The following is a 121896-nucleotide window of genomic DNA, read 5'->3' as shown; positions in this document are numbered from 1 at the left end:
TATGATGACTGTTTTGGTATTGTTCCTTTTGATTTAATTGTTGATAATTGAGAAGTGAAAATATCATGAAAAATAGGAATGTTGGGGCCCAGTCTACTACCTAATGTTTGGGCTGCCTTTTAGAAAATAGGGTTTAATAAAAGGGGTTTATAAGTCACCAGACACAAAACATCACCTCTTCAACACTTCACTAACAGAAGCTGATTCTGTGCCCATTACACACTAATTTCCAAAATGAAGCTCTTCTGGGGTGAGAAGGAGTCCTGCTTAGGATTTCCTTCCTCTTTCCATGGCAAAACTCTGACAGACTTACTAACTGAAGTCTGACCTTGCTGATCAGTTACTGAAAATTGACCGTCTCCATTTTGGGGACCCTGTATAACAATCTTTTTAAAGCTACTTTTGACCAGTTTCGGATGAACCTGTTCCATATCTACCAGAGGGAGGTCATTGTTCCATAGGTTGTGAGAATGAGGGGGAGTTGATGTACATCGGGTGAAGGTGCCCAGCCCAGAACTTGGTCCTGCCATTCCATGAATGGATGGAAACCTTGCCAGATTCCTCCAATTTCAGGGATCAAAATTCATCTAGGTTCATAAGGAATACCGTGAATGTGCATGTACTACCTCTATAGCCACATGCTTCCTTGAGATATTTGGTAGAGAACACAGTATACGAAGCCGCCAGGCTGCCTTGCCAACAAGTCATAGGTCTTCAGGTTTGAGCCATTTTGCTCTCTCTTCTCAAGGGACAGAAAGAGACGTTTGAAAGTTTCACAACTCATCAAACACTCAGCACCCAGTCGCTCAGTGTAATTTCTTTTAAAAAATCAAAATGGATAAGAAACTTCTTCATATTATAGAATCTAGGAAATGTGCACTAGGTATCAGAAAATAATCTCGAAAACTGAGCAAACATGATGCCACAAACTTCTAGTATTGGGTATCCAGAGAGTAATTTCATGTGGCAGTCATTTTGCTGGTGACTGAGTGAAAGGCAAAACTAAATGCTTTGTACCTCAAGCAGATCACCTTATAAACAGAATAAATCAAACAGAGTTACCATGAAATAATCTTATTTGTTCTCAATACTATAGTGGGGAGGGGCTCTTGGGTGGCTCAGTCAGTCTGACTTCAGCTCAGGTCATGATCTCACAGCTCGTGGGTGCATTGGACCCTGCGTTGAGCTCTGGGCTGGCAGCTCACAGCCTGGAAACCTGTTTTGGATTCTGTCTCCATCTCTCTCTGCCCCTCCTCCGCTTGCACTCTCACTCTCACTCTCACAAATAAACATTAAAAACATTTTTTAATAAGTAAAAAAAAAAAAAATATAGCCGTGTGGCCTGTGGACCACTGGGGAGCCCTGAGACCTGTCCGGAGCATCTGCGGGTTCCCACCCTTTCCAACCTGGTATCCCTGAGGCCAGACCTTTTTCATGTACTTCCACCAAAACAACACTGCACAGTGGACTGAATGCAGAAGCGCCTAAGAGAATCCAGCAATAAGCTAGGTAATAAAGAGACTTTCAAAAATGTAAAAACACTGCCACTCTTCTCACAAATTTTGATTTTGGAATTTTTTTATAAAATTATATTTTGACAGGTAATGGGGTTTACTATAAAATCTATTAATATTTTTTAAGTTGCTCAGTTTTTATTTCAAGTACAGCATATATCAACAGATATGACCCACATAAACACAAGCTCTTTGGGGTTCTCAATCATCTTTAGGGTGTAAAGGGGGTGCTGAGACCAAACTGTTCCATACACAACTCTAAGCACTCTTCTCACCATGAAATGGCAGAGTGTGCCTGGGGCACTTACTTAAAGAACACAGCTGCAAGATGTATAGTTAAGAAAACTTAAATGGAAAAGAAATGCAGGGCTTGACAGCCCAGGAAGCAGTTATTTAAAGTAATGACATTTACTTTAAAGAATAACAAACAAAACCCATGTTTGCCCATCAGGACTTTCAAATCCCTCCCAAATCCCTGGGAAGCTAACCATCTGAATTGGCTGCACGCTGATTCCCTTACCCATTGGGGTGAGCAAGGGCGGTGTGAAGGGGCGCCAGGAGATACTCATGACGTCTGCAAGGAACAACGCATTATTAGCAAGGCTGCCACACGCGAGAATTAAGGGCATAATGAGTAAGAGTTAAAAAAAAACTTCATGGATAGATTTTTTTTTTTTTTTTAGTCTTTATATCTGATTGTTTCTCTGGATATAAGAATAGCAAGATCTTAGTCAACAAAACTGCAAGAAGTCAATAGAAAAATTGAGATCTTCTACTGCTTCTAAAAGCTGAGAACATTCTAATGAGGGTTATTTGTGCGGCAAATCCGATACCAAGCGCTCACTTTCACAGTTCTCTCCCTCCCATCTGCACTAATGTGGTAAGAAGTCAGTCAATACATTCACAAAATAGCTCACTTACAATCTCCTTGTCTAAGAACAAAGTGGAACTAAACTCAGGCAGAAAAATCCTCAGAAAACAACTTAGCAGAAGTCTCTAAGGCTTTCTTAACTACACACTGCTTTTAGGAATACACCAGGAAGATGAACTTTTGGGTTTGTTGTATAAATGGCATGCATGCCAAGTGTCTAGCAGTGACTGGCACACAGAAGGTCTTGTCATGTAGGCGCATTTACATGAAATAAAAATGGGTGGCAGAGAAATATTTAGTGTACTTGTGTCAGTGCCGGTAGATCTCACTCGTTATTTATCTAATGCTTCCAGATTTAAGTTCATTTCAGAAAAAATGTATCAGGGCCCAGAGAAGTCAGGCAGGTTGATCAAGGTGTCACACAGGTAGTGCATGGTTGAAATGGGATTAGATCTGCTTCCAAGTCCATGCTTTCCACAACGCTATGCTGTCTCCCGGGAGAGTTCAAACAACAAAGCCAGTTCATTTCAGAAATCTATTTACCGTAAGGTGTGCTCTGTGCTTAGGACAGTTAGCTTCATTTTACTAACGTGCTTCAAAAATATTTGAGAGAAAAAGCATTACCCCTTCCCTCCAAATAGAACTCTAGACCCCAACTTATTGACGACCCCACAACCAGCAGCATTATGGTTATCATTCAGGCAATTTGTTATAGACACCAGAGGAAACATCCCAAGTACCATACAAGCACGCTGTGTCCATGTGTGGTTCCTGAAGACTGTATTAGAGGTTGAAAAAAAATTTTCAAACGGGAAAAAGATGAAATCCGGGTTGGCGGTGGAGATTCACTTGTAAATTTTGTGAACAGTTCCTACTTTCCCCTCTCCAGCAAAAAAAAATACATTAAGCGGAAGCTCAAAAAGGTAAAGGGGTATAGGACAGGCAGAGGGAGTCCAACAGACTAAAGAAGAGTAGTTTCTTGTCAAGTCCAAATTACTTGGGGGTATTCAGACTTTTCTTTGAAGTATCATTTAGTGACCCCTTCAGTAACAAATTGTTAAACTGGATGGACCCCTAGCGAGGCAATTCTTTCATGGGCTCTGAAACAAAACACACTGGTAAGACAGCAAACTGTACGTTGAGGTGCAGTAATACGTGTGACAGGGCTCCCTTTGGTCCTCGGAGATATAGGAAGGAGGCATAGTACAGGAAATGCTTTAGAGATAAATCTTATTTTATTAGAAAAGCATCTTTAAACACAAAAGTTTGGAAACAGTATTTATTTGCTCCAAGAATCGTATGTATCTGAAAAGGCGATGCTACACCTCTCTGTTTGATGAGAACATTCATTGAAGATTATGGGTTTTAAGTATGAGTGAAGATCTCCGTGCTGCCACCAGAGCCTGGCTTGACTGCTCTGAACTAACTACACTTGAAAGCTCCTATTCTTTGAAACCAATTTAAACACATTGAATTGTTGAAAGATTAAAAACCACAGTCAGCTAATTACACTCTCTCTCATCTCTTATTCAGCAAATGAATCACTTTTCATTACCACTTAGCTGAAGTACATGAATTTCTGCCTAATTAGAAATGTTGTAGATGGAACATTAGCAAGAATGGAGCGGGTCAGGATATCTTTGCTGCTTCATTTTTAATTCCTAACAGTAGAGTCTGAGAGGAAAGAAGAGAGAAGTCATTAAATAATTTTAAATTATTTATAAAAATTACTTTGCCCAAATTATAATTATTTTTTCCCCAAACGGTCTCAAATGTCTAACAGAATGAAAGAAAAAGCAGTTCAACATTGATTTTAATGAACATTTTAATGTTATGTAGAACAGAACATTATGAATACAATGGAAACAAAGTTTTATCAATAAAAAAAAATTTCAACACAAAGTGGGGAGGTAATAATTTGATACCTATATTATAGTATTTATTTTTAAAAATATTCCCAGCTTGAGGGTGAAAACAATTAATTTTGCATTCCAAACTCTAGAATCATGATTTTCATGTGAGCTTAACGCAGAATTACAGCAGGAAAACAAAAACACTTTAATTAATTTCCTTTATTTGCCATTAAATCAATAAAATCTTTGACTGCTACAGGTCTCCTTTAATAATATATATTTAACTCCTCTCTATTGGAACCATATTGCTAATGCCATATTATATACACTCAAACCAAAACAAAACAAATATTGTATAAAATCTAAAAGCCAACATCGTTGAATTCTAACATTTATATTTAACTTAAGGTTTTAAGAATTTTTACCTTTTCAATTTTTTGAAAAGACACCAAAAAAAATAAAAATAAATATTTTTCTCTTTTGACTGTTCCTGACTGATAAATGGTGGCTACAGGGATAAACACGGAAGGAAGCCTCGCCAAGTTAACCACTGCAAATTGTAAATAATGACTGCTAAAAACAAACAAAAACTCTGGAGGGTTTTTTTTTTTTTTTTTCTTTTAAAGGAAACCATAGAGCAGTCCTGAAAAAAATATTTTTCCTAGTTCTGCAAAGGATAATTATAGCAGAAGACATGGGAAAAGTCCCACAGCTATCACCAATCGCTTAAAGAGGTTTCGTTACAATAAAAATTTGGATAGTATAATAGTAATAGCAGTGTTGCTGGAACATTAGCAAAAGTATATACATTCCAGTTACCTTTGATTTAGCCATAAGCACATATGTATGCCTTTTTTGGACAAAAATATATATTTTTATAAAAAACTGATCATCCAACTTTAATGATTTCATTTATGGACTCAAGAGTGGTAGTAAAAGGAACAGACCCAATTATGACAAGGCGATTCAGGGACAGAAAAATCAAGTTCCTCAGGAAAAGAAAAGTATAAAATTAGAGATTCAAACACATTTATTCAGCCCTATTCCAGACTTCCCACAAATCATGATGTTAAAATGGGCTCTTCGATTTATAAAGGCTTTCCAGGTCTCACTACCCCATGTGTGGTCTATTCTTACTGGGAAAAATGATTTTTACTGCCTCATCTGAAGTGCCCTTGCCTGTCCATCTGAAATACTAGATACTTCACTTTTATAAAACAGCCTTTTTTTGGTTCTTTATGTAGGTTTAAATTTTAATTAATTGATAAAAGAAAGGGGAGTTGATTAGCATTTTCCATCCCAACATCACCTATCTTCACCGCTAAAAATCCTTCATTCAATCTGCTCCTTTACAATCTCTCATTTGCTAAAGTTGGCGAAATTTGCAAAGGCATCTTGCTTGGGTTGCACAGTTCCAGAAGTCATGGCTAAGTTGGGCATGCCCATTCCCATTGTGCCTGCCAGGCCCATCCCAGCAGTTGACATCCCTATGTTCATGTTCATGCCCATCATACTCTGGTTCATCATTGGAGTATTTCCAAGAGGGGCCATTCCCATTGTGCCAGTCATCACACCAGGCATGCTCATAGGCATGGGTCCCCCCATCAAAGGGTTAGTTTGGGGCCGGACAGGAAGTATGTTTGATGGAGAACTGAGGTTCACAGCTCCAAAACTTTGAGTCATCACATTCATAGGTTGTTGCATATCTACCAGAAGAAAAGAGACAAAAGAACTTCACATTAGATTCATCAAGCAGTAGAATAAAACAATCTTCTTGACCATCAACACTTGTAACTCCTAATAAAATTCTTTTATGGTGATTTTACAAGGTAAGTCAATTAACTTGCACTATTTGCTCTAGAAAAATACTCTGTGGCTGTTAACTCTGGTTTCCCAAAGATGCAGAAACAGTTAAGAGTGGGCTGGGGGAAAACACGAGGCAGTTTGATATCATTCTGACAGAATTTAGTGTTGAATCCAACCTGACCTAACAAGTTGTCAGGAGCTGTTGTGTATCAAAAGCCTTAAAAAAGTTTATACCCTTTGACTCACTCTATTTTTAGAACATTACACTAAGGAAGAAAAACACAAGTACAAAGATTTATATAAAATCATGGAGTTATTTACAATAGCAAAAAGCCGGGAACAATAGAAATAACCAACAATAAAGAAATTCAACACTGGTATGACACATAACTATAAATATCTAAAAATCATTTTTTCTTAAAAATATTAAATACAGGAAAATGATAATTTAATGCTGAATGACAGCTGCAAGAAACAAAACAATATACATAGAGTGACTTCGAGTATTAAAAATATGGTTAGAAAAGATAGAAAATACGAATTAATAGCGATTATCCCTGGATTACGAAGGTGAGATGATTTTTGTTTCCTGGTCATATTTAATTATATTTAAAACATTTTCTACAACAAATATTTTTATTTTAGTGATCAGACTCCCAAAACTCACCATAATACATACACAATCATGTTATTATGCCAAGAGCAGGATACAAAGTAATCTGAATATGCCAGGGTGTACATCAATCATTGGGGGGGGAGGGGAATCCTAAGCGATACACAGTTGCCTTTAGTACAATCAATATCATGTATTTTTATTTCATGGCTTACACTAGTCTTGGCACAAGGGTAAAGATTACAAGTGCACAAAGAAGCAAGTTGTCTCATGGTAACTTACTCTGCTGTTGAATCATTGTATTGAGCGATGGCTGCTGGGGTTTGGAAGGCTGCATACCGGGTAGTAAATTGTCTAGGCTGATGTTCACACTGGGGTCAGACCAAGTAGAGGGCAGGGTTTTGCTGACTGACTTCTGGACCATATCTGTATTCTGATTATAGAGAGGATTAGGCTTCTGCAGCACTGTGCTAACATTTTGCAAAGGCTGGAAAATAAAAAAATGCTCTAAAAATTAAACATCTGCTCAATAAAGGTTATCAAATGGCAATTTAATCACAGTAACTCCAGATATACATGAGACTTAGTAATAAACTCTTGAAACCAAAAGAACCACAAATGTTCTAGGCTAAATTCTTCAAGCTGAATCACTAGCCTCCCCAGAATGTTCCTCTGAATCCCCAATCATGTTTGGGGTGAAAAAAAAACCCAACATATTTACACGAACAATTACCCTCCCATCACCCAAAGTCTAGAAGCCACCATCCCAGGGCCATTGCCAACTTCAGGTTAGTACAGCTTTAAGGAAATATACAAGTGGAAATTTATTCTTACAAGATAGAATTTAGGACATGATTTCTCATGTTATAAAAAGCAAAACCATCAAAGCGGCAAATTATATTGCACAAATCTTGACTGACATGTTCCTGCTCCATGTACACTTCTATTGCCTAAAGTGAGCAACACTAGCGGAACTTGATATATGTGGACCAGTTCAGGAGAAAGGAGAAATTCAGGAGAAAGAAGCAGGGATGCCTGGTAGTTACTAAGGATAACCATGAAAAGGGTAGACGAAGGGAAATGAAAAGGAACAGGAAAAATAATTTAAAATGTACCAATGCAAAGAATTACAACACAGCTGCAATTAAGACTGCAAGTAAGTAGACTGGCTTTACACTTAGACCACATGAAAGACTCTCAAAGAAATCAACTGGCTTGGGCTTATTTAGTGGTGCACCGTTCAATTTAATGGTACTGGTGTGCCCTTGATGTCCTTTTCTTAACTTGTTAAGAAAACTTCTCAACTTGTTATGCACAACAGTCACCTTTCTGCTTCTTTCTTCTCTTCCTCCATCCCAACACCCAAAGAGGAGAATCTACATATTAAAATGAGTAATTAGTATCATAAAAAATATTCAGAATTGCTCGAATCAAAAACAGCAAGCTCCTGGTATAACTCAGGCACATATATTCTAACCCTGTGTTTGTCTGAATTCCAAATTAATACTAGGTAATTTAGATTTAACTGTAAAAAAGTGAATTAAAAAATTCCCATTTAGTGGTTTTCCTGTATGAAAATGAGAGTTGAGGGGCGCCTGGGTGGCTCAGTCGGTTAAGCGTCCGACTTCAGCTCAGGTCACGATCTCGCGGTCCGCGAGTTCGAGCCCCGCGTCGGGCTCTGGGCTGATGGCTCAGAGCCTGGAGCCTGCTTCCGATTCTGTGTCTCCCTCTCTCTCTGCCCCTCCCCCATTCATGCTGTGTCTCTCTCTGTCTCAAAAATAAATAAAACGTTAAAAGAAAAAATTAAAAAAAAAAAAGAAAATGAGAGTTGAAAGAAGAGCCTATATAAAGATTACATAATGTAGAACAGGCCCAAAATAGGGAAGAGTATTCGTCATTTTAGAGACTGATTTTCTATATTAGTAACGATTGCCTATAACCACTGAGTGACACCTCTTTAAGGATCAGAGATTTTACTGAGTGAATATAGGCCACGGGTGAAGCAATAGCTCTATTCCTTCTTAAAAACAGTTTTTATTAAACTATTAAATACAAAATTATTTATTAATTCAATAAATTTTTATGAAGTGACTCCTCTGTGTAAGGCATCACGCTTCGCTTTGCATGGCCTACAAGATGGGTGAGAGGTCTTGCCCTCTAGAACCTGAATGACTATAGCAGGGGAAAAAAATGTAAGGTAAATGCAATGTGCCAAAACAACCTATGTATGGCTTATTTTTCTATTTCATGTTAGTTTATCATTACATCAGTTACGGAATCTCAGAGATGAGGAATCTGCAAGGGACACAGACAACTTACCTGTGATCTTGACATGGGCAACCCCAGGCCTACAGTATTAGTGCTCATCATGGAGAAATTCATACTCTGGGAAGATGTCATGGTTGCCTGGGATGAGCCCATAAGATCAAACAGGTCTGAAGAATTTGAGGCAGCTGGAGGCGGGCCTAAAGCTGATTGTGAGCCACTGACAAGTTCCACAGCTGGCTGTGAGGCATTGCCAAAGAGCTCACCGCTGGAGGCAACAGGACCTGATGGGGCTTGATTAAAGGCACTCCAGTCACCAAAGTCTCCATTCCCACTTGTTGCTGTAACTGAGAAAGAAAGGACAACAGGGGTAAGAAACTTTCTGAAATGCACAGAACAAATAGAACAGTCTACGAACTGAAACAAATTAGAGCCGATCTGTGTCCACCCAGATTAACATCTGCATATACCATCTCCATCTGGACATTATTTTTTCTCACGAATATTCCACAAATGTTAACAAGGTGGCAAAGGAAAAAAAATCCACATATAAAGTAAAATTCACCTCACAGCAGGTCTGGGGTGATACGTAGAAATTACAATCAGAAGTTTCTTCAACCTGAGTTTGCATATTAAATATGCTGCCAGCTCAACAAATATGAAAAGGAAAAAGAAAACTTACCTGGTAAAAGTTTTTTTGGGGAGATCGAGAATCCTCATGTGAAGAGATACTCAACAAAATTAGAGAATTCAACTCATTTCACCCATTCATTACTTGGAAAGGTTCAAAGAGAAATCATACTATGACTTACATGGTCTCAAGTAAATAAAAACTCAAATTCATGACATTAAATTTATAAAAAAATGAAAAAAAAAAAGCACAGAGAAAAGGACTCAGTAAAATTAAGAGTAGGGTTAGTAAATTTCTGCAAGAAGTTCTCACTCTTTTGGCCATGCTTCCATTGACAACATAAGGGCTATAGATAGCCACGGTATAACCCTAGCACAGCACTTGCTTCCAGTGGGACTGTTCTCTCACTCTCTCTCTTTCATCTACCTATCTAATCTAGTCTATCCATTTATTTAAAAATTTGTTAAGTTTATTTATTTTGAGATAGAGCAAACAGGGGAGGGGCAGAGAGAGAGGAAGAGAAAGAATCCCAAACAGGTTCCTTGCTATCAGAGTGGAGCCTGATGCGGGGCTCAAACTCACCAACTGTGAGATCATGACCTGAGCTGAAACCAAAAGTCAGACGCTTAACCAGCTAAGCCATCCAGGCGCCCCTCAATTTATTTATTTAAATAAAAAGCAGGGTACAGTCTTAAGAGGGGAACTCAACGCTAATATTTAAAACAAAGGGAAGGGGCGTCTGGGTGGCTTAGTCGGTTGGGAGTCTGACTTCGGCTCAGGTCATGATCTCACAATTCCTAAGCTCAAGCCCCGTGTTGGGCTCTGTCCTGACACCTCGGAGCCTGGAGCCTCTTTCGGATTCTGTGTCTCCCCCTCTCTCCCCTGCTCATGTTCTGTCTCTGTCTCTCAAAAATAAATAAACATTAAAAAAATTAAAAAAAAAAAAAGGGAAAACCCCTCAATACTACAAAGATAATTACAACAAGTTTAAGATTTAATGCATTCAATAATGTAAAAGTTGTTAAGAGGTTAACTGACAGATGGACTACAATGCTTAACAGCATGGATTTTGTACCTTACTAGCTAAGTGACCCTAGGCAAGTTACATAACCCTCTCTGTGTCTCACTTTGTAAAAAAAATCTAAGTTGTAAAGATTAAATAATATAATATACAGTAAGTGCCATTTATAGTTTGTTATTGTTACTATGGATTAATTGTGAAAACACAGGGGAGGACCAAAGGTACCGCAATCTCTTTCGTTTAGGTATGCCAGAAAAAAGTGTAAGTCACGCTTCTATAAATTCTGCAATACATCTACTATTTGGAACACAATAAATATAAAGGCAATTGATACTTAAAAATCTTTTTTAAGTAGACTATGCATGATTCTAAGTAAATAAACCTTTCCTTAAGAAAGGGACAAATAAATAAGAATTAATGGAAGTTGAAAAAGCAAAGGTGAAGAAAGAGCTACATATAAACTGTCATCTGAAAGAGAACAGTATATATTGCCAAGTTAAAAACACCGTCACTCTGTTCTCCATGTTCACTTACAACTTGGAAATACATTTTGTCTAGCCTAAAGGTAACCAGCCATTGCAATACTGTCTCTCACTATGCTAAATATCTAAAGAGAACAATAACATTAAGTCTTTAAAATTATTTTCTTCTATTACCATATTAAAATGTAAGCCCCTTCAAAAGAAAATAAGTCACTTAGAAAATCCACACTCTAACAACAATTTAATACAAGAACTGGGCTAATCTTCATTACCTCAGGGTTTTACTATAAAACATGTCTTTGATCTTCTTTACAAAAAAGAGACTGAATTAAGAGTTTTACAATTAGTTCTATATATTAAACAATTTAAACTAATTTAAGAAAGACTGCTGGATAAAGGTACTTTATGCTGATATTCTATTTGCTTGATCTATAAAACAGAGTAAGAATGGAAACTGGGGCAAAATGTGTTGCCCCATCTGAAAACTTTATCTGAGATGATTAATCATAGGAAGAAGAGATTTCTAGTAGGGCATATATTGTTCAGAAATGATTAATCATTGTTGCAACAGTTTCAGCCCCTTGCGTAATGGTGATCAGGTTATATTAATCACATGCATACAGATGAAGAGATGTATCACTTAGCAACATTAACATATTCGAATTATTTGCATAGTAGGCAAGTTTATATACATAAAAACTTTTGAGAATTACACAGACAGTCTGTAAAATTAGGGCAATGTTTATCTTCCACTTGACTTGCCTGAAGTAAGTTATTAACCCTTAGAGGGCATAACCACACTTTTGAAATGAAGTTAATTACTCCACAATTCTGGTTTCTGGGAAATACTCAGAATTTACACAAGTAGGCTATCAAAACCCCAGATGATTAAAACCTATGCATCTTTCTTCCTAAATCCTCACAAACCTCAATCAGGCATTAGTAAATATAAATTTTAATTCCATTAATCGAATGGTTACTGTACCTGAAATGAGTAAGGCTCACTCAGCTAAATTACACATTTTTCTCCCTGCCTCACTTCATGTTTAAAAGTTATAACTAAATTTTCATACTCTCTCTCAAACTTCAGACTGATTTTATACAAAAAAAACCTTATAGCCAACTCCTTTATAACTTAAAGAAGAAAGGACACTTAATGAACTTAGTCCCTTTCTATACACTTTTATAGACATTACTCTGTCCTTATAAAGAACCATGTCAAGTGATGTTCCTGATTCTAAAGTTGGGAGGCTCAGAAGCTTTTCCAAAGTTAAACAGCTACCATAGTATATGAGAGGGACAGTAAGGTAAAAAATAGTAACGAAGAAAGGGAAAAAAAGACAAGCGCTTCATTTCAATCCCTGATGTTTAAACCTACGTTGTTAGTTACAGGTAAAGATTTGATATCTGAATATACTGCAAAATGACCACTACGATAAGTCTAAGGCATTTTTAAAATTTCTAATCTGACATGAAGAGAAGTTTTGCCTGAGGTTCAATTGCTCACTATTTAAGGATGTGTCAAAATGAAGTTTATTTTTTTACAGAAATCCTCTTAATATATTTAAATCACAAAGAAATAAATTTTACTAAGATAGTCTGCCTAATCCCATCCTTGGGATCATAACATATAAGCTAAACATAAACCATAATATTCATCCCACTAAACTGAGATTATTTACACTTATTCACACTCCCCACCCAAACTGCCCCGCCCCCCAAAACTAAACAAGAGTCACTTATGAATAAGAGCAATTTTATTTAGGTGTGCCTGCCTGAGTAGTTTACAACCACATTAATCCATTTGGCACATTAAGACATTGACCCAGTAAAATACTTTTGTGAATAAATCCTTTAGGATTTAGGAATGATAAATATTACAAGGAGTAAAATACCAAAATGAAGCTGATCTGGTGGGGAAGGGAGTTATTTGGTTTTGATAACCTTTTCTGGTTTATCAAACCTATTTGGTTTTGATAACCCCTAGATTTCTGACCAAATTGTATCATACCTTGGGAGGGGAAACTGCCTGATGCAGCAGCTGAGCCAAAATCAGCAAATCCTCCAAATAAATCAGCTGATCCTCCTAGAAATTAAGCATGAAGAAAAGTTAAACTGATAAAACCACAGAACCACTGACAGCAATTTCAGGAAGCCATTTTTGCACCACACTTAAAAACTACCCAATATTAGAGGCTCCAGAGCCATTAGAAAAGCTAGTTTGTAGGTCTAGGTTTTCATGTCACCATGTTCCTTTTAAACTACCACAAACTCTTTTTTTTTTTTTTTTTTTTTTTTTTTTTTTTTTTTTTTTTCATTTTTTTTTAATTTTTTAATATATGAAATTTACTGTCAAATTGGTTTCCATACAACACCCAGTGCTCATCCCAAAAGGTGCCCTCCTCAATACCCATCACCCACCCTGCCCTCCCTCCCACCCCCCATCAACCCTCAGTTTGTTCTCAGCTTTTAACAGTCTCTAATGCTTTGGCTCTTTCCCACTCTAACCTCTTTTTTTTTTTTTTTTTTTTCCTTCCCCTCCCCCATGGGTTTCTGTTATGTTTCTCAGGATCCACATAAGAGTGAAACCATATGGTATCTGTCTTTCTCTGTATGGCTTATTTCACTTAGCATCACACTCTCCAGTTCCATCCATGTTGCTACAAAAGGCCATATTTCATTTTTTCTCATTGCCACGTAGTATTCCATTGTGTATATAAACCACAATTTCTTTATCCATTCATCAGTTGATGGACATTTAGGCTCTTTCCATAATTTGGCTATTGTTGAGAGTGCCGCTATAAACATTGGGGTACAGGTGCCCCTATGCATCAGTACTCCTGTATCCCTTGGATAAATTCCTAGCAGTGCTATTGCTGGGTCATAGGGTAGGTCTATTTTTAATTTTCTGAGGAACCTCCACACTGCTTTCCAGAGCGGCTGCACCAATTTGCATTCCCACCAACAGTGCAAGAGGGTTCCTGTTTCTCCACATCCTCTCCAGCATCTATAGTCTCCTGATTTCTTCATTTTGGCCACTCTGACTGGCGTGAGGTGGTATCTGAGTGTGGTTTTGATTTGTATTTCCCTGATAAGGAGCGACGTTGAACATCTTTTCATGTGCCTGTTGGCCATCCGGATGTCTTCTTTAGAGAAGTGTCTATTCATGTTTTCTGCCCATTTCTTCACTGGGTTATTTGTTTTTCGGGTGTGGATAAACTACCACAAACTCTTACATTCCTCAGTTCTTTACCTTGTAAGTAACTGACACCACATTTGTGATTAAAGTTATCCCTCACTTACATTGCCTGAACATAGTGTGGACCTGTGGTTTATCCAGTCAATTATGCTCTTTGTAAGAATCTTCAGTGGATGCTAAAACCTGGGTAAAATTTTGCTAGGGAATAAGATACATAATCGCTAAACATCACCCCACAGACTACTCGGTAAATACAAAGGAATGAAACTACTTTTACAATGGACAAACTGAATGGATATCATCCTAAACAACTGATTAAATTTAATGTCACTAGTAATCAGATAAAATAGTATTCATGGGCTCTCTAATGCAAGGAACTCAAAAGGAGATCATCACCTGTGTTAAGAATTCCCACCAAAAATATTTAACCTGAATCTAATCATAAGGAATGAATCAGACAAATTACAAAGTGAGTGACATTTTGCAAAACAACTCTCCAGATTCTTCAGAAAATGTCAACATCATAAAAGACAAAAAAGGCTGGGACTGCTAGAGATTAAAGGAGTCTAAGGAAACATGACAAGTACATGAAATGCATGATCCCTGATTGGATTATGGATTTTTAAAAAAGTGCTATCCTGAAGTGACATAATTGAGACATCAGGAAAATTTGAATATGGTCTGTATACTAGACAATACTGTTTAAATGTTAAACTTCCCAAGTATGATAACTGTATTGTAATTATTATAAAGAAGAATGTCCTTGTTGTAAGAAGTTATATGCTGAAGTATCCTGGGGGCAGAATGTCCTGGTATTTCCAATTTTCTCTCAAATGGTACACAATAAACAAATGGTATACAGCAAATTAAAAACAAAAAAAAAGATCTAGAGAGAGATAAAGAAAATGTGGCAAATTTTCTGTAGGTTTGAAATGAGATCCAAAGGCTGCAAATCAATCTCTGTGTGCATAACATCACATTCTGATAAAAATTTTTATTTGTGGGGTGCCTGAGTGGCTCAAGTCAGTTGAGCGTCTGACTTCGGCTCAGGTCATGATCTCACAGTCCCTGAGTTCGAGCCCCGCGTCTGGCTCTGTGCTGACAGCTCAGAGCCCGGAGCATGCTTCGGATTCTGTGTCTCCCTCTCTCTCTCTGCCCCTCCCCAACTCACACTCTGTCTCTGTCTCTCAAAAATGAATAAATGTTAAAAAAATTAAAAAAAATTTTTTTAAATTTGTAAACACTATGTGGTTACAAATATTTACTTTCACCTACAAATTGAACAGTAATATTACACTCAATTTTAATATGCCATTTCTGTCAATTCAGTTATCAATGGAATAGCAATAGCCAAAGGATCTAAAACCTTAAATACCTGTCCTTATTTTTCTTTGCCCTTAAAGATTTCACCTCTTAAGAGTCACAACCTTAGAAGTTTAGAGCGGCAGTTCAATTATGGTGCTTTTAGTGTTATGCGAACATTATATAGGTTACATCACAGCTGCTTAGCCTGCAGTGCTTAGAAACTAGCCAGGTGGGACTGGAACATCTGGGCTGCACTCAAATACCACCGGGGACAGCTTCCAACATCTGGTGCCATTTCTGAATTGTCTTATCGCTGCAAGACATTCTGCCCCATCTGCTACACTCAACTGGGTTAATTAAACTAGAACCATCTCCCCTTCTTAATAAATGGCCAGCAGTAATACAAGGAACAAATCAGTTTCTTATACATGTGTACCTGGTATTTCTTTTTAATGCACATTTACTGTAGGCAACTATCAGCAGGCATAAACATTTCTCATTTTTTTACCTCATTACAGATGCACATACTCACATATATCCTTACTCATCATGAACTAACTCCTACCAAGGCCAAGTTTCTCCACTCTTACCAACACTACAGCTCATCTAGCTACTTTTGCTTTATCCAAAGGATAATAATATGGTGATTTGTTTTTCTCTTCTTTGAAGATACATACATCATGATAAAATGAGGGGAGGGCATAAAAAAATCCATAAGCTATATTTTTAAACTATATAAACAAGGACATATATTAATAAAAGCTAGCAGGGAAATGAATGTTGCAAACGGCTGCTGCTTTATATTCATAAATTTGTCTTCTGTATTGTTCCTTCATGTTAAAAATATTGATCAAAGTATACTGTTAGGTAACAGAATGACAGTTAATCATATATGGTAACATTAAGGGATTTGAAAATTGGAGATTATTTTAATTTGCTTCATCTGACAGTAAATAAACATCAATATGTAATTTATTATGGTAAAACAGCTAGGGATTTTCAAATCTTTTCCAGTCTGGGCTACAAAGAAAATGCATGATGCAGAAAAAGGCATCTGAATACTACAGGATCCTAACTTCAGACTGGGTAAGATGTTTTATTTTTCTCATATCCTAATTTGATATTTCAGATAATTACCTACTTTGGTTATTCCACTGTCCTACATTCTAATATCTAAACTGAAATTATACTGTACTTATAACTTATCTATAGCAAATATTCTACCTCTTCATACTATAGGGAGTCTGATTTCAACATAACCAATTTACAAACACTGCAAGTAAAGAATGGAAACACACATAAATATTTTACAAAAGGAAGTCACCTTTTCTTGAAAAGGACTTAAAATTTTCTCTAATCTTTTCAAGTGCCACAAATTATGGTTCTACATAGGTTTTACACAATGTGACCTTCAACTCTGAAAATTATCTCAACAATTCAAAAATCTCTTTATTTCTTTTAGGAAAAGTTTCTCTCTCTAGGGAGGACTGTCCCTAACTAGATGTATGATGTTATTCATATCAATATCTTAAATTCAACACAAATTTTCTATACTGAACCATTTTCCCAGATAATTTCTATCTAAGGGAATTTAAATAAAAGAGTGCACCAAAAACTGCTGCATGTGGAAGACTGCTAAATTTCACAACAAGAGCTATTCTTCAAGATTCCCACATGAGAGCTGTCATTATAAATGAACCATTTCCATCTGCCTTTTCAGGACAGCAAGGAGGTTATTTACAATCACCAGCTGGGAACATGTATTTTCCAAAGCAATACTGTGAACAGGAAAAATATAGCTGCACTAGACAGTGCTTAAGCTACAAATGGAAATTTTCTTCAACAAAGAACTTAATCCAGATTACAATATAAAAAACAAACTTCTGCAAGAAGAATTCTAGTTAAGTACAAAATTAAAATGACAAAATGCAAAAAATTATAAATCTATGACAAAGATTAATACATATACATAAGAAGTTTAAATATAAAACAATAAGGATACATACTCCCACTCAAAGAAATGGACAAAGGAATATGAATACACAGGTTACAACTGGTCTATAAAAACATGGGAAGTTTTCAAACTCACCAAACAAATGCAAAATTAAATGAAATGTTATTTTCTCTTTAACCAAACTGGATGGTTCTGAAAGATATGATTCCACTACTATAATAGAGAAAAATTTGGACAAAAACCCCCCAAAACCTAACACTCCCCAAATAAGAAACTGATTGGTTAAATAAATTACAGTATATCCATACAGGATTAAGATATAAGGCAGTTAAAAATCTGTAAAGGAATACCAACGATCATAGGGAAACAGTCATGAGATTTCAGGTGAAAAGCAGTTCATAGGGGAAAAAGAAAAACAACAACAAAAAAAACCCTTATCCAAAAGCCTGAAAACATTTTGCCACATAATAAATGTTTAAACAAATATATTGACTGAATACATAGAAAGTATATTTAAAAAAAGAGTATTCACCCAAATTATTAATAGTTTATGTATCCAAGTCATGGCGAATCACTTGTTTTCCATCAAATTTCTAAAATGAGCATGCATTACTTTCAATTAGTGAAGAGAATGTTAAACCTTTTTATTTTTAGGAAGCTTGGCTTAAACTACAGATAACTCCCATGGAAATTCTAATACATAAATTGGTGTACTGAATATATAACAACATGGTTCATATTCAAGTGAATATCCTCAACTAATTTTTGTGATTACTAGGTACAAGGCAACAGGTTCAAATACAAATGTAATAAAAATTTTAAATTTGACATACTTCAATCTTTAAAAAAACTTTTAAACTAAAAAAAAGAATTCAAAACATACTGCAAGTCAGGTAATGTCTTTCTATTTGCACTGAGTATGGTGTATTTTCTCTTCAACCTTATTTATGAACTTACAGAATAGTACGTTAATCAAGACTTAAATTCCTTAATTAGAAAGGAACAAAGGAGACGATGCAGACTTTTAAAGAGATGATATACTAAAAAATGAAATGGGATGTTTTTGGCATTCTAGTTGGTTTATTTTCTAAATACTTTGAATTATTCATTTTTAAAAATGTTTACTTAGAAATGTACTATATGTAAAAGCCACCAAAATATCCTTTCAGTGCAGATTTTATAAGAACATCACCAGAGTGGGATATGTATCAAGACAGTCTCAAATAAATCTTGGTGAATGGGTTTCACATGCGTATTTTAAAACTTGGTAGATATTCTACAATCATTTTACCACACATGCTTTTGAAGATGTTAACAAAAAGGATGTAGTAACACATAAAAAAAAGAAAACCTGAGCATATCCTCAAAGGAGGTATTTATCTGGTGAGAGGTACAGATGCCGCCATATCTGCTTAGGTTTACAGTTCATGCCCATATTACTTGCATGATAGTAATATCGTAAGTATAGGCACATCTGGTAAACGACACCCAAATGGCATGCCGAATAGCAATGCTAATATGGTTGATTCAGTGCTCGCTTCGGCAGCACATATACTAATATGGTTGATTCTTAACTTTTTCGTGTGTAGGTACTAAAGACTTAATATCCAATATTTTTTCCACTGCTGAATTCAATTTAAAATATATTACTAAAGGGGCACTTGGGTGGTTAAGTAGGTGGCTCAGCGTCCAATTTTTGGTATAGGGCTCAGGTCATGATCTCATGGTTCATGAGATTGAGCCCTGCATCAGGCCCTGTGCTGATGGTGCAGAGCCTACTTGGGATTCTCTTTCTCCCTCTCTCCCTGCCCCTCCCCCACCTGCACACGCGCATATGCAAGCTCTCTCTCTCAAAATAAATAAACTTAAAAACAAAACAAAAATAAAATATATTATTAAAGTATTTAAATAGAGATTTGGAGTAACAAAATTTATGTGCTGATTTGGGGGAGGGTCTACACAAACTGGTTAAACATACTATTTCAAATAACTTTAAAAAAATAATTCTGATGTCAACCCACATTCAGCTTGTTTTTAGAGAATACTATGATAAAACAAACATTTAAGGCAAGAAGCCTTCCAGATTTCATTCAAGTTTTGTCTCAATTATTGTATTAATATTAATCGCTACTTCTATTTAATTAGTCAATCTACTGTTTGCACTGGAGAAGAAAAACCACTCAACAGTTTCTTGCCAAGCAAAGGAAGCATGTTGGTATTTAATAATTCTCTCTGTTCAAAGCAATCTTGGTATCACGGAGGAAAAAAGTTACATCACTTATCTGACCTTCCTAGTTAATTTTTCTCTGATTGCTTCATTAAAACTTTCCACAAATGCATGAAAAGGGGTCCTTAATATTTCATGCCAGGGAGTCCAAAATAGTTGATATTCTGTGACACTATGTCTGAATTATATGACCACATGCTAACTAACAGTTAATACTACAGTTAAAATTTTAAACATACAGAAAGATAGCACATAAATTGTTAAACCACTGATGTAGTTGTTTGTAACCTTTGGCATGACAGTTCAATAGAGTTTACAGTATAATTTTAGAAAGAGTTAGTTATAGAAAAAAGGGAATAGGAACTGAAGAAGCTCAGAAACTTGGTTGAACCAGATGCCCCATGAAGTTCACTCTGAGTCCAAGAATTTTACAATAATGAACAAGGAGAAGATAATAACAGAAGATTTTCTATTAATTACATGTCTTTAACTATCAATGAAAAGTAATTTCCATCACAGACCTCCACTCAAACACTAATGTAAATTTCAAAACAATTCATTTTTGAAAAATCACTACACATATCAAGGAACAATAGATTTACTTTGCATTGCTTATACACCAATCTTCCCATTTACGTTTTAATGTGAAATAAACTTTAAACAGATTGGGAAAGATGGTCTTTAAACAAAAGTTGTATTTCTTAAGCTGTTTTGACTTGCAGCATAGGACTTTGTTAGAACTACATAATCATTAAATGCAACCTAAAATGTCAACTCTCTTGAAAACAATATGTAGGGAATAACTCAAAATCTGGCATTTACTGAAAATCTAATCGAAGAAATCACTAATCCCAACTATAAGAAAATCTTGGTAAAGAAAGTATTCTTTTGCTACAGCCCCCTTAAAATATGTCAGGTAGGTAGTTACCTACTTTCATAGAATGCCCCTTTCCTCCAAAGCTCTCAGCATGTTTATCACTAGGTAACTATGTGTGACTCTTTGATTAATGATTACTTCCTCCACCTGACCTTCCCATGAGGGCAAGAACTTTGTTTCACTAAACATTATACCTCAAGCACTGAGACCAGTGTCTGGTTCAATAAATACTTATTGCATAACTGAACGAAAGTTGAAATGAACTACCATAGCTGATGTTGAGAGCCAGAATTAAGATTTAAGGAAAGAATAAAATGGGCAGAGCACAGTACATTTTGCTTATAGAGAAAGCAAAGGACCCCAAATACTCAGCACTAAGAAATTAAGGAGACAGATATTACTGAATTATTGGTCAAATATTTAAGCACACTTCTCTATTGTAGGCAATAAACAATTTTCCCCAAACAATGCTCAAGGCTCACTAATCTCACATTAAAAATAAATCCAATGCAAAGAATTTTATTTTTCATTCTATCATTTATATGGCATTTTGAAAAATTATTCTGAAATCGAGATTACTAAGAAGAAAGACGCCAATGTGGAAGCTTACCTGTTGACTGGCTGGTGCCATCAAACAGATCAACAAGGTCACCAGATGACTTACTGCTAGGCACTGAAGTCTGAAAACACACACAGAACTTACTAAGTTCAGAAAATAATTTATACTATTTATCCTAAATCTGCTCTCTTCATCTCTAATTCTGTAATACCTGTAATATCTTAATAAAGGTACATTTAGATTTCTGAACAAAGAGATGTGACCTTGAATCCTTATGGAGAGATAGTTATTTTTAAGTAATTCTATCCACAGCAATGTAAAATCCCTAACCTCTACACTGTTTTCACAAATTTCACTATGGAAAATATACCTTCCAGATCCCACTGAAATCTTAATGCTATATATCAGAATCATTTAAGAAGCATTAGAAAATACTTATGCCCCAGCCCATCAGAACATATTGAGTCATAACTGCCCAGGGTGGGATCTTGGCCTATACAAGTCTGACAAAGCTCGCTTGAGAATTCTAAGGCATAAGAAGGTCTGAGATCCACTAGATTAGAGACCAAGATCCTATCCAGCTTTAAAATTCTATGATTTTAGATTCAATGATTCTTTGATTACTGTTTGTATACCACACAAGTCATTCTATGTTGTTTAATATACCTTCACATCTAATTGCTTCACATTTAGTTCCCAAACTAAAATGTGGGGCTGGAGTTTATAATACTATTTTTCCTTTTCCCTATAGTCCTAAGCACCTTGATGTGTATGTCCTGTGTGTTCAATACGTATATGACAAATTAGAACAGAAACACCAGGCAATAGGGAAACACTGTAAGTTTCTAGGTATGTTAATTTGAGCCCTGAAGTACTATATGCTGGTTCAAAAGGTTTTGAGATTAAAAGAGATCCAAGCAATTGAGTAACTTTCCAAAAACTCTGGCCTCCTTGATGTTTTTTTTGTATTAAAAAAAAATCATAAAGCTTATACTATAAATATAAGATATTTATGGCAGAGTGACATGTATTTAGTCTATACTACAAATTGATATTTAAAATCCTTTAAGATACAAAAGTCTTAATTTATCATTAAAAAAGTTATACAGTTTGGATGATTTTCCCCATGTAGGCTTACATGAATTTTCCTTATAACAGCCATTATGTATCAGGTTTTAATTATAACGATCTACCACATCCTGAATATGGCCATGAGTAAGCGAACTGTCTCCACAGCAGGGGAAAGGACCACAAAACACTAAAAGAGCCATTTCCTCTTTTTAACTACAACTAAAGTTGAGTTCTAATTATGATATTTTCATCAAAACTAAAAAGATGGGTGAAATTATACAAAGAAGATATTTGGCAAAAGTTGAGTTAACTACAATTTGCAGGATACATTAGAAAAATGTCTTCCCTAGTTTTTAGCTGCTTCTGATGCAAAGCCAGGTAAACACTAGTGGGGGGGAGACAGACAAAACACTAGCTTGTGGCCAGGTATCTACTAAGTAGATTTCATTTTCTGTGGGTGAATAAAAAATAAATGAAGAAGGTAGAAGAAGGCAGTGCTGCCACTGATCAGTAGTGACCACCAGGCAAATAAGCCTCTCTTTATAGGCAACGACTCTGTATTAAATGGGACTGTCTCCTCTGTATATCTACTTGGTCCTCTTTTGTCATTTCTTACATCTTCTAAAATACTCCCATTTTCTTTAGTGAATCTTACTGTGTCTGGCAACCAGTTATGTTCTTAGAAAGGAACAAATGCGCTACATTCTGATTCACCACCCTTCCCAAATGAACCAAAAGTGTCATTTCTACTTTCACAGAAAGTGCACAATCATTCAGCAATTGGACAGGTTTTTTTCCCCAAAGAGATTTCTTTTTATTAATGACTCTGAGTAATACAGGCCAAATGATCTATAATTAATAAGACTGCCTACAAACGCCCAACCCTACTAACTCAGTAATTCTAAAAGTAATTCATAAGAATAAAACTGTGTTCAATGTGTAAACTCATGCCATTCCCACCTTCAGTGAAGACTGAGGTGTATGAGTTGAAGTATTCTGATCTGGACTTGCTTTGTCCCCTGTGTAATGTGCTGCTGCTCCAAGATCAATGGTTTTAGAAGGATTTGCTGTGCGCTTGTGTCTGGTTGTGGTGGTCTCTGTGGCCTGTGTGATATGGATATGCTTTGTCGTCACAGTCTCCTCTTCATCTTTGAATTCACCTTTGGGAGATCTGCCTCTTCTTGCTTTCTTTTCCTCATCACTGTCGCTAAAAGATATTAAAAATGAAGCAAAATAATAAGATGAGGGATTATTTTAAAATGGAGCCCTCAGTGATTTGAGCTAAAGAATTTCAAATGCAGTAACTCCAAAATTCCATACTTTGACTATTTGACAGAGATCAATAGAATATTATCTAAGCTATCTGAATAATGTTATATATGTGTTGGGGAGGGGAAATGGGAACCCACTCAATTCCCTAGGTAAGTCTAAAACACTACTAAAAAAACATATTTACATAAATGTGTACAAATAAAAAAAGCCTGAAATTATTCAAATGTTTATGCATTATAGATTTAAAGCTTAATTAAAAAATGAAATGGCAGGATTATTACCATATCAGAATCAACTGATGAGACTGCGAGCTTAAACATCTGCATCTGACAACCACTTTCTTGAAATGGATTGTGTGCAAACTACAGTCTCACTTAAATAACAATTCTGTCACTGACTCATATACTAATACAAATACATAATAAATTATTACAATTCCAATGGATACCTTTTCAACCACTATCCTAACTATATTCAAATGATTAAATTCTCATCTGTAAATGTAAAAAAGAAAAAAAGGAGGTATTGCACAGTACAACAGTGCTCTATTTTACTGTAGCATGAGGAAACAAACTTTTACGTAACTATGAAAACTGCTTTAGAGGAAAAAAGTATATTTAAAATGCTTTGAAATAATTCCTTTTTAGGCATATTCAAAATGATTTTTTTTATCTTAATAGGGCAAAAGAAAAACATACACAATAAGAAAAAAACTGGGTATTTTCATATGCCATGAATTACAAACATCAGCATTAATCTGTTCTTCAGTAATAAAGCAATTGGGTTTTTTTTTCCTAGTGCAAGCAGGACAGAGGAATTACCTAAAATATGTTCCATTATCTACATTATTAATTTTGGAGTAGATGATTTAATTTATGAATATTCTGAAATGAAACACTTAAAATTCTCCTTAAAACTATACTAATTTAACCCACACAAATCTAAAGCAATTACTACTTAAATATAAACCTATTTGGAACCTGTATAAATCAAGGATCAAGAACAACTTCCCACAGAGTACAAACGTTAACTGTATTTTTATCTATAAGCATTTTCAGGAATCTACAAGTTCTGATTAAGTGTTCAAAAGCCCCTGTCCCTTACCAATTTCTCTCAGCAACAAATGACCTACAGATTGCCACTAAAATTTCTTACCTTTCTGATGTCCAATTTGATTTCAGTGGAAGGTATATGTTAAAAATATAAAACTGACTAGCACCCAATGAAATGGAAACTTAATATCTGATCAATGTTCATGAATCCCTGAATTTAATAATGAACTAGTAAGTCTGACATTCTGGTAACATGCCAGAGAGGTCACATGCAACTTTGTCTCAAAATCTACTCTTCCCTCACAAATACTCAAAGATGTAAAGTCCCTGGTGTGCTCCTCAGTTACTATAATAAATAATACACACTATATTTTTACTCTTTTAAACCCAAATACTCTATATGAAAGATTTAGGGACTCTAGCAGATCTTGTCTTAGAGGCAACATAAAAAAAAAAAAAAGAAAAGAAAATCAAGGGAGAAGAAAGAAAAAAAAAAAAGAAAGACAAAGCAAAGAAAGAAAAACTGAGGACAGAAGGGCAAAGGAGAGAAAAGTAACAACATAAGAATGCACAGTCAGATCTCTAACCAGCCTACCTACCTGATCTCCACATCTCTTTAGGAAACAGCAACTGAATATATGGCCACTATGTTTTCTAAACCAAGCTAAAAATGTAAATACAGAGGCCACAAGAACATTAATGAGAGAAAAAAGTAGAATATCCACAGAATACTTAAATAGACACAGCTTTCCAAGTTTAGTATTTACTATTATATGCATACTCTTCAGTATAACAGAGCCAGAAATGTAGTTGTAAAATGGATATACTTAAAGTACTAAAAGTAAATTCTGGCTCTTCAAAGATCATATTCCAGAAACAGTCTTGAAAAAGAGGCATTTCAGAGATTTAATATATAAACATACCAAAGACACTACGTATTTCAAAACTGTTTCAAAATTATGCTTTTATACTTACTTCTTTTTAATGATCCCTAAATCTGAACTGGTGAGATTTTTTTTTTTAAGGGAAAAAAAAAGATGGTATTTAGTTACAGGTAATCACTTGAACAAACAGTTCCATCACAAACTTACTTAAGGCAAGTTCCATAGTCTGATTAGGCTTCAGGTTTTACTTCTAAAAAATAAAGGTAAAGTTCTTGATCTAGCCTATCTAACAGAAATACTGTAAGGCACAAATGACAAAGAACTAGTAAAAATTGCTTTACAAATGAAATGCTATATATATTACCTTTTTCACTTTTATACAGTGAAATGCAGCCCTCATTTCCCTCAAAAACAAAAAACAAAAAGTGAATGTTGAAAAGTTCCAAATATTGTTCTACATAAAACTAAATACAAATACCCTAATACAGATCTGACTCGAAAATATTTTAGCTTAAAAAATCATTTAGATTTTTTTCCTGTATACACTGGCATGGAGTCCTAATAAAATGTCACAGAGTTATATTTCAAACACTTGAACTTTTGTTTAAACTTAATATGCTTCACTATCTCTCAGCAATAACTTAGATGGCTGGGTCATCTGATGCCCAAATGCAAAATAAGCTGTGAAAGCTTTCACTGGGGAAAAAAATTTTCAATAAATAGCCTGAAGAAAAACATACAGAAAATGTGATCAACTTTAGAAATAAATGGACACAGACAACAATACAGACAGTGTATTGATACTAATTACAAACGTTTGACCTAGCATCTGAAAAACAGTTGCACAGTGCTCGCATCAGCAGCAAATGTAAAACTGAAACAATGCAGAGAAGATTATCATGGTCCCGATGCAGGAATGACATGCAAATTCACAAATCATTCCGTGTTTCTACACAGGGCATTTTTAGGGCAGTGAAACTAGGCCTGTACGGTTCAATAACGGCGGATATAATGCATTTCTGAACTACACACCACAGTGAAGCCTAACGCAAACAATAGATTTTAGTTAATAACAGTATATCAATATTGGTTTTCAACTGTTCTGATAAATGTACCACACTAATACAAGATGTTAATAACAAGAGAAATTGTGTGTGTGTGCATGTGCGTGTGCAACATGGGAGGTTAACATGGCAACCCTGTTACTTCGTGTACAATTTTTCTGTGAACCTAAAACTGCTCTAAAAACTAAAATCTTTTAAGAGAAAAAACAACAACAACAACAACTAAACTTCAGATAAACAAAAACCCAGCTACATAAATTTAGCACCCTTTCCAAGAGACCCAGGAGACAAAGTGTTACTACCTGCATCTTTCTGGAGAGTCTTCTCTATCTTTCCTCCGGAACTTGCTGATGGTGTCATCAATTGTGCTTCCAATTTTATCACTCAGTTCACCTAATTTATCACTGAATGGAAAAGCACTCTTGTTTTTATCCCACTCTTCATCCCATTTTGATTTGGGTTCAGGATCATATCTTTCACCTATATAAAGCATTAAAAGGAAAGGCAACTCTAAGGGCATTAAATTCAAAAGGTGTCTATAGTCCTTATTTCTGAAGCTTTTCCTCATAATAAAATAGTTTTCAAAGGAAAACAGAAAGCTCCCACAGTGCTGAATCAACACAATTACAGCAAGGCACAGCATGTAGTGCCAGTCATTAAGTGGCAGGAATGCAGATTCAAAAGCTTTTGTTTATGAAAACTTACACAACCTTAATGCACAGCACAGCACATCAGGAAGTTCTTAAAAGAGTAGAGGAAAACACAAAAACCAACACAGGCTATATAAGCCAAAGAGAAATGGAAATCTTTTTGTTTTTACAAAAGTCACATAAGACATTGTATTTCATTCCTGTCTCTTAATGGTTCTTCAATTATCAGAAAAAGTATTGAACAGCAATAGTCTCTTGAAAAATACCAACTCTAAGAGACACCACTCTGAATGCTACATGTCCCATATGCTGTAAATATGCTGAAAATAACTGTCGATCTTTAATGTCATACTAGAAAAATAACTCAATGGATTTCATAGCATATGAAAGCATCTTTTAATTACTGTAAAGAGAAAAGGATATTCTAACTATCTGAAAGTACACAGACAAGAATCATGAAATATGCTCACGCAGTTCAGAACAGCGATGATCTATTCAAACACCAAGTCCAAACATATGCTGGGACTGGCAAAACCTGGGGAGACTCTGTGTGAATTTGAGAATAAAAAGAATAGATCATGGCAGTAAACAAAGACCCCAAAATGTCAAGATTTGTTTTAGTCCTTGACCATAGGGACCTAACACATGGAGAAAAACTGTAAGCACCAAATAGAACCTCTCCATTTCTGTGCCCAAACACAACTAAAAAGACAAGAGTAGAAGGTACAGAAAAATCACATGAGGTCAAAAATAAGAAAACAATAAAAATTAAGACAGGCTGGAGAGAAAGGAGAAAGTGCAATGAAAAGTAACAAAATAATCAAAAGGTGCCTGAGCCTTTGTGTTGACCTTTGGTGAACAAATTCTGGTGGCAAAAAGCCCTTTGGAGATTGAACAAAACCATTTTGCAGAAATGCCTGCGAAAACTACAAAGCCAAAATTTTCTGTAAGGAGATTTCAAAATATGTCTACTAGACTTGAAAGTGACCACCAACTTAAAGAGAACATGACAAAATTTTAACCAGATGGCTTTATAAAAATGAGTAGTTTTCCAATAATGTGAATGTACATTTCAATAAAAGCATGATAAGACTCTGAAAAGACAAATTTGTAGTAAGAAGTACAGTAGACGAAACTAAACTGATTAGTGTGATGGACATCCTGCTGAATGAATACCAAAAATACTGGTTTACTGGCAAGGCACCATCTAAGGTCAGAATGAAAAGACATAAAATAGTTAACGTTGGTCAGTTAAGTCTTTGAATAATATATATAACATTAAAACTGATTTTATAAGAATGTGATGCAAATACACAGGATGTTCAACTCTCTAATGCAGATGCTGCAATTAGTTCACAGTGACTGAGTCTGAGAACTTATTCAATTTTCTAAATTTATCTAATTACATATTGTGCTGGTAAAAAGAGGGTTACAAGCAATCGGAATGAGAAAATGAGCTGCAAATAGCAATTTCTTTTCAAAAACACATTAAATTGCTCTAGCTACTTTAAAAAAGCTAAAGAATAAAATAACTACGTAGGCAAATAATCCAAAAACTTCTTACTCCCCTAAACAAATAAAAACTCCAAAACATATTTAACATTGTTTAAGAGAAACATTTTTGCTTAATTCAAGAACTGACTTTTATGTGATGCTTAGACATAAAAGAAAGAAATTTTCCTGTTAAAAGCATCCTTTAATAGTTAATTAAGTACATACAGTATTTTTTTCTTTGAGAGCAAGGAAGCAAAGAAGCAAAAGGGTGAAGATATTATTTTGTAATAATCACAAGGTAAGAAATAGAAAATCTTTACACGGTTCCAATGCAGGAGTTCTGAGATCCCAGTATAATCCAAATATAAACAACCTCAGATATGGGTTGGGGGAACTGGGGAGCCCCCATATGTAGCTAAGTACACATAACACTAGCCCGTCTGTGTATACACAAAATGACCAGGGGACGGTCAGAGCTTAGAGAAGACAGAATGAGTCCAAAGGGACATGTCTGTAACAGAGAGTTATTTTCTGTGCCTGTTTCAAGTACCTAATGATCTGTTTTAGGGAAACTATATTATTACATTAAAAATACACATGAGCGACAATGTTCTTAAATGTATTAGAAACAATAAAGTGATAGGCCTAGGTGAAAAACTGACAGTATTACCGGTCACCTTTTTTCTACGTCAAATTAATTATAGGAAGAGACTGAGGCAGGACTAACTTATAGGAAGCTTACCTATTTTTGGCCCAAAATAGAGCTAATTTAGTTTCGAACTGGGAAGATGAAGCTCTCTATCAAACTTTATATTTTTATGTTCTAAATGGTGAGGTAGAGAAATCTTTTTTTTTCTTTTAAATATTAATTCCAAGACGGGAGGGCATATACGTTTTATTCTCTGTCAACTCAAAGTTCGTAGTCACTTAATTAACAATTAATGGTTCAAATCATATAAACAGAAAAGATGACTCCTAATATCCATATTAATAGGAGCCAAAATGAGTACTTCATATACTTTAGCATTCTATTTCTAGAAAAAAAAATGGTACTTTGTTCTTTCGTATTTCAGTGATTTTTAAAATACACCCAGGAAGCTAGACTGATGCTTAGGTGTCAGTCTGTCTTTGATACTCACTGTATCTGAATCCTCCAACACTGTCTGAGGAAACCCCAACATATTTGTCTTTGTTCTTCTTTGCTTTCTTTCGCTCCTCACGAAGCCTGTCGTCATCCTGGGCAAATTCAACCAATTCTTTCACCTTCTGGCGAATATTTATACCTTGATCCTTGCCATGCTCATCTGTGAGGATGGTAAGGGAGAAACAAAACCTTAAGAATTCAGTCAATCAAGCCCTTTAACACAAAAAACAGACATGAAAATTTCAATATAAAAAACCAACTTTAATATTTAAAATTAAAAAAAAAGACAAATAATGCTACTAAATTTTGTCATTTTCTCATCAGCAAATTCTAAGTCTTGAGATTCAATTCTGGCTTGTAAGAGCAAATAAAGATGAATTAACAAGGACCACAGATATTGGTGCCATGCAAGATCAATGAAAAATCTACTAAAAAGCATTACTAATGATGACTATACGAAAAAGACTTATATCCATAAATGTTTTCTTTTCCTATAGTATTTTAACAACAACAACAAAAAAATCCACTTTACCATTTTAATGACTACAATGCACCCAAATGCTTTGGTGTCCCCAATACAAGTTTGGAAACACTAATTACCAGGATTTAGTGTAGCTGAAAAACTGAATTTTTAAAGTGCTTTCAACTGGGGTACACTACAAAATGAAATGTGGTTTATTCTGTATCCTCGTTCACATTCAAAACACACTCTGGCCCCGCTGCCTTTGCACAGTAAATATTATTTGGTGGGAGGAAAAAAAAAACCCAGCTTCAAACAGATGTGTGTGTTTTGGAGCTCTAACCTTTTCTTCCCATATGATTAAAGCTATTCCTTTATGGACACCACAGGGGACCAGTCTCCAGTGCATATTTTAATATAAACCCGAACACTCATGTTGTGTTGGTTCTGTTGTTATTAGCCAGTCTTTTCTGCAAGTTCTTGTCTTCACTAATTAATACTCTAGGGCCCCACGTCTTGGATTCTGCACTCGTCACACAACCAGCAATAGTCACATTCTAATTAGAGCGGAGAAGCTTCTAAGCTGGTTCAGGTGACTGACAACTCCAACTACTGTTTTAATTTGCTTATAAGGTTTTTCTATTGCTCACCTACAAAGTGGTAATTTTCCAGGGATCGCAAATCATAAATGTGTTCTCTGGCACTCGTAACCACACGCTCTGATCCATTCCTTATGAGGTAAGCTAGAAGCAGCAATGACTGTAAAAACACAAGGCACCAAATGATTTAACAAAATAAATTCTGGTAGAGCTTTGGTAAGTGGTTAAAAAAAATAATTCCAACATTAGCAAATAAATAATCTTTGTGGGGGTAGGGGAGAGGCAGAGAGAGTCTCTTTACCTTATACTGGACTTTAAATACATAGTATAACTTATATTATCAATTTGAAATTCCTCTTATAACCAAGCATAGTAAGTAATTATAAACTGTCCATTGGACACCATGTGTCAAAAGATTAAAAAAAATAGTTCTGATGTTAAAAAAGACCTGAATGTATGATACAAAAGAACGTTATTAAGCTTTTAGAAAGCTGGCTCGGTTTTCACTTTTCATTTGGGCAGTATGGAACTGTAAATTGTTAGAAACATCGGTTTAAACAGAGCAATTATTTGGTAATTATATGATCCCATAGTGTTTTCTGCATATAAAATTAAATTTGGAAGGATGTGACTTTTGTTTCAAAACCTTACAGCCAACAAATAAGAGAGAAAAAACAAACATTTAAGGGATTTCTTTTCGAGGTGATGAAAACATTCTGGTATTAAGTAGTGGTGACTGACGTACATCTTTGTGAATATACTAAAAACCACTGAATTAATGCATTTTGAACTTACCTTTGCTTGGAACAAACCTCACATAAAGAAATACTGACTATTTCATCACAAATATTATACAAGCTGAGGGACTGACAGTGAATGTTTTCAGAAACAACATCAAAACCACAGAAATAAATACAGGACTGCTCTTCAATCCTGAAAGCTAAAATGATGCTTTCAAAGTTCCAAATATAAATATTATATGCCATTTTGAAAGCACAGAAAAACTTACTCCGATAGCAAGAAAATACGGTGGGTTTGGAAAACAGGACTACCTTGTTTTAGAATTCTATGTTATATGATGAAATCAGAACTAAATAAAAAGAATCTGGTAAAAAAGTACATATTTGGGAATTTAAAATGTTAGAATTTTAGTATGTTTTAGAATCTCTATGTTTTAAAGTAACATTTTTGGTGCGGTGGTGTTAATACTATTATAAATTAAGCAAATTTTTATGTAGAGATGAGAAAACATACTAGACTGTGGTTTTCGTTTTAATCACTCATACACTAAATATGCATCCAACTGCAGATTCATTACTTTGATATGCACAAATATATTTTAAGAAAAATTTTAATAATATTAAAATATTTAGAAGTATTATTTATATTAATTTTAAACATTTTAGGTTCAGAATAGCTGTTTATGGTGACGAGAAAACAGAACGCAAGTAGCAAATCTACTTCTTCCATCTGTGTAAGAATATTCTATTCTGGGATTTAATGTTCTTCATAACCACTTATGTATGTATACGTTAAAATTTCAAGCATTTGTTTCCAACATGTCAAATAATAAAAACTGATACCCATACCTTATAAACTCTTCTCCAATTTTTTTTGTTGTCTTTTAACATTCGTGACCAAAGCATGTTCATAAGTTCGGGAAATTGTTCATACATAAATGTAGCCCTGAAAAAAGAATAATTTTCCTCAAGACTCTGCAATACATTAATTTTGACAGTAGATGGCATGCTTGTTCTAAGTTACTGTGCTTTGCCAAAAAGCTTAAAAATTATAAGCTTAATTCAAAACATTTAGATATGCTTCCATAAAAATATTTTTCTCATGGTCTGTGTAATATCTAGCACGTGTGTAAGCCCCACTAATTAATATCATCTTTTACAAGCCCTTTATTTACCAGCATACTGGTCGAGATGCTCATCAAAAAAAATTTTCCTAACTTTATTTCAAGTTATTTTATACACATTTGTCAAAATTCTATGATAAGCTACGTAAGTCTCTAAACTTCACTGAAAAATAGTTTTACTTTTTTGAGCTAATTTTTAAGGGGAAATGGACTGTGTGTAGAACTTCCTCCACTAATATCTGAATGATTATACAGAATTTCTGTCTGGCAGCTAAACTGTTTAAAACTGAAAGCAAATTTCATATTTCTATGTAAAGATAGTTGGATTCTTTCTGCACTGCTGAGTCAAATTATCACTTACTTGGCAATCTCTCCCATGAGTTGCCCAGAAGGTCCCCAAGGATCGTCATTCGTTGCTTCTCGAACCTTAGACTCGATCTCTGAATAATTCATAACCACATTGGTGCTGCAGAGGAAAAAAACGCACGCACACACACAAAGATTAGCATCAAAACTGAGAAACACATGAAAACTTAATAATGACACTACTGGGTGTCCTAATGAGATACCTCTACAGGGTGGGAAAGAAAACATCTTTTGTGCATAAGCTACTTCGAGAGTACTATATAGCACATTTAAGTTATATTTAAGAAAATTTTACTATTCCATTTAGCCTTCCAGAAAACAGATGAGAGACTGATTACATTAGAGCTGGCCTAAGTCCAGCAAAAAAATGGCTTTGGGTCAAATTAAAAAGGAAATTGAACACACTAGAGTCTATTATAAAACTAAGTTGTCTGTTTCCTAACCAGATCTAGTTTACATGCACCCTTGTTTCCTTACAGAATTTCTGTAAATTAATCAGCAAAATTACAGAAGAGCTAAACATTATTAATATTTCATTTTCAAGAAGCAACGACAAGCCAAAGGTAACATTAAAAATGTTTAGAATCACTATGAACGTTTAAACTGTAATCCCTTGGTCTCTTTTCACTTATTACATCATATAGGTTTTCCGTGTCACTAGTCACCATAACCCTCACTCTTGATGGCTACATAATATTCCATCAGGAGTCTGTATAACATTTAACTTTCACTTAAGACTTCAACAGTGATGAAGAACATGGGTTCTAGGAATCAGAAAGATCTGACTTCAGTTACTTTGTGACTTTTAGCAAAATTATTCTAATTATCTTAATTTTAGTTTCCTCAAATGCAAAATGGGAGTAAGAAAGAATACTATCTAAAAGGGTGGCATCTCAAATGAAATCTATTAGTAGCATAGTGCCTGACACACAGAAATTGCTCAATACCGGCCAGCTGTCATTATTATTAAGAAAGATAATAAACACCTATTAGGAGTAATAAAAATATTACTTAATATTTTTATAAGAAAGGACTTTGAAAAGAGTCCCTTAAGATAAAAGATAGCAAAATGTTTGGTTATTAAAATAGAATTTACATACTCATATGGATTTAAGAATTCAATGACATTCTGAGAAAGAAATACTGTGAAAAGTGACAAACTATAGTAGTATCCACTTGACATCTAAAATTCCAATTATTACTGAGCAATTATTGTAACAGATGCCTATGAGTACGACCATTCAAATCTTTCACTTAAAATCAAGCCTTAGAAATACAGAAAAATCAGAATTTGGTAACTATGACTTCCATACATCTCACTCTTGCTGTATGGTTTTCAGTTATCAGAAAGTTCTATTTTTTAAAGGAAGGAAGGTATGGATATAATTTGTATTCAAATCTGTTTCTCAAATATAAAGAAATACAAATTTCAAATTCATTGAAAACCTTTCTCTTCCTTTACTTAAAAAAAAAAAAAAAGACTAATAAATGGTTTGGGGTAAAATTTGAAAGGGACCATTACACATACATAACGCCAAATCACAGAATAAATTTGGCTTCTAGATTTACATCCAGAATACTGTTCTACTAAGGAAGGACAGTGAAATCCTATATCACTTTCTTTCAAATCTTGGCGAAAGCTGCCTCCTAAAGTATCAACTAGTTTGATAACATAAGTATAAATTGTTTCCCTGGGACATAGTTTCCAATGCCTCCTTTACCAACTGAGACAATTAATGAATGAATTTTCCTAAAAACCCAGTAATGATCCTCTTGACAATAATTTTATGTATAGATACAAAGGAGTAACATTTTTTCCAATTTTTTTCAACAATGGAAACAAAATAAAATCAAGGCAGTCAATGACAGATTTGCAATTTAAGATGCCACAAAATGATGGATTTCAAAATGCTTTTGTTTATCCTACTGGCTGAAGAATGCGTGGCTTAGGCAGTTATAAGTGTCAACATGCAGCTGTGGGAATGAACAATAGCAATTAGGATTATAATTCACCCAAGCATTTCATTAGCAAGAATGCACTTAAAATCTGTTTGCATTGTTTAATTTCAAGAGAACAAGATGAAAGGAGTTAATCTCTAGTCCATGCACATGAAATATTTTTACTAGAGCCTTCATAAATGCTGTAGCTTTCAGAACACTACTTTCCTTGTTCAAGCTACAAAAGCCCATGGGTCAAATGAGAAAGGTCCTGTTTCTCTAACCCTTCGCAAGATTCTTAGCTGAAGGCCTGTGTGTTTGAGTGCTGTGTGTTTACAGGAAGAGGTGGCAGACAGCCAATAATTTAAGAATCTCCTTATTTCCTTGGTTGAAAAACAATGTGAACTATATAAAATGACAACTTACCATTAAAACACACTTACAATATAGTTACAAAGTACACAAAGTACATCCACAAAATATAGCAACAATAACAAAAAATAATAAAGTTAGAACACTTCCATGAAGAGAATGGCTCTATTTTAAAGCCATTTTTCCAGTGAAACTGTTGCTTTCAGAAACTGCAAAGAACTCTGAAGATGAGATCTGCTGGCTATAAAGAATTCCAAAATAAAGTATTTTTAAGCTGCACCTAATTCAGAAACAAATGTAAACTAAAACAAAACAACACACTACTGTATAGTTTGGCCTTACTCCAGGTCATTTAAAAATAACTATTTCTAAAAAGGTAGAAATGGCATTTTGATCCTTCCTTTCCCATGTTTTCAGTTGCCCTCAATCCACACCCTACCCATAATTCCAGTGACCTTTTTTAAAAAGGAAAATAACCTCTTCCCAACCCCCACCAAAAAAAAAAAAAAAAAAGTTAAAAAGAAATTACATCCAGATGTGAAAGGAAAAAATAGCTAGTTTAATTCTTAAAACTTCCTATGATTGACAAAAATGTTTTAAGAATGGATAATTCAGACACTAGAGGGGGCTCTCTCAACAGTTTTTTAAAGCACCAAATTCAGACAAAGGTCTAGGATGTGTTCTGCAAGTAAAATTCTAGGAAATTACCATGAAATAACCAAAAAGTGAAGAATATTAAGAATCTGCTCATGTTCTGAAGATTTTACCTTAAAGCAGTATTGAACCACACTCATTATTGTTTGTTATCAGTAAGACTTCACTGCATCTACAGTCCTTTTCATGCTTTCACATTTGCCCCTCACAGCACCCTAACAGGCAGGACAGGACTAAGGGAGATCCAGTGAGAGTACTTAACCCTCGACAACCCAGCACCACTCACTCATTGGATCTTTAATGCCAAAGACTAAAAGTTACTGCCCTCAACTTCTGTACACATACTTCTGTGACTGTATTCACATGGCCAATGTTCAATTATTCAAGGGCTGACTATTCAATTTGTAAATTATTAGTGTTCACTTGGCTCTGTTCTTTATTCCTCATTTTCTGTTTATTGCACTGCTCACTACTGATAGAATACCAAATTATTTTACTTAGTAACAGTTTGGGAACAGGTTTTAGAGGCAAGATTGGTTGAAAGTGAGCTAACGTGGGACTTTTACTTATAGATGGCCAATGCTTCTTCTAATCTGCATTAAGAATAATCAGTAAAATAACTGACAAGAAAACATTTGAATAGTTCTTATTGATATATTTTCCTGCCAAAAGTTCAATATGCTTTGTTAAAACAAAACTATATACCAAGAGAAAAGGTAAAGCTTAGGTACAATTCAGTTCTAACTACCAGCAAAGGAATAAGGAAACTGAAACAGATTGATGCAGTAGAAAGTATTTTTTCCCAGCTTGTCCTTTTAATTTTACCTCCTTTAAAAAAAAAAAAGTCGTATTTTTCATGTTTTCTTCTTTTTGTTTTAAACTTACTATATAAAGCCTTCATTCACTCTGAGATCAGGAAAATATTTAGCAGTATTTTCTCTTAGACCTTTAAATTTGTATTTTATTCTATGCATGCACACATACATCCACACTTAGAGAGAGTCTTCACTAACAGGAAAACAGGCAGCAAGAGACAGAGACACAACATTCAAAGTAATGGTTTTAAATAACAGTATTTTTTTCTTTATACTTTCCTGTATTTTCCAAATTTCCTCCCATGAACTTTAACCAAGGAGAAACTTTTAAATGCCGTTAAAAATAGAAATCAAGTACAGTATCATCATTAGCAACCTTTTAACTTTCATCAGCAAATAAGCATCATGGTAGCCCATGTATGTATTATTTGTACTTCCAACATCTTGTTTTTATCAGGCTAATAAGTGCAGCAAACTAGTAACTAATGTATATGTATACATACTAAAATATGTATACCAAGTGCTATATGTGTAAAACTACAGGGATCAATTTAAGTACCTAATATTAAAATTAACATGTTTTTAAGAAACTCTTCTAGGAAAGAATAATTCTTGAACATTAAAACTTACACTAAAAACTCACCTCTTAATCTCAATGCCACAAAGATTTCAGAAGATACTTTTATGACACAGGCAAAACTATTATGCTCCCATTAATAAAGTATCAATCTTTAAATAACTTTTTAAAAATAATAAAACACCCATAAAATAAACACTGAAAAAGAAAGTTTTCTCAGGTAACAAATTCCTTCTTTTAATGCTTGTTCCTTTTTTTTTTTTTAAGCTTCTGGCCAAAACATTAGGAAAATAGTTTTAAGAATACTTGCTCTAAAAGTGTGATATAGACCATTTGATATTCAGTTTTCATCAGGGGACCTCCTTTACCACATGACCCTTATTTGCAAGCTAAACATTTTATAGGTTCAATACTCATTTTAAAACCAAGTACATGGTATTACAATCCTGTGAACAGAATCATATTTATGATCAACAACCAAGAAGTCTACCACTTCTAAATTCAACAAATACATAACTTTCATTGTCAGCAGAAAATCTGAAGCTGTACAGAAATGGTGTGGGGAGGTGGAAAAACTGATTCATCTACTTGGCTGGATATTTGCTACCCATGGGGAAAAAAAAAGTATTTTCTTGACCTGAAAGTAAAATACAAAGCAATGAAAAATGTCTTTTTAAAATTTTTTTTAAGATTTATTTATTTTTGAGAGAGGGAGAGAGACATAGCGTGAGCAGGAGAAGGGCGGAGAGACAGGGAGGGCGACACAGACTCAGAAGCAGGCTGTAGGCTCCAGGCTCTGAGCTGTTAGCACAGAGCCCAATATGGGGCTCGAATTGATGAACTGTGATATCATGACCTGAGCCGAAGTCAGACGCTTAAATGACTGAGCCACCCAGGTGTCCCGAAAAATGTCTTAACAAAAGGACTGGTTCAGTAGAATTAATATTGCTAAAGCAAATATTATCATATTTGATTATAAAGTATCTTAGTTATAAAATAGCTACAGTGCTAATATAAGGAATAAATTACAGTGTTCCCTCCACACCAGAAGAAAACTAATATAATAAATATTGGAAAGTAGAGAAAAAAACAAATACAACAAACCTACTGCTGGCCACTTTCTCTCTAGTGCTGCCATGCTGTCATTAGCAGCAGCGGCCCCTTCTACCAAACAGAAAGAAAATGAGTGAGTAGAGAGGAAAAGTATATTTAATATAATATATTTAATAGCAATATAATAGCAGTATTATAGCAATATTTAATAGAAATATAATAATATTTAATAGCAACTCCTTGGTAGAGAAATTAAATAAGCTCACTTGTATCATCACAAGACTAGTAAGCAGCTGATGTTTAAACTGCTGGGTTTTCTAATTCTAAAGCCCATATTATACCACAATGCCCTAAAATCAGAGAATTAGTAATATCATCCGACCTAAAAGAAAAAGCTTCTTAGTTAATAAATTAAGATGACATCACAAACTGTGCTACTAAAAGAAATGCTGAATTAATCTTTAAAGAAATATATTCCCAGTTATGGATATTATATTTTCTTTGGTTTTACTAAATACTAAATAATGAACTATCCAAGTGGAAAGGAGGAAACCAATGTATTCCTCCCCCTCTTAAACACAAATACTCTTAAAAGCAAGGTAAAAAAACCCATTTTGAATAAGGAAAAACTGAAATTGAAGACCTCTAAAATCTCAGGCTCTCTTATCCATTCTTCTGTAGTAACAAGACTTCAGAAGAATAACCTGGTTATTTAAAAAACATATACCCTATTTCAATCTATTTATATCATAAATATGTGGGATGCTCATGTGCATATTATTTATGACTTCACCTATTTACACAGAGGACTATGCTGGATTATGTATTTTCTGTTTTCCTCTTTACTTTTCAAGAGGGAACATTAAAATACTAAATGCTGAAACATGAGACTTTCTGCTTTTTAAAATAACCATCAAGAATTTGCACTGAAATACTATACTTCATGCTTTAGCTATCACAGTAAAAAAAAATTAACACCAAATAAATATTAAAGAACAGTTTACTGCCAGGTTTTACTGAGGCAGGAGGGGACTCCCATAGTTCTTTTTAAAGCTTCTACTTTTAGAATATTCTGGATACTCAAAGATCAAGTTAGATACTATAACCGGATACCTAAAACATTTTAAAAACAGTACAGACAGAAAAACTGCTGAAGTCCAAACACAAGCTGCCTGCTTACGACATGAAAACCACAGAAAATGTATTAACGTTCAAAAACACCAATTCAGTTGTTCATTCCCCACATATGACAAGAGAAAAGCACCTCTAGCTGATGTAACTCTAACTGAAATTCTAATTGTTTTAAGATGTAACAAAATTAAGGTGTATCTACTCTTTTCTAAGGCAAAAGCTATTCTTCCCCCATACTACTAACAAATTCTTTGATCCATTCTGATTGATGTTGGCCTTCAATTCCAGTAATAGTTTAGTCCATGGGGATGGAGAATTGGGAGTCCAAAATTTAACCACCCCTGATGTTTTCAGAAAGTATATTTTCAGTTTTTTTGCAGAGGACAATGGGGAACAAATTAAACACTGAACATATTCTGCACGTAGAAATGACTAAGAATAAACTTCTAACATTCATGAACGATTAACAGAAAACCTTTATCCTAAAAATTACAAAGACAAAAATGGTTGTACAGACTCCTGACAATCTCCCAGATTCGATCAAGACTTTAAAGTATCCTGTACTTATTATACTTCCCCAACACATGGTAAAAATAGTTAGATTCATCAAGTTTTCTTTCTTAGGTAGGAAACTTATGCATGGCAGAACACTTTTCATAATTTTTTTTTTTTATTGATTCTGTATAATTGGATTGTGTCATTAATCCAAGGTACTACCAAACCCAATGTGTTCTTCTCTAAATACCCTTTGTAAAGCTACTATTTTCTGTTAATAATAATTTTCTCAGGCTCTGCCACATTCACTACCAGTACTGGAGGTTGGCTTTCTTGATTTGTTGTTCACAAAGAAATTAAGTTACAACAGCCCCAGAGCTGTAACATAACAAAGCCGAGCTGCCCAGTGGATGCCAATGAAAGGCTTGGCTAAGTGACTTGTCCCCACAGCTGCAAATAAGATTTGGATCATAATAAAATTGTACATTATTTCCTGTTAACAAATCTAGATCTGTTTTACAAAGTCAAAACTGAACAAAAATCTACTACATTTTAGAAAGGAGGATGGTTACACAGTAGGAAATGTAATACAAAAAAATATTTAAGAACTTTTATCAGTAACTGACATTAACCGATTTATCACATATTTTCTAATCTCTAAATATACCCATTACAGATTATTAGTACTCCAAATGATATCATTATCTAAAGATTTCAAGCTTAAAACCTAGCATTCCAAATCCATATAATTTCAAATTGTGCGTTAAATAAATAGTTGGTCCCTTGCTTAAGGAAGAGTTTACCTAACATTCCAGGAAAATTTCCAGTACTGATTCAATATCAGTTTACATGAGCCCAAACTAACAACTTACATCTAAAATATCTGAGATTTCTAACAACTGATATGTTTATCACTTAAGTATAATAAAGCTGTTCTAAAATGCAACTAGCAGAGGTAATGTCTTATGAACTTTTTTCCAAAAAACAAAAAAAAACCCACAGAAAATCATTATTTTGCAATTTATGTAGAATTCAGGGTTAGGAAAGGTTACATAAAATCGGTAAGCCTTAAAGAAGTCAATACTCCAAGTTTAGTTTCTCATGGCAAACTATGTGCCAGATTAGAATGTATACATAAATTGATCACTAAATGATACAAACTTATGGAAGCAATGACTAAAATACTTTTCTATATAAAAGTTTATATGTTAAATGTTTATAGTCCAGTATAAAGTCTTCAGGGAAAGATTAGAAGCCACACATAATTATTCCAATGACTCAAAAAATTAAGGAATTGATCCAAAACAAAAAATACTTAAACCAGGATGGTAGTTGGATTTCTGCCCCTTGAAGTCTGTCATTGAATTCTTTTTTCCAAAAGTTACCGACCTCTTGATCACTATTAAGTGTGACTTAAACTGGCAATTTTTCAAGGAAAGAGTTTTAGTAATTTATGTAACAGATGTGCAAAAAAAATTACATGAATGAGATAAGCCAAGAAAAACATCCTGATGTCCACAACTAAATTATGACCTGTGGGAGGAAGAAACTATAAAATTATTTCCCCTTCCTTACAACTTCAGTGGTTAGCAATACGAAATAAAATAACCTGTTTGATAGCAACCCATTTCCAAACATTTAAAATGGGCCTGGGCTCTAGGAACTGTTCCAAACACAAGCCCACCCTAAAGGAAACTACTGCAAATTTATGTATTTTCATAATCTGCTTCATCTTTTATGGCTATTTTGTAGGAAAGCAAAGTAATATGTACATTAATTGACCAATAATTAGAGATTAATATGGCCTGAATTTTGTCGCGGACTCCTGGACAAATCAACCACTCTGTGTCTCAAGTTTCCTCATCTGAAAGACAGTTCCTATGTATAATAGAGATTAAATGAAATGGTTAAGGGTACCATTTAGCACACATGGTCATTTTTCTGCCAGTATTTATTTTTAGTTTGAAGATATTCTTTATATGGTCCCTTAGAGTAAACTAATTCTTATTACTTACATCTCATTCATTGTTGCAGAACTTTACAGTCATGGTAACTAGCAGCCTATCTGACCCAAAGCATAGATACTGAAATGAAGATCTTGAAAATGTTAAGTATATAGGCAAGGCAAAAACAACTATTATTAAGAAGTGGCCAAAGACCTGGAAATGAGTATTACTAAGAAATTATTAACACTAATAATACTAATAATATAATATTACAGTAGTAATACTATTAATGCAAGCCCTGGCAGAGAACAACTATTTTATGCTTAACAGAGTTTTTATTTTGAAGTTTACTGTTACTAATCTTGAGCTACAGTTTTATTTTACATAAAGTAGCAATTTCTTTTTTAGTGGTAACCTGACATCATCTGATCAAATAAGTAAAAAGTCCCTTTTTTTGGATTCACTAAACTCATTCACATCTACTGATGGAGTTGCACATCCCAAAGCAAAATTAAAGCAAAAACAAAGACTTTTAAGCTATTATAAGAAGGGAAATTATCTAGCATTATCAGAAACTGCAGAATTCTGAGCTTTCAAAATGCCCAAAATAAGGTCATATAATTCATTCCATGAGGTGGCTGTCTGAAGAAAGCATTTTAGAAGGGCCACAATACCTGGTTTCTATATCCTGCTTCCTTTGCAAGAGCACAAATCATTAAACGAAGAAATGTCTGGATGTTCATGGATCTTGATGGTTTATGTAGAAACCCTTCTACTTTCCCTCTAGCATAGGTGCTGCTGCTACCATGAGCTGGGTAGCAGATGACAAGCTTAAAAAAAGCTGTCCCAACCACTGGCTAGTCCCATGATGCTAAAGAGTTATTTTTTTTCCAGAGAAATTTTCTGGTGCCAATTAAGATTTGGGGAAGGGATGTTCTATGGCTGGCAAAAGAAGGTATTTGTTATGTGATTCAGGAAAGTGAGATAAGTTGTTTCTAAAACGTGGCAGCAATGGTACATGGGACAATATAGCAATCAAACAGGCAGAGGGTACACACTAGAAAATTCTTTTCCTTTCACTGCCATAGAAAAACAGCTCCCACAACACAAATCTGATGAACAGTAACTACTATCAACTATATAAAAACACATGTACATGTGGACAAAATCTAGAAGGAAAAAAAAAACGTGAAAAACTGTATGTGGACGGAGACACATTAGTTTACAATTTTATTTATATGATGAAAAAAAATCGATCACTTTTAAAGAAAAGAAAAACAGCACTTGTGTATAAAACTTCTCTTCACTTGTTAGGGCAGTGTCCCATGGCTGAGCTGATTTAATTCTGCTGAGGATCAGTTTCCACTCTCTTGGCTCAGCAGCCTCTTTATGTTATATCAGTGCCCTATCTGCAGATAAAAGCTTTCTGAAGACCCGCTTTGGATAAAGGACCAGAGGTAAGGGTGTCAAGTTGCCTTCTTCTCTTGGCTAGCTGCAAAACAGTGTTGGAGACTATTCCGTAGGAATGCTAGCCCCAACCCAATTCTATTTTCTACTTCCAGCTGATTTTTTCTTTATCCTCTATCTCTGTAATTTTTAAGATTTCCATTTTTACTTTCTTCTAAAACAGTACTCTAGTATTTTGTGAAACATGGTAAGATTTTGGAGATGTTATGTAAAACTAAGGCAATTTTATTACTACAGCACTTCTCAGAGACTATATTCTAACATGCTTTGAGAATCTCAAAGAGGGGATCATATTAAACATGGCTAAAATTTTGGTGATAACATTCCTTCTCCCTGGAGCATTTTCTAAGTGTTCCAAAAAACCCACTTTGGGGTTTTTACCCTATTTTTTAAAACTTCCCTTCATATTAGACTCACAAAAATGTCTATACCTTTCATCTTACCACTCTTGTTTTTAGTATCTGTTATTTCTTATTCTTTTTTAATGGATAGCTTTTCCTTTTAACCTTTTATGTTTTTAAATTCTTATCTGATGGCTGGTTTTAGGCCTTTTATCTTGCTTTACATCTCACTTATTTTTAACCTATTAAAAAAAAAAAACCTTGATTGATCTTTACTGTTGATTTCAGTTTCCTATCTTGTTTATTTTAAGTCTCATCAGTATTACTTTTTGGGCCCCTTTTTTCCACTGAGTTTTTAAAAACTTTTAAACTTTATTCCAACCTCTTCAAAGTTCTCTATTTTTAGCTTTAAGTTCTCAATCCTCATTTAATAATGTCTTTCCTTTTTTCTTGCACATTTTACTTATTTTACATTTTATAACACATCACTGAATGAACAGAAACAGCACAAAGAGCTCAAGAAAAGAGAGGAATTGGCTCTTCTCACAGTCCCTAACTCTCACACTTACTGCTGTTTTTCTGGCCCTCCCGATGCAGGGATAACATTTTTCACAAGGATCAATGAAACACGTATATGAGATACTCAAAATGAGATTAGCTTTATTAAGTCCCAAGGGGTGATAAAATTCTTCTTCTTCCAGATTAGAGATGCTTTTTAACAATAAAATTATTAGTTTTCATGTACTTGAGAAGGAGCAACATTCAGGCAGCTTCACGATTTCTCAGGGTGAAACATGATCTGCAGGGTACATGGTAAGGCCAGGCAGGCTGCATGCAGGTGCTGGGTGTTTGGAGTCATCTTTGGGAGCCTTTTCCCTCAGTGCCTGCTTCCCATTAATTTCCAAGACCTGTTTGTGCTGCATTAAAAATACAAAGCACTCATCTCTCTAGTCTAGGCTCCAACAATAGCCATTTAACAATGTCTCCATTTGGGGTGTGTTCTCCACTTATCCTTCAAACCGTTGACTAGATTCAGCTTCCTAATATATTTACCGTTGGCCATGTGGTCCACCACAAATTCATCACCACCTTCCCCAAGTATTTTCCTCTTTGTGTTATCAGTGGACAGTACCATCCAGAGTTACGGCTTCAACATCATAATTCATTACTTCCCTCCCCTCCTATTCAGCATTAAATCCATTTTCCTGGACTTTTCTACCTACGGTGGTTCCTAAGTGTCTCTAATATGTCCATCTACTTCTCCCTACCCACGGTGCCACTACCTCAGTGCAGGGTCACGACCATTTCCCACCCAGATTATTGCCAACAATCTTTATAACTAGTGTCTCTGCTTTTCCTCTATCTCCCACCAGACCAGAGCCAAAGTGAACTCTTGCTGAAATACAAATCCTATGTAACTGAGCCCCCGTTTTTTAAATCCAACAAAGGCTTCCGTTGGAAGCCTTCAAGATGAAGTCCAAATTCCTTAACATGACAAAAAGTCTTTCATGTGGGATATCAATTTATTCTTTCAGTCCCATCACCATCATTCTCACCTCAAGGCCTTTGCATGAATTGTTTCCTGTCTGTAAGTCCTCTACCCACTCAGCCCTGTCACTGGCCTCACTTCACCTTATCATCAGGGTTTAGTTTAAATGCCACTTCCTCCAAGAAACCTTCCTTTAACTCTGGGGATCTGCCTATATGCTCTTCATAGCACCCTGCTCTTTATCTTGAACTAAAACTAAAACTAGTGTACTATAACAGGCACATTTGTTTTCTTGTCTCCCCCTCTGGACTGAAAACATCCAAAGGACACAAGTTGTCTCTAACTTTATTTTTAATTTTTAGTTTATTTATTTTGAGAGAGAGACAGCATGAGCAGCAGAGGGGCAGAGAGGGAGAGAGAAGGGGAGGGAGAGAGGGAGAGAGGGAGAGAGGGAGGGAGGGAGGGAGGGAGGGAAAGAAATAAAGAAAGAAAGAAAGAAAGAAAGAGAGAGAGAGAAAGAAAGAAAGAAAGAAACAGACAGTATCCCAAGCAGTCTTGTGTTGTCAACACAGAGCCTGACGTGGAGCTCGATCTCACAAACTGTGAGATCATAATCTGAGCCGAAATCAAGAGTCAGACACTTAACTGACTGAGCCAGCCAGGCACCCCTGTCTCTCACTTCAAAGATCCCCAGTGCCTGTAACAGACTTGGTGATAGCAGATGTTCCATAATATTTATTAAGTAATTGAGCAAATAGGTTAAATAGCTTCTTCCCTTTGACTCAAAAAGTTCTGGTGTTCAGGACCTACCTGATCTGGCCTCAATCTACCTGCCTAGCCTTTCTTCCCACTGCTTCTGTTTTATTTCCTTTATGGGATAACAACTGAAATTTAAACACGCCCTTTCTTACCTCAGTAAGTGTTCACTCCCAGAATTATCTCCTTTCAGTAAAACTCAAACCTAGTTTTTAACAAAGATGCAAAAGTAAAGTCCTCCTGATTCCTGCCTCCTGATTCCTCCCCTTCCTATGGTAAAATAAACATTACATTTATAACTTTTATGAATTATATTGTACCCTATGTAATAGCTATGTATGAACATATCTTAATTCCCCCTTAAAACATTGTAAGTTTTTAAAAAACAAGTATAGTTGATCTTCCTTATTTGAGGATTCTGTATTTGTGAATGTGCTCACTAAAATGAGCACTACTAAAATTTTAGCATTACTAAAATTTTGTAAGACTAAAATCAATATTCACAGCACTTTCATGGTCATTTGTGAATATGTGCAGAGCAGTGAAAGATTTGACTCATCTGTTGGGCACATTCTCAGGTGAGGCCAAAAGGCGATGTTCTGCCTTTAGTTCTCATGCCATAAACAAGTGTCTGTTCCCTGGTTTATGCAGTGCCATTATTTTTCACATCTTTGTGCTTTTTTTTGGTGATATCGCTGTTTAATGATCTCTAAGCCTGGTGCTGAAGTGCTGTCTAGAGTTTCTATGTGTAAGTATGCTGTAATATGCCTTACAGAAAAAATACCTGTCAGATAAGCTTTGTAACATGTTGTTGGGCCCTGAGCTCAGTGTCACTGAAAACAGTATGTATATTGAGACATCTTCATACAGAAACAGACACAAAACATGGTTATGCACTGACTGGATGATGAAATGTGACTAGAGGCCCAGAGGAATCTAACCTGGGAACAATGGTTTGGCATTTGCTAATTCAGTTTTTGTGGTGACTCTGTAGAACCTATGCACCTCAAATAACAAGAACTGACTATAGCATATACTATGCATTTTTATTCCCCTCTTAGTACCTAACCATGAATGTCTCATATAAAATGGGTATTTAATAACTGACCAGTGAATACACAAATGAAATCTATAATCTCTTGGTAAGAGAGAGGGTGATGGAAGACAAAGACAAAAACAAAAAACAAACAAACAAACAAACAGAGATTAAGATACGAATAGAGGGGGCTAAAATAAACAATCTCTGACCAACAAATATACAAAGAGAATGACGTGAGAAATATCACTTTCTCAAAAAATTTTTAAAAAGGCCATCATGGTGGGGCACCTGGCTGTCTCAGTCAGTAGAGCTTGCGACTGGATCTCAAGAGTCGTGAGTTCAAGCCACATATTGGGTGTGGAGCCTACTTAAAAAAAAAAGACAAGAAAAGAAATGAGGCTATCCTGGAATAAAGTTTCAATCTCAGGTCTTCTGAAGGCATGGCCATAAAGACTTGTTAATTTGCTATATCCCCTAAAGTTAATTTAGTAACCCCTAGCAAAGACTTAAAATGTTAAGACATGTTGGCAGAATTCTATGTCCACAGAAACATGTGTAGAGCTAAAACATTGAAATCAAAGGCTAAAAAAATACTTCAAAAACTTTAAATCTCTTACTTATGCTCAGTGTCAACTATCGATTTAGGAGTCATAAAGGGTGACTACAGATGCTGTAGTTCTCATATAAACAGCCCTCATTTTGCATGGCGCCCTGTTAACTGAAACTGGTACATACTGGAACCATGTCTTCGCTTTGCACAATCTGTTACTAAAGAAGAGCTGTGCAAAAGAGTTAGGCCTTACCTAACTCTATGGCCCAGGCAAGGTCCTAAGCCCTTTACAAACAATTCATCTGATCTATCAACTTTATGAGGCAGTTAACATCACCATTCCCATTCACAGATAAGGAAACCGAGGCACAAAGAGGTTAAGTATCTTGCTTAATACAACTATTAAGCGGTATGCTTAGGATTTCAACACAGGTAGTATGAATCCAGAGATAAATGTGGTATGCTTACGATTTCAACCTAGGTAGTCTGAATCCACAAATGAAGTTCAGAGATTCTGATCCTAACCTCTTATGATAAAATCACAATTTTAACCACTGCCTCTTTCTACTTGTCCCCCTCTGATCCGTTATCCAACTCGGCACCAAGAGTAGCTACATAAGTGGAATCATTTCATGTTCTTGCTTATCGAAATTCCTCACCAGGTTTTTATTATACTTAAAATAAATCCAAATTCCATGCAATGGCCAAACATTCCCTGAGACTACCTTCTTCCATGTTCTTGCCACACTGTTCTCTTTCTCACCAGCTCTTTCTCCACTTTGCTTGCTCCACAGCATCTTCTCTCTGGGATACTTTCCTTTACTCTCTGTGCTATACTTTAAAATCTTTTAAGTCTTAACATAAATGCCATGTCCTCAGAAAGGTCTCCTTCTCCAATCCTACTTAACACAGTCCCTCCCATTCATCATTCTACTTCAGCCCCTTTCCTTCATAACACTTAAAAAATGTAATTATTTTATTTATTTGTTTTTATTTGTCTCTCCCCACCAAAACTTGTTTATAACTACACTTCGAGTATCTTAAAGAGTTCCAAATAATCAATAAATATTCGTGAAAAAAATAAACTAGGTCATCCTGTGGCTTCCTGCAATCCTTAGTACAACACCTCATCCTCTGTCATTTGGCCATCTCACATGAGAAGCATGCCTATAATTTCAGTCTTTTTATCAGAGATTATATAAACATTAAGAATACATTTTAATTCATTCACTAAAAGATGATTACTATCATACATTATAAAAAAAAAAAAACAAAAAACACCCCTATCTGAAAAAATGTTATCAGTCTAAAAGGAATGTGTGTATGTTATTTTCAAATTACTCCTCATAAATTCCAACATGGCCAAAGGGATACTACCTATGTTGAAATCAAACACCAATGTTGCATCTCCATTAATTTTCTCAAACTCTTCTACTCTCAATGTGCCAATTACTTGTATTTGTTTTAATTATTTAAAATTGTGTAATTTTGCTGCTTCTTCACACACACAATGTTTTTTGTAATTGTTGGAAAAATGCCACTTTCAACTATAGCCATTTTTTTCCAATTTAAGTCAAAAGGATTTCATATTCCAAATGAGTTATGTATTTGGTTTGCAGATAAAGTAAGCATAAGTCTATACTTAAGATATACATCCTAAGATTATCTACAGAAAATTAATCCTCAATACTTATTTCTACAAATGTCACACAGACATTTTACACTTGTTTGCTAAATTAAGTGCCAACATCCAGCATTCTAATTAGGATAGTGCTGCCATAATTGAGACTTAAATTACTCAGTAATCAGCAGCTAGCATAAACAATTCAAAATCCAAACAAGTTATCACAGGAGAGAAGTATATGAATTACAGGTAGATGGCTGTAACAGGGAATACCACTGGAAGAATACATTCTACGGGAGCATTTTATTGACATAATCAGATTATCTACAATATATACACTTGTAAAGCACATGCTGTGATTTTTGTCTTTTCATACTTCATTGATTTATGGAAAGCAAATTACATTGCTGTAAGTGGGAAAAGCATGGAGAGAACAGCAATTCCGTTAAAGTTTCACAATTTGAAAATAAAACCTTAATTATCCAAAAGAAAATCACCACCACACTTCAAAAAACCTCTTTGTCCCATGTGCCAACTCTTTGTACTATAGGTGTTTCTACATACTAAGAAATTCTAGCAACATCTTAATTACAACAAAAATCTCTCTATATAATCTACGATATAATCTTCATTCTAAAAATCTGCCACACCACTAAAAGTAATCAAAACCAAGGGTCCTTGGAGAAATGGCTCATTCCATGGATGAGGGAGTAAAAGTACAGAAAAAGGTTCACACATCTTTTGCCAGAAAGTGAGAAAATGCTTAAAAAAAGAAAAGTGGCAAAAGGACATAAGCCAACTTTACAAGGCTCCTGTTGACCAAATCTGTGACAATTTGAGTACTGAAATAAATAAGGACAGTAGGGATTACAAGGCACTGAATAAAATGAAAATCCACAAAGGAGGGATATACAGAGGGGGGAAAATGAGAGCTCTTCCTTACAGTAAACTGGTAATTATATATTGAAGGATGGATCGTGGGGGAAGGTGGTTGAAGAGGGAGGAGTCATCATTTGTAACTATCACATCAAGGAAGAAGCATCAGTAGATGCTAAATCGGGGGGGGGGGGGGGGGGGGGGGGGGGGATGGAGTTTGATGAGGAGAGATCTTAAAGTATCTCCCCACAGACTATTTATTAGTTGCAACGAGAAAAACAACTACATAATGGAGAAACCAGACAACACCTTTAACTGAGTGCTCAAAATTAAAAGAGCATACACACCTTGTTTTCCTCCTGAAAAGGACATGTTATTACTTAATGTAATATCCCAGCTCAGAATACATACCTGAGGAAACACCAGCTAACCTTAAATTGAGGAATATTCTATAAAATAACTGGCCTATTATGTTCAAAAATACCAATATCATGAAAGGCAAAGAAAGATTAAAGAACTCTTCGTTAAAGGAGACTTAAAGAGTCATGACAATTAAATACATGATTCTGGACAGAACTGTGCACTGGAATGAGACAACTGACACAATTAGAATATGGACTACAAAGAGATAAAATTACTGTTTCAATGTTAAGTTTTCTGAATCTAATATCCATACTATGGCCATGTGAGAGAATCATCTTTGTTCTTAGGAAATGCACACTGAACTCTGGAGGCAAAGGGGGCATGTAACCTACTTTTAAATGGATCAGGAAAGCGTGTGTGTGAGTGAGTGAGTGTGTGTGTGCATGTGCATGCGCATGCAGAGTGGAAGAGGAAGAGCGAATGTCGAGCAAATATGGCAAAATCTTAAAAACTGGTGAATGTGGGTAAACGATATACAGGTATTTTCCTTACTATTGTTAAAATTTAAATTTCAGAATAAAAGTTTATTTAAAAACCTGCCTAATTGCACAATATTGTGAATATACTAAATGCCACTGAATTCAGCATTTTAAAATGGTTAATGTTGTGTGACTCTTACCTCAATCATTTTTTTTTTTTTTTTTAATTTATCTCTCTAGGTAACATACATAACTTGGAACGAAGTCAAACTTCATGAAAATCATTGGTTGGGCTTATTTCCTTTTCATTTTGAGCTATCATTTTCTTGATTCTACAATTTGGAGATCATATATTTCAGCCTTGAACTAGGCAAGAACTAGCTTTCTCAACCCCAATCACTCTTCCATTAAAGCATCAAAGAGTTTAGATACAGAGTGTCCATTATGCTGTTAGATACAAAATGCATTAAGTTTAATTGTTAAAGTTTATCAGAGTTAAAACACATAATGAAATTGAGGCTTACCAGATCTTTTTTTTAAAAATTTTTTTTTTTAACATTTATTTATTTTTGAGACAGAGAGAGACAGAGCATGAACGGGGGAGGGTCACAGAGAGAGGGAGACACAGGATCTGAAGCAGGCTCCAGGCTCTGAGCTGTCAGCACAGAGCCCGACGCGGGGCTCGAACCCACGGACCGTGAGATCATGACCTGAGCCGAAGTTGGACGCTTAACCGACCGAGCCACCCAGGCGCCCCAAGGCTTACCAGATCTTTATAATTAATGTCATTTTATATTTAAGTTATAGTGAAGGAACAATTAGTAATAGAACTTACACAAATTTTATTCTTTAGGTAAACCAAACACCACATCTCCTGTGCTAAACCATGTTAGCATGTCAAGCAGTCTTAAATATTGATATGAGTAAAAAATCCTCACAGTGAAACATTTTACTCAACTAATAAATAGGACAAAATCACCCTCAATGAAACTCTGAGGACTGTTCTAATTCCAAAGTTTCCACGTATCACAGTAACCTATTACCATATTTAATGGCAAGTTAATAAAAGCTAGCAAAATGTTATATTTAGATACAATAGTGATAGAATATTCATGACTCTAAATAACTAGGACGCCCATTCCCACTTGCTAGAAAAACTTTTAGTCAAATATTTAGCATAAAATGTTTATTGGAAAGTTGTGGAAATACCAGTGATTACAAATTCAATTGTATATCCTGTGGTACACATTATCAATTCAGGTACAAGTTCCTCAAGTGCAATTTCTAATGAATTTTAAAAATCTAAGCTTCCAAGGTAATAAAATTTAAAAGCCTAATCTCTCAAGGTCCTTTTTTTTTTTTTTTAAAGTATGGAATATTATTCCTATTCAACAACCAAAACCACTCCTACTCTATTGAAGGAAGCTTTAGACTTGCATTGTTTTGTGTGTTAATGGTGAAACAAATCTTTCCCTATTGATGACAGTTGTTTAAGGCCTCTTACACAAGTTAGTTCGTAAATCAAAAAAATTTTTTATAAAGAAAGGACAATGTGATCTTTTTCTTGTCAGGAGCTATCATATGGTTTCACAAACAGATCAAATATCTAAGGTATTTAAAAATAAGTATAGTGTTAAGAATTTTATTTGTGTTCTAACTTTTTACAGGTATGGATAGAATAGCCACTAAAATACTTTTAATGGTAAAATTTTACTGTTAAAGGGGTTTAAAAGTTTATTAAAAAATTTCTGCCAACTTCTAAATTTCTATTAACTGGAACTAATCTAACGAATTGTTACTCTACTTAATTCTAATAGAACAGTCTTTGTTCATCTCTATCTTTTAATTTTGGGTTATCACTTTTTAAAGCTGTCTTACAATGACAAAACTAAATAAACAAAATGAAAGCAACAAACAAGAATGTATTGAGAACTCACTGGTAACATTTCCACAATACATTAACTCATTTAATTCTCTTAACAGTCCTGGAAAGTTGACCTTATCCTGTTTTATACAGCAGAAGTGGACAAAATCTCTTAATTTATCAGGTCTCCCCTTCAATACCCCTTCCACCACTCATTTAAAAATAAAATTGAGGGGCACCTGCGTGACTCAGTCGGTTAAGTGTCCAACTTCACTTCGTATCATGATCTCATGGTTCGTGGGTTTGGGCCCTGAGTCGGGCTCTGTGCTGACAACTCGGAGCCTGGAGCCTGCTTCGGATTCTAGGTTTCCCTCTCTCTCTCTGCTCCTCCCCTGCTCATTCTCTCTCAAAAATAAATAAACATTAAAAGAATTTTTTAAATAAATAAATAAAATTGAAATCCAAAGCAATCTGCTCAACTTGGGCACACTCAAGACCATTTATTTTTTCAAATATGTGGCACCCTACTTCTGCTTAAAATACCCTATTAAGATAATTTTATTAAACATATTGCCTAACTCCTTCAGGAAAAAAATCTAAAAGGAAGTACTGAAATTAGTTAACCTTAAAAAAAGAAAAAGCATAAAACTCTTCTGACAGAATGATAAACTGATGAGATATTCTGCACTGGGACAACATGTGAAAATTACATCTTTGTAGACACAAATGCTTGATATTTACAGTGTGATTACATAACTAACAGATTTTTTTTTCTATCTGATTAAGTTCAGAAACACTGCCAAATATCAAACACTAACCAAAAGTATGTAACTAAAAAATCCTATCAACAATGCTAAAACGAGAAATCCTGCACCTACCTCAACAATGATAAGTTTATAAAACTACCTCCATATGATGTCAAATACTTTGATATTTCATTTAAATTAATAGTTTTTCATTTTCATCCTTGATTGATTAAACATGGATTTATCCAAATGTACTTCCAAATCCTGAAAACTAGATTCAACTTTTCTGATATAAAGGAAATTACTTCTAGAACCTATCAAAATTTTGAGACCTTTATAATTTATTCCCCCTCAAGCTCTAAAAAAACCCAAGTATCTATACTTCAAATTATTTAATTTGGACTATTTGATTGGAATAGAAAGGGGACTTCCTTTTGCAATGGGACACCTTCTCAGAGTATTCACTGATGTCACCCTATGTTCACAACCATCTGGGTGCAGGTTCTTTCTTATCAGTGAATCTACATCATTATTTCACCTGTTTCAGATTTTGCACTTCATGTTTGATACCTTATTCAGCCTCATCTTCCTTTCAGGTAAATATGCTTTAAAAAAAAAAAAAAAAAAAACGGGGGCAGGGGGCGCCTGGGTGGCTCAGTTGGTTAAGCGTCTGACTTCGGCTCAGGTCATGATCTTGCTAGTAGGTTGGAGCCCTGCCTTGGGTTCTGTGCCGACAACTCAGAGCCTGGAGCCTGCTTCAGATTCTGTGTCTCCCTCTCTCTGCTCCTCCCCTGCTCACACACTCTCTCTCTCTCTCAAAAATAAACACTTAAAAAAAAAGTGTCTCAGGATGTATCTCTTTCATGAATTTTTGCTCAGTCCTGTTCTTTTTATTCTCTGAATTTCAAAAATATTTACATCCTGTACCCTAAATTCAGATATCATACCATCTTGTATTACTCTCTATTTCTTGTTCATGTGCTTTTCATGTGTTTTTCAAGTGCATCTGCTTGACAGAATCATACATGCCACTGGAACCATAAGGTCTGTCTCTCATAGTACCCTACAGGGCTCATGGTAGATGTTTAATGAGCACTCATTGAAGGACCTTTATGAGGTATGGCCAAGATTAGTAAGGATATCAGTAATATATTTTCAGTTACTGCATAACATTTTAATACTTAACAATCTATGCCAAAAATACAGTACTTGGATAAGTATATAATGGACTAAGAAAAATTATTTCTAAATGCTCAGTCTGAAGAAAAACTGAGAAAAGTTGGGCATAAATTACAGATTAATATGACACAGCACTAAGGGCACAGCAAAGACCAGAATCAAAAAACTATCTGAAACTTTAATAAGTTGTGGAAGCTGGTTACAGAGGACTACTAATTCTGAAGCACATAATGTTTATAAATGTCACATTTAAAAAAAAAAAAATATATATATATATATATTTTTTTTTTTTTTTTTTTTTTTTCTTTGAGACAGAGAAAGCACAAGCAGGGGAGGAGCAGAGAGAGTGGGGGAAAGAGGATCCAAAGCAGGCTCAGTCAGTGAGCCCAATGCAGGGATGAAACTCACGAACTGTGAGGTCACGACCTATGTCAAAGTTGGATGTTCAACCAACTGAGCCACCCAGGCGCCCCATAAATGTCACAAATTTTAGGATTAAGTAGTGAATACCTTCATTACAATAGCTAAAGATTTTCTCTTGCACCTACACAAACATCTGTTTGCTTTCCTTCTGTTGAGGGGCATCTAACATACAGACATTATTCAAAGTACATCAAGAGTCCAGAAAATTTTTCTTTTATGACAGGTACATATGGGGGGAAAAAAAGAATAAACACTCAATGAATTTGGTGCAGAAATTTTAAATATTATGAATATTTTTCCAAGTAATTTTTAATTAGTATAAAGTATACACTGGCAACTCACCTTTATTATAGTAAAATATTTTTTTGATAATTATGTCTTGTAAAAGTTAGCAAAAACTGTTAAATATATGTTCTGAAAGTAAACATCTATATTTAAATCTAGACTCTATTTTCTAGATGTGTTACTTTCAGCAAGTTCCTGGACTTCTCTGTGGCCTATTTGCTCATCAATAAATTGAAGATGATAACAATGTTGTCATAATTCTTATTGGCACATGGGAGATACTAAATAACTATTAGCTTTTATTAGAAATACATGGACTTAGAAGATTTCTTCAGTAATATAAATCAGCTTATCAAACTTAACATAGTCAAAGATATTTATTGAGCACCTACTATATAACATACACTGTTCTAAGAGTTAGTAATACAGCAGTAAACAAGACGAAGTCCCTGCCTTCAAGGAGTTCACATCCTAGAGGTAGCAGCAGAATACATGTAAATAAAAGAAGCAGAGGTGGAAATGAATGACTTAGGTGGATGCATGCTATTTTAAACAGAAAGTGAACAGAGAATCAGAGAGTAATGGAAGATGGGGCCAGAGGTGGCAGCAGAGAGCCAGATCGAGGAGAAGTGACTTGAAAAGCTGAGACAGATCTGATTTAGTATTTTTCAAGAATCAATCATTGCTGTGTGGAGAGCAGACTGCAGGGTTAAAATTTTTATTTGGCTTCATGAGAAATGAGCCACACTTCAAAAGCCCATTCAGTACCAAACTTCTAAATATAAGGCAAACACATCAAACTAAGGATGTTACTTAACCATTGTGGTTTAGCTGCAAATAAAAACAGTTTTAATCAACAACCCTAAGCTGAAGAACAAATATGAGAAAAATCAATAGAAAAAAATCCTCAGTATATTTATTTGCATTGTTCTTTAACGATCTTCTAAAAATACATGAAAACAAAAGTCAAAAAAACCCAGGAAACTGAATTTTCAATGCATATATTTTTGCTATTTTAAAAATTTAAGGCTATCTGAATGAGAATTTTTCAGTGAAACATTTCGAAAGCATGCATACACATTTACCACATAATGGTGAATGGTGAATTTATGTGGAAATTGAAAAAAATTATTGGTATTTGAATTATGTAGAACTTAAATACTTTCCTAAGAATTTCAAAACTAAACAAATTTGCATGTCAAAAGACATTCTAAAACAATTGGCAAACTCACTTAAATACAAAACATGCCTATTGTTACGCATTAACAAAATTACTCCAACTAATAATTCATTAGCTAAATTTATCCACAAATCATAATTAGCTATAAATTAGTTCCAACACGGGAATACATTATGTTCTTTTACCTGTGTTTAATTTTCAGGCTAAAGAACTCTGGTAAGCCAAAATAATTTCTTGCCAACTTGGGAGAATGGGCTGAATAATCGGAAAGCCCTTTCTGCAATGTGCGTTCCCCGTATATATTGCTCATCTATTGTCAGAGATGGCAAATTTGATTACTTAGAGGGTTCTTTTTCTTGATACTGTTCAGTTTCTTTAAGAATTAGGGGATGTCTGGGTGGTTCAGTCAGTTAAGTGTCCAACTCTTGGTCTCGGCTCAGGTTATGATCTTGTGGTTCAGGAGATCGAGGCCCACATCGGGCTCCATGCTGACAGCATGAAGCCTGCTTGGGATTCTCTCCCTCTCTCTCTGTCTCTTCACCCTCAATCCCTACCCCTGACCCCTGCATGCATGCTCTCTCTCAAAAAAATAAACTTAAAAAAAGAATTAACTGCCAAGTTCAAAAAATAAATTTTTTTACATTTTAGGAGAATGTTTTACATTAGTACTATCTTTAATATCTTTAGAAAATACAAAACAAACTGAACAAAGATTAGCAGATAGAAATTGCAATATGTCTCCCCAAAGACTTTATTCCTCAACATATCTTTTTAAAGAATTACTTCTACTTCTGTAACATGTTTTCAATATTAAAGTAAAAGCATTTATGACTTGGTGAAAACAACACATGGCATACACATTAGAGATATTTATATGAGTTTTCCTATATGTAGGTTAAGATGTCCATTCAGGTGAAGAGTTTTATGAAAGAGTGCTCACTGAAAATAATGATGCATGGATTAAGACACAGTCCTTACATACTTGTAAATAATCTAATCTAACAACAATATTTTCTTTATTCTTTTAAACACTATATTCCTTTGTTTTTTTCTAGGTTATAAATGATTTTCTGCATTACATAATAAGAATAGGTATTTCAAGAGTTTATGTCAGGTAATATGCTAAGTGTTTCACATGAACTTAATTCTCACAAGAACCCTGTAAAATAATTATCATCTCCATTTTCCAGACAGAAAAATTTAAGAGATACTGTTCCAATGCCCAAGACCACTGTTTCTTCATAGTAGACCTCAGATTTCGATTCAGTTCTGATCTCTGAACCAAACTGCTTCCTAGATCCATTAAATATCACCTGGAGGTATAACAGAAGAATGTGTTTTGCTAGCAAATTACTATAAAAACATATATATAAACATATGTAATTAGACCAAACAAGGAAAGCTCATGAAGTGACACCTTAAAAAAGCATAAAAGAGGGGCACCTGGGTGGCTCAGTCAGTTAAGCATCTGACTTCAGTTCAGGTCATGATCTCACAACTCGAGGGTTTGAGTGCCACATCAGGCTCTGTGCTGACAGCTCAGAGCCCGGAGTTTACTTTGGATTCTGTGTCTCCCCCTCTCTCTGCCCCTCCCCTGCTCGCACACGCTCTCTATCTCTCTCTCAAAAAACAAACAATAAAGAAAGGCATAAAAGAATAAACAGTTCATATACATTGTCCAAGAATATTAAGTAATGTCAGTTGAGGTTAAAAGGAGTTAACTTTTTGTACATAAGAGCTATTACAAATACTAAAAAAGTACTTTTTCACAGCTAGATATATCTTAATATGAAAGATAAAACAATAAAATTTCTTCAAGATTAAAATGTTATTTAAACTGCCTATACTCTTGGGTCACTTGGGTAGCTTAGTCAGTTAAACATCTGACTTCAGGTCAGGTCATGATCTCACAGTTTGTGGGTTTGAGCCCTGCGTCAGGCTCTGTGCTGACACCTTAGAGCCTGGAGCCTGCTTCAGATTCTATGTCTTTGTCTCTCTCTGACCCTCCCCTGTTTGCGCACGCTCTTTCTCTCTCAAAAATAAATAAACGTTAAAAAAAAAACTAAGAAAAAAAAGGCTGCCTTTACTCTTTATTTTTTCTTAAAAGAATTATTAAGTAAACACTAGAAATAAGTAAGAGGGGCGCCTGGGTGGCTCGGCTGAGCATCTAACTCTTGATTTCAGCTCAGGTCATGATCTCATGGTTCCTGGGATCAAGCCCCATGTCGGGGTCTGTGTTGACAGCACGGAGCCTCCTTGGGATTCTCTCTCTCCCTCTCTCTCAGCCCCTCCCTGATGGCACTTTCTCTCTTTCTAAATAAATAAACATTAAAAACTAATTTGTTTAGGGGCGCCTGGGTGGCTCAGTCAGTTAAGCGTCCTACTTCAGCTCAGGTCACGATCTCGCGGTCCGCAAGTTCGAGCCCCGCATCGGGCTCTGGGCTGATGGCTCAGAGCCTGGAGCTTGCTTCCGATTCTGTGTCTCCCTCTCTCTCTGCCCCTCCCCCGTTCATGCTCTGTCTCTCTCTGTCTCAAAAATAAACGTTAAAAAAAAAAAACTTAAAAAAAAAAAAAAACTAATTTGTTTAAAAAAAATGAAATAAGAAAATAATTTAAGAGCACACAAAAAGGTTCAACTGTGGAGCCATACTGTAAAAACTAGAAGTATTAACTAAATAAGTGGTACTTAAAATTAAATTAAAAAAAAACACACACACAAGTACTTTCAGTGGATATATCAGTAAACAAATGAAAAACTACTTGTAAACTAACACTACAGGGCACAGAAAAACATAAGAGACAACTAAGTGATTTTTAAAAGCATTTTGACAGTAGTACTAAATTGGCTAATTTAAACTACAGAAATATTGGCAGAAGATAAATTAAACTCTTCTGTCTTTGGAATTAAATTCTTAATATCTTCTTATATCCACTTACCATAAGAGAGGGCGGATAATTAATTATTTCACTAATAACAATGATCTATTATTGGTTCCCAAAAAAGTTGATAGGGGAAGACTAAAAAGCTGACAATCATGTCTGCTTTCAAATTCTAAGAAGCAAACGGAACAGAGATTTACTGGGAAGACAGGGAAAATAAGGGGGAAACCATCTGGTGACTAAAAAGCAAAACTGACAGTAAGTTCAAAATATAGTGTAATTGTAATGGCAAGTTTCTTGAAGGCAGGGTACCTGTATTGTACTTTTCAAGTTCAGAAAATACAGTACTACTCCAAAAAAAAAAAAAAAATGTATTATCTGTTGAAATAACTGAATGAAATATTTTCTTAAAAAGTAAAAGGTTCTCCTTCTGGAGTCTAGACTAGGCAACAGTAGTTTCTATAGCTCTACAAACATTTAGGGGATAAAACCGCATGTTAACACCAACAAAAATCAACTTATAAGGGAAAACGCAAGCTATGCTTAAGAAAATAAGAAAGGACTACCAATAGCAGTTGTCCACCAATAGCAGCTGGCCAGCACTATTTGAATCACTATCATAAAAAGAGTAAGGGCCACCGATGAAATAGATTTACCACTAGTACTACTCTGTGCAATGGAAGAGAAGGATTAACTGGGCTTGAATAATAAGTAGCCATTTTGATCTACCACTATCTGTCACGTTGACTACATTCCCAAAGTTTGGAGAAAAAACAGAACAGAACTGTAGCAACTTTTAATTTATACCATGTGTGGGATAACAAAATATCAAAGAATCCAACTTTATTACAAGAAGGCAGGTCACACGATGATAATGGTCAAGCTAGTCCTAGTTGGTGGGAGTGGTGCCACTTATCCCTTCCTGCCACAGCTGCCTTTCATGCAACTTGAGTACAAGTGGGAGGAAACTGGTACTCTAAGCTTTGGCTGGCCTATGACTTTATCTGCTTTTCCTCAGTTCCACAGTATTCTGCAAAACAAGCCATTTAATACTACCAGGAGGTCAACAATTGTGGAAAGTATCTCCTCACCCTCCATGTCTTCAAGCTCTCAAAAGCCAATATCTGAAATACATCGTTATACTTCGGAACTGCCACCATACTTGATCTAACTGCAGCTCTAGGGAACACATTTTGAAAGAAAACATTTTTCTTTCTCAAGTAAACCTCACTGGGTAGGGATATATGCTAAATAAAAGCCCTAGTCTTCCTGAGTCATTGGTTGCATTTATTTACTGCATAAAGCATTTAAATATAACAATTATTGATTACCACTTTAAAAAAAAAATCCTTTTTCAGCCAAAACTGTCGCTGGAGAATGACTTTCCAAAATCTATGTGCCATTATGAAATACCAGTTCCATATCTCCCCCCTGCCCACGCAATGGAAATTCATGTCTCCAAATAGCCAGTAAAGTTGAAAACAGCCTTTGTCTACCCTCATCCTCTCATTTTACTGATAAGGAATCTATCATTTGGATATTTATGTGATTCTCTGCAAAATTATACATATGGCTAGCTTAAAAGGAAGTATCAGAATCTGAACCCAGGTCTCTAAAACCCCTAACTTGTGCCCTTCCTAATACATAAGACCTCATTCTATTAATCCAAACTCTCCGAGCAGTCCTTAATCACTTCATCGTTTCTTCATTTCCAAGTTCCCTCAATACCTTATTCTTCTAATAATCAAAGCAGCCATTCTACAGATTGGTTTCTCCTCCATTATGGCATTTTAAGGTGAAGAATCTAACTGGACACTGTGCCACAGGTACTGGTTCTGTAAGATGCTTACATTTTGAGGGAAGAATTTTTTTCTCTCCTGCCAATGAAAGATGAAAATTAAATTCTAAGTATTCAGTAAAATAACCTCACATTCTAATCTTAATATCATGTGTCAGACACCCACAAAAACTTTAAAAAGTCCTTGGTGGCAGAATTCTTACATGTTCCTGAACTTGGTTCAAGTCTCCATTTTAAAATGGGTAGTAAAAAGGAAGACAGAAGTTCTTTTTCAACAACAGTTCTTCCATTAGATGACGTGATAACTACTTATGTGCCAAATTTCACCTGAACACTTGAAGATTAGTAACATGGGTGATAAAGACAAACAATAGCAAACGTACAACATCAGCAGGAACGTTGCCTTGATTTCTGTCTCCTGAAAAATGTATATAGCTTCTGCAAATTTGTGAGTACCACAAACTTAGTTCTCTAAGATAACAAGGTTTCTCTTAGATCTCTTTTGCTGCTCTCTGGCTTAGAAATAAAGAGTTTTGTAGAGACTTTTGGACTTTCAAAGCTATTTAAGCTAGTATCCCAGTCTTTACACCATATTAATAAACAACCAATGATCCAATAAGGCATGCACAGTGTCCATTGGAAAAAAATTAAAAATATAAAAAACGAATGAACCTGTATCCGGAAAAGAACCATGATTTTATCTTTAGGAAGCAAAGGGCATATAAATAGCAAAACAAACCCAAAATAAATGTCTGAGGACTTAATGATCAAATGAACAGCTGATAAAGGAAAATTATTAAAGCAAACCATTTCTCAAACATGGAGTTTCTCTTTTAATGTTTATCTCCCTCTCAATGCAGAACATCTGCTACAGTCATCCAAAGTATACTGATCTAAATATACTGTGGCAAGAGCTTTATATGTAAAGTCCTTAGTCCTTAAGCTTTACAACGTTGTAAGGCAGGTATCTATCATTATTTTCATACTGCACCTAAGAAAACTGGGGCACCTAAAGTTACTTAACTTGCCAAGGTTACAGAGCTTGAACCCAGCTCTGAAGGCTCTAAAACCCATGTCCCTTTGGTGCTCTACTGCCTTCTTGGTAGCACAGCAAATTGGAAAATATGGTCAAATTCTAAGTTCCATCTGATGATTATCCAAGCCACTATAAATTGTGTTTTTTGGTTTTTGGTGTTTTTTTTTTGTTGTTTTTTTTTTTTTTTTGGTGTCAAGAAAAACTGAAAAGTTTGCCATCAACACTTCCTGATTTTAGGTTGGGTCGGTATCACCAATGTTTCTGTCACCACACGTATTGCACAATCACTAGAAGCCAAAGGAAGAGGACTGGTTAAATTCTTAAACTTTATTTCCTGCTGGCCTAGAAGTCCTTAATGTTACGTCTGTTAAGTGTTAAGGTTTTTCTGGTGTAGTGAGACACTAAAGTTATAACTTAACTCTTATAGGAAATCATCTATGCATTAGTCATTTTACCTGTCAGGGAAGTTAAAAGCAGATCAACGGGATATAAACCCGGGTTGTTTCCTTTTTCAGGGTAAATTTCTTAATGACTTGTTAACTAAGCCCAATGGAACAAGTGACCCTCCAAAAATGAAATGTAGTGGAAAAGGAAACAGAGGAAAAGAAGAATCACAGTAAGTAATGTGGTGATCTACTTTCACTAGTGTTAGAAAAGCAAAGGATGAATCTCCTCTTGAGTAACTTCAGCCTGACCACAATGGCCACTTGTTACACCTACCACCCACTCCAACACTTCAGGTTCATTAGGAATTAAAAGAAACCTAGTAAGCAACCCGACCAGGCCTAAGTCTCTGCACCACACCCTGAGAACACAGAGGGTCAGTGCATTGCATCCCCCACCTCCAAGCCTTCCCAGCTGCCCCGGAGGCAAAACCCCACAGCCTGGGGCCAAGACAGTCCTCCAACCAGGGCAGTGACCCAGCTCTGGACAACCCCACCCCCTCCCCTGACCAAAGGGTCTGTGCCTAGAGGGATGGGGGTAGGAGCAAGGTGAGGAAGGCCTGCACAGGAGAGGAGGGGGCTAACAGGATGTTTTGAAACGAGGAAGGGTCCCTTCTCACCCTCGCGGGTCGGGACCTTCTCCGGGTCGGAGAGAGAGCCGGTCGCCGCCATGATGGGACTGGCCGAGCCGGGGGGCGTGACGCGGGCAGCCCCGGGCGCAGGGCCAGCTCCCCTTCCCCCTTCCTCCCCTCCTCTGCGTGGGCCTTGGCCACAACTGACCCCCGATACTCACGCTTTGTCCACCAGCTCCCGCACCTTCCACATGTTCAACATCGTGCCCCGCGCGGGCCGAGCCGCCGGCTCCCTCCCCTGGTCCCCACAGACCCCGGAACACTTCCGCGCCGGGGCAGATCCTGGCCGGGGTCACCGCCGCCGCCTGCCGCCTCGAACTCCCCCAGTTAGGTTCTTCTCTTGCCACAGCCGCGGCGCCGCCGGTGACACGTCGAGACGCGGGGGCAGAGGCGCTGCGTGGAGCGGAAGTGCCCGACTTTCCGCCCTCTGCGCGCGGGGCACGCCGGGACTTGTAGTTCTCCCCCGGCCTAGCGGACAGGTTAAGCTGAGAGAGTTAGTGTGATAAACTTGGTAGTATTTCTGTTAGACTCTCCGGTCCTACGCACCCTTCCCCATGCCTCTGACCTTCAAAACCAGAAACTCTGGGGTGGGGACCAGGAATCTGTGCTTTACGGAGTCCTCCGTGCTCAAGTGTCAGAAGCACTGGTATAGGATCAAGCAGCCCTCAGACACATTTTCCAAATAGTAAGTATTGTTTCTCCCTAGAAACAGTCCTGAATATGTAACAAATACCACAGCGTGCTATGATTTTGAGTCTTCGAATACCTCATTGAAAGGAATTTCTTGTGAAATAAGTCTTGTTAAAATAGTACCTGAGGGGCACCTGGGTGGCTCAGTCAGTTGAGCATCTGACTTTGGCTCAGGTCAGGACCTCACTGTTGGTGGGTTCAAGCCCCACATCAGGCTCTGTGCTGACAGCTCAGAGCCTGGACCCTGCTTTGGATTCTGTGTCTCCCTCTTTCTGCCCCTCCCCTGCTCTCTCTCTTTCTCTCTCTCTCTCTGTCTCTCTCTCTCAAAAATAAAAGATTAAAAAAAATTACTTGAGATAGGAAAGACCCCCCGCTAATATCCTCAAAGGGGGAAAACTGAGAGCTTTTCCCCAAGGTCAGGAACGCCACAGGGATGTCCACTCTCGCCACTGTTATTCAACATGGTATTGGAAGTCCTAGCCTCAGCAATCAGACAACACAAAGAAATAAAAGGCCAAAGACATGAAAAGACACTTCTCCAAAGAAGACATCCGGATGGCTAACAGACACATGAAAAAATGCTCAACATCACTCATCATCAGGGAAATGCAAATCAAACCACGAGAGACTCTTAAAGATAGAGAACAAACTGAGGGTTGATGGTGAGAGGTGAGTGAGGGATGGACTGGATGGGTGATGGGCATTAAGGAGGGCACTTGTTGTGATGAGCACTTGGTGTTGTATATGAGTGATGAATCACTGTATTCTGCTCCCGAAACCAGTATTGCAGTGTATGGTAACTAAGTAGAATTTAAATTAAAAATTAGAAAGAAAAAAAAAATAAAACCTATTGCACTCTAATTCTGTGATACAGTGGTTTTATATTTAGACAGCTACCTAATATCCTCCTTAGATACTTTATCTTCAAGCTCAGAAACTTAGTTCACACTCTATGGGAAACTAGAAAGACAACACTGTAACACATGCAAGAACTTGGCAGGTTTATATTCTTAAGCATAAGTACAAATACACACTGCACTCAGTGTTTTATTGCAATGGTTGCTGTGACTTCATTTTCTTGCTTATTCATTTTTAACAATGGTCATGTTAGAAGTGCAAAAGAAACATTAAAATTCATTTGGCCCAACTGCTTGAATTTTACAGTGCTTTTCATTCTACACGGATGTATTGAGCAGAAATCTTCTGTGTGCCAGGAGTAGGGAATACAGCTGGGAACAAGACCAACAAGGCCTCAGCTCTCTTGGATCTTACAGGTCTTTGGAGCAAATATAATAATCAAGGAAACATTTAAGATAATTGCAGATAGAAAATTGTTGAAGAAAACAGAAGATAATGTTGAAGAGAATGGTGTTAGAGGAAAGTAACAATACAGAGTATTTAGGGCCTCTTTGAGGACTCTATAATTAAGCTAAAACTTGAATGATGAAAAGGAGCTGGACATTAAAAAAAGAAAGAAAGAAAGAAAGATCTGCCAGAAAAAATACCTGGTGGAGGGAACAGATGAAGACTGATTCACAAGGGAGAAGTGAAATTGATTGCTGCTAGTTGAGAAGCTTGTTAACAATGGTCCTAAATCAAGAACCCTGAACCTCTGACCCCTAGTTCCTCAGGTCAAGTCACCTCTTCACATTGCATCCACTTAATTATTGGACGCAGCTTTGAAAAGGGTTTCAATACAGCTTTTGGGATTAAGGCCTGGGAGAAGCAAGTTGAAAGAATTGCCAGATAGAAAAAGCAGAAATCGGGACAAAGCTATCTCAAAGCTTTGTCAAGATAGGAATGCTTAAGCGGACATAAAGTGAATTGGATTGGTGGGTGGGAAGAGGCAGGGAAAGAGGAGCAGAGATAGGTAGACAAATGGTGCTTTCAGATGAGAAGTTTGTTTTCTGTTGAAAAGGCTGTCTGGTCCAAGATTCAAAGGATGGAATGTGGCCAGAGAAGATAAGAAAGAGAAACTACCTTGCATAAATAAGAGCTCAGCAAGTTAAGTTTCAACCACGCAGGTCCAGGGTACATCAGAAGAATGGGCCTGGCATAAAAACAACCACCTTCCCTGCCCTGGGCCTGTTTGCACATTCATAGCAATTTGTAGTCAGCCTTCCCAAAATTACCTAGAAGTACAATGTCATTGTCTACTTTGCTTGTTTCAACACCAAGTTTGGAAGTGTCTAGACTTACTCCAGAGTTACCACACCAGGGGCATCTAGAAAGTAACACCAAAAAACTTGCCTGTCTACCTTTGATTCTAATGGACTCAGAAGAACCAGACAAGAAGACTGTGTTCAAAAGTGGTCTCCAAAGACTAATCATTTGCATGTCAACAAAGTGTTCCATTTTTACCTTTTATCTTGCAAGTTTGTGAGCAGTTTCCATAGTAACTTCTTTGTGGCAATTTAAATGTGTCCATTGTCGAAAAGTAAATGAGAAATCGTCCCACTCACCCCTCTTCAGGAAAACATGCATTTTTCACTAAACGAGCTGACACTTTTAGTAAGGCCAAACCAGCACAAGGTTTGAAAGCAAATGTACTCAGATGTGTGAGGTGCTGTTGTAGGCCCTGACTGCTTATCTTCTGTGGTTGGCTCCCTGGTGTTTCCTTCTGAAGATTTAATTCATGGTACATAGGTGTGGCAGCCATGGGAAGGCACAGCCTAAGTCTCTCTCCAAGAGAACCAGTTGCAAGGAGTGTGGATGGCCGACAGCTTGCAGCAGCCGCTCCTCAGGAATCAACCACAGCACTGACACAAAGCCCTGCTCTCACTGGGCTACTCTCAGGCAGGGATTGAGTATGTTGGAGCCAGGCCATTTCTCCCCAGTGCAAGACTTCCCTACCGGGCAAGCATTGCCCTGGACTTCCCATCAGCCTCACCCAGATTACCTCCAAGTTTCCAGTTTCGTTGTAATCAGGCAGTCTTCCTACCCAATCTTCCTTCCTCCTCTTTCACCCTTAACAGGTGTCAGAACTTCCTTGTGGTCTGAGGCTGTCTCCACCTACTGTTGTTTCCTCTCCCCTTTCTTCTTCATAGATGTTTCCCCCAGTAAATCTCTTACACTTCTAATTCCATTTTGGCTTCTGCTTCCTGTAGTAACCAAATTGACACAACAGGCAAACAACTGTACCTTGGTTTCAGTATTTGGCCCATTGAGTCCTGTTTTTGATCACACCTGACTATTCCTCTCTAGAAGTTGAGATAGTTGGTTTCTAATCATATTGTGAGAGTTGCCATGAGAGCCATGCATATTATATATTGCACAAAACAAGGGCCACCATTTACGTGGACCACCATGAACTGCCAGAAAATTAACCACAGAGAAGAAATATAAAGAGCAGTTAAAGAGAGTAGATTCTGGACGCAGTCAAACCTAGGCTCAAACATTGCATCTGCTTGCTATTCAGTGGCTTGGTCATTTTGGATACATTAATTAAACCAGTATAAGACAGTGATTATGAACTGGACTCTGGAGCCGGATTGCCTGGGTTTGAATCTTAATTTTGCTACTTATTAGCTGTGTGACCTTGGGGAAATTATTTCACACCTCTGTGACTCAGTTTTCCCATCATAATGGGGAGTAGTAGAAACCTACCTTAAAGGCTTTTTTAGACAATCAAATAAGGTAATGTTTAAAAAGAATCTGTAACATACGTAACACACTCAGTAAATGTTAGTTAGCAGTGCTGCTGCTACTACTATTATTACTACTACTACTAGTAGTAATTGTATTAATCTGTAAAATGTATTCAATAGTCAACAGGTATTTATTAAGTTCCTACTATGTTCTAGGTACTGTGCTAGGTGGTAGATATATAACTGTAGATAAAACCAACAGAGTATGCAGCAAATAGATGTGTTAGACATAGTAAACTTAAAGCAGACTGCTGAAGAACAAATGAAATCATATATGTGACTCACTTCACACGGGTCCTACATGTAGTAAAGTGCTCACTAGATTCTACCTTACTGTTATTATCAAGCCACTTATCTTATGTGGATCTCAGCTTTTTTCCTTATAAACTGATAGGCTGTTCTATCAGAGTATCCTAAACCTAGCCATACATCAGATTTTCCTGGACATCTTTAAAAATTTCAGGTTTTTTAATCCTGCCCCATGAGTTCCTGATTCACTAGTATATTATTTTCTATACTTTCTGTCACTTGTGACAGAAACTCGAAGCTATCTTAAGCAGAACAAGGGAGTTTTTTGACACAGGAGACTGGGGAATTCAGAGATAAAATTTGCCTCAGGAACTTAGCATATACTGTCAGAACTCTCTCTGATTCTCATTTTCCTCTATTGCAGATAGGTTTCTCTTAGTTGGCAGGAACTCGGGCTACTACTTTGTGGAGAATGGGTTCTATTTTTTTCAGTTAGGCAACCAAAGAGGAAGAGACACTTTTGTCTTTTATCCAGTGAGTCTAAGAACACAGGGAAGGACTCTGACTAGCCCAGTTTGGATTATGTACCTATGGTGGGACCAATCATCTTTAGAGAGGTGTTTATTACGGAATCGGTGGCCCTAGGAGAACCACATGGAGTGGGGAAAAAGAGAGTGCTCTGAAGACACCCTGAAGAAAGCCATGCCTTGGCAGAGAAAGCAAGAGTTGTTTACAACTGTAGATCTAAAGTAGGGTGTATGAATCTGTATTTAAAAAAAAAAAAACCTCTTAAATGATTTTTCCAGGGTTTGGGATGCCCTGAGTTAGATGACGTCCTTTGTAACTCTGACACCTTTTCTCCCCTCTCTTTTTTTAGGGTCTAAATTACACAAAATTGAGTTGGGGACAGCAAAAGAAAAGAATACCATGGGCGATAATAGGAAAAAGAAGCAATGAAGAAGGAAGGAGTTAAGAGGATCGCTGCATTGTGCAGCAGGTAAGCTGGTGGCAGGGCACCCTCTTGCTAACTCTGTTCTGCTGACAGTTGGGCTCTTTTTGGCTGAAATTCCGTCTCCTTTCAGGGCTGTCAGCAGGGCTCAGGTGGGCCTACTCAGAAAGCCTGGTAGGTGCTCCAAAGGGCTAATACATTCGCAGTCCTTCTGCAAGAACATGCAGGCACTGGCAGGAGGTGAGATGTAGGTACAAGTGCTTTGGAATCATCTCCCTGCCTCCTGGGATGCTCTGTCTCCTGTCTCTGGACCATAGGCAAACTCAGAGTGGATGTGCTGCTTCTAGTGTCTAGGTCTCTGAAAACTCTATTCACAAGAAGCCAAGGTACAGTCATTGAAGCAATGAGGCAGCTTGTGACTGTGGGAACTGATCCTGCATTGTCAAGTCACATTCAGGGGTGAATGGTGCAGATGTCAGAAAGGATGTGCTGGCGGGTTTCTGAGGCAGGGTTTTTCTGGATAAGGTCAAGTGTCTTGGGAAAGTCCACAGGTGTCCAGAGTTCACACAGAGGCTCTGCTAGTCCTTGGACTTCATCAGTTCATCAAAAGAATTGTGCTCTAGGGGAAGAGCTCACTGCAGTGGACATCAAAGGAGTCTGATGGAGAGACCACTGCTTTTCAATAAGCAAAATGAATGTGACTAAAGACTGGAGGGGTGGGCAAGGGGGAGGTCTGTCAGTACAAGGCATGTTTTCTTGGTGAGAAAGAGTCAGCATTCAACATTTGTTGGGCACCTGCAATGTGCAATGGGATTAAATAGATAACTAAACCCTGTTCTTACCCACAGAACTTGAAGTCTAATGTGGAAGATAGGCATCTAAACAAAGAAAAACCACAGCAAGATATTTAAGGAGGCAGTGTAACATGGGGGAGAGGTCAGAGCCCTGGCTGTGGTATCAGCAGGACCTTGGTTCATACCATGTAGCTCTGGGACTTTGGCTAAATTACTGGACCTCTTGGGTCTTGGATCCCTTGTTGGGAAAACAGGATCGATAAGAGTCCCTGACTCATAGCACTGCTGTGAAGAATGAATGAGACGACACACTAAATTGCTTGACATATAACAAGGACCCATTAAATAACATCTGTTATCGTCCACAGATCATGGGCGATATGGCGTAGGGTGTTAGAACAGGTTCACTAAATCTTTCAAGAAGTATATATTTGGACAGTTACTCCATTGCCAAGAATTGTACTGTGAAAAACAGATACCATTCCTGTTCTCGTGAAGTTTGCAGTCTGAGGGAGGAGATGGGTGTAGAGCAAATAAGACTTCACAAATCTATCATTTCAAACAATGATGAAAGCTGTAAGAAGAAAAGAATGGGGTGCTATGGGAGAATGTGGCAATGATACTTTATTCATATTTCGTTCTCGGGAGAGGCCTTTCTGGGAAAGTGACATTTAAGGTGAAGGTAGAAAGATGATTCTGAGTTAATGAGGTAGAGAGAGGAAGAGTATTCCAGATAGAAAGAACACTCTGTGCCAAGGCCCAAGGTAGGACGCAGCTTGGTATGTTCCGGGACATGAAAGAAGGCCCAGTGAGGCTGGAGGGAGATGGGGAGAATGATCAAAGATGAGAGGGGGAGGTGAACAAGGATGAGCTTATTTGCCTGCCCAGTGCACTCTCCAGCCTGCTCTGCCTTGCCCTGTGCCTCCTAACCTCCCTCTCTGGACTCCATCACCTACCTTCTCAAGCTTCTGGCTTCTGGTTGGGCTCTGCCAGTGTTGTGAGGGCAGAGCAGAAAATGATGGAGAGCTAGGTCCTGATATTATTTTCTTCCCTTTCCTTCCTGCTTCAGTGATACGATTCTGGCAGGAGCCCAGTCCCTCTGTGGGCATTGCAGGTGTCATGGGGTGACTTGTATGTCCAGATAGGACCTGGTCTTTCAGATTTTTATTTGAAGTGCAGTAGGAAGCTACAAACATGGTATAGTTACTCTCTTGTCACATCATCCTCTTAACAGCTACAATCTGCTTCTCATCTCTTCTTAACAGGAAGGCTGTCGTCTTCACAAACAGGCTCTTCTTTGTTACTTCTTGAGCCAAGGTTGACCAATTCTTCCTTCTCAAAACATCCTGCTCTCTTAGCTTTCGCGACCCCACAGGCTTCTTGTCTTTCCTACATTTTGGGTTCATTAGAAACATTTTGTTCCTCTCCCCAGCTTGTGGATGTTGCGGGGCTCTCTAGAACTTACCTTTCTCCTTTTCTATTGCCAATGCCAGCCATAATCATCTCTTACGAACTAAATGTTTCCTAATTTGTCCCCCCATCATCTTTTCAAATCATAAATTGGACCATGTTACCACTTGCACAAAATACTTCAATGGCTTTTCATGACAGTTAGAATCCAAACTTAACCTATCAGGGGTCGATCCCTGGTCCAAACAATTGTTATCCTGGAGGAAGATGGATACGGTCACCCTCGTGTGGGTTATGACCCAAGGCCAGTTCTGAGGAAAAAGGGAGGTGGTGGTGGCCATGGGCCCTGCAGGTATCCCTAAAATCTGTCATTGGCAGTGTTGCAGTACTTTTTCTTTTAAACATTTAAAAATATAGGTATATTCCAGCCAGTGCTTCCTAAGGGTAGGTCTTCATGGTAGTGAGTGGATTATTGTAGCATCTTGGACTTTCAGTTTAGACCTGGAAGTGACTAAGGTTTGGTTCACAGTTTGTTTATAAATCCTTTCCTTGTGCTGAGGTTACTTCTACTCTCATTGTTGATATGTTTATTTGATTAGTTTCAGAACATACTCTTTTCTTTTTCTTCTTTTTAACGTGAAATATCTATTCTGGCGACGCCTTGTTATAGAAAAGGAGTGCCATGAGTTTTCTTTTGTTTTGTTTGCAAGTGGTTTCCAAGTGTGGAAGCTGCCTTTCCTGTGTGTGTGTTAGCAGTTTTCTTGAATTACCACGTGAGTTTTATGGTTTCTAGTGGGTGGTATCTAAACACAGTCCTTTTTTTTTTTTTTTTTTTTTTTGAGAGAGAGAGACAGAGTGCAAACAGGGAAGGGGCAGAGACAGAGGGAGACACAGAATCTGAAGCAGGGTCAAGGCTCTGAAGTGTCAGCCTAGAGCCCAATGAGGGGCTTGAACTCACAAGCCCTGAGATCCTGACCTGTGCTGAAGTTGGAAGCTTAACCACCTGAGCCACCCAGGTACCCCTCTAAACACAGTTCTTGTTGGGAAGGTATAACATGAGAATTTCCCCATCTTTGATGATTCACCCCGAAGAGTGGTGGGTCACTGACCTGGCCTGGGAAGCCTAAAATCTGACAGACCCAAACACCAATTGGGAGGGAAAGGAGTGGGAAAAAGCTAGCAAGCATTATTACCTTTTTAAAATACAGATTCATTCTTGGGGTGCCTGGGTGGCTCAGTCAGCTAAGCGTCCGACTTCGGCTCAGGTCATGATCTCGCGGTCTGTGAGTTCGAGCCCCGCGTCGGGCTCTGTGCTGACAGCTCAGAGCCTGGAGCCTGTTTCAGATTCTGTGTCTCCCTCTCTCTCTGACCCTCCCCCATTCATGCTCTGTCTCTCTCTGTCTCAAAAGTAAATAAACGTTTAAAAAAATTGAAAAAAAAAACATTAAAAATACAGATTCATTCTCTTTCTTCCATTTTTTTGAAATGTTTTTATTAGGTTGTTTAAATTAGAAAAGTAAAATATGTTCATACATCCTCATGTATCTATTCCTTGACCCAGCAATTCAATTCCTACGTAATTATCCAAGGGAAATGGAAATTATGTCAAAATTCTTGTGCAAGAGTGTTCATAGCAGCTTTATTCACAATAGCCAAAATCTAGAAACAATCCAAGTGTCCATCAATAGGATATGGACAAGCAAGTTGTGATGTGTCATTTGAATGGAATATGATTTAGTGATAGAAGGGAATGATCTATGAATATATACAACAGCCTGGATGAACCTCACAGACATAACAGCAAAAAGGCACAGGCAGGCACAAAAAGTTATGGCTCCATTTATATAAAATTCTAGAACAGGCAAAATTAATCGAAAGTGAAATAAATGAGAGCTATTGTTGCTTGAGGTGGAAGGAGGGGGGTGGGAACAGGAGAATTAAAGACAAAAGTTATAAACCCTCATTTCAACAAGTGAAGCAATCCAAAAATACATAAGGAAAAGTTAATCCTTTACCATTTATTTTCACCCCACTATGGTAATCCTGTTAAAAGCCTGATATGTACTTTTTCACACTCTTCCCTTGCTTACGATATAAACAATTACATGTGAATATATGCAGGTTTTGCCTTAGGATCATGCTATACACAGTGCTTGCTTTTTAAAATATCTGCTTAATAATACATTATGGATATCCTTCCAGCTCAATAAATACAGATCTAACTCGTTCTTTTAAATATTGGTATAATTCCTTAATGTGAATGCACCAAAATTTATTGAACCATTTTCCTGGTGATGGGTAGGTAGGTTGTTTCTATTTTTTGTTTTTGCCATTGTAAACAATGTTACAATAAAATGTATCTTTGTACTTCTATCTTTACATATGGTGTTTAGAAGAGAGTCTCAAAAGTGGGAACAGGGGGGCACCTGGGTGGCTCAGTCAGTTGAGCCTCTGACTCTTGATTTCAGCTCAGGTTGTGATCTCAAGGTTCCATGAATTCGAGCCCTGAATCACATTCTGAGCTGACAGTGTGGACCCTCTCTCTCTCCCTCTTTCTCTGCCCCTCTCCTCTGTGCAATCTCTCTCTCAAAATAAAATAAATAAACTTTAAAAAAAGTGGGACTAGGGAAAGATAAGTGTTCTTTTTTTTATTTAATTGGATATTGGCAGATTGTATACCAAAGAGATTATAGCAGTTCTCACTCTCAATGAGCAACATATTGAAAAGCCTATTTTGTCACATCCTCATAGCACGAGATTCTGCTGCTCCTTTGAACGTTTGCCCATTAGACTGATAAAAACATGTTGCCTTAATTTCAAAGTAGTTCTAACTGAGATAAACCTATACTTTCATACCTTGTATAAAAGTCTCTTTTAACATTTCCCCCATTTTTCAGTCCTGTTTTTCTAGGTCAGTATGGCTCACATCCCTCAAAACTGCACTTTCAAGTATATTGGAAGATAGAAGGCAGGCATGGCCAAGGGTGCTATTCCCATTGTTTGTTTCTTTTCCAAGTCAAAACACTCAGCCTAATAGGAAGAATTCTCTATTCTGTCATCCCCTGTCACAGCAGCCTGCTTATTTTCATCTTGGTATCAACAAGAATCTGTGATTGTCTATTTATTTACTTGTATTAGGCAGGGCCACAGAACTTAGAACAGAAAACAGAACTCAACTTGAAAAGGTTTAATTGAAAAGAATGAAGCAAACAGACCATTTATGGAGTCAAGATCAGGGTTAAGTGTATTAATAAGGATGTCAAAGCACTTGGAACTTGCAGTGGTGAGGAGCCATTACCATCAGTTTCAATTATTTATTGCTGTGTAGCAAATTGCCACACAATTTAGTGTCTTAAAAAAACAATCACCATTTGTTTTCTCATAGTTCTTCAATTTGCACAGGGCTTGGTGGAAATGGCTTATCCACTCTGCACTTGGTGGAGTTCTCTGGGGCAACTCAAGTGGTGCTGGGTGAGGATCCAGGGTGGGCTCACTTACATAGCCGATACCTGTGCTAGAGTGACTGGAATGGTATGGGGTGAGCTAGGCTTGGCTCTCTTTCCATGGAGTCTCTCATTTCATAATTAGCCTGAGCTGTTAATAGGTGGCTAGATCCCAAGAAAGTCAAAATGGAAGCTACCAGGCCTTTTAAGAACTTGACCAAACATCCCATTTGCTACATTCTACGGTCAAAGCAAGTTGTGAGGCAAATGCAGCTTGAAGGGAAGGTGAAATAAATACTACCTTTTAAGGGGAGGAGAGCATGTGCATATAGAGTTGAGATGAATCACTAGTAGCTGTCTTTACAGATAATCTACTACATATGCTTCAGTACAAAAAGACGAAGTGAAAAAATAGAATTTCTAATGAGATCTGGCACTGTGGAGGAAGATCTGTCCTACAGGAGATACAGTAATTGAAATATACTGCCAGAACCATGGGGCTGAGGCAGGGGGAGAAGTACAGAAGACATACCCTGATCTCTTTCTTCGTCTTTCCTGATTTCCTACCAGTACATGGCAGCCTGGTTAAGGTAATTCAGAGGTCAACCCGACCTCTCCAGAAAGCAAAGAAGGCCGGAAAAGGCCACTGAATGGACTGGGAATGGATTGGACCATTGAAGAAGAACCAGAATATTTTTTATTATCTGTTTCTTACATCAGAATTTAAAGTTCATCAAGGGAGGGGAACATCCATCCTGATCACGGCTGATTCCCTGGGGCTAGCAAGAGTCTGGCACTTCCCAGGTACTCAATAAAATGTGTTAAATTGACTTGAGTTCAGTTATCTGAGGAAGAGTCATAAACTTGATCTTCATTCTTTCTGATATTGAAGAAGAAACATCTGAAAGATGGCAAGATGGAGGTTAAATGACAAATGAGATCACCTTGATCTTAAGGCCACAGTTTTACTTTGGGGCTAGTCATGGTATGAAGCATGAATGCAAATTCCCTAGAGACTGACATGGACTGCTACTAGAATATGTTTAGAGTCATAACACCCAGTCTGATCTCCCTGGTGACTTTATGAACATTGTTCTTTTCTTGCTTGGCTCCCTGATGATAGGCTTAGGTGCCCTGAATTAAGTGATTTATTTGTTTCCTTTAATGTAGTACCACAAGAAGCCAGAAGTTACACTTTTTAAAAAAATTGACATATAACTCACATGGTATGCATCCACTCTTTTAAGGTGTGAATTCAGTGATTTTTCATAAATTCACAAGGTATGCAAACAAGCCACTATCTAATTTCAGAACATTATCATCAGTCCCTCCTCCCACCCCAAATCCACAGTCATTAGCACTCACTTACCTTCCGTCACCATCTCCTTCTAGCTCCTAACAACCACTAATGTACTTTCCTCTCTATAAATTTGCCTATTGTGGACATTTAATATACATAGAATCATACAATATGTGGCTTTCTGTGTCTGCTTCTTAAGCTACACGTGATGTTTTCAAGGTTCGTCCATTTGTAGTATATATTAGTATTTCATTCCTCCTTTAAGGCTATTATTCCATTATATGGATATACCATATTTTATTTATGCATCAGTTGATGTACATTCTTTCCACATTTTGTCTACTTTGAGTCATGTTGCTATGAACATTGGTGTACAAACTTCTGTGTGGATACGTTTCCAATTCTCTTGAGTATATAGCTAGGAGTGGAATTATGGGGTCATATGGTAATTCTATGTTTAACTTTTAGAGGAACTACCAGAATGTCTTCCAAAGTGGTTGCACCATTTTACGTTCCCAGCAGAAATGTATGAGGGGCTCAAATTTCTTCATATCCTTGTTAGCATTTGATTACAGCCATTCCAATAGGTATGTAGTGGTATCTCATTGTGGCTTTGATTTGTGTTTCCCTGATGGCTAATGATGTTGAATATCTTTTTGTGTGCTTGTATGCCATTCATGTATCTTCTTTGGGAATTGTCTATTCAAGTCATACTTGAATTAAATTGTCTTTTTATTGTTGAATTGTAACAGTTCTTTATATATTTCATTTGTATCTCTTATCAGGTAAATGATTTGCAATTATTTTCTCCTATTCTGTGATTTGTCTTTTCATTTTTTTGATAGTGCCCTTTGATGCACAAAAATTTTTTGTTTTGATGAAGTCCAATTTATCATTTTTTTCTTTGGTTACATGTGATTTTCATGTTATATTTAAGTTAATAACAATGACTAGAATTATTGCTGGCTCCTGGTTTACATGAAGAACTTTTGCCTCCTTCCATTCGAGCACTTTTGTTTCAGAGATCATTCCAGTGTCTCAAACTTGTATTCTTGATTAAAACAACACTGAACCTACCAAAGGAGGTGGCAGAGGGAGGGTGAGGGTGTAATTCCCAGTTTAACAGTTCAAGTCTGAAGGCCCGAGATCCAGGAAGGAGTGCTCATGTCCAAGGGCCCGGTAAAACAGATATCATGGCTCACAGGGAGGAAGAGTAAATCTGCTCTTTTTCCACCTTTTTATTCTATTTGAGGCCTCAGTGGATAGGATGATGCCCACCCACATTGGGGAGGGCCATCTGCTTACCCATTCACCAGTTCAAATGCTAATCTCTTTTGGAAACATCCTCACAGATACACCCAGAAATAGTGTTTTACCTGCTGTGGTGGGCCTCCTTTAGCCCAGTCAGGTTGACACATAAAATTAATTATCACAGGGATTAAATGAGTTTAAAAAGATGCCTATAGAGGGTCTCCGGGGTGGTTCAGTCAGTTAAGTGTCTGACTTTGGCTCAGGTCATGATCTCACAGTTTGTGGGTTTGAGCCCCGTGTTGGACTCTGTGCTGACAGCTCAGAGCCCGGAGCCTGCTTTGGATTCTCTGTCTCCCTCTCTCTCTGCCCCTCTCCTGCTCATGATTTGTCTTTCTCTGTCTCTGAAAAATAAATAAACATTAAAAAATTAAAAAGAAAAAGATGGCTATGGAAATATACAGGAGGAATAACTGTGAAATACTTTACAGATACAAAGAGGGCAAATGTTAGTGCTTTGGCAAGAGTTGGACTAGGTTGTCAGGAAACAAGCTTTGCTTTATGATTAATTAGCTGGGTGACTTTGCCCAATCACTTAAACTCACAAGTCTCAATTTCCTGGTCTATTGAATGTAGGTAGTCAAGCCAAATCTAACAACCTTTCTGTGTAATTGTGAGATTGAAACAATGTAGTAGGTATAAAAGTGCTTTGGAGAACTTAACTTGTTATTCTGGGCATTGGGAACAATTCACAGAGAATTGCTTGCTTTCATTCTAAAAATGACTTTGAATTGTTTATAGTACCCATTTCTCCCTTTGCTTGGGTCAGCTCCAAGTAATGTTTACCATAATGAAACATTAACATGAGATTTCTCACCGCTTAGCTGGGTGAGGGCCAGGCCCTGGTACTTGGCTCAAAGAAAGTAGTTATACAATGTTTAATAACAGCCAGGCCCTCAGGGAACTCTTAGTGAATGCTTTTGGTGCTAGGGTAAAATGTGACCAAAGACTATCAACCACAGTCTTTTATTGATCACTTAGAATGTAGAGGAAGTGTATTAAAAAAGACAACTTTATTGATATTGTGGTGGAGCTGGAAGACCTAAGCCTGTGTACCCTCACCCACTCACTGCCCATCTCTCCCAGGCATTTATGCCCAGGGGAACCCAATTTGATTGGAGGGGTCAGTGAACCAAACAAACAAAACATAGTAATCTAAAGCACTGACTCCCTTGCTGAGAAAGATGTATTTGTAAATTATGAAGTGTTTAGAGATGATGCTGTATATCCCTATGGGTTGGTTTATACTTAACTGCTTCTGACAATTAATGCCAATATTTGGAAGATACAAGTAGATACAACAGTTATTGACAGGCCAAGATAGAATAAAGATCTTTAACTGTCACCTATTGTGTCAGAGAGACACCAAAGAGGACAGGACACTTGGAGTACCAACAACTCCCCCCTCTACTACCCACCTCTGGACAAATTTCTGAGTGTTATTCTAGACTTAGTAATTGAGACTTTGAGATATTTCACCTGTGGTGAACACATCACCTGGTTGAGGAAGAGGGATGACCCTGGGGGCAAGAACAGCCCTTGTGAGGATGAGTGAAATTTTCCAGAGTAGAGAGGAAGACGGTGCTCTCATCTGAGAATACGGGGATCCAGAAACAAGGTGAGGATCTGGGAGCTTCCAGAAAGAAAGCTCTTTTTATGAAGGATTTAACCTCTTAGGTGCTTTCCCCTTTAACCACAAAAAGTCATACTTAGTATATATAGTTTTACACTATTTTCCTCATACTCTTTAATTCCCTTTTGCTTCTTTTAACCCTTCAGTGAAGTTTGATACACAGCTAATTATCAACTGTGCCTTAATTTTCTTATTGTTCAATGAAGATAATACCTACCTCATAGGTGAGGATTAAAAGAATTAGTACATGTCAATTAATGTGCTAGTTAATGTAAATTAAATTAGGACTCCTGGCAGTGCCTAGCACATAAAAGTGCTCAGTATATGTTAACTGTTGTGACTATTATTACCACACCTTGTCTTCCTCTTTCCCTTCTCAAGGCCCTTCAAACATCAAGGGAGGCCAGGGCCACTTTCATTTTTTGAGGCCACTAGTGTATTAAAAAATAAGGAAATTACAAAATGTGTTTGCAAAATATTGTGGTATGCTTTAAACATTTACATACAACAAATTAATGCTTTGCAACGCACACACAAATGTGAGCAATAAAACTGTTCTCTTCACAGGGTAATTACACAGTACATGTATTGCACATTCTGGACACTGTAGTTCAGAGGTTAGGACACAAGCCTAAATCTGCAAGGCGAGCATCAGTATCTTCCAGTCCTGCCAGCCTATCTTTCTATCTTTATAGATGACCTCATTTGGAAATAACTTTAAAGACAAATTTTAGTCCTTTCATGAATGGGAGACCAAATCAAAAGGCCCTTTCGCACCCCTCTATCCCCAGTCCTTTGGGCTTTAGGTGGATTCATAAAGGGAAGTAAGGGCCCCTCTCTCCAGACCTCCCCCCACCACCTTTGTGGAGAGAGAAGTGGCCAGAGAACAAGTAGCTTGAAAGAGCAGTGTCAAGAGGGTGATTCCAAAAAGGACAAATCACTAATGCCCACCTCAGCTCTTTTCCTGATATTCAGAGGGAGTTACAAATCTGGGGAGAGAGAGAAGGTGACATTCATAGCTTGAGTAATGCCTGGTTGTAGCCAGGCAAGCCAGGGAAGACAGGCTTCAGCTTCATGGGCTAAACCTTTTTTTTTTTTTTTTCAGTTTTTATTTTAATTCCAGTTAGTTAACATACAGTGTAATATTAGTTTCAGGTATACAATACAACAATTTAACACTTCTGTACAACAGCCAGTGCTCATCACAGCAAGAACCTTCCTTAATTCCCGTGACCGATTTAACCCATCCCCCATCCCCTCCCCTCTGATAACCATCAGTTTGTTCTCTATGGTTAAGAGTCTGTTTCTGGTGAACCTTTCATTTTTATCTGTCTTGATGGAAATCTTTCTGAAATGGAGTCTACCTCCCCACATTATTAAGAAGAGTGTAATAAAAATTAAAACAATGGAAATAAAACCTCTCCAAATGAGAAAGGTGGGTGCCATTTTGTTTGAGATACTGTGCATGTGAGTCATGTCTGAGGAGTATCATTTTGCCATGGAGGAATACCTGAAACTCACAGCAGAAAATCAGTAGTGCAGGAGTATTTTCCACATGATCTCTGTTTCCTTCATATTCTCCCTGTTGTTGTCATAGTTCAAACTATGTCACCATGGGCACAAAGGAGATATTTTATATTCATTACTGTAGAAGTGAAGAAATGTAACTACAAACATTTCTGTTAGATAAGGACTATTTTAAATACCTTTAAAAAAAAATAGCACTAATAGAGGACAAAGCAAGGTCAACTGTTAAAACAGCTTTCCTTAAGAACAAAGAAAGAGAATTCTATGGACTCAAGTGGCTGTCCCTCTCTCATTTTGTTTGGACCGGAGAGGCAGAGAAGGGTAAGTGGTAAAGGAAAAGTGCAACCAGTTGTAGCCCAAAGTCGTGGGTGTTGGTTTGTCTCAGGTCCTCACCAGCTTGTGGTTTCAGGCATCTTTGAGTCTTAAGTTCTCTATTTGTGAAATAACCCAATTTTCCTCCTGCTCCAGATATGTTATAAAGAGGAAAAACAGTTGAGATTTGTGATTTTACATACAGACAGATAATGTTTCTTTTGTGGAGTCTAGCTGACATTTTACAAAGGGTAGCTGCAATTGTTCATTAATCACATTTTACTTCCAATTACTTCCTTTAGTACATTAGTGTTACCTATTTTCATCCCAGTTGGTTTGCTCTTGCCCAGTAGGATGCCTGGTATGACCACTTATCCATTCATTCATTTATTTCTTTTCATTATGGAAAACTTCAAACATACCCCAAAATAAAGAGCATGATATAATAAAGTCCAGTGTACCTACCACTCAGATATAATCATTAGTTCATTGCCATTCTTGTTTCATTTATACTCTCTTAGCCTCCTTCTCCACTGTATTATTTTGAAATAAATCCCTGATTTCATATCACCCATTTGTAAGTATTTCAATATGTATCTTTAAAAGACAAAGATTGTTTTAAAAAAACATACCCACAATACTATTATCACACCTAAAAATAATCATAATTCCTTAATATTGTAAAAATATTCAGAATAAGTCAATGTTCAAATTTCCAAATTATCTCATAAATTCATCTTTAAAAAATTGTCATTAAAAAGTTGTTAGGATCCATATGAGGTGCATAGACAGCTTTTGTTCATAATTTCTTAAGTCTCTGGTAACCTGTAGGTAACCCCCTTCCCTCTTTCTTTCCTTTTTTTAATGTTTATTTTTAAGAGAGAGAGAGAGAGACAGAGACAGACTGCAAGCAGGGGAGGGACAGAGAGAGAGGAAGACACAGAATCTGAAGCAGGCTCTAGGCTCTGAGCTGTGAGCCCAGAGCCTGAAGCTGGGCTCAAACTCACAAATTGTGAGATCATGACCTGAGCCGAAGTTGGACGCTTGTTGGACTGAGCCCCTCTTTTTTTTTAAGTTTATTTCTTTATTTTGAGAGAGAGAGCAGGAGAAGGGCAGAGAGAGAGAGAGAGAGAGAGAGAGAGAGAGAGAGAGAGAATCCCAAGCTGGCTCTGCACTGTTAGCATGGAGCCCCACCTGCAGCTCAATCCCACAAACCATGAGATCATGACTTGAGCTGAAATCAAGAGTCGGTGGCTTAACTGACTGAGCCACCCAGGTGCTCCCCACTTTCTTTTGTTTTTGCAGTGTATTTTTTGCAGAAACACATCAGTCAATTGTCTGGAAAGTTTGGAGTTTTCCAAATTCTGGTTTTTGCTGATTGCATTTTTATTGTGTTGTATGACATATTTCTCTTCTCCCTGTGTTCTCTGTAAACTGATATTTAGTTCTGGAGACTTGATGTGATTTGGATTCTAGTTTTGGGCAAGAATATTTAATGAGTGATATTATGGGCTAACCTGTCTCCCCCAAATCCCTGTGTGGAAGTCATAATCCCCAGTACCTCAGAATGCGACTGTATTTGGATACAGGGTCTCTAAAGAGGTAATTTATTTAAAATGAGGCTATTAGGGCCAACAGGCACATGAAAAGATGCTCAACGTCACTTCTCATCAGGGAAATACAAATCAAAACCACACTCAGATACCACCTCACGCCAGTCAGAGTGGCTAAAATGAACAAATCAGGAGACTATAGATGCTGGCGAGGATGTGGAGAAACGGGAACCCTCTTGCACTGTTGGTGGGAATGCAAACTGGTGCAGCCTCTCTGGAAAACAGTGTGGAGGTTCCTCAAAAAATTAAAAATAGATCTACCCTATGACCCAGCAATAACACTGCTACAAATTTACCCAAGGGATACAGGAGTGCTGATGCATAGGGGCACCCGTACCCCAATGTTTATAGCAGCACTTTCAACAATAGCTAAATTATGGAAAGACCCTAAATGTCCATCAACTGATGAATGGATAAAGAAATTGTGGTTTATATACACAATGAAATACTACGTGGCAATGAGAAAGAATGAAATATGGCCTTTTGTAGCAACGTGGATGGAACTGGAGAGTGTTATGCTAAGTGAAATAAGTCAAACAGGGAAAAAACAGATACCATTTGTTTTCACTCCTATGTGGATCCTGAGAAACTTAACAGAAAACCATGGGGGAGGGGAAGGGAAAAAGAAAGTTAGAGAGGGAGAGAGCCAAAACATAAGAGACTCTTAAAAACTGAGAACAAACTGAGGGTTGATGGGGGGTGGGAGGGAGGGGAGGGGGGGTGATGGGTATTGAGGAGGGCACCTTTTGGGATGAGCATTGAGTGTTGTATGGAAACCAATTTGACAATAAATTTCATTAAAAATGTACACATTAAAAAAAATAATAAGGAAAAATAAAATAAAATAAAGCTATTAGGGTGGGCCCTAACCTATGACTGCTGTCCTTGTAAAAGGAGGAAATTTGGACACAGTTACAGAGGGAAGGCCATGTGAAGATATAAGAAGATGGCTATCTACAGGCCAAGATGAGAGAGGGGCTTTAGAAGAAACCAAACCTGCTGACACCGTGATTTCACCCTTCTAGCCTCTAGATCTGTTAGAAAATACATTTCTGTTTTTAAGCCAGCCAGTTTGTGGTACTTTATTGTGACAGCCTTAGAGAACTAATATAGGTGGTGTTGGGAATTTCCATTGAGAGGCATATAGTGAGAGCTTGTCTTCTTCCATGGTAATACTAGCTGCCATTGATGATTACTGCCTAGATCCATTATTTTCATTTAGGGTTGGCAAAGATGGTCATGGTCTAATTCTATTATTCTTTCTCCATTTAACTGGAATTCTTTTCTAAAGAGAAATTTTTCTCTCATCAATTATTTGGAAACTCTGAGAACAAGGATAAATGCTTGATACTCCCTCTATTCACCAGTGATGAGAATAATAAGTTCATTCCCTAGCATCTTTCAAAAATAAGAAGCTTTAAAAAAATTGTTTTTACTAATAGTTATTTATTTTTGAGAGAGACGGAGACAGAGTGCAAGTGGGGAGAAGCATAGAAGGGAGACCCATAATCTGAAGCGGGCTCCAAGCTGTCAGCACAGAGCCTGATGCAGGGCTTGAACCCTCCAACCACAAGATCATGACCTGAGCCAGGGTTGGATGGTCAACATACTGAGCCACCCAGGCGCCCCCCACCTTTTTTTTTTTTAATTTTTAAAAATGAACTCCTGGAGTTTAATACATTTGACTTATTTTAATCAGTTACTATTGTTACCATTCATTTTGACGTTCAAATTATCCCAACTTTGGCCAGGGGGAGTTTTTTCACTATGGTTTCTGAGTCATTTCGACTTCATGCTAGACTTTTTTTGTTGTTACTTCCTTGTTTTTTATTATGACAAGTTATGCAGGGTATCTTTTATATTTCCCATCCCAACCTGGATTTGGCCATTTCTTTAAGGAGATGATATTTAGAGGCCACAATCTGAAGATTGGAAGTACTCATTACTATTGGATTTATTGTTTCTAGGACTTTTCAATGGAAAGAGCTTGGAAATACTTTTTGTTTAAAGAAGAAAGACATTATGAGTTCATAATAATTCAAAGTTTATTATTACAGCATATTACTTCTTTGGTTTATATATTTGATTTTCTTTTCTCTTATTCTGAAAATCTTGGTTCCTATCAACAGTTATGTGTTGGCTTTATTCTACCATGAGTATAATAGTTTCAGAATAATCATAGCAATAGTATTGCTAACAATATGATTTTTAAAAATAGTTTAAGGAAGTATTTGCAGTTCTTTTTCTCCACCAGGGATATATGGTCAAATTACTGTGTTTTAAGTCATGTGAAATAATTTTTCAATATACTGTTAGCTTTTGTTTTATTTGTTTCTGTTTCTTTGGGAGTGCTTTTATTTTTATTTTTGTTAGTTAATCATTTGATATTTATATGGTTGAAAGTCAAATCTACAAAACAAATTATATTTGGAAGTCTAGTTTGTCTTCTATCACCTCTACCCTGTTTTGTCCCTCCTAAATAGGTAACAATGTGTTTTAAATGTATATAAGCATTATACATAGACATAGTGTCTGTGTAAGTATGTATGTATTTGAACAGGAGTTTACTAAAAGAAGTTTTCTCTGCTTTGCTTTCTTACTCATTGTTATACTTTGGAGATCACTTCATAGCATTTTCACAGCTTAGGGAACTCCACTGCAGGCACGTACTATTATTTATGCAGCCAGCTCCCTACTGGTGAACTTTTGGGTTGTTTCCATTTTTTTGCTATTCCAAATAATGCCGGTTTACACTTGGCAAAATATGCATACAATTTTTCATACTTCATAAGTGTTATTTTGGGATAGATACTTGGCAGTGGGATTTCTGGGTTAAAGAGAAAATGAAAACTTTCAATATGTTGCTAATTCACCTCTATAGAGGTTGTATCATTTTGCCTTCCCATTATCAAGGAATGAAAGAATCTGTTTCCCCCAAGTATCTGTACAGAATATGACATTAATCTTTTAGATTTTTTGCCAAATAGGCGGCAAAAGATATGAAGAGGTGAGAAATGTATCTCAGCAATTTAAAAAAAAAATTTTTAATGTTCATTTATTTTTGAGAGACAGAGAAAGACAGAGCACGAGCAGGGAAGGGGCAGAGAGAGAGGGAGACACAGAATCTAAAGCAGGCTCCAGGCTCTGAGCTGTCAGCACAGAGCCTGACGTGGGGCTCGAACTCACAAACTATGAGATCATGACCTGAGCCCCAGTCAGACGCTCAACCAACTGAGCCACCCAGGTGCCCCTCAGCATTGTTTTAATTCACATTTCTCTCACTATAAGCAAGATGGAGCATCTTTTTTGTATGTTTGAATCATTTGTATTTCCTTTTTTTTATGAAGGGAGGATTCTTTCTGGCTCCTCCCTTTCCGTAATCTCCAGTACTTTCCAGGTTCCTGGTGCTTGCCTGTTCAGTCATCAGGCCTTTAGGTACAACACTCAGTGCTGGACTCCTGCAGCTTCCCCTATGTCGGGGCCACATGGTGGGAGGACAGTGAGAGACAAAAGAAGCAACAGGTGTTCTCTCCACCTCCCTGGGACCACGGCCTCTCTGATCAGAGAGGAAGGCACTTCTCCTCACAAGGTTAGGCATCTGTAGTCCCTGGCTGCTGTTACTGTCAAACTGTTTTTTCGTTGCCACCATGGGATGACCTGGGGGCTGGTGCATGAGAGGACAGAGAACAGAACAATTCCAAGCAATTTTAACAGTCTCCTTTAGCCTTAGGAGTTCCCCTTTGTCTCCTGAGGCCAGAGCTGGAGGGCTTCTTCTGGACCTTTTTCTGTGCCCAGTGCCCAGCTCCAGATATCAAAATACCTTGAAATCAGGTTGGGACACCAGAAAAGAAGAAAAGGAAATTAACAGCTAGCTTGGTGGTGCTTTAAATTCTAGTCTTCTTCAATTTGCCTTCTGCTGTTTAAATTAAGACAGCTACCCTGGTGTCTAGCCATGTGTAGTGGGAGGGAGAGATAGAGTGGAATGTGCTTACTGCATCGCACCTGGAACTGGAACCCCTGCCTCAGGGATTCTGCACTTATTTTCTTCTCTGCTTGAAATGCTGTTCAACTAGATCTTTAATTGACCAACTCCTACTCATATTTCAGGTTTTACCACAAATGTCACCTGCTCAGAGAAGCCTGTCCTGACCACTCTGTCTCACGTAGCCTCTTCCAATCCCTGACACCCTTTGCCATGTTAATCTATTATGTCGTCTTCATAACATTTATTATGACCTGAAATTATCTTCTTTATATGTTTACCTGCTTCTTGCCTGTTTATTTCCCTACTCTGTGAATGCTTGACCTATCTTGCTAATTTCTCACCTGCCTTTAGGACACTGACATGTAGAAAGTACTCAGTAAATAGGTGTTGAATAAGGAATGCAAAGGAATTAAGCAGCATTCGGCTAAAATAATATCTGTTGGCTGATGGTCTGAGGGAGGTAATATAATCAGGCTAAGACCACAGACATGGGGCAGTGGCCATGTGGTTTAGGAGTGGCAATCAGGATTGTGAACTTCATCCTGGCTCTGCTATGGACTTGCTCTGCGATTCTGGAAAAGCTGCTTCATCCCTTTAGGCTTTTCTCATTTGAGAATTTTCTCATTTGAGAAATATTAGAATGAGATTTGTTGAATATGAAAGTCCTTCCAATTTCAGTATTTAAGGATTCTCAAACATTTACATCAAGAGCATGCCTTTAAAAGTTACATGATCCAAGAAGATCAGTTATACTGGAAGAACCCATCTCTCTGGATTGCAAAAGTGAATGAGATAATTAAGGGGAAAAAGGTCTCCTTAGGTTCTGACACCAGAATGACCTGCTTTCTTCTGGCGGTATATATCTTTATTTTAACAATGACTTTTTTCTTCTCCCATTTCATGTATAATATCTACTATGAGTATAAGGCCCGAGTCCTGTACGACAGCATCATTTTGACTTTGGGAATTTTGGGGTGTTTCGTTATCCAGATTGCTACCCCCCCCCCAACTCCCACAGCAAAGAAAGAGGGGCTTTCCTGAAAATTTTGGCATTATCAGCCTTTCTCCTCCCCATGTATTTCCCCAGCACTGACCCACTAGTTAAGTCTGGAGAATCATGTTAAGTCTAGCAGAATCATGCCTCTCCTTCCTACTGTAATAAGCGTGGACCAGAAATCCTAATTTTGGGGCCTGTAGCATACATTCTGGGTCCCTCCAGTTTGGCTTAAGTATTTTGGTTTTCTTCAAACTCCTTGGGAAATTGGTTTTGGGAGACCTCAGGCCAAACCCAAACTTGCTGAGGCCTTAGAAGTCTGTACCAGGAATGTGGTTGTATGTAAACGAAATGCTTTGCTATTTATATTTCTCTATAGTGTTGGTATATGAATAATATTGAAGTTATTTGCCACAGTGTAATGAATAGCTTTTTCAGAGAAGTCAGGAGAGAGGGCCTATGTTCTTCTGGTCTATAGTTTCCCTCACGTTTTTATCTATTTACTAGACCTTAATATTCATTCAGCTATAAAACATTTGCTATGTTCTAGATACTGTCTCACCATGTGATGAATCTACATGCAAGGAAAGCTCTTATTCTCCTTCACAAACATTTTGACCTTTGACTGCTATTCAGTTCTTCCGTCACTGCATCTCTGAATTTCTGATGATACAGTATCTGTGGTTTCTTTAACATAAAGCTAATGAAATTGTCATTCAGAGTATTTTTAAATGACCAATATAATTATCAGATAGTCTAGCTGCTAGGATCTGGGGTATAATTCAATTTTGCTATCATAAAGTTTTTAAGTAAGAAAGCTTAAGGACCATATGCACTATTTGGAGAGAGTTATCTTTCATTATTTGTGTGAGCCCACATTGGAGTCTTATTCAGAGATTCAAAAATGAAGTGCATAATCATCACACTTTGAGTTCAGATATGTTCATTAACATGTTATTTATCATACAAAACATTGGATATGATCTTATTATCCACTGCTAGAGAATTGATTAAATCATAGAAGAGAATTAAGTACAGCATTACAATTGTTTTAGAATTATAATATTGGAATGTATTTATTTACATTGTATCATTTTTTAAGTTTATGTATTTTTGAGCAAGTGTGCCTGTGCTTGTGTGAGCACTTGGAAAACAACTCAGTGTGTGCATGCACTTGAGAGCAGGGGAGGGGCAGAGAGAGAGGGAGAGAGAGAGAATCCCTTTGCTAATAGCATGGAGCCCAAGCTCCACGTGGGGTCAAACCCATGAACCATGAGATCATGAGCTGAGCCAAAATCAAGAGTCGGATGCTTAACCCACTGAGCCACCCAGGCACCTCTACAATGTATTATTAAATAAAGGAATTAGCTTACAGTAGCAGATGACCTGATTTCATTTTTTAAATTGTAATAAATATGTTAAAAATATTTTTAAAATGTTAAAAATGTAAAAAACTATGTTAAAATTATTTACATGTAAATATAGCAGTTATAAATAAATATATTTACCAATATAGCATATATACATGTGTATATGCACAGATGTATACACACACACACACACACACACACACACTCACACATACACACACACACACATCTACCAAGCTGAAGGAAAATACCAAATTTTCCGTAACTGATAATAGTCAGTGATGATGTCTCAATTATGGATGATTTATTGTATAGCATAGTGGTTAATCTATTGGACCCTGGAGCTGGTCTGCATGGGTAAAAATCCTGGATCTATGAGGCCATGTGACCTTTGGCAAGTTACATAACTTCTACATTATGTCTCAATTTCCTCCCTATAAAATGGGGATGATAAAGACTGTACCTGTCTCATGGAATTGTTTTGAGTAATAAGATTCAGAATAGTGCCTGGTACACAGTAAGCTCTATATAAGTGTCATTACAATTTTCATTTTTATCCATATTATTAGCCATGATTATGTAGTCTTCCATGCTTAGAAAACAATTTACTAAATGTTATTTTTAACCACAAATGTATTGCATTATTGATGTAATCTTTCCAGAAATGTTTCCCCCTTGTATCATAAGTGTGTCAAGTTAGTAGGAAATGACAATGAAAATAATGTGCATTAGATTTCTAGGATAAATTATTTAAAAGCTATAAATAAATTCACCTTTTTTCTGTCCATTTATTCTCAAATATAGGCAGATAATGAAGAGTTTCTCCTCCAGCAATGGTTGTCAAACTTTGGCACGCATCAGAACCACCTGGAAGTCTTGTTCAAACCCAGATTGCTGTACTCCACCCCCAGAGTTTCTGATTCAGCAAGTCTGAGATGGAGCCTGAGAATTTGCATTTCTCAGGTCTCAAGTAACGCTGATTCTGCTGATTCTCAGGACCACACTGAGAACCACTGACCTACAGCACCTCTTGCCATGATCAAGTGGAAAAACCTATGACTTGAGAATCAGCACTCTGGGGCTTTCAGTTACTACTAGTTGTATGACATTCCTCCTTTCCTCTTTTCCTTTCTTCCTTCCATAAACATTCACAGAGCACCTACCATGGGCCAGGCACTGTGATAGAAGCTGGGGATAAAAAAAAACACAACCAAAAACAAAAAAACAAAACAAAAACCTTCTGCTGTCAGTGAGTTTACAGTCTAGGGAGAATCTTAGGCAAGTTACTTAATCTAACTTAATCTAACTATTCCATAGATAAGCAACCCAAAATGTAGAGCAGTCACAAGTTTGCCTGGGCTGGAAAGTAGCTCTGAGGGACTTGAACTCAGTTCCTTGTTTCCCATTTCAGAGTCTTTCATCTATACACCATTTGGAACTAAATTTTCTCCAAAGTCCCTTCATGCTCTTTTCATAAGTGATTTTGTGATAAATATTGGTTGAATTAAAAGGTGATCACTTTTTACCTATTGTTCCAAAGCTGTGGATAATACTTTTAGATAAGCATTGGAAAATCACTGAACATTGTTGACAATGCAAGTCAGAAAATATTTATTGAGTATCTGATACATAATAGAGAATATATTAAGTGTTGGAGATTAAAACTATATGTATAATATGAATATATGAAATATACCTAAATATATTTTATAGGTAATAGGATATATATTATATATAATAAGAAATGCATTTATGTATAAAAGGATATGTATATGTGTGTGTATATATATGTGTGTGTATCTAATATATACACACATCTCCTATTTTTTAAGGAACTTAAAGTCTAGTAGGACAAATAAACAGGAAATATAATACTACAATACTGTGTGGTAAGGACAGTGACAGAGGAATGCCTTTGGTACTAGGGGACAACAGTGAGGACACAAACTCAGCCTGGGGAAAGGATTGGGGAAGGTTTTCTAGGGACCCTATGTCTCAGCTGATTTTTGTGAGATGAATGATCAAAAGGGGTGGGAAGCAGGTGATCCTACCAGAGGGACCCATATGAACCAGGCTCCAACGTGTCAAACAGCAGAGTGTGTTCAGAGTTTGAGTGTTCTCTAATAGACCTGAAATATGATGTGTGGCTGTCCATAAATCTGGAAACGTGGGCAGGAACTTTGTGAGCCACACTTGGACATGTCCTGTATGTGGTAGGAAGACTACATATCACAGAGGTTCAATGCTTGGGCTTTTAAGTCAGACCATGTGTCCTTGATCCCAGTTCTTATATGTATTAGCTAGTAATCATGGGCAATGTAATTCTTCTGAGCTTTAATTTTCACAGCTATGAAATGGGGATAATAATGCCTACTTGTATGGTTTGTTCTGAGGATGAAATATGGGGTAATGCATGTATAACTCTTGTTGTACTGTTTATTGCAAAATATGCTCCCAGTAAGTGGAACTATATGACAATAATGATGATGACAACTATCATTAGAAGGGTTTATCATAAATAGCTGCCTAGTTGTGCATCATATTGTCATTATACTGAAAAGCAAAGATCTGATGATGACTCCCAGGGAATTTACTGTCTTAGAGACGGTACTAACTTGAACAAAGAAAGCATGATCAAGTTGTGTAAGCAACTTTGCATTTCTGTGCTTATCAGTGAAGGTTTACTATTATTTACCCAAAGTGGGAGGGCAGAGAAATTACCCTGGTTTGACATCAAGCAGGCTGTCATTAATAATTATTTAACTTGGGGCACCTGGGTGGCTTAGTCAGTTGAGCATCCATCTTCAGCTCAGGTCATGATCTCATGGTTCGTGAATTCAAGCCCCTGCTGTCAGACTGTCAGATCCTCTGTCTCCCTCTCTCTACCCCTCCCCTGCTTGTGCTCTCTCAAAAATAAATAAGCATTAAAAATTATTATTTAGCTTATGCTCTGTTTTATTAATTGTGGTAAACTCAGAGACAAAGAATGAATAGGTAAATTTTCCATTCACATCTGAGGAAGGGCAGACAGACTTGAATTTTAGGTTCCCTGATCCAAAGGTGCATTGACAACCTTCTTCATTTTCCAGCCAGGAGGGCTGTGATGAAGTTCTGTCCTGGGGATTGGCAGGGATAGGGATTATAAACTTCTGTGTAGGGTGTCTGAATTCTAGGCTGCCTCTTGCTCAAAGCCCTTCAAAAATGGCAGGCCCTTGGCCAGCAGGTGGTTGTGTGGATGCTGTGCTCTTGGGAAGAGTATCTCAGCCTCTGTGGCCTGAGGACCTAGGGAGAGGAAGGATGAAGGAAGAGGCAGAGAAGCAAGTGCCAACAAATGGACAGAACAGCTCTCAGCCATGTGTGCATATTAGAGGGCTTAGTGTGATGACAGTGACCGATGGGGACTGAACTAGAGCTCTTATCTCCATTTTTCCCCATATTCTGACACAAACCAAGGCAGAGAGAGGAAGCCACAAAAATGACAGATACCAGTCTTTTCACTGACCTGATTGCATGGTGCAGGAAGGTGGATTCTGTGTAGTTTAGAAAAATAAAAACATATGACATTGCTCAAAAATGGAGTATTGAGTCACGATTTCTACTCATTAAAAATAACTTTCATACAGACTTCAATTCATTGCAAGTATTGGCAAGGATCAACTCAGATGCCAAAGAAAACTGGCATAAGAGTAGCCTTCTCCACCCTACCACCCCAACAAAACATCTCATTGTGGGGGCTATTGATTTTCTCCGTTCTCTCCTTCTCCACTTTCTGTCCCTAGTGCCCACAGTACCTATGTGCTGGGAGGAACATGTATGGGGCATTGGGTGGGTGCTTCTGGAGACGGCTGACCCTGGTTCATTGTATTTCCTATTGGTGGTCTGGATATTTTAGCAGGCACTGTATCTTTTTCTGTTAACGGCTTTAGACCGTTATCAGCCCTGCTGCTGCTGCCCTCACACATACAGTCTTGGCAAGACACTGCCAGACCACCCTCTCCACTGCCCCCATCTGCCCACCACACCCCTTTCTCCTGTAAACCTCAAAGAACTCCAAGGAAGGAGCAAGTTGCCTCCTGCTGCTCTGCCCTCCACCAGTTTGACTGGTTTTTCCTGCTACCGCACACAGCCCAGTCTTTCTGCTTCTGAGGCCTTGGTGACCCACGGAGACCTACATGGTTAGCAGCCATAGGACAAAAAACCCAGGTTTGGCAGGCAAACAGTAAAATTGGTCTTTTCAAGTGATTCTGAGAACCTGAAGAGTGACTTTGTTGTAAAGCCTGTGATTTTCCTTTCTGCTTCCAATGAGTTGGATGTTTGAACTATACTTAGTATTCAGAACTCAAAGTCCTCTTTGTGCTCATTGCTTGAGAACATATTACAAAGTGAACCCTTTCTCTCAGTAAGGGGCAGAAGGTTTTTGAAGAGCTCTGCCTCTGTCCTTCAGATTGTAATCATATTTGACATACCAACTGGCCATCATCACACCAGGTCCTTAGTACATTTCTGAGCAAGGAAGAGGGGGAAACTATTCTCCTACTCTTAAAAAGAAAGGTTGCAAAAATGACTAATTTAATTCAAGCTTTACCTGGATAGAAACTGATTACTATAGAAAATGAGGCAAGAAACTCACACGGACTGTAACACCAAGTATGTGCTGGGGACCCAGTACACATCCTCTTGTTTAATCCTCTAGCAAGGTAGCTTGGCAGGCTGTCTGGCAGCCTCTCGTTAATTACCATGGCCTCAGCTCCAGGAGAGACACACCAGAAGCTACAGGGCCTGTTGAGTTGCCCAGTGTCACATATGCCAACTTCTATTGGTTCAAGCAAATGATAAAGCCAAACCAGATGCAAGAGGTGGGGACCGAGACTCCACCTTTTGGTGGGAGTTGCTGCTGATGGGTGTGCAGTATAAGGGATGGGCAGAATTACTGAGGCCATCTTTGCAATCAACTGTCACACTGGACCTGGGGGGAGAAAAGGAGTAATGACAGCTGATGTGAACCTAACCCCAAAGATCCAATGTCAAATGAAACAACATTCACAAAATGTTTTGATCCCCTTGGCAGAAAAGTGCAGTGTACAGTGAGAGGACAGGGGCAAGTATCCATGAAACATAAACAGAGGTAGTTTCTATTATCACATGACCCACAAAATCGATTAGATAGACTTAATCAGATTTGGAGGGTAGGTTTGCAATGATTAGACAAAATATAGGCAATATTTATTTGGCATGCATGTGATTCACGGTGAGGAGCTCGGGAGAAGTCACTCTCTAGTGCAGTTGACAGTAAACTGAGGCCTGCAGGCTGCTGGCTGGGAGAGACATGCCAAGGGATGAAGATGGTGTGGGCAGAGAAAGTAAACTGGTTTCAATGGGAGCCCTAAATTGAAGGTCAAAAGGGTGGATGCATAGCAAGTGTTGATTTGCAACTGAGATTCTTCTCACATAAGCAACTCTGAGAAGCATGCTTCTGGGTAAGTAACCGCCTTCATTTATTTATCTAACAATGGTTAATGATTCTTTAAACCACACCTAGTAGACATGCTAGTTATTAGGGTCTATTGTTATTTCTCTATCTCTAAAAGCTTTCTGTTACTGACCGTTAGTGTGATAAGCAGGGCTTCATATCTCAATGAGTTTTACTTCTTAGAATGACCTTGGTGTCCCTGTTTTCTGGTGATGGATTCAGAAAGAAGTTAAGGAAACACTGTAACTGGTAGGGGAGTAGTGGAAATTTTTCTGAAGTTAACATATTGTACCTAGGGTAGAATGGCAATAGCATCAGTTTGGGATGTAGAAGATCTGGCTTTAATTTTAGCTCTTTCACCAGCTATGTAATTGTAGAGGCTTCTCTTTCTTTTAACCCCCACAATAGGTAGTTATCTATAATTTCTCTTGAACCTAACCACTATGCAGTGCATCTTTCCTGCCATGATCTAGTCCTTTATCAACTGTCTTTTGGATTTGAGGTGCCTTGGTGGCTCAGTCAGTTGAGCATCCCACTCTTGATTTCGACTCAGGTTATGATTCCAGGATCGTGGGATCGAGCCTCACCTTGTGCTGAGTGCGGAGCCTGAACAATCTCTCTCTTTCCCTCCCGCTCCCTCTCCCTCTCTCCCCCCCACCCCCCACACTTGTGTGTGCACACGCTCTCTCTCTCTCTCAAATAAAAAATAAAAAATAAAAAAGCAATGCTTTTCTAGAGTTTGTATCTGAACATCTCACTCTTCCATGGCTCTCTATTGTCTCTGTAAGCACCTGGGTTTGGAAAACAGCCCATTTTATGTTCTTTGGAGGTTTACTTCTTGCCACTGTTTTCCTTCTGTAGTAGATTGATTTTAAGAAATGGCCTAAATTCTCCCTCCCTATATCCATATGCTTTGCAAAAAGACTGCAGCTTCTCCTATCAAGAGGTGGAGTCTGGTTCCTTACCTTTTGACTCTGGGCTGTCCTTGTGAATTGCTTTGGCTTACTGAATGCACTGGAAGTGGCACTGAGTCAATTCTGAGCCTGGGCAGCAGAGGCTTAGAGTGCTTCTGCTCTTTTTTATGGAATCCTGCCACTGTTGTGTGCACAAAGCCAGCTAGCCTGCTGGGAAATGAGAGACTACTTGGAGGAGAGCCCAGTTGTGATAGCCAGGGCTATCAGAAACCAGGCTACAGCCAGCTAATGCCCACACATGCGAGAGAGAGCTATCTGCCCTATTCTCAGCTGACTGCTCATATGTGCATGAGCCCAGCTGAGGCTAGAAGAACCACTCAGCTGACCAACAGACTCATGAGCAGTAATAATGCTCTTTACTTTAAACCACTGAGTTTTGGGATGGGTTGTTACACAGCAATGACTAATTGATACACCCTTAATTCTGTCTCTCTGCACTATGGCTCCAGTCAGGATAAATTTCTTCCAGTTTTCTATATATGCCATCTTCATCTTTACTTTTGGTCTTTGGACAGGCTGGTTCTTGCTCTTCAGCATCACCCTTTACTTGGCTAAAGTCTATTCATTTTTCATGAATGCTAGACAGCTAGCAAGATTGCCCTTAACCTCATCAAGAGTAGGTTAGCTGTCGCTGCCGTGTTCTCCCATAGTTTTCTGCCCTTACCCCCTTCATGGCAGTAGTCATACTGTATTGTAATTACCTGTCTTCTCATCTGACTTCCTAGTCTCCTTTAAGTTCCTGAGGGCAGGCCTGCATCTTGTTTGAAGGAATATTGTCTAAGATTAACATAATGTCTAGTATATAGTAGGGACAAAATAGAACTCTGTCTATGAATAAATGAAGTTATTCTACTTTCCCAAGTTTCAGTTTCATCCTTTGTAAAATATGAGGGGTGGAAAGAATCAGGGACAAAAATAGGTTTTGTTTTGTATGTTGACTCTGACCCCTTGGTTGTGAACATCTGCAGTTCTATACTGAGGTGATTATGAGGCTGTGACCAGAGTTATAGGGGAGAACTTCATAATTAATTAGCTATGTCTGCCATGGTCAGGAAATAGGAAGTGACAGCAAGTCTTCCAAAGACGTGCCAATCTAGGGAAAGATGATTTATTTCTCTGATTCAGCTACTGTGAATTTGAATCTTGCTCAGCCCAGTCATATCTGCAGTATATATTGTGTTAATGAAGGGAAAACCAAATGTTAAACTGGCTTGGTGCTAAAATTAATGTCACTTGCTATGGTAGAGACTAAGTGCTCACCAATCCATTTTCTCTTTTGCCTGGGCACATACTAGACTCTGTTTCTCCAGCACTTTGCATTAAATCTGGGGCATCTGACTGGTTCTCACAAATGTGATATAAGCTGAAATGATGTAAGTTGCCTCTGGGCTGAGCTGGTTAAGCACAGAGAAGCCTTCTTTGTGCTCTCTCCTTCTTCCTTCTTGACCCATTCCAAAGAGGGAATCCACTGGAAGGATCTGGGTACCCGAGGGACTGCATCTTACATTGGACTGTGATGAGAATGAGAAATAAGCCTTTATCTCTCAAATCACTGAGATTTTGTGGGGAGAGGTGTTATCCTAATACATCTGCCTGCCTTTTTTCCTCCTCTTTGATTGTTTTTTTTTAAGCGTGCAGGCATGGAAGAGTTAGGTGCCAAACGTTAATGGCATCTATGCAAGTCAATAAAAATTACATTTGATAATTCAGGTGCTTCAGGTAACCCAAAGTAATGACTTTATAAATTGAGCTACTTTAGAAGTCTGGACTGTTCTGGTCTGCATTTATTACTGCTCTTTCTACCTTAGGTCCTTTTCCCATATAAAGTGACCCACTACAGGGACATGATAAAAGCCCCACATGGAGCACCCCTCTCCTCCTCCTCCACCCCCCTTTTTTTTTTGATATCAGTTACCCAACAGACCCTGCAGGTGAAAAAGTTTATTGCTCTTAAAGCTCAAAAGGTAATTGATTTCTCCCCTCAAACCTCCTGCCTTCCACAATGTGATTGCAAAAGTTTCCACACTCATGACAGAAACAGAAAACATAGATTTAAGATATTCATGCCTTTCTATCTGCAGCAATGTGGGGCCATGAATATGCATACGCAGCCAGACAGCATTGCCTTCTTGTTCAGGGAGACAAGACGCGTCTACAAAAAGTGGGAGAAGGTGACCTTTCCTATATATCTGCCCTACAATCTTGGGCATCTTACCTTCTAAGTTCCTGGATATCAAGCCCTTATTCTTCCCCCAGTAATTATGGTCTCCAGAGCTGCCTGCTTTTCTTGCAGTAAAATGTTTTCTCTCTAAGATACCATCAAAACTTCCTCATCCTGTGGCCCAGGTCTCACTCGGCTCTCTAATCGGCTCAATTCTTGTGAACCAGTGTGTTACTGAGTACTTAGAAAGGGAAGTGGCTTTTCTCTAATGTAATAAATGATTCCTCTCTGTAGTAGTCCACGGGATGATGTTGCCTAAACTGGAAATTTCACACTGGACATTTCAGGCCAGTAAGGACAAAAGGAAGGTCTACTGCATACCAGTACAGGGAGGTTCTTGGGCAAGCATGGCCTCCTGGCACTCCTCAGGTCATCCTTTGAAGGTAGCATTGTTATTTGCCAGTATGCAATGCTGTTCCAGTGAGCATACTGTGATGGCAGAGACCCGAGCAATGAGCTAGTGGGAGCTTTGATGTTATGGACAGCAGGAGTTTAATGTGTGCCAGGGCACATGTCAGAGGGCTAAGTAAAGGTCAATGGGTGGTATAGATTTCTGGTAAAAACAGGGCAGGAGGAGGGCACTGGGACTGGGTGGGGGTAGAGAGAGGTTTTAGAATGCAACAGGCAATAAGGAAATGCAGCAACTTGGAGGTTTTTGGTTTTTTTTTTAATCCCCTTTATGACTCATTCTTTCTTTTCTTTTTTCTTTTCTTTCATTTTTGTGGGTGCTATAGAGTGGGCCTGAAGGCTTGAATTTGCCTGTACCTTTGATTTATAGTGGAAGCCCAAACTAACACCATCACTACCACCACCACCAATAAATATAAGGTCATATTTATTGAGCCCTTACCATGTGCCAGTGGTTCATTTATTGCTCCCTACAACTCTTTGCAGTCTCAGTATCATTATCCCACATTTTTTTAAGGAAGGGAATAAGCAGAGGGAGATGGAAAGAGAGAATCTTAAGCTGACTCACAGTCCAGAGTGGAGCCAAATGCAGGGCTCAAACTCATGAGCTTGAGATCATGACCTGAGCCAAAATCAAGAGTTGGACACTTAACTGAGCCACCCAGGTGTCCCAATTATCCAACGTTTATAGATGAGGAAACTGTAGTTGAAAAATAACTTGTGTAAGGTTACAAAGCTAGTAAAATGTCAGAGACTGCACCCTGTTCTTAACCATAATACCTGACTCAGCATCCTTGAGAGGTAAAGAAGCCAGAAACTTTTGTAGGACCTAGACCTCCTGTTATCAGCCTTACCTGTCTCATGAAAGGTAGTTCAATGTTAAGATGTTCAGTCAGGAGTCAGTCTTGCCAGCAAGGATTCCACCAGCATCTTTGGCTGGCCACATTCTCTCTGGGCAAGTCTTTGCAACCAGTGTCCTTTGGCTGATTTGAGAAAGCAGGCTGCCAGCTTGCATAAGGTGAAGCCTCATCAGTGCTAGAGGAAGAGAAGCATTAAGGTGAAAGCCCTAGAGAATTTGGGGTTGTCATATCCCTTGTCAGTCAGGCAGGGTCACCCAGTGGAAGATTCCCCAGTCATTAAATGGCCCTGGAGGAAGCTAACATGCTGTCCTTGAGAGAACCATGGCGGTAACAAAAAGACGTGCAGACATAACTGTACATTTGTGAGCAGAAAATCCATCGTGACAACAGGCTGCATTTGAGTCACCAAATGGATGCGGCCACCTGGCTGGATCTTGACTGCCACAGCACGTCCGGAGAAGTCAGCCGTGGCTGCAGCCCTGGCCGCCAGTGTGAGGGAAGTGGTTCAGTAATCAGATCTTTCAAAATCAATTTAGTTCATGCTCCAAAGTCCTGACTGTAACTGACAACTTCCTCCATGGTTTCCTTAACTATCAGATAAAAATGTTAAACTGTTTTAAACCCTTTTGAGGCCAGGATTCACCTTCAAGTGGAATTTTAAGAGGCACCTGCAAAGAGATTTGACTTAATTTCAGGTCTTTCCTTTCCACTACTATGAATAATTAGCTAAGCAGTCCCAGTACCCAGAGTTTATGTACAGTGATCCATAGTGGGAAATATTAAAGAAGCCTGTGCCTAGTGGTGGTGGCGTAAAAAGATTTCTACCCACCTTCTGTGTTCTATGAAATGGGGATAACGATAATGTATTCTGCTGGGTAGATGCAGGCCAATTAGTCCAAGTTTGTAAAGCTCAGGCAGGGTCTTATTACAGCTTTACTGCTCCTGGAGAGTAGGCAGGACCTTCCTGTGACTTTGCATGTGAAACTAATTGCCCTGGAAATGTCGGGAATTTGATCTTCCATCAAATCCTCCAGCCCTTCAGATCCCTTGACAATCTTTGGCTATTTGCATCTCAAGGTTAAGGGAAGCTATTGCTTTCTGGATGGATGCTAATCAGTTGTGAAAACTTTTGATCTCCTCTTGAAAACTAAAACTCTGTTGCAATTGCCTTATTCGGAGTCTGGTGAGAATGGAGGAGAAGTGAGATAGGGTGGCTTTATTGCAATGAGTGATGTGTTTAGCAGTTTTGAGTTTTAATTCTATTTTCCTTGGGCTCTGTGGGATCCTGGAAAATCACTTAATATTTCTGAGTATTTTTCCCCTCCAAATGTGATCTGAATTTTGTCACATTTCCCCAGGGAGAAATTGGAGAAATTACATTTATGAAACTCTAGATTATCATAGTACATAGATTTATTTATTTATTTATTTAAAAAAAAATTTTTTTTAATGTTTTTTATTTATTTTTGAGACAGAGAGACAGAGCATGAACCGGGGAGGGGCAGAGAGAGAGGGAGACACAGAATAGGAAGCAGGCTCCAGGCTCTGAGCCATCAGCCCAGAGCCTGACGCGGGGCTCGAACTCAGGGACCGCGAGATCGTGACCTGAGCCGAAGTTGGACGCTTAACCGACTGAGCCACCCAGGCGCCCCTCATAGTATGTAGATTTAAAACAAAGAAACTTTGCAAATAGTTTTCTGGAGGAAAAATATATGCTTATCCATACCCGCATGAGTACTGTTTTCCTACGATGCCATTTTAGCCAGACTGCGTGCTTTTCAGACATAAAAGTTACCCAAGCAAGGCTTCTCAACAGTGGTGCTATTGGCATTTTGGACCACATCATTCTTTGTTGTGGGGGGATTGTCCTGGGTATTATAGAGTGTTCAGCAATATCCCTGGCCTCTACCTACTAGTTGCCAGTAGCACCCTGTTAAATTGATTAAACAAGGAGGCCATTAGACTGAGGTGTTTCTAAAACCTTAGCAGCCTGCATAAGCAAACCAAAACCTAAGCCTAGAAATGCCTCAAGGTTAAGAAATCAAAACCTGAGGACAACCAACCATAAATAGCCAACTAGGTTTTCCCAAATAAGGTAACAGCTCAAGCTACAGCCAATCAATCCTTGCATTTCTTGCATGTATTCTCCATAAAAGTCTTGCCACTAGAGCTTGTTGGAGGAATGCTTCTAGCCACTTATAGTTGGGTGTTACAGAATTGAATCAATTTTTGCTCGAACAAACTCTTAAAAATTTTAATATGTCTCAGTTTATCTTTTAACAACCCCCAAGTCATGACAATCAAAAATTCCTCTAGACATTGCCACGTGTCCCCTGGGATAGGATTGCTGAATTTAGCAAATAAAAATACAGGATGCCTAGTTAAATTTGAATTTCAGAGAAACAATGAATAAATTTTAGAATGTATAAGTTTAACTGGGTGTACTATATTTAATCTGGCACCTATCTGGGGGACAGACTCTCCCCCTACTTAAGAACCACTATTCTAGATAAAGATTTGCATTTATCATTGAACTCACATTATTCTCATACTTCTCTCATTCCTGCCCCCCTTTTCTTTCTTTTTCCTCTTTCTCTCTATATCTGGCCTTCAAGATAAAGGGTAAAATAAATTACATTGTAGGCCTCACCATAAACTGTTTTTAGTCTAGGCATGAGAGAAAGTAGAAACAAATTTTCATAATACTATGATAAAATGAGAGTCACAAAAAAAAAAAATAACAAAAGAAAGAAAGAAAGAAAGAAAGAACGAAAGAAAGGACGAAAGAATTTTGGCAAGCCAAAATCATGCCTCTCCAAGCAGAATCCTTGCATGACTGGCACAGGACCCAATCAGATAGGCCTTTGAGGAAAGGAAATTCTGTGTGCTGCCAAGATCTCCATGGACCCTTTGAAAGTGAAACCCAGAAGTTAACGGGAGTTTTTCCTTCTGCCATTTAGTCACCAAATACTTTTTGAGCAGTGGCAAAATCAACCAGGTGCTATATGGCATACAAATAAGAAAAGGCACAGTTTGTGCCTGGTAGAGAAGAAGCAGGTTGTCCTTCCATACAGAGATACTTGCTGATAACAGGCTCCCAAGGCCTAATTAAAATGCAGATGATACTCCCAAGGAGAAACCCATAACCACCGGCAGTGTGCGAGTTAGGGAAGCCTTTGCAGAGCAGGTAAGATGGAAGGATGGGTGGAGTTGGGGTGGGGGTAAGGGAACAAAGGTGGTTGGAGACATAAGACTGCACCTTGAGGATCAATGATTTGATGCTCAGAGCACACCAAAAATATAGTGTTCCTTTAAATTGATAGTCAGATATTTGTTCAATATTAGTGTAGAGGAGCATGCATGGAGGAAGTAGAGAGAAGGCTAGCTTTTGTCCGTCTTTATTCTTTTCTTTATTGTCCCCAAGGATTTGTTATTGCTCGACTCTGCAAAATAAAAGCTAATCAGACTACTGGTTAGAGACCATCTGTTGCTACTGAGACTGCTCTTTGAGGGGACCCTAGCTCCCCACTTCCACCACAATGTATTTGATATTTCATTCAATTCCATAGGATGTCTTGCTGAGACGAGTTCTCCACTTTCTTACAGTTGCCACTCTTTTTCAGTGCCCCTTAATAGATTCTTGATTGCCCTACTAGTCCCCTTCTTAGTCCAGCTGTAAGCCTATCAGGATATTATTGACACAAATGTGTGATCAAACCATTTGCATGTATTAGTCACTCTGTAAAAGGGTCTTCTTCACCAAATGCTCCATGAAAAGGCTTTCCCTGGTGGTAGCAGAAGAGATAGGACACAATGGTGCCAGGGAAGAAGCATTCAGCTAGGAAGCAGAAGGCTAGTTTTGAGTTCTGGCTTTGCAAGTAACTTGCTGCATGTTTTTGTGTATGTCACACCCCCACCCTGGATTTTCATTTCTTTCTCTAAAAAACAGAAGTTTGAACTAGAACCAGGGTGGCAAAACAAGTTTTATCTTAAACACCAAATCTGATTGATTGGTAGCAGCTCCCTGGGATGTTGCATAGAGAAACCTTTTTATTTTTTAAGATTTTATTTTTAAGTAATCTCTACACCCAATGTGGGGCTCCAGTTCGCAACCCCAGGATCAAGAGTCACATGCTTAAGGAGCCAGCGAGGCACCCATAGAGAAAGCTTTTTAGGCTACATCTGAGCTCTGGAAGAAAGAGTGATCAATTAGCAAGGTCTACCATGAGTGCAAAAAGGGGATGGTGGTGATGATAGTATGGGTGCTTCATTTTTAGTATTCCTTGGTTGAATAGGCTCTGAAAAATTCCAAGCAGAGTTCTCAGACAATGTGAATATTGGTTAAACATTGAGAGAGAGTATCTATATTTGGAGTTAGAATTCTGTGGATTTCCCCAAAATGATAGTTGGGTTGCTCAGTGCAGAATAGCTCTACAGTTGACCTATGGAATAACATGATTTGAATAGGATTTGAACTCTGTGGGTTCACTTTTATATAATTTTTATCTTGGATAAATATAGTGCAGTGCTGTAAATGTATTTTCTCTTCCTTATTTTCTTAATAACATTTTCTTTTCTCTAGCTTACTTTAAGAGTGCAGTATATAATATATATAAAACATATAACATAAAATATGTGAATCAACTGTTTATGTTATTGGTAAGGCTGTAGGTCAACAGTAGGCTATTAGCAGTTAAGTGTCTGGGGAGTCCAAAGTTATATGTGGATTTTTTACTGTATGGGGGGTTGTTACCTCTAACCCCCATGTTGTTCAAGGGTCAACTGTAATTCTTTGCTTCATTTGAGATGGCTTAGCATCTGACCTGCCACCAACAGAATCTGCACATCTCTGGTTTTTCTAGAAGTGGAGAATCCTTATACTAATAGAACCATACTTAAATGACTTGGTCCTTCAGCACACGTTACAATTTTTTTTATTATAAAATAAGTTGATATGACCCTAACCAAAACAAAATAAAACAAAAGCCAAGCACTATAGAACAGCAAGAAAACAAGAAAATGACAATTCCATATATAAAAAAAGAGCAAAGAATATCAACAGGCAACCCAAAGGAGAAAGATAAACCTGTTAAACATATGAAACATAAATCATTTTTAATATGCTAAGCAATGCAAAATGGAGCAGGGTACTGTTTCCCTCTATCATATTGGTAAGTAATATCCAGTGTTGACAAAGAAGCAATATAGAAAAGGAAGTAAACTACCACAACCATTTTGGAGGACAATTTGGACTTATCTATAAATACTTTAAGTGCACATATCCTTTGACCTAGCAATTTCGCTTCTAGGAATTTATCTTACAAAAAAACGCTGGTACAAAAATAGAAATACTCAAGGGCATTTATTGTAAGAATTTTGTTTTATTTTTTAAAGTTAATTAATTAGTTAATTAACTTAATTAATTGCTACACTCAAGGTGGGGCTTGAACTCACAGCTCCCAGATCAAAAGCTGCATGGTCTTCTGAGCCAGCAAGCCTCCCCAATAAGCAATTTTAAACAGCAAACACATAGAATCAACTTAAATACATATAATCAATAAAGGAATAAAGAAATAAAGCATGATATACTGTATTATATGTGTTAAATTATACTGGGTCTGCTTGGTTCAGCTAAGAATTGTTTCCCAGAGTTCCCTTCCCTGTATGATCCTATGTTAAAGCTGGCCAAAAGAGGAGCTTTGTGAGATTGGGAAGGTTTAAGTGAAGAGGGGCCATTACTCACTACCACCACCAAATCCTACTGCCAAACTAACACACACACACACACACACACACACACACACACACACACACACACACAATTTCTGTCAGTTTATATTCATGGATAAAACCCTGGAAAGCCCCACATGAAATTGTTAATGGTGGTTAATTTGGAATTGGGATTTGACAGTGATGATGAGTATGGTAAGTAGATTTTGCCTTTTAAACTTCTTTGTTGTTTATCCTTGTTATAAAGAGCAAATACAGAGGTGACTGGGTGACTCAGTCGGTTAAGCATCCACTTTGGCTCAGGTCATGATCTCATAGCTCATGAGTTTGAGCACCACATCGGGTTCTGTGCTGACGGCTCAGAGCCTGGAGCCTGCTTCGGATTCTGTGTCTCCCTCTTTCTCTGCCTTTCCCTGCTCATGCTGATTCTCTCTCAAAAATAAATAAACATTAAAAAATTTTTTTTTTTTAAAGAGCAAATACAAAGGTACATTTGAGAAAAAAGAAAAACACTTAAAAATAGTGTATTACAATTTTGGAAAATGCAAATAGAGCAAAGGAAATATGTATAAAATACATGATATCTGTACTTCAATAATAAAATATAATTTTTTAAACATTTTAGTTTATTTAAATTTCTAGTCTTTACTCATGCTTTTAAAACTGCTTTGTGAGGGGTGCCTGGGTGGCTCAGTCGGTTAAGCGTCCGACCTCAGCTCCGGTCACGATCTTGCGGTCCGTGAGTTCGAGCCCCGTGTCAGGCTCTGGGCTCATGGCTCAGAGCCTGGAGCCTGCTTCCTATTCTGTGTCTCCCTCTCTCTCTCTGCCCCTCCCCCGTTCATGCTCTGTCTCTCTCTGTCCCAAAAACAAATAAACATTAAAAAAAATGTTTAAAACTGCTTTGTGAAATATAAAAACCATAAAATAAACTGCATGTATGTAAAGTGTTCAATTTGATGAGTGTAGATGTATGTCTACACTTGTGAACCATCACCAAAATCAGTGTAATGAACACATACCTCTCAAAAGTTTCTTTATGTTTCACTATAATTCCTTCTTCTTGGGGCACCTGGGAGGCTCAGTTGGTTAAGCGTCCAACTCTTGATTTCGACTCAGTCATGGTTCCTGAGTTCAGGTCCCACCTCAAACTCTGTGCTGACAGCGTGCAGTCTGCTTGAGATTCTCTCTCTCCCTCTCTCAAAATAAATAAATAAACTTTAAAAAAATCCAAAAAAATTCCTTCTTGTCTCCCAACCATATTCTCCAACAGCTATTTATCTGCTTTTTTCTATTGTAAATTATTTTTGCATTTCTAGAATTACATATAAATGGAATCAAACATGTATATCGTGTTTTTTGTCTGATTTATTTCATTCATTGTAATTATTTTGAAGTTTATCCCTGTTGTGTGTATTAATAATCTGTTCATTTCTACTGTTGAGTTGTATTCCATTGTGTGGATTTCTGATTTCTTTATCTATTGACATATTGATGGATATTTGAGTTTTTCCAATTTGGGGCTATTACAGTTAAAGCCATTATGAACATTCACATACAAGTCTTTGTATGTATATATGCTTTCTTTTTCTTTGGGTATATACCTAGGAGAGGGATGCCTGAATGGTATGGCAGATGTATTTTTGACTTTCTTTTTTTTTTTTTTTTACATTTATTTCTTTTTTGAGAGACACAGCACAAGTTGGGGAGGGGCAGAGAGAGAAGGAGACACAGAATCCGAAGCAGGCTCCAGGCCCTGAGCTGTCAGCACAGAGCCCGACACGGGGCTCGAACTCACAAACCGTGAGATCATGAGCTGAGCCAAAGTCGGATGCTTAACCGTCTGAGCCACCCAAGCGCCCTGTGTATTTTTGACTTTTAAGAAACTGCCAACTGTTCAAAGTGGTTCTGTCATTATGCATTTTCACTAGCAGTGTATGAAATTTTCAGTTATGTGTTCATCAACCCTTGGTATAGTTCGTTTTTTTATTTAAACATTTTAAGAATTGTAATGATATCTCATTGTCGTTTAATTTGCATTCCCCTAATTACTAATAATGATCAGCACATTTTTGTGTGCCTGTTTGCCATCTGTGTGTGTGTGTGTGCGTGTGTGTGTGTGAGTGTATGTATACATTTTTTTGGTGAAATGATTGTTCAAATATTTTATTTAGGCTCTAATTGGTTTTTCTTATTAATAATCACTGAGTTGTAAGTATTCTTTATATATGTTTACAATCCTTCTCAAGGTATCTATTTTGCTGATCTTCTCTCCTAGTCTGGGGCTTGCTTGCCTTCATTTTCTTAATAGTGGTTTTTATATAGCAAAAAAATTTCATTTTGATGATGTCCAACTTATTAAATTCATGTTTTGATTTAAGACTACTCCAAAGTCTGTATGATTTCTTCTAGAAGTTTTATTGTTTGGATTCTTACATTTGGCTCTTTGATTCATTTTGAGTTATTTTTGTGTGTAGTATAATGTAAGGGTGTGGTTAATTTTGGTGTACCATTTGTTGAAAAGATTATCCTTTCTCTCATTGGACTGACTTGACATCTTTGTTATAAAGGAGTTGAACTTGTATGTGTGGATCTGTTTCTGGGCCCTCTATTTTGTTCCACCGATCTATAAGTATGTCTTTTCATCAATATCATATTTTATTGTTTGTAATAACTTTATAATAATTCCTGAAATCAGGTAGTGTGAGCTCCCTTACTTTGTTCCTTAAAAAATTATTTGGCCTATCTGCATTTTGACACAAATTTTAAAATCAGTTTGTCAATTTCTAGAATTGAATAGAAATTTAAATAATAAATTTCTTTTGCTTGGATTTTGGATTGAGATTGCACTGAAACTGTAGATGAATTTGGGAAGAGTTGACATCTTAATATTGACAGTGCATTTCATTTTGATCTGTTTTTCACATATGGAATAGTACATATTTATAAGTAAATCTATGACTTTTCAAGGGATGAAATCAGGTATTGCTTAACAGAGCAAAGTTAACTAGCCCTCAGAGACTGAACCCATGGCTTTGTCCTGAGCAATATGGAATGTTAGCAACTGTTCCTTAACTTGATTCAAATAAAATGTATTTGTTTAAGTTAAATACACATTTTTGTGTAGTAAAAAAATAAAATGTTGTTGTTTATTGACTATGATTAGCAGGATACATCTAAAAATGCCTGACCATTTGGGATGGCAAATGGTCATCCCAATAGGTGGGATATTCCTGTTATTACCTTGCCTCTCATTCCTTGTTATGGCAGAAATCATCAATCATGCCATTCTTTCTCAAAGAATGTATACATAGATACTATTTATTTATTTATTTATTAGCAGTGGTCCTGTTTATTTAATACTACTTATTACTGGTGGTCCTCAAACTCAGTTTACCTTTTCTGCAGTAAAGGGAATTCTTCCAAGGGGTTGAGTTAACTTGCAAAAGTTTTTCTAATGCTAAAGTCTGTCAACTTTTCATTCCTTACACCAGAATCTGCTAAGCCAAGGATTTTCCACTTGTTTTGCAACTCAAATTCTATGTGCATTTTTGACTCTAGCACATCCCTGCATGGGGGTCAAAGTGGACTCAGTGTAATAGAGCCTTTAAATAGTACATAATGACTTAACTTCAAGGATTTTAACATTCTTGTAGGAGCCCCTGCTCCCACCTCCTACCTTGAAGCCTAAGGCCTTGGGCCCTCTGCTGACTCTACAGTGCAGCTGAAAATGCGTCCATTGTACTTACAGCCCTGACTTCTAGTGCACTTGACTACTCTCCCAATCTGTATGTCACCTTATGAGGCCAGTTCTCCTACTACTAGTTTGCTGTTTCAGTTATTTCAGACCACTGGACTGACTCAGTGCATTATGGATACTCTTCCTCATGCTGAGCCATGGAAAACTTACTTTTTTTTTTTTTTTTTTTTGGTTGCCATGACATTTGGAGAGGTGGAAGGCAGGGTTAGAGACCTGGTAGGGAGCACATGCTTCTATTGCTGATAATAAACTTAATTGAAGCTAAAAATTGTTGGGTCTCTTTGGTTTCTCCCTTGTGACCTCTCTGTAGTAATAGATGCCAGGAATTCAGGCCAGTTTGGGAGGGCAGGGTACTTGATGGATTCCATTTGCAGGTTGTAGAGTTGAGAAGAGGTGATGATGGGTTGTCCTGGTAGAAAAGAGATGTAGATTTGGAGTTTAGGAGAAAGGTTTGCATTGGAGATTATTGATTTAGAAGGCATTTGCATATAGGTGACTGCTTAAGAGGCAATGGTAGATTGAAATCACCATTTTCTTTCAGGTGGGAATGTGCATAAAAAGAGGCCTACAGCTGGACCTTGGGGATACTCACATGTGAGAGATTGAGGAAAAATGGGGACCTGAAAGTGGAGGAAGTTGAGAAGAAATGATGGAGAGAAAACTAGCATTATTGTATTAGGTCCCTTCTTAATTTCTACTTGGCCAAAACTTTGCACCCTCAACCCTTGTAATAGCGATTGGCACATAGTCAGTGCTTAATAAACTTTTGTTAAATGACTGAATGTGTGGAATCCAAAAGAGATTTTCTAGGAGGACCCCAAGGTCAACAGTCTCCCAATGTTAAAACAAGGCTGGGATGAATGAGAAAAGGTTTCTTTGAGAAAAGGGCTTGGATTTGAGGATTAGGAAATTACTAGTGACTTTACAGTATATAGGTTATAAACTCTTATCACCTCATGCTTAGATTATTGGAACATGTAAAATGCAGATGGTTAATACTTGATTCCTTGGATTAAGGTGAGGGCTCAATGATATGACTTGTAAATGGTGTTAAGTACTTAGCCCAACCTCTCATTCACTCATTAAAATAATATTTAATGAGCGTTTACTATGGTCTAGGTGTGGTTTTAATATCTGCAGATAGAACAGTGAATAAAACAGATAAGATTTGTGTATTTATGGACTTTATAGTCAATCTGGGGTGGGGACAGGTAATAACAAAGACTTCTGAGAGTGACAGATGCTGTGCAGAACCAAAGGATGATCATCTGATAGAGAGTGACGTGATGGGTAGCCTATACAGGTAAGGCCTCTCTGAGGAACTAATAGAAGCTAAGAGCTGAATGGGAAAAAGAGCCAATATTGACTATTACTACTCCTCCCTTCTTCCTCTTTTTATTTCTGGTTCTTCCTCTTTCCACTTCAACTGTTTGTCTGCCTTACACATCGGCTCATTTCATCACATGCTCAAAACCTTTCCATGCCTCCACGAGTGACTTTGGAAGTTGTTATCTGGGCTCAGCCAGCAGAGGAAAGTGCTGCTTTCTGTATTACCAGTGGGCTGTCAGCTCCACGTGGTGCTGTAGAAAAGGCATCCTTGCCCCAGGCAAAGGCATTTACACCTTCCAGGGAGATGATTGATTAGAGACAGCAGAGGGGCAGAGGAGGTGGCAGACGCAGACACAGAGGAGGGAGTGGATAGGAAGCTAACAGGACTTAATCTATTAGAAGAGAAAAGGCCTTTGAAAAGTGAATTAATGATATTTATAGCTGCATCAGGTAAGTAGTTGGCCAGAGTTCACTGATAATGAGACCAGGATTGAATTCCTATATGGACTAGAGAGCTTCATGTGGAGAAACTATGCTATTTACTCCCTGGCTATTGAGACTTAGGCAAACACATACCTCTCTGAACCTCAGTTCCCCAGTCTAAAATGGGCACACACATCTCATCTGCCTGCCCATGTCATAAAGAACAAATGAAAATGGATAATAAAGTGCTTTTTAAAATTATAATTTTTCAATGTGATCTATTGTTATTACTGATTATGTTATTATTTTCGTGGCCTAGGTACCTTCCTTCCCTCCTTGTTCTGTAATGTATCAGCTGGCTATCTCTCATAGTGGATATTCAACCACACTGGGAATGTTCCTTATCAATCAATCAATAGCCCTTCAGTAGGCCCATTATACTGACCCTGAGTTAGGAAGATCATATATTCTCAAATGCTAGTGCTTGGGCTATTCTACCCACTCCTGGCTAAGTCTTTATCTTACTTATTTTAATATTTGTTACACTCTATTGCAGTGCCTCTAACCACTAACCGCTAGTGTGGATTTCCTGTCTCCTCATCATGAATGAGTCGTAGGCGGAGTCTTCTTTGACCTTTGTCCTTTTGCCTGATCTCTAGAGAACTGGAAATTAGGTCATTTGGTGTTTACTACCCAGTGATGACAACTATAGGGCACATGTGCCTCGCCCCCAATATCCTGCTCATCATGGATACTGCTAATTGATTATTGCCCTATCTGCTATTGATGCAGCTTACCAGCCCTACAATGGGGAACCACTGGGTACATGTGGCTACAGAGCATTTGAAATGTGCCTAGTCCAAATGGATGAATGTTGTACAAGTAAAATACATAATGATCATGGAGACACCACAAAAGAAAAAAATGTAAAATATCTCAATAATTTTATATCTGTTGCAAGTTGAAATAATATTTTGCATATATTAATTAAAATATGCTATTAAACTTACTTTTACCTATTTCTTTTCACATTGTTTTTTGATGGCTGCTAGAAAATGTAAAATTATAAATGTGGCTCACATTTGTGGCTCATGTTCTATTTCTACTGTATAATGCTGCCTTCAAATCATTATTAAGACAGTTCTTTAGGCATTCAATGACCAATAAACCAGAAATTAAAGGAGTTGTATTTTTTTGGGGAGCAGAAGAGAGGTTGACATTTCGAGTTTACATCTAGAATGAAAAAAAAAGAGCTTGAGTTTATCTAACTTAGTGGTTCCCAAACATGTCTCTGTATCAGAAAGTCCTGGGATCTGAAATTATAAAATTAGAGATTTCCAGGTTCCACTCTTGGCGATTCTGGTTAATAGGTCTGAGATGGGGCCCTGGATTGTATATTTTCTTCCTTTTCTTTTGTTTAGTTTTTATTTCATAATAATAAACTTAACTCTGCAATCCAGCTAGACTTGGAGGGGGATAAGAAAAATATGGAACCCATATTCTCTGCAGTGAGATCACAAAGATTATAGGTTATTTTGAGCAGATGAGGGTGAAGGGGTACTTTTGTGAACTACAGAAGGAATGGTCTGATGGTTAAGATAAAACACAAGTCAAATTTATTAGATTTGTTCATGGTCAGCAATGGTGATCGTCTTGCTGGTCTTGCCATTCCTGGACCCAAAGTGCTCCATTAGCTTTCACAAAAGTCATGCCCTCTTTTACCTTGCCAAAGACCACATGCTTGCCATTCATCCATTAAATATTCACAGTGCAGATAAAAAACTGGGAACTCTGTGTTGGATCCAGCATTTGCCATGGACAAGATTTGAGGACCATATGCTTCAGGATGAAATTCTCACCATTAGATTTTTCCCCGTAGAAGGACGTGCCACTAGTGCCAATAAGGCATGTGAAGTCACCATCCTGGCACAGAAATCCCAGAATAACTCTGTAATTTCTTCTCCAAATTCTTTCTTCCAGGTGCTCAGAGCATAAATGGTTTCTGCTGTCTTTAGAGCTTTGTTTGCAAACAGCTCGAAGGAGTAATGGCCCAAGGGTTCACCATGCATGACGATGTCTAAGAACACAGAGGGGATGACCATAGCTGGGTAGTGCGGGCATCTGCCAGGATTGTGTGTTTCAGTAAGCAGCCTGCGAGATTCTGATGTGCAGCCAGGTTTAAGAACCCCTGCGCTAGGACTTTTTTTACATTTCTATGAAGGGACTTTCCTGTGGTGACAAGTTGTTACTAGCAGAGCTAGGACCAGAGCACATGTTCTTCATGGATTATATTTTGTACCACAAATCCCTAAAATATTTTGTGCTACTGTGACCTAAGAGGCTTCACAGAACTCAGGATGGAATGAGGAACTCAGGCTGCATCTAAGCAGGCAGGCAAGCTCTTCTTCCTTATTTGGAGAAAGCCCAGTTTGGCTCAGCAGCCCCCTCTGTTGTCAAAAATCCCTAGCGCAACCTGACACAGCTGGCTGTGGGAAAGGGAGCAGGGAGAGGGAACACAGGAGGATGTAGCATGAAGAATAGTAGATGGGGGGATCTATTTGCAACCAGGCAGTGGTCAAAAGGAAACAACGCAGCCTAAGCCCCTTACAGCCAGAAAGGCCTGTGGAAATTGTTTACCTGACTGCCTCCTGGTCTGGAGGAGAGGAGGGAATTTGGATAAATCATTTCACTTCTCTGGGCCTCAGTTTCCACATCTGAACAAGGGGAATAATGACATGCTCTCTACCCCTCCCTCATTACAGACTATCGTAATAGTCAAATAGAATAATGGGTATGTTTTTAGCAGTCCAAAGACACGTGGCTAGTTCGAGATAGAACCAGACTTTGAACTCTGGTCTCCTGGTTGAGGCATGTCATACAATTTCAGCTAACAAAGGATAGATGTGTTCAGCTGCTTCCAGAGGGACAAAGGCAGAAAAAAACTTACAGGGGAAGTTGAGGCTGCCATCACACCTAGGTGAATTAAAGTCAGGTAGCTGCCCTTTATTTATGCATTCATTCCTTACTAATTTATTTAGCTTATATTTATTGAGGACCTCTTATAGGATTGAAACTGTGCGAGATGTGGTGATACTAAGTCAAATCAGACAGGCTTTTGTTATGTCTATGGTTCTTGCAGTGTTTCCCCAAATATTTCCTTTGTCAGAAATATGCTCAACTAGCTGTCACAGTGCACAAGTAACATGACTGGGTGAAATATAATAGCTGCCATTTATTGGGAGTTAGTTATGTGCCAGGCACAGTGCTAGGCACTTCCAGTAATAACTACCTTGGAACCCAGAAGAAGAAATAGACCTAGGGAGACTTAGCACATTTCCGTTTAGTAGGCGGTGGAGGTAGACATATTTCCACCTGTTAAACCACAATGCTATATTGTTTTGAAAAGTATTTCCTTTTGGTAATAGTGTGAGGTGGATGTAAGGCCCTAGACAAAATGCATATTTACTTGTCTATGTTCATGAAAGTGTTATTTATAGTAGTGGAAAGTTAACCTAAAATATTCAAAATAAATTTAAATAAATTATAATACAATATTTTTGAAGAGTATTTAATGATCTGGGAAAGTGTCATTCATAGATTGCTACTTCATACTAGGAAGATTTATATCGCTTTGATACTAATTTTGTAAAAACACCCACCTAACCCATAAATCCAGAAGAAAAGGATGGAAGGCAATTCACTGTTGTTTTCAATATTGTTGTTGGGCATTAGTGTTTTGGGAGAGGCTTATTTTCTTTGAACTTTTTGAGTTTCCCATATGTTCTACTTTTTTTTTTTTTGAAGTTTTCCCCCAGACATTAAAAACATTTTTTTTAATGTTTATTTATTTTTTGAGAGAGAGAGAGAGACAGAGTGAAAGCTGGGGAGGGGCAGAGAGAAAGGGAGACCCAGAATTTGAAGCATGCTCCAGGCTCTGAGCTATCAGCACAGAGCCCAACATGGGGCTCGAACTCATGAACCATGAAATCATGACCTGAGCTGAAGTCGGACACTTAACCAACTGAGTCACCCAGGCACCCCTCCCCCAGACATTTTATTATGATAGTTCTCACACATACAGAAAATATGGAAGAATTACAGTGAATACCCATATATCCACAACCTAGATTCTACAATTAACATTTTACTATATTTGTTTTATCACTGATCTATCCATTTCTCTGTTTATCCATTTTATTTTCTGATGCGTTTCAAGATACATTGTTGGCCTCTCTATACCTTTGCCCAAATACTTCATTATGCATTTTTTAAAATTAAGAATTTGTTTGGGTACTTTTTTTTTTTCTTAGGGTAGTATTTACTTGTGATGAAATGCACAGATTCTATGTACCATTCAGTGGGTTCTGAAAATACATCCACCTGACAAATCCGCAGCGAGACACAGAACATTGACATCACCTTGGAAAATTCCTTCACCTCCAGTCAATCCCTTTCCCCAAAGCAACTTCTGTTCTCGTTTTTTCCAGCATAGATTAGTTTTGCCTGTTACAGAAGTTCATGTAAATAGGTTCGTATAGTATATAGTCTTTTGTGTAAAGCTTCTTTTATTCAACGTAATGTTTTTGAGATTCAACCATGCTACTGCTTGTACCAGCGGTTTGTTGTTCTCTGTCGTGAGGGTGGTATGAATGTATCACTTTTGGTATTTCCGTTTTCCTATTGATGGACACCTAGTCCATTTTCGGTTTGGGGCTATTATAAATAAAGATGTTATGAACATTCTTATACAGTCACTTATGGACATATGTTTTTCTCTTGGATAGGTACCTGGGTGAAGTTCTGGGTCATAGAGTAGGTATATATTTAGTTTTGTAAGAAACTGCCAGGCCCATTCTCAGAGTGGTTGTATCATTTTATACTCTTGCGAACAATATAAGCAAGTTCTGGTTGCTCCATATCCTTGCCAATATTTGATGGTGTCAGTCTTTTTTTTAATTTTTTTTAAGTTTTATTCTTTCTGATGGGGGTGCAGTGGTGTCTCTTTGTGGACCACATATTTTTAAAATCAGAAAAAAAAGTTTTATAAAAAATAAAACTGAAATAATGTCAAAGAAAAGAAAGAGAAAGTACTGGAAGTAAATTTGGTAAAATTAACTTTCCTCTTTTTTGGGTGATTTGTACATGGATTTCTTTCTTGTCCTGTTTTGCTTTAATTTCCAGATTGTCAAAAATAAACATGTATTATTTTTATTATGAAAGAGAACATATCTTATTTATAAAAAAATATTACCTATGAGAGTTAATATGTTAATTGAGGTAATTCAGTGACATTTTAGTAGTCATGGCTGTGTGACAAATTAAAGCTTTAAAAAGTTTAAAATGTGACAGCTGGGTTTGTTTGATGGGCTATATTTGGGTCTTATGTGTAAATACTCTGTGAGTATGAGCAAAATGCTTCCTGTCTGGGCTTCAGTTTCTTCCTCTTTTTTATAAATGGGTTGGAATAAGTTATCAGAATAGGTTATTCTATCTCAGTTACAAAGAAAATGTGTGCAAAACTGATAAGCATTTGAGGAAGTGAGAGATAGGACATATAAGTTTTGATGGGGAACAGAGGTTTGTTCCTTAGGAATTTCAAGTTGAGAAAAAAAAGAGCCATTTGCCCTGGGACTCTTAGAAAAGGTCCAGGGCCACAGAGGGAGACTGCAGGGTATAGCGAAGAGAATGTGAACTTCAGAGTTTGATGGTCCTGAATTCAAATTCAGACACAACCCTCTTCTTGACCTTTGACCTTGGGCGAGTGCTTTAATCTCTCTCAGCTTCTGCATCCGCAAAACAAAGATCACAAAACCTTTATCCTTTTGTGTGTGTGTGTGTGTGTGTGTGTGTGTGTATTTTAAATCATAATATTTACAGACATTACCATTTACAGAAATGTCTGGGTTTGTCCTCTGCCTTGGAATGTAGTAGGCAAGTGACAAAACTTGGGGAGAAGGACTTGGAATAGAGGGAAATAAAAAGGGCCAGAGACAAATTTAGAAATCTAGATTGTGAAGGCTTAAAGGAATGCTAGAGATGATCTAATCCAAAGCCTCATTTTGCAGAGGAGAAAAATAAGGTCTCGCATTGATCTCCCATGGACATGGTGGCAGGGCCAGTATGGGAACGCAAGGCATTTTATTTTCCGCGTATATCATGAGGCTTCGGCCAGCTTTACAATTTGACTCTAGCGTGGTGTCAGTCAGATGAAGTGGAATTTTCCTTGCACATTCCACGAGGACCACTTGGCTTGGGGTTTTCAAATGCCATAACCAGCAAGAGAATAGACACAAGCTCTCCAGGAGACTTGTCAGTGGAAGATTTAACTCTTCTCTTCAACTCTTTAAATTTTACAAACTCAAGTTTGTAAAATAGGCAAAAACAAACAAACAAACAAACAAACAAACAAACAAACAAAACTCATGTTGTTGGTCAGCTTAACTCTGCCCTGGAACTGTTTGTTACATTTGACTCTGATTCTTCCCAAGCTCAGGCACCAACTTCCCTGGTAAGTACGTGCCGCCCACGGAGGGATTTCTGTGTATCAATTTAATCCACGGCAAATTTCCTCCATTGTCCTGGGTTGCAGGCTAGAGACTTACTGTCTGATAACTGTATGATTTTCTGGCACTTTCAAAGGAGACCAAATATCCCTGCCACACTGATTTGCCCCGATTAGTTTTCATCAAAGTTGTTTACCACTGGTTTGGTAGTGTTAGTTTGCTTTTGTGTTTAATTTCAGAGAAAAAGATTTAAGAGCTTAGAATCCCTCCTTTCAAACCTTCAGTTTTTTGGTCTGTGGAAGCAATTTCTTGGATAGTTTTATTGGCTGAGAAAAAGAAAAGAAAAGAAAAATCAAGATCCAGCTTGAATCTTCTCTTGCTCCTTGACCTGAATCTCTATAAAAAGTCTTTCCCTGCACACCACACCACTCCCAACTTTGCAAAGGGGTGCTCATGAGTGAGTACTCTCAGCCCTGGCGATCTTGAGACAGGAAATAACATTAAGCTCTCCAAGGGAAGGCTGTTTTCACAGAGGGATTTTTACTCCAGACTGATTCAAAGAATAATGAGCCTCTTGTGGGCAAATCTCTTGGGAAACGTCTGATCTCGTTTTCTAAGATATTGGTCAGAGGAGCGAGAGGGCTTTGGGACACTATCAAGACTGGCTCTGGATCCATCTTACCTTATTTATCTGCTGGGATCAGGGTCAGCTTCCTGCTGGAAGGAACCATTTTTGCCAAGCTCCTTCAACCCAAGGCATAGAAAACACAGAAGAAATATTGATACATTCTTGTGCTTTCCAACACAAATGTATTTCATAGAGTCCTTGCGGCTATAAAGAAATTCTTTGAAAGCAAAATGTAAGAGAGCTTTGTTTATAGAAAAGTCCTTTCTTCCCTTGGCTAAGGGCTCCTTGTTTCTTTGCCGTCTCCATTCTCTCCCTTGCCTGCTTTGTTTATATGACAAAGTCAATATTATACTCCACTTACTGACATTCACTGTGGTAAGGAAGATGGAGTTGTAAGTTTTGGCCCCAAGGGCAATGTGGTAGAATAGAAAGGCCTGGAACTTGGTCTGGTGTCATAAATTCAGGCTCTGGTTTTGCTGATGACTTCTCAGACCTCAGCATCACCAATCATATCCAAGAATAAGATTTTACAAAATATTTTTCATAACATATGTGAGACATTTAACACAGGTTCAGGCCCAAAGTAAAGCACCCAGTTAGTTCTAGATGAGGTTGGCTTGAAAGGTTGGCTTGAGGTTGACTGCCTTATTCCTTAATGGGTGTGTATGTCAGGGGACTAGGCTCCTGTAAAAGAATGAGAGGGAGGGCTGCTGGAAGGGGGCCAGGATATTGGGGAAGGACTGAAGAATAGTTGTTGAAGGCATACATTGGCTTGGTCTTTTTCTGAGGACTGACTCTTCAGCAGTGGGTCAGTGTGTGATGTAGTAGAAATGTAATAGACTTCGAGTAAGACAGATTTGGGCTCCAGGTTCTATTCTACTGTTTTTAGACGTGCAACATTGTGTATGTTCCTTAAAATACCTCTCTGATAGGTTTAGTAGAGAGACCCAAGTTTTCTGGGCTCTTCCCTGCCTTTTGCACCTGAAGCTGAGAAACTAGGCTGGAGCACTGGAAATGACTCCATTCTCTGTGTGAAACCAGCCCTGAAGAAACAATTAAGGCAGCCTAAAGGTGTTGGCAGAAGCCTAATAAACCTTACTGGCATGTTATTTGGGGTTGCTAACCTTCCTCACAATTGGACTCTTCTATTCACAGATTAACACTAATAATAAGCCCCATTGAAGAGAATGGCTCTAATTGGTTCCTAGTTGTTGCTCTGGGATAAAAGTTGATCATCTATTCTGAGAATGGTCTTTCTGAGGCTGTATCTGCAGTTTGCTCAAATGAACTGATAAATCAGTGAAAAATTCACTTCACAGACTCGTTGGGTCTGAGCAACACTAACTTCTTGCGCAGGTTTATGTGTGTGTATGTAACTGTGTTTTTGTGTTAGAGGAAGTGTGTGGATGAGTATGAGTTTAAAACTGTGATGCAGACACATGAAGATACTTAGAAAAGTAAACTAACCAAAGGCCCAAATAAAAATCTGCTCGCTTGACTGATCTCTCCTACATTAGTGTAACTCCAAAAGCAAATGGAAAACATTTTGGCATAATGAACATGACCTGTCACAAATTCTAATGCTTTAGGAGGAAAACAAGATGATGAGAAGGAAATTTGGCCCAAAGATTGAGGATATTCCACACTTTCTTTCCAGAAATTATTGTAAGAGGGATATCCAAGTCAGTTACTGTTTTTGTTAAGGCCCATTGTATGTTTTTTTTTCTTGACTTCTTCATATTCTTTTATTGTGGTAAAATATACATAACATAACATTGACCATTTTAGCCATTTTAAAGTGCCATTAAATACATTCATCTTGTTGTACAACCATCACCACCATCCATCTCCAGAACTTTTTCATCTTCCCAAACTGACACTAAGTACCCATTCAGTCCTTCAAATTTTTAAGAGACACAAGTTACAGATTTTGGAAACTTCTATTACTTATTCACATGAGGGGTTAATGCAGGAAGTAGCACATGTTTTCTTTTTCCTTATTCATTTATTCAGTTGCTCAATAGGTATACACTGATTACTGATGATGAGCCCAGGTACTATGCTGGGGATGATGTCAAACAAACCAGACAGAATCTCACTCTTTCAGATCTCACAGATTGTTCTCTTCTTGTTGTGGCAGGCAGAATAATGGCCCTCTAAAGATGTCCATGTCCTAATCCCTGGAGCTTGTGACTATATTGCTTTACATGACAGGAGGGATTTTGAGATGTGATTAAGTTAGAGATCTTCCTCCCCCACCTTTTTATATTTATATTGAGGTTAAAAAAAAGAAGAAGAAAAACATGGATGTAAGATAAGGATCTTGAAATGGGGAGATTATCTTGGATTATCTGTGTGGGCCCAATGTAATTCCAAAGATTTTTATAAGGGAAAGAGGGAGGCAGCAGAGTCAGAAAAGGAGATGAAATAACAGGACAGAGTGATGAGAAGGGGGCCATGAGCCAAGGAATGTAGGCAGCCTCTAGAAACAGGAAAAGGAGAGGAATGGCTCTTCTCCTAATGCCTCCAGAAGGAACACAGCTTTCTTGACACCTTGGCTTCAGCCCATTAGACTCATTTTGGACTTCTGATCTTTAGAACTATAAAGTAATTCGTGTTGTTTTATTTTTAATTTTTTTTCCAATATATGAAATTTATTGTCAAATTGGTTTCCATACAACACCCAGTGCTCATCCCAAAAGGTGCCCTCCTCAATACCCATCACCCACCCTCCCCTCCCTCCCACCCCCCCATCAACCCTCAGTTTGTTCTCAGTTTTTAACAGTCTCTTATGCTTTGGCTCTCTCCCACTCTAACCTCTTTTTTTTTTTTTTTCCTTCCCCTCCCCCATGGGTTTCTGTTAAGTTTCTCAGGATCCACATTAAGAGTGAAACCATATGGTATCTGTCTTTCTCTGTATGGCTTATTTCACTTAACATCACACTCTCCAGTTCCATCCACGTTGCTACGAAGGGCCATATTTCATTCTTTCTCATTGCCATGTAGTACTCCATTGTGTATATAAACCACAATTTCTTTATCCATTCATCAGTTGATGGACATTTAGGCTCTTTCCATAATTTGGCTATTGTTGAGAGTGCTGCTATAAACAATGGGGTACAAGTGCCCCTATGCATCAGTACTCCTGTATCCCTTGGGTAAATTCCTAGTAATTTGTGTTGTTTTAAGGCACTAAATTGTGGTAATTTGTTATGGCAGCAATAGAGAACTAATACACTTGTCTTTATGTTCAGTGTTAAGGGGTTTCTTTATTGTTAGTTTACTCTGGTTGGTCCAGGAAACAGGAGAGTGTAAAGTTTTTGCAGAACTCAGACTTTGATTTGCTCTAGAAGACCTGCCTGCCCCATGTCATCAAGCCTGTGCCTGGACTTCCAATGGACTGTGGCTTGTATTTAATTCATCTCTTATTTTCTTCCCCTTAGTACCATGCTAGCTAGGTACACTAAATGTCTAGTACTCAAACAAGGAGGCATCCTACACTTGGCTCAGGTCCTTTCTGCAAACCGAGCAGCGTTCAGGAGAGGTGGTCATTCCATAACTGAGTAAATTTACAAGTGTGTAATCACTTTGCCTACAGTAAAAATGGTTGATTACCAAGTGGTAGTAGTGTATTCACACCTGCTGTGTACTAAACCATAAGATACATGATTTTTCTGAGACCCAGATAAAAGGCATAAATGTTCTATGCAGGAGTCTTCCTCACACGAAAAGTAAAATCTTTGACAATTATAAACTCTCAGTATTTACTTAGTCTTGTGCTTGTCTGAAACAGTAATCCTTATCCTTTTTGCTGCATGATTCCTTCTTAAGAACGGAAAAGTATATTTTCTAATCTTTCAGACTTCATTCTGTAGCCTCCCTCTCTAATCTGCTGGGCAGAGAGAGGTCAGGGCTGAGTAGGTAAAGGAGTAAATAGCTCCCAGTCTTGGGAAGACAAAAATGTGAGCATGAGAACGGAAACTCCATGTTCTCTGAAGTCTTGACCTAAGACCAAAGAAGAACAGATTCTTCCATTTACTTGATCTTTAGAGATCCTCATAAAAGCGAATCTCATTTTAAGGAACAATTCTGAGATGCTAGCTAACCTTGTCTTTTTCGTGTTAGAAATGAAATCTAAGTCACAGTAAGTTGAACCTCTTTAAAATGGCTTACGAAGCCCTTCATATCCCCAGCCGGCCCTTTTCCCTACTTGTGCAGCCTTATATCTCCCCATTTTGTCTCCTAATCTTCCAACCATTCTGATTTTTTTTTTAGTTTCTCTGACATTCTGATTCTTTTCAGTGTCATAGCTTGTACCTGACTCAGCCTGAACCATGCCTTCTTCTCCTTTCCTCCACACCTTGGCCTTGCTGACTTCTATACAACCTTCAGCTTAGAGGTTGCTTCCTTAGTTAGCTTTCTCTCATCCCTCACCACACTCAACTGCTCCTTTGCAAGCAGTTATACACTGCTGTTATACACTGTCCTGTTGATGCCATTTACTTGTCTTTCTCCCCGACTAGACTGTAAGCCGCAAGAGGGTATGTTGCATGGGGGCCCGTGTGTCTTCTGTTCATTGTTTTCCCCACCATGCTTGGCACTTCTTTCTAACAACTGGCACTCTGCCCACAGGCTAAATCTACCTCAGTCAGCCTTTTATGTGCCACCATTTGTTTTAATTGCACAGTTGTACATGACCGAGCAAACGGCGGATAGGTACCTGTAATCAAACAGTCCGGAGATTTTAAGTACTTTTGTTCATTCCTGGAACAGTCAGTGAGCCTTGGCAATAGGCAATTTAAATTCCGGACAACGAGTTTCCAAGCCGCTTCAATGGCTAC

The 121896-nt window shown here is 37.6% G+C and overlaps 1 protein-coding gene and 1 non-coding gene across 4 annotated transcripts; one reads left to right on the top strand and one right to left on the bottom strand.

Annotated features, from left to right (window-relative positions):
* Window positions 1-4192: 4192 nt before the first annotated feature.
* On the bottom strand, window positions 4193-63898 carry CLINT1 (clathrin interactor 1). Of its 3 annotated transcripts, none has more exons than XM_042948259.1 (12): window positions 63690-63898; window positions 33093-33197; window positions 32457-32553; window positions 30919-31027; window positions 29804-29968; window positions 26823-27000; window positions 23209-23455; window positions 21229-21298; window positions 13068-13142; window positions 8977-9269; window positions 6940-7144; window positions 4193-5944 (listed from the first exon to the last, which is right to left on the bottom strand). In XM_042948259.1, exons 1-12 carry the CDS (start codon window positions 63728-63730, stop codon window positions 5598-5600), a joined length of 1932 nt encoding a protein of 643 aa, XP_042804193.1. In that variant the 5' UTR covers window positions 63731-63898; the 3' UTR covers window positions 4193-5597. The 3 variants fall into 3 exon arrangements, with proteins under 3 accessions (XP_042804193.1, XP_042804197.1, XP_042804199.1); XM_042948263.1 differs by having other exon boundaries at window positions 6940-7090; XM_042948265.1 differs by lacking the exon at window positions 13068-13142.
* LOC122202758 lies at window positions 26304-26407 on the top strand. The gene has a single exon (XR_006194866.1). It is a non-coding gene; the product is annotated as a U6 spliceosomal RNA (small nuclear RNA).
* Window positions 63899-121896: the final 57998 nt, after the last annotated feature.

Source organism: Panthera leo, chromosome A1 (assembly GCF_018350215.1).
Source record: "Panthera leo isolate Ple1 chromosome A1, P.leo_Ple1_pat1.1, whole genome shotgun sequence".
NCBI classification, from domain to species: Eukaryota; Metazoa; Chordata; class Mammalia; order Carnivora; family Felidae; genus Panthera; species Panthera leo.
Note: the sequence above shows the minus strand (reverse complement) of the source record. Positions and strands in the feature narration are given on the sequence as shown.

Bases quoted from the DNA above. Each gene is read 5' to 3' on its own strand.
- CLINT1 (XM_042948259.1), bottom strand. From the start codon at position 63,730: ATGTTGAACATGTGGAAGGTGCGGGAGCTGGTGGACAAAGC. The intron at 33,198-63,689 runs GTGAGTATCGGG...TTTCCTCTGCAG, and splicing joins CGGGAGCTGGTGGACAAAGC to CACCAATGTGGTTATGAATT. The intron at 21,299-23,208 runs GTGGGAATGGCA...GTGTGTTTTCAG, and splicing joins CACCTCAGTCTTCACTGAAG to ACTTCAGTGCCTAGCAGTAA.